The 124,337-nt window shown below is 43.8% G+C and overlaps 2 protein-coding genes across 6 annotated transcripts; one reads left to right on the forward strand and one right to left on the reverse strand.

Moving 5' to 3' along the window:
* Positions 1-9,485: 9,485 nt before the first annotated feature.
* CARS2 (cysteinyl-tRNA synthetase 2, mitochondrial) lies at positions 9,486-48,881 on the forward strand. Of its 2 annotated transcripts, none has more exons than XM_069878482.1 (15): positions 9,486-9,635; positions 10,817-10,867; positions 15,188-15,305; positions 17,924-17,995; positions 18,597-18,702; positions 19,425-19,508; positions 22,260-22,389; positions 24,264-24,397; positions 29,392-29,459; positions 32,186-32,252; positions 36,632-36,770; positions 38,578-38,701; positions 40,816-40,914; positions 44,405-44,662; positions 48,691-48,881. In XM_069878482.1, the coding sequence occupies exons 1-15, from the start codon at positions 9,490-9,492 to the stop codon at positions 48,763-48,765; spliced, it is 1,671 nt and encodes a 556-aa protein (XP_069734583.1). In that variant the 5' UTR covers positions 9,486-9,489; the 3' UTR covers positions 48,766-48,881. The 2 variants fall into 2 exon arrangements, with proteins under 2 accessions (XP_069734583.1, XP_069734592.1); XM_069878491.1 differs by having other exon boundaries at positions 36,635-36,770.
* Positions 48,882-50,502: 1,621 nt separating this feature from the next.
* NAXD (NAD(P)HX dehydratase) lies at positions 50,503-103,326 on the reverse strand. 4 transcript variants are annotated; one of them, XM_069878448.1, is made up of 12 exons: positions 103,203-103,326; positions 101,042-101,583; positions 99,675-100,046; positions 96,172-96,322; positions 94,882-94,927; positions 93,094-93,182; positions 79,423-79,531; positions 64,340-64,390; positions 64,154-64,258; positions 63,664-63,784; positions 54,832-54,952; positions 50,503-52,817 (listed from the first exon to the last, which is right to left on the reverse strand). In XM_069878448.1, the coding sequence occupies exons 2-12, from the start codon at positions 101,562-101,564 to the stop codon at positions 52,667-52,669; spliced, it is 1,839 nt and encodes a 612-aa protein (XP_069734549.1). In that variant the 5' UTR covers positions 101,565-101,583; positions 103,203-103,326; the 3' UTR covers positions 50,503-52,666. The 4 variants fall into 4 exon arrangements, with proteins under 4 accessions (XP_069734549.1, XP_069734557.1, XP_069734573.1 ...); XM_069878456.1 differs by lacking the exon at positions 103,203-103,326 and adding an exon at positions 103,076-103,153; XM_069878472.1 differs by lacking the exons at positions 99,675-100,046; positions 101,042-101,583 and having other exon boundaries at positions 103,203-103,288.
* Positions 103,327-124,337: the final 21,011 nt, after the last annotated feature.

Raw genomic sequence — 124,337 nt, forward strand, 5'->3', positions numbered from 1 at the left:
TTCCCGGGGCTGACGGGACCCCTTGTAGGCAGCAGCTGCCCCCCTGGGGGGCGTTCGGGTGGGCGAGCGGAGGTCAGAACCTTCTTCCCCCCCACCCCGAGCTCTGCCGAGCCCCCGGGGCTCCCAAAGCCATAGTGGCTCCTCCGGGGCTGCCCAATCCACTTTAGTCCTTCCAGGATAGCCGGGGCTTCCCAATCTGTCCTGGCCCCTCCGGTTTCCACCCCCACCCCCTAGCTCTGCGAAACCTCTCCGACTCCCTCCGGGGCTGCCAAATGCATCCTGGTTCCTCCGAACCCTCTGAGGCTGCCAAATCCATCCTGTCCCCTTTGAGCCCTCCAGCTCTGCCGAATCCGCCTTGGTCCCTCCGGGGCTGCCAAATCCATCCTGGTCCTTCTGAGATATCTGGGGCTTCCCAATCTATCCTGGCCCCTCCAATTCCCCCGAGGGGCTGCTGGTCCCCGGCAGGAGGAGGCGGTGGCGATGCCCGGCGCTGCTTCCAGTCTGGCAGTGGGAATCGGTGCCGGCAGAGCTGGGGGTTCCATCCTGCCCTTCGTTAGGCACAGACGCTCCCGTGTCCCTGACGTTTCCTCACGGGAACGTCCCGGGGCCCACAGACACCCGGTCCCGCTCGGAAAAACCTATCCCAGCTCCGGCGGTGCAAAACAACGCGTTCTAATTACTTTTACAAACGTCACTGTCAATCCCTTAATTTAGGGGAGACTGAGTCATCGCTTCTGAGCGCTGGTGCAGCGAGTGTTTATTGAGACACATCAGGTCTGCTTCTCCCAAGTAACAAGCCGTAGGACAAGAGGAAATGGCCTCAAGTTGTGTCGGGGAGGTTTAGATTGAATATTAGGAAAAAATTCTTAACTGAAAGAGTGGTGCAGCATTGGAACAGGCTGCTCAGCGAAGTGGTGGAGTATCCATCCCTGGAAGTGTTCAAAAAGTGTTTAGATGTGGCTCTTTGGGACATGGTTTAGTAGGCGTGGTGGTGTTATGTTGATGGTTTGACCTGATGATCTTAAGAGGTATTTTCCATCCTTAATGATTCTATCCATCCCTGGGGAGGAACTGTTCGCAAAGTCTTGCTGTGATAGGACTAGGGGCAATGGGTATGAACTGGAGAGGGGCAGATTTAGACTAGATATAAGGATGAATTTTTTCATGATGAGGGTGGTGAGGACCTGGCACAGGTTACTCACGGAAGCTGTGGCTGCCCCATCCCTGGAGGTGTTCACGGCCAGGTTGGATGGGGCCTTGGGCAGCCTGGTCTGGTGGGTGGTGTCCCTGCCCATGGCAGGGGGGTTGGAACTGGATGATCTTTAAGGTCCCTTCCAACCCAAACTATTATATGATTCTATGGCTCTATGATTCTATTCTATGATTCTTTTAGGGAGCAGAGGGAGCAACAGCCTGAGCAAGGACCTCAGCATCTTAACCTCCTTTAAGTATTTCTGCTGCCATCATCAACTTGCCTTCCAAACACCCAGAGTGGGGCTTTCAGGGGAGCACAGGCAGATGTTTACAGATCCCTCCAGTGGGAGCCAAGCACTGAAATGATTCTGAGGAGTGGAGCCCATCTTCCATAGCATAGACTAAGCCCATTTGAACTGGCTCTGCCCCACTCCATTGGGTAGATTTCAAAGGGCAGTGGCTTATTTTCTGAAGATACCTGTAAGTTCTCTGTTCTTTTCTTGCCTTTGTTTTCTGTTTCTATGAATTGCTCTACTTGTTGATATAAACTTCAAAAGCCTGAGATCTTAAGTCAGTAGATAGTGATGAGTACTACAGCACACAGACAGCACTCCAAGCCGATGTTTCTGGACCTGTGTGCTCTGATTTACAGGGGCATCATGAGGAAGTTGTGCAATGGCAGCGCTAGCCTGGGAACACCTATTCTAAATTGTTGGCACTTCCTTGGTAGTTATAGCCTGTTTCACTCTTGCCTTGTAGAAGCTGAGCCACTGTCAGCAATTAAAATTAGTTAACAGTCCCCTGGCTAGTGTAAGTACCCAAGCCAATAATTATGACTCAGTAAAGGCGAGACATCTGAAAAGAATTCAAATAAGTCCCAAGAAAAGGCATTCTTGAAAAAAGTTCACCACCATTCCAGACACCGAGTAATTACAAATAAAAATAAGAAGTCAGTTTGTAAAAGTACCTGCTAATTTACTAAATAAGAACTTCTGACCCTCCTCCTTATAGAGAAAAAAAAAATCAGGAAGGTACAGCTTTCAAGTGCAGTTGTGGGCCGCTGGGCTTCAGTAATTTGCTCAAAGGGATTCATATGCTCAGATGCACTGAGGATAGAGAACTTGGTATCATCTGCCTCTTAAAAGTGCTGCCTACTAGATCTTCCTCTCTTAGCCTCTCATATCTTGCCAGAAAAGTGACAGAAAGAAAAGATCATCAGGCTTTGCATGAGTCCTGCAGAAAGGATGGGACTGAGCTGACCCGAGAATGCGTTTGGGATAGGCATTGAAGGTCCTTTTTCACAGTTGCCAGAGGTGATTTACTGTGCTTTGTGTAGTTCTGTAACCAAACATACCTGTACTCAGAAAGACCTATTCTCTGCACCCCCCTCTAGTCTCTTCAGCACGTGAGCCTTTTTTTAGGAAGCTAGGGAGGAAAATCAGGTATTTGTGTACATTGCCAGACTGGACAGTTCTGCAAGATGTGAAGCTGACACCCTTTGTCTGTACCTGCTTTGTTTCCTTCTTCTCCTCTGCTTTCTTTTTGCTTTGGCCTCCTGCCTCTGAACTGCAGCAGGCGAGAGATGGGAGACTTTTGAATGAAGTTTCAATTTTTCTTTGTATTAGGGGCCTGTTTCTTACTCTGGTGGAGCACTCACAAGTAGAAGTGTAGCAAATGATTGTCATGTGTCAGAGATGGAAGAGACTCATGGGCTTCATATTCTTCCTATTTTCTATACTACATGGGAGGATAAAGTATCTAAACTCTTCTCCTTCTGCCTCCAAGCTCCTTTGCTCTGATTACAAGAAATGTTTCCTGTTTAGAAACCTAGATCTCTGGGTTTTTTCCGAAGTTTCTTGAGGTTGTTGCCTTGCTAATGATCTAAACTTACAGCAACTACCATATAATGTATATATAGTGTTATATAACATATACTTCATATAGCATATAGATATTGCAGTCATTATGGTTATTCTATCTCATCAGCATAAAATCCAGAATTCTTAATATGAGGAACATAAAATCCCAGATCTCCAGACACGTTCCACAAATGCAGATACTGAATACAGGAGATACATACATACATACATATATATGTATATAGGCAGCCAGAATTCCTTAAACTATATATATATAAACTTACATATACAGTTTAAGGAATTCTGGCTGCCTCTTTTCTCTTCTCTGTCTTAGTTGGCTATTGCTATATGAAATATTATGTAATTACTACAGTCGTGTCTCCATTTATTAGAAAATGTATGTGTAATTACTACTGTGTGTCTAGAATTGTGATTTTAAACATTTATGAGAAAATATGTATGTCTTCTGAGCATTAGACATTATACTTCATAGGCACAGATGAATCAGATGAGTTATTCCTCCTAATGAATTTCTAGTTTTCACCATTTTATAGCTTGATCCCTCTCTTCTATAGTTACATATGTTGGGGTTTTTCTTTCTTTGTTTGTCTGTTTATTCTTTTTGAGCCTAAATTCATACTTACCTGGGTGATGACAGTGGAATTTTACAAATCTGTTCATTTTGCTTATGGTTGAGGGTTTTGAAACAAAACTGCAAAAAGCTAACATGCAAGGTAAGCAAAACTGAGGTCTGCAAGTATGAAGCCCATCAGACAAGTCATAGTTCACGCTTACACGCAATATGCATTGTCTATGCAGTGGACAGTGGATGCCATTTACAGATATTTGAGCCAGAAATACTTGTTCACGTCAGCAAATGATGTGGGATTAATGCATTCTAAAATCTGGAAAACAGTTGAGTTGGTCCTTTTGCTGCTTCCAGTGAACTCATGAACTTCCTAAACACTTACCTAACGTAGGCCTGCCATTATAAACTTTTTGTATTTTTTTAAGTCAAGTCCTACTTCAGAAAATCAGTATTTCCATGGCTGCAGCTCTCCTCATCTCTTCCTCTACTTGACCTGAGGCTGTTGTGTCTACTGCCTCCTTTCACATCTGTTTACCGGCTGCTGCCATCTCTTTCTTGCACTTGCTGCACCTTCTGAGCTTAAACAGCACTGGCATTAAAGGTGAGCGAAAAAAAATCTGACTGGAACAAGTAATTGTGCAGTGCAGTACCAGTCAAGGCAGAAGTACGTCCGACTTGTCCCAGTATGCAGTTGGCATAGATTAAGGGCAGCTTATTTCCCAGGCTCCTCATTCCCACAACAAGCTCAAGAGAGATGCACCTCAACAGCTGGGAACCACAAAGACACCGATCTGACCCCTGGCTGAAAACATATCAACCTTCAAGCTTGTTTCTGTAAACTGTGGCACAGGACCCAAATATTTCTGATGAAGAACAGACAGCATTTGTTAGAGCAGTTGGCGGGTAGGTTTTCTGAACATCAGTAGATTGTGCTAAAAACTCAGGGCCCAGCATACTAGCCTTTTGATAAGAGCAGGAAAGCTTATATTGTTCTTTATGTCCACCAATGAATTTATTTTGCAGTCTTATATCTTGAGAATCACTCTTTTAGAATAGGTATCTCAAGATGATTTATCTTTTATAAAACATATTCTTCACTTTGTGAATATTTGGGCATTTACAACATTTACAACATTTCTGAGTTAGGCATTTGTAAAAAGGTGGAGACAATATTCATTCTCCTTTTAAAAATTAAATAAGATTCTTATACAAACTGATAAGCATCTAGGTTTTGTAAAAATAAAAGGACTGCAAAAGGTAATTAAAAAAAGGGTCTGTTATTACAAACTACTACAGAGTGCTAAGAGAAATTCAGCCTCCTGCAGTGGATTTAGCAAAATTTCATTTTGGGTTTGTAGTTTGTCTTTATAGCATTCCCCCCTTATTTTCTCAGGGTCAGCTTCCTTGCCAGGTTCCTGAACTAGAACCTGACAAGAAAGGCCACAGATACTGGAAATGTGCTCTTGATAAGACAACAAATGTAGCCTTTCTCCTCTGTCAACAATTCTAAGGCCACAGGGTTTAACTTAGCATCCATAGAATCACAGAATCACCAGGTGGGAAGAGACCCACCGGATCATTGAGTCCAACCATTCTTATCAACTTCTTGGAAGAAAAATGTGGCACCTTTAGCAATAGGGAGCAAACTGTCAAACCTTACAAAGTATGTTTCTTCTAATAAGAAACAGAAAGAAAAAATAATATTTAGCTTCATTTTTATTTAGTTAGTTATGATACAAACCATACTCTGGGATTTGCCCACTGATCTTACCTCTGGGGACAAATCTTGTAGCTAGTCCTGGGATTGGAAGATGGAAAATACATGAGGAGCCAGGTGAGCCAGAACCCTCAAAGATCCTCTCTGCCTACCCTGTAAGTTCTGCTGCTGGTGGAGCAATCAAGCCTGTAGGGGAAACGTTGCCTTCTCACACATGCAGGTAAAGAGACAAAAAATAATATAACCCATTCTAAGATGTTCAGGAGTCATCTCTTTACTGTAGAACTTCAGTTTTTGTTTTAAAAAATGGAATTTTTAGGCTTAATGGCTCTTAAAAGAATGTGAGAAAATGATCTGGCAAAATTAAATACATGGGAGTATTCCCTTTAAACAACAGTTTACCTGAAGCTCAGATTAACACACCTCAGTGAGATTTTTGACTAAGAGATGCAGTGCTCTGCAGATCACACCTCCTACTAGCTATTCATCAGAAAATACAGAAGTAACAGGAGTGCAGCAGGCCCGGTCCTGGTTATTGATTGGGTGTGCCCTGCCTCCAGCTGTTGGCAGCTTCTAAAGGAATCTTCTATTCTAGATGGAAGCAAAGACGAGTCCCTTGATGGAGGCAGAAAATCCTTTACTGCTATTCTGCCTCTCTGGTATATGAGTATGAATATAGATCAGTATGGTTTCATTCCACACATCCCAAACCAGGAATAAGGCTATTGGGAGAGGAGGTAGTTAGAGGTGGCATAAGCAGAGGTGTACTTACAGCCGTAGACCAATTATTTCCGAGGATGTTAGTATTTTTAAAATATATGATTTATGGTTCTAATCCATCAGGATTAATATTGCTTTTCATTTGAAACGATATTCTTTTGGTACTTCAGTTCTTGTAGAATACTTTCCACTGTTCTACTGAATTTATTCTACCGCATTAAAACAAATCTGAAGCATGAAGGATGTTAACTGTTTGTTTCAGGCATTTAATAATTGTCGCCTTTCCTATCCAATGAAAATAATGTTTTATAGCAGGACACAGAGGTTCCTGGACTAAATACTAAAAGCTAGTCTGGACAGCACAGACATTAAGCCTGCTGAAACCACCAGGGAAAGAAAAAGCTTTTGCTTTCTTCTGATCTGCTGGAAGATTCATCCGTGATAGCTAAACCTGGAATTAAGGCAAAACCCCAACCATTGTTACTTAGTATTGATTTAGACCCTGTCAAAGTGCTTGACACTGTACAGAACAAAGAAGACAACAGAGTTAATGACAACTCTTAACAGGATATGTGTTGAACGGCAAGGACATCAAAACCAGCTCACTATGGAAACTGAAATAATTGGCTTGTGAAGCTTCCTGGGAAACACATACAGCAAACATTTACAAAGGTTATTGAATGGTATCTTCAGTTTCATACTAGCTAGGCTCAAATTAGCAAGCCCATAAAATAGGTTTCTTCTTTGATCAAAAAATTAAGACTGTTGAATGAAAAAATATTGTGGAAAGTGCACATTAGGAAAGAAAGGAAACAATTGTCACAGGTAAGGCTTTTTATCTGATACTCTCTAAAATGAAGCAAGACATAGACCAACATCTAGTATTATGTAAAAGCAATGATTTAAAATTATCATATTAAATATAAGAAAAATCAACCAAGCCTGTCCCTGGCAGAGGAAACAATACAAGGACTTCTGTGAGGCAGTTCGCAACAGCCAGACCTCTTCCCTGCAGTGTCCAGTAAAGACAGGCTGCAGTATTACCTGCCTCCCAGAGGCCACCAAGATGCTTCAGCAAGCAAGAAATGCGATGGTTGGAGAGATCTGAAAGGGTTCTGCTCCAAACAGCCTGCTTCGAGCCTCATACAGAGGAAGAGAGTTGGGAACAGGACATACAGCACATGCTGCACCTGGCATTTCACACTTCTCACACAAAAGCAAGGGTGGCCATAACTGAAGCTAAACAGACTTCAACATACGCCATGAGGACGGTTCCTTAAAATGGCAGTAGACCTGTGGTACTCCTTGCCAAAAGCTGGAGTTGATGTAGGTTCATAAAGGCCAGGGAAATTAATGGTAGAGCAATCAATGGAGGGAGGGTAAAAAAACCGCAGGGGGAACCCCAAAGCATTCAGCTCGGGTTGTCATCTGGTCAGAAGCTGGGAGAGTAGCAGGGAAAATATTAAATATACTTCTAGAGCTCCCACCTGTTTCCTTGGTACCTGCTTGTAGTTACTTTTAGAAATAAGACACTAGTTAAAAAAAACCTTTTGGCAACCTTTATGTTTGTTCCATTATACAGTTAATTCACTTGAGTTACGTAGCTCATAATTTCCAAACTGGGTCAAGGCGCTGCAGCCAGTTAAGCTCGGTTTCCTTGGTGTGCTCTGTAAGGAAGAAAAAAAACCCACAATGAGATGAGAGAAGCATCACTAGACAACACACTCCGTTTGCTTCTTCTTACACTGTCGAGGAAGTGGATCTTGAGCACCACAGAATCATAGAAAAGTTTGGGTCAGAAGGGACTTTAAAGATCACAAAGTTCCAACTCCTCTGCGATGGGCAGGGATGCCTTCCACTAGATCAGATTGCTCAAAGCCCCATCCAGCCTGGCCTTGAATGCTTCCAGGGATGGGGCATCCACAGCTTCTGTGGACAACCTGGGCCAGGGCCTCACCACCTTCACAGTACAATATTTCTTCCTAATATCTAATCTAAATATCTTCTTTTTCACCTTAAAACTGTTACCCCTCCTCTTATCCCTGCACTCCCTGATAAAAGAGCCCCTCCCCAGCTTTCCTGTAGGCCCCCTTTAAGTACTGGAAAGCTACTAAAAGGTCTCCCTGGAGCCTTCCCTTCTCCAGGCTGAACAAGCTCAACTCTCTTAGCCTGTCCTTGTAGGAGAGGCCCTCCTCTGATCTTGCTCTGACAGATCCATGTTCTTCCTGTACTGAGGATTCCAGAACTGAATGAAGGACTCCAGCTGAGGTCTCACAAGAGCAGAATAGAGGGGAGAATCATCTCCCTTGACCTGCTGCTCACGCTTCTGATGCAGCCCAGGATGTGCTTGGCTTTCCCGGCAGCGACCATATGCTGCCGGCTCATGTTGAGTTTCTCATCCACCAGCATCCCCAAGTCCTTCTCTTTAGGGCTGCTCCGAATCCATCCTCCCCCCATCTTGTCATTGTGGTTGGGATTGCCCCAACTCAGATGCACCTTGCACTTGACCCCGCTGAATTTCATGAGGTTCGCACAGAACCACCTCTCAAGCCTGTCCAGGTCCCTCTGGATGGCATCCCTTCCCTCTAGCCATCGGAAAACTTGCTGAGGGTGCCCTCAGCCCCTCTGTCCCTGACTGCCACCGCCCTGCGTCAAAGACTCCAGGGTGGAAGGCAGAATTCCAGGTGGGGTCTCACTGGAGCTGGGAACAGAGGGGGCAGAATCCCATGCTGGTCACGCTGCTGGGACACGGCTGCCTTCTGGGCTGCAAACCACAGCATGTTCCCTCTGAACACTCCTGCTAAAAACCTCGTTAAGACGAACCTCCTCTATGAGCCCCGTTAAGACGAACCTCCTCTATGAGCCCTGTTAAGACAAACCTCCTCCATGAGCCCCGTTAAGACGAACCTCCTCTAAAAACCCCGTTAAGATGGAACCTTGTTAAAAAAACCCTTAAGACAAACCTCCTCTGAAAGCCCCGTTAAGACGAACGTCCTCTACGAGCCCTGCTAAGACGAACCTCCTCCAAAAAGCCCGTTAAGACGAACCTCCTCTACGAGCCCCGTTAAGATGAACCTCCTCTATAAACCCTGTTAAGACGAACCTCCTCTAAAAACCCCGTTAAAACGAACCTCCTCTACAAGCCCGCTAAGATGGAACCCCGTTAAAATAACCCTTAAGACGAACCTCCTCTAAAAACCCCGTTAAGAGGAACCCCCGCTAAAAGCCCTCTTAAGACGAACCCCCGCTAATAACCCCCGTTAAGACGAGCCCCCGCTAACGTCCCCCCCCGCCTTAAGCCGTTCCCCCCCCCAGCCCGGCCGAGGCGCCGCCCCGCGGTTCCGCTGCCGCTGGCCGGGGGCCCCGGGGCGGCGGCGGCTCCTCCTCTTCCTGCGGGCCGCGCCGCCGTCATGCTGCGCGGGGCCGTGCGGGGCTGCGGCGCGGGGCGGCGGCGATGGGAGCCGCCCGCGGGCTGGGACAGCGGCATCGCGGCTCACAACAGCCGGAGCCGCAGCAAGGAGCCCCTGGTGCTCGGCACGGAGCGGGTGGCGACGTGGTACGGGCGGGGAGGGGCGAGGATGGAGAGGGGGACTCGGGGATGGAGAGAGAGGGGGAGGTTCAGGGGTAGAGAGGGGGACGCGGGGATGGAGAGAGGCAGAGGGGGACGCGGGGATGGAGAGAGGGAGAGGGGAACGCGGGGATGGAGAGAGGGAGAGGGGGGCACAGGGATGGAGAGGGAGAGAGGGGGACGCGGGGATGGAGAGGGAGAGGGGGACGCGGGGATGGAGAGGGAGAGGGGGACGCGGGGATGGAGAGAGGGAGAGGGGGACGCGGGGATGGAGAGAGGGAGAGGGGGACGCGGGGATGGAGAGAGGGAGAGGGGGACGCGGGGATGGAGAGAGGGAGAGGGGGACGCGGGGATGGAGAGAGAGGGAGAGAGGGGGACGCGGGGATGGAGGGAGGGAGAGGGGGACGCGGGGATGGAGAGAGGGAGAGGGGGACGCGGGGATGGAGAGAGGGAGAGGGTTGTGGGGATGGAGAGAGAGGGAGAGAGGGGGACGGGGGGATGGAGAGGGAGAGAGGGGGACGCGGGGATGGAGAGGGAGAGAGGGGGGACGCGGGGATGGAGAGGGAGAGAGGGGGACGCGGGGATGGAGAGAGGGAGGGGGGACGCGGGGATGGAGAGGGAGAGAGGGGGACGCGGGGATGGAGAGAGGGAGGGGGGACGCGGGGATGGAGAGAGGGAGAGGGGGGCACAGGGATGGAGAGGGAGAGAGGGGGACGCGGGGATGGAGAGGGGGACGCGGGGATGGAGAGAGGGAGAGGGGGACGCGGGGATGGAGAGAGGGAGAGGGGGACGCGGGGATGGAGAGAGGGAGAGGGGGACGCGGGGATGGAGAGAGGGAGAGGGGGACGCGAGGATGGAGAGAGGGAGAGGGGGGCACAGGGATGGAGAGGGAGAGAGGGGGACGCGGGGATGGAGAGGGGGACACGGGGATGGAGAGGGAGAGGGGGACGCGGGGTTGGAGAGAGGGGAAGATTCCGTGATGGGGGGGGGTGCGGGGATGGAGAGGGGGGGGACGTAGGGATGGAGAGAAGGGGGTGCGGGGGTGGAGGGGGATGCAGGGATGGAAGGGGTGGAGGGTCGTGTATGTGTAGGGTGTATAGGGGGCATGGGAGTTGGGGTGCGGGGGACTCAGTGCTGGGGGTGACTGGGTTTGCCCCCTCTCCCGCCAGGTACAGCTGTGGGCCGACCGTGTATGACCAGGCGCACCTCGGGCACGCCTGGTGAGTCCCAGGGTGGTGGTGGGGGGAAAGGGACAGGGACGATCCGTCCTGCGTGGGTGCGACGCGAGGGGAGCAGTGGGAGCAGGCAGCCCCGCTGTGCGTCCCCATGGCAGGACCCCCATTCATTCCCTGGGTGGCGAGTCCTCTCTCCTGTTCCCTGCAAAGGGCAAAATCCTATTTGGGGTCCCTCCCTGCACCAGCGTCAGGGAGCGCAGAGGGGGCTGTTGGCACAGATTGTCCATCAAGAGGCAGTTTTGGGGTGAAAACTATTAACACGCGCTTTTTTGCTAGGCAAGGTGAGTAATTTTAAATCGCATCAGCGTGTTTCAGGTCATATCAGGGTCTACAGGAAAGCTGAGGAGGGGCTCTTTATCAGGGAGTGCAGGGATAGGATGAGGGATAGTGGTTTTAAGTTTGAAGAGGAGAGATTTAGGTTAGATATTAGTAAGAAGTTCTTCACCATGAGGGTGGTGAGGCGCTGGCACAGGTTGCCCAGGGAAGCTGTGGCTGCCCCATCCTGGAGGTGTTCAAGGCCAGGTTGGATGAGGCTTTGAGTAACCTGTTCTGGTGGGATGTCCCCCCCTATGGCAGGGGGGTTGGAACTGACTGATCTTCAAGTTCCCTTCTGACCCAAACCTTTCTATGATTCTGTAACGTGAGCTCTTGTGCACAGGAGTTGGGGTCCTGGAGCAGAGCCTCTGGTCCACGTGAAATGACAGTTTGGCCACAAGCTGAGCTCGGATGCTGTGTCAGCACCAAGGAAAAGCCATTCATTGTTGACTGTTAAAAACATGCTTTTAAGGTCAGCAGATAAAAGTATCTGTTCTTAAATGTCAGAAAGCCCAGGTAGCGTAAAGGTCATTATGCTTAGTAACAGTTCAGCGTCTTAATGTGTTTAACAACAAAAAAACCCAAACAGCACAGCGTTTTCTCCATAGGTCATTAGTATAATTACAATAATAAACCATCTTCATTATAAGCAATTTGGAAAAAAATACTTTATATACACTAGAGAAGGTTGCTGCCAGTTGTTTTAAAATGCACCTGATGAGAAGGCATGCGGGGTGCATTTAGGCTAAGGGGAGACCTTATTGCTCTCTACAACTACCTGAAAGAAGGTTGTGGAGAGGAGGGAGCTGGCCTCTTCTCCCAAGTGACAAGGGACAGGACAAGAGGGAATGGTCTCAAGCTCCAACAGGGGAGGTTCAGGCTGGACATCAGAAAAAAAAATACTTCACAGAAAGGGTCATTGGGCACTGGAACAGGCTGCCCAGGGAGGTGGTTGAGTCACCTTCCCTGGAGGTGTTTAAGGGACGGGTGGATGAGGTGCTGAGGGGCATGGTTTAGTGACTGATAAATCCTGTAAAAGAGAAGTTTAAAAGTACAGTCATGTAAAAATGCTGTTGGCAGCCTCTCCTTAAATGCTGCTGTACTGTTGGGTATGGTGGTGTCCTTTTCCTCTTTGCTTTTGTCCAGTCTTAGCAGAAAACTAACCTAGCTTTTTATTGGTGATTTAAAAATCAAGGAAATGGTATCTCGAATTATTTTGTTTGTACTTAGTGCTTTCAGGGAACTTAGTATTTAAAAGGAAAGTCATAACAATTTCTCTATTTAAATCTACAGTTATTGTAATACCGGCTATATTACAGTTTACCTTGAAATAATTACAATTTAAAATCACCACTTGAGAGCAACTGTATAAAAAGATGGTAATAAACTTTTGGTTTTCATCACTTATTTGAGGTTCTGTGTTACGTAGGGCCTGTCTTCCCTGATGTAATAGGAAGGGGAATTTCAGGAGTGCTCCTGTCCTAAGGAGATGCAATAGATCTAGAGCACAGTGTTTATAGAGGTTGAGAATTTCACCTTTTGGTCTTATAGTTCTCTGTGGCTTTTGAGTACCTGTCAGTGGTTCTCCTGCCTTCAGGCTCTTTTGAGTAAAAGAGAGAGTAGGAAGGCCTTTCTCTCTCTGCCTGTTCTCTTACCCATCTCTTCTTATCCTATGTCTAAATTAACAATTTCAGGCTTTCACAATGTAGTGTTTTGCCGTACAGCTGTGCGACCGGGGTTTGACCTCTTCACTTGCTGATTTAAGAAAGAATAATTAGGGACGAATATTGCCTTCAGAGTAGTGTATCATGCAGATAAGTAGCTGTTTTATAGTTTTTCTGCTGCCTCTTTAGCTCTTTCTCATGTTGTTCTTGGGGTGTTTTGCAGCAAGATGTCTGCACTAAAGACCCTCCTCTCTTTTCTGATCAGTGAAACCCTCCAGCGTGTGAGGAGTTGGCTGTTCCTTCCCAGTGTCTGTGGTTTTGGACATATCAGTGTTGATGTCCTGGTGCTCAGCTGATTTCTTTCAGGATGATGGAGCACTCTTTATTTTATATTTTTTTAGAATGTGTGTTTTTTTTCTCAGTAGCTGAGTCTCACTGTAGAGCTTTGGTAGGCACAGCTGGAAGGTGTGCTGCTGAAGGGGGTCCGCAGAAACGAAAAGCAGAGATGAATTTGAATTCCTTGAGAAGATTTTGAAAATAATGACGTTATTATTTTTCTCCCCTCCTCCTTCCTTTTCACAAGGGTTTGTTATTTCTTTAAATAATCCCACTTGAGGTGCTGAGGGGCATGGTTTAGTGATTGATGGGAATGGTTGGACTCGATGATCCAGTGGGTCCTTTCCAACCTAGTGATTCTATGATTCTTTCTGTACTGTGTTGTGCTTTCGGTCTTCAAAACAGGTGCTCTGTATGCCTCGATACAACATCCACAACTCATTCTATATAAAGAAAAATATCAGATGGGCAGATAATGCCATCTTTTCCCTTAGTGTTGGCTTTGATCGTGCTGGTGTGAGCTGCCTGCTGGTTGGCATCCAGGTTCCTGGTTGAATGCTTGGAAAGAAGAGTAAAACCAAGCATGAGAGGAGATTTCATTCAGTCCCTTGTGTCTACTCTGCCACCCCCCTGATTTTGACTATATCTTTTGTTTCTTTTCAGTCCTGAAGTGGTAAAGGACCCTGCTTTCTGATGTGTCAGGAGATCTGCTCTGGCTCTGGCAGTGTTTCTTCCATCATTCAGCTATGAGTGCAGGGCTGTTAAATCTAATAGTCAAGCTTTTGATGAGGGCAGTGTTCCTCTGAACAGGCTCCAAAGACCAGCTTAATATTCTTATGGAATCGTGTCGCTGCATTAAATGAACCTTGCTCGCAGTAAGCTGGTATTCATTAAAAAATATCTCCCTGGCAGCAAGGCTTTCAAAAAGCCTTTTTCAACATGGGCATAGTGCAAACAACAACACCAACTGAGTATTTTTCTTCAGCAAGATGTTATACACCCATAAATCTGAACCTCAATGCCACCTGGTCCCTGCAGCTAAGGGGAAGGATCCAAATCCGTATTTGCTTATGTTTCTTTGCTCTGACAGCCACAGGAGCCAGAGTTCATGTGGTGCTGTGGGTGAATTGGGAACATCTAGGTCTGTGAGTCTCCTTTTGTGCTCCGTTTTCTCCAAAGCCAGCGCAGGCTGAGGAGTCTCATCACTTTGCAAGGCAGACCCAGAGCCTCTAATATATCACCTAATAATTGTGTTTTACTTGGTCAAAGGGTGTTTCAAGAATTACAAGTGGAGGGTCTTTGAGCAGCAGAAGGGGCTGCCACAGCCCTGTACAGTTTTGTAGGTGCATGGATCTATCAGCATTAAATACCTGGTTTTGTGACAAAAGAGCCTGAATAATTTTGAGAATTTATTCTTCAGTGTAAATAAAACCAGGTAACCCTCAGATCAGCTCTTCTTGGTTATCATAAAAGATCTGTGGTGGTGTGCGAATATAATAGCTTATCGGTGACTGATAGCTGTAGGTGTTACTCGGCCCTAAGCAAAGTTCATTTGTTTTATTTCTCTCTGTTTTTCTGCCCTGTGGCTCTTGAGAAACATGCTATAACATACAAAGCCCGAGGGATGTTTTTCAAGAATATCTGTTCTTCATGTGTCTGTTCATACTGTTCACTTTGAGATATCCTGGCTCACACATAGTTTCCAATGTGTTTTGGTGCTTGAAGAAAGAGATGCAACAAAAGAAAACACTCAGGGAATTTGATGTAATGTGTCACTAATGCCAGAAGAGGGTAGGCCAGTTCGAGGGAAATTTGCTTTTGTGCACTTAGAAACTGGCTTTGGGAAAGTACTTTATGCACTTGGACCTTTTTAATTGCAAGTGTAGAGGTACTTAGATTGCCCTTGTGGCTGTTCGTGCTGTTGGTTATTTTTGTTTAAGCTTATTCTTACTACCGCATGTTTAAAAGCACATGTTTTTTTCTCTTCCAGCTCCTATGTTAGATTTGATATAATTCGAAGGATAATGACTAGGTTTTTTGGAATTGATGTTATCATGGTGATGGGAATCACAGACATAGATGACAAGATAATAAAAAGAGCCAATGAGGTAGGTGTTTGCTGCAGTCTTCCATACAAACTTTTGCTATTTTCTACAGCTACTTATGTAGGGTAATTAACCTGGGTTTGTTGGTTTTTTTTTTCTTTTTTAGTTTTGTTTGTTTTAATTAGATAATAAATGCTGAGATTTCTGGTTCCTCAGCGTGTCTGTAATGGGGCTGGGAGCCTGGAGGGCTGGGCATAGAGAGCTACATGGGTGTAAATGTGTGCAGAGTTGTGTGAGGGGGAGAGGCAGGGAGAGCTGCGTTCCAGCACCCGTGGCCGGGTTCCTCCTGCCCTTGTCCCTGGTCTGGAGGGGGCCAGCGGGGTGAATCCTCAGCACAGTTGGAGGGTATCTTATCCCCAAAGCAGCCTGAAACTTAGCAGCCAGAAGGCTTCTGGCTGTGTTCTGGAGAAGCATTACGTGCCCTCAGCGGTTAAATGCAGTGTATCTAGCATTGCCACACAGGAGGCTAAGGGTGGTTCCTGAAAGATGCCGAGCACCATCTAGCTGCCATGTCAGTGACCTGGAAAGCTTCATCGGTCTTGTCTGAGTTCATCACTACTTGAAAGTTGACATTGAGTGTAGGGATAAGTCTTAGTAAGACTGGGGCTGTAAGTAGTTCTCAGTTGGATTTGAATCAGACCTTTTTTGCCAGCTGAGCTTGGTGAATCATTATTCCAATTCTTTTCTTTTTCCTGTGTTTTATTCTGAGTTTTGAATTTTTTGTTTTGTTTTGAGAACGTGTAACTCCTATCTTCTGGATCATAAATGAATGTGTTGGATCAAATTGCAGTTGTGATAGTTTCTTGGAGCCAGAGAATTTGACAGCTGTCACTTTTATTTAATCTTTAAGTAAACAGTATTGCAGTTAAACATAGGGTGTTGCATTCAAATGAATACTAGCATGTCGCTCCTGTAGAAATACATGCATGTTCCCTTACCATTTACTTGTAGTTTTCTAAGGCATTAGGTGATCTTAAAACAAACAAAACCCAAAAGTCCCAGGCATTTTAAATCTATATGTGTGCATTTTAAAGTTTTTCCTTATTGTCAGAATGTTACGGAGATTTTATGTTTAAGGAGGGGGAAATGACATGATGTTTTAAAACAATTTGTGTTACTGCGTTCTTTGGTTCTTTGAAGTAATTTTTTTTCATGGCTTTTTTTTTGACTTTTTGAAACGTTTGCTGTGTACATTTTTTTTGGATGGCCAAGGCCTTTACCTCAGCAGCCTGCTTTTGTTTTTGGGACCTCTGTACCTGAAGCATTACAGGGCTGGGATTAATATGCCCAAGCTTGTTCTCCATCCTTTAGAGAACCTGAAAGCTGGGCATCTAGTCTATGGTGAATATGCTGTGTGCCCTTAGTGGTCCTTTGAGAGGGAGAGGTGATCCTCTTTTGTGTTTTGTACATCCGCCTGGATGGGAAGAATTTCCCCTATTTTGCTTCTATAGGGAGCTTTGCCTCTCTGTTGATGGAAGAAGCAGCTGAGCTGTCTAGCAAGATGAGTCCCGTTGCTGGGATCTGGAAGAGTAGTCTTTCTGGTCTGTAGGGAGATGCATGCCTTCATTTCTCAGGGCTGAGCATCGTCCTCATTTCATTGATGGATGAACAATTGGTCTGCACTCCTGCCTTGCCCAGGAGCTCGTCCAAATAGTGGTACCCTGTCCTGAGTCTCTCACATACCCACCTGTGCTCTGAAAATCAGACTCCCTAAAGATGCTCCACTAGTGAATTGGAAGTGAAGAAACTGCATTTATTTAGTTAGTGATTGGGTTATCTGCAAGCTGGAGAGGCTGACAGTGTGCTGTCCTCTCCCCAGTAGGTTGTCAGGGAAGATGTGAGAACTGGCATTTGAAAAACTTCAATATCATGCTTTTGCTCGCTAGGGCAGGTTTTACTGTCACGCATCTTTCAAACCCTGGCCTCTTTTGAATATTTGAGAACAAGTATCTTGTCTTTACAAGTTGTTGCTTTGCTTTCGGGTTGCACTTTCTTGTTACCTCTGCAAGGATCCCTGTTCCTCTCCATCACCCTGTGAACGAGAAATGCAGCGAAGGCGCTTGAGAAGTGCCGTACTTGGCAAGGCTGGGGACTGACTTTCAGTTCATTTCCCTTGATTGTACTGAGATCTATGAGCAACCGTGTTCAGATCTAATAGCTTATTTTTCTTAATCACTGAAAATTAATATCCTGTCTCATCCTGCAGGTATCTGATCTGTCTTTCTGACGTGTAGGTGGTATTGGTGTCCCCTGCCAATAGATTGAATTGATGTCATGTCCCATGTACTGTAGTACATCTTTTTGCTGGAAATGGAAGACCTCCTCAAGAGGAAAATAGTGGAAGAGGGAAGGAGTTTGTTATTTTAGTCTTTGGTTGCTTTATCTTAAAATATATGTATTAATGTTTTGGCAGCTCAGAAACATAAATTAAATACTACTTTTAAGTTATTTATAACTTAGATCTCTTCCCCACGACTACTGGATTAATGAGCCTTTCTGACTCTCTACCTTGGGGGCTCTGTAAGTCTTCCAATTAGCTATTAATTGCCTGATAAAAGATTGCAGTATCTCATAGTATTACTTTGATTTATGATTTACTAATCTGCCTCTCTCTTTTTCAGATGAATATATCGCCAGTAGCTCTTGCTCGTGTTTATGAAGAAGACTTTAAACAAGATATGGCTGCCTTAAAGGTACAGATATACTCGAGCTTCTAAATTTCAGAGCATTTTAAAGCAATTATTTTGATAAGGAATCTTATTTTGACAGTTTTATCTGAAAAAATAAAGCGATTGCTTGTGTGACAGTTCCTTAGAAACTGAGTACTGATTTACTTTTTTCTTTCTTCTGGGAAAACATTGCAATCCTTTTGAGGAAGGAGACAGGGGAAGCTCTAGATTTGGAATGAACAAGTTAACTTTCTTCAAGGGCATAGAGTTTTTTTCACAGATAATACATACTTACTATAATGCAGGAATGGCCTGATCCAAAGCATGTGAAACATCAAATAGTCTTTTCATTGGCTTCAGGTGCATTTGCTTCTCAGCCAGAATGCTTGTCAGGAGGGGGCAGTAAGCCACTGGGGAGAAAGCAGAGGAATTTATTTGCCACCCTGCAAGTTTTTATGTGCCTTTTATCCTAAGTGACGCCTGTGACCCTTTTATGATACTTGCAACTTTTTTTTGAAAGTTAAAATTGAGGGATATGTTCTTTAAAATTTGTTTCATAGCGTGAAGGGGCTTGTCAGCAGTGTTTCATGCAGGCTAACGAGATGTTACTCTTTCTTTGTTTAAGGTCCTTCCTCCTACAGCATATATGAGAGTGACTGAAAATATTCCTCAGATAATTTCCTTTATAAAAACAATAATTGCTAATGGACAAGCTTACGCAACCTCGCAAGGTAAGTCCTAGGGCAAGGCAACTGCTTATTCAGCACATGCATGGGAAATCAGCGCTCTTTGTAGTCCTGTTTTGGGAACAGATTAAGTACCCCATGCCAGGCTTTCCCTCTCCTGATTAACAGACGGAGTGTGAGCAACTCGTTTGTGATGGCATGAGTGGGCAGAACAACTGCTACTCAATTTCTGAGTTAAATGTAGCTCATTACTTAACATAATTGTTTACTGTAATGACCTGCTTATCTCAGCTCCTGTGGGGTAGCTCTAGCCTGTCTCTACAAGAGAGCTGGGGAAACCTCTTGGCCCTAAACAGGAGGTGCAGTAAAAGATGTGCCTGCAAAGCACAATGTGTGGATCTTTTTTTAAGCAGAGCTAGTGGTTGTAGAAGTATTTGAGTGCATTATAACTAGAGTAGCAGTTGGCTAAGTTTCAGTCAGAGAGGGGATTGCTGATGGAGAATGGGCAGGGAAGAACTCGGGGAGATCTCCAGAATACTAGGTTATCCGGTGTGCAGAACGAGCCTATGCAAGTGAGGTTACTGAAAAGCTGGTAATGTGGAAACATGTACTACCACTTTTGCTGTATTTCTGAATTTATAAATCAGAATTTCGAAGAGGAGTTGAAGGGCATTTTGTTTTGGTTTTTTTATTTTTCGGAAATGTTCCCTCTCCATTATGAATGTGTCCTATCTTTGCTATAAAATTAAACATTTCTTTTCTATTAGGCAATGTTTATTTTGATGTGAAGTCTTGGGGACAAAGATACGGAGTTCTAACTACTATTTATCCTGATACCCAAGATGAAGCAGGTATGTTCATGGCACCAACTTGTTTGTATTAATGTGTTGTCTGAATTTGTGATGTATCTATGCATAAATCTTCATTCACAGTCTGAAACGGTTGTCTAATCTCTTGTGTATAACCAGCTTTTTGGCTAATTAATTAAACCTAGTGGTGTTTTTTCATACTTGGGTCCCTTTATACCTTCATTTTTGTACCCTAGAACAATTAAGAATCATATTTTTAAATAAATACTTAGAAATGGTCCATACAAACCTCATTGTGAGGTGGTGGTCTCAGCTGTTGCACGAGCCAGCAGTGAGATAGTCAAGGGTAAATGCAGGGAAACATCATATGCTGTGTTATAGTTTGGGCACTTGCACCCTTTTGATGTGTGCTAACCAGATGAATCTGGTTCTTTCATTACTTACCACTGAAGTCCTGCTAAGGAGCCTTTTTCTATGAGGGCGAGCAATCCCTTGATAGGCTGTGGTAGAGCACACCTATAGCCTTGACTGGGTGTTTTTTGCTGCAGTTGTTTGTCTGCTGAGCTGCTCTGTAGCTCCCCTAAGCTGGGTCCAATCAGGTATTCACACTGGAGAACTTGACGCAGGTCTCCTGCATCCTTTGCACGCGGAAGTTCAATATTTCTTCATTGAAAAAAATCTGTTTGCAGTTACTGAAAATGCTTGGCAGGCTGATGCTCAGGTGAATTGCAGCCAGAAGCTTCTCCCAGCCCTACTCTGGAGTTGTTTCAGCATTACAGCTCGCAGAGGGAGTGCGTTTTGTCAACAGCTATTCAGAGGTAGTTACTGACTGCGAAGGCAGCCAGGAGCCTCCTGGGCTGCATTAGAAAGAGCATTGCCAGGGGGTCAAGGGAGGTGATTTTTCCTCTCTGCTCAGCGCTGGTGGCACGTGCCTGGAGTGCTGGGTTCGGTGCCGTGTTCCCCAGTATGAGAAAGACGTGGAGATACTGAGGAGACACCAGCAAAGGCCCATGGAAGTACTGGAGTATCTTTCATGTGAGGAAAGGCTGAGAGAGCAGGAACTGCGCGGCCTGGAGAAGAGAAGGCTCAGGGGCATCTTATCTATGTGTACAAATACCTGATGGGCTGAGTAAAGAAGATGGAGCCAGGTTCTTCTCTGTGGTGTTTGGTGACAGGACAAAAGGCAATGGGCACAAATTCCATTTAAAGCTAAGAAAACTTTTTTTTTTTTCTTCTCATTCTGATGATGGTTAACACGAGAACATGTAGCCCAGAGAGGCTGTGAAGTCTCCTTCCTTGGAGACGCTCAAAACCCAACTGGACACTCTCCTGGGCAGCCTGCTGTAGCTGAGCCTGTGTTGAGCAGGGGGTTGGACTAGATGGCCTCTAGGCATGCCTTCCAGCCTCAACCATGACTGATTATGTGTTTTACTCTGTTTCCCCTCAAGTCACTTACAACTAAATTTACTGTTATTTCTGAAGATTTTTACTGTTGTTTTTCTTATTACTGAAAAGGTGAAGAGTGCTTTTTTTTTTTTTCCTGCAAAAAAAAATGGGCAAAAGAGGGATGGAATCAACAGAAACTGGTCAGCCAGAGCTTGGCAAACTAGTGAAAGAGCCAAGATGAAGATTCAGTGGATAAAACTAGGGTTATATTTCTGTCCCTTTATTTCTTATAAGTTTTGAATGATGAAGCAGGTGTAATGGATTTTTGTAATGGGCTTCCCTTAATATTGCATGATGTTCCAAATAGAAAATGACTGTATGTAATATCAATAAACCACAAGTAGAATGGCTCAAGAAAAATGACCACTGACTAGATCTCCAAAAGTAGCTGTGAATCATCGTTAAAATGCGTTGATACCGGAATGCTCCAGGGATTGGTTCAAACCCAGCAATACACCATGGTTTTGTTAGTGATCTGAAACAAACTGAGGTAAAGAAGTAAATCTGGTGTCAACTGCTGATAAATCAGATGAGTAGTGTTAAATAAGGGAACTTAAAACAGTGTGAGTTGCTTGTCAAGCTGGATTCTTTCAAGCCAAATAGGAACATCATTCTGTACCAGGCAAATGCAAGGTCATGTATTTGTTCAGCGAAAAAATACACAGTCCAGAACCTCATTCTCTAGCTGCTGCTGGGGAGTGGTGTGTATCTGACTGGGGGTTAGTAGCCAGCAGAGACAAACCATCCTCTGCGGTACTGTGGCAAATAAGAGCTACATCTTTGGCTGTGCAGTGAAGGAAGCAACAAACAGAGCCGGAGAGGAGACCTTTGTAGAGAAGCCGTTAGTGGAAATGGTACTGGAAGGTTGCTGCTGCCCAAGAATCATTTTGATTCTCATTTCTGTACTCTTCTTGGTTTTATAGAATCTAAACCAGGTACTGCTTGTGATCCAGAGAAAAAAAATGTGAGATTTTTCTTTTGTTTGTGAGTTTTGGTTTGGGTGGTTGTTGTTACCTTTTCTGCTGCGGTGCGATCTGTTTGTCCTGGGAAACTGGCTGATAAGTAACTAAATGAATGATGTAAAACCAGAGAAGGCCAAAAGGACTAAAAGATAGGATTGAATCAATTTTTTTAGCCTGCAGGAATCTCATTCAATGTATTATTTTTTTTCAAAGGCTTGATTGGGAAGCTGGAAGCCCTGTGTAGGGAGGAAAGGAGTAAAGTTGAGCAGAAAAGGTTAAAATCTGAGTAGTTCACTAAACACACATTTCCACTTGCTTTCATTTGCTCTTTTTTTTTTTCTTCTTTTGAGACCTATCCCATTAACAAATCACTTATTCTTGGCAGTTGATACTGATAAACGACACAGTAAAGATTTTGCTCTGTGGAAGGCTGCCAAACCTCAAGAGGTATCCTGGGCTTCTCCATGGGGAAAAGGAAGACCTGGATGGCACATTGAGTGCTCCACAATGTCAAGGTCAAAAATCTTGGATTTTAAATCTAGCGCTGGTTGTTTTCAGTCACAGTACAATGGTAGCAGCAGTGTTGAAATTGTTCCTTCTGATCACGAGAAAGCACCAGTTTCAATGTGAATCCTTTATGCAATTTTGGATGTCGCATGTGGCACAGACAATCTCTGCTCTACCTTAATGGCATAGTTGTCTTGCTGTGTTTTGGTATCTTCTCTTGAGACAGATGTGAGGTTTTTAAATATGCTGTGCAGGATCACACAGTTGATTGGCAAGTCTTTTAATCCAAACTGAGTAACTAAGGTTTTGGTGAAAGGTACGGTACCTCTTTCATTTGTCTCCCTTGCACTTCTTGTAACCTCCATCAGACCTAGTCCCACACTGTGTCGGGAAGACAGGCTATGGGATTCCATCCCAACTCCAGTGAGCCTGTGAGTTCTTGCTGGCCATATCTTAACAAGAGTTGTGGATATGCATGTTAATCATCTGAGCATTATTAAGCTTTCTATAAAAGCCAGCAACTGTATTAAATACTCTGATATCTCTGTGGCGGTGTATTCTGTGGGAATGGTGTGAATTGTGCATAGTAGCATTTTGCTTATAGTTGGTTTAAATTAATTTGCTCTTAATTTGGAGTTTTATTTTCTCCACAGGGTGGTAGTATTTTATCCTGCACTGTATTATGACCTGGTAATTTTTTCTTTATGGAATCAGAATCCTTTGAGTTGGAAGGGGCCTTTACAGGTCGTCTAGTCCAACCCCTCTGCAGGAGCAGGGAAATAGAATCATAGAATGTCTCTTCAAAAAAAGAGACTTTGACTCTCCTCTCCTGGAAGATTTATAGAGGTAATTAGTTTTACATGAGTCTCAGATTTTTTTTTTTGACGGTAATAACAAATTATTTGGGAAAGGAGATGTCCTGCTTGCCATTCTTTAATCTAAGTTAGAAAAATAATTGCTCCTACTAAGGAGAATTAATTGCGGGTAGATATCAATCCTGCCCATATAGGTTCTGCTGCAGTTTTGGTATTGAACATCTATAGAATCATAGAATCGTAGAATAGTTTGGGTTGGAAGGGACCTTAAAGATCATCTAGTTCCAACCCCCCTGCCATGGACAGGGACATCTCATTAGGTCAGGCTGCCCAAGGCCCCATCCAACCTGGCTTTGAACACCTCCAGGGATGGGGCAGCCACAGCTTCCCTGGGCAACCTATTCCAGTGCCTCACCATTCTCATAGTGAAGAAATTCTTCCTTATATCAAGCCTAAATCTGCCCCTCAATGTATGAGTCTTGTTTTATGTAGAATCTTGTTTTAAAAGAAGAGCTCCAGAGAAAAGCAACAAAGCTGGTGAAGGGGCTGGAGAACAGGCCTTATGAGGAGCGGCTGAGAGAGCTGGGGTTGTTTAGCCTGGAGAAGAGGAGGCTGAGGGGTGACCTCATTGCTCTCTACAACTACCTGAAAGGAGGTTGTAGAGAGGAGGGTGCTGGCCTCTTCTCCCAAGTGACAGGGGACAGGACAAGAGGGAATGGCCTCAAGCTCCGCCAGGGGAGGTTTAGGCTAGAAGTTAGGAAAAAATTCTTTACAGAAAGGGTCATTGGGCACTGGAACAGGCTGCCCAGGGAGGTGGTTGAGTCACCTTCCCTGGAGGTGTTTAAGGCACGGGTGGATGAGGTGCTGAGGGATATGGTTTAGTGTTTGATGGGAACGGTTGGACTCGATGATCCGGTGGGTCTCTTCCAACCTGGTGATTCTGTGAAAACTGTGATATTTAAATTGTACACTTAAATTTATGTTGTTTCATTTTATTCTTTTCTGCATTTCTTTCACAAAAAGCTTTTGTAATGTTCTACTCACCGATCAGGAAAATATTGTTACAGTGCAGTGTTTGGAAAGCAGCTGGACATCCATACTGGTGGAATAGATCTTGCATTTCCTCATCATGAAAATGAAATTGCACAGTGCGAGGTGTATCATCAGTGTGAACAATGGGGGAATTATTTTTTGCATTCTGGTAAGTAAACTATTGATGCCCTAAGAGGCCTGTAGGATTTATTTATTAAGATTTGATATTCGTATGGTATGAAGCGTGAGGGGAAACCTTCCAAGTAGATAGTCCACTACAGTGACTGAACTCCCATCCTCACTAAATGAAGAAACATAGACAAGAGTGAATCTTGAAACTGTAGAATGAATGTCATTATTGATAAAGCAGTGACAGTTAAGCACTGCTAAACTTCATCTGGGTAAATCTCCAAATAATAACAGTATATGAATTCCCAGGTACAGTGTTTACTCCTAATTAAAAATGTGGAAAGTAGAGTATTTCCTGTAGAATATCATACCCATTAATTTCAGTTTCCTTAGATTTGAGGATACTCTTTGTGATGAGCTTTCTTTTTTTATTTTGGTTGTAACAGTTCTGCAGGAAGAGGGTGAAAATAATTGATCTTTTCTATAAATGTTTATGTAGTCCTCCTAAACCCAGAAATTTCTGCTGTTTTTAGAACCGGAACCCCCAGTCTCTGAAGGCAGGGAGTGGAGGAGGCAGGTGGGCAGATAGCCGATTGTAACGTTTCAAAAGCACTGAGAACAGAATAAACCAGTCTTGTTCTCTTAGCACCAGTTGCTTGTCAACTTAAAAAAGATTTTTTTGTAGCGTGCAGAATAAAATAGACTATGTTTGTGAATGTGGTGAAAGGCTTTTAATATTGATAAGAAGAGATACCTATACTACTGGAAAAATTAGAATGGAGAGAGCGCCAAGATAAATGAAGCGATGAACCAACAAAGCTCACAAAGTTGTGATCCTGCAGAGAAATGTCTGAGCTAGGATGTCTGGTATTGTTTGAAATGTGTGGGAAGCTTTGCAGGTAGAGGCTTTGCTGCAGCAGCAGATCAGTGGGCATTCCAGCTGTGTAATTAGCATATCTGTAACTATTTAAATTCTGCTGGAAAGCTTTTTTTTTATCCACCAGTAGCATGACACCTAGTGACGAGTATGGGAAACAAGATTCATGCTGAAGATTAAGTGAGTCAGATGCTTCCATCTACTCTGATTAGGCGCAGTCAGTGAATCAGTGCTAGTGTGTAGAGTCAAGGAGGTCTGTGACGTCTATGGGCTACAGAAAGACCAAGTCATTCACCCTTCAACTCTGTAGAAAAGGTGGAGACATTGAGTCTAGTCGCTGTAGTCCCTTAGCTCTCTCTGGTGCTCTGACCAGCTTCAGTGTATCTCTGCTTGTCCATAGAGTGAGTGACTTGGTATTGGTGTAGCCCATAGATGTCAGAGACCTTGTCTCTTCCTTCAGAAGTGACCTTGCTGGCCATGCCTGACTGAACTGTACCAAGGTGTCTTTTACTTGCTTGGTCTTCAGCGCACCATACTGCCACGTGTTATGTAGAACTGCTTCTTGCTGCATTTGCGCTATAGTGCTTCAGTGAAGTTTGTGCTGTACAGTGACTTGAACTACATCATTGTCTGATGGTACTAACACTGTTCCCATTGATGGAGATCTTGAAATTTGTTGTTCTTACTGCAGTCATGGTGGTCCTGGGTGGTTTCCAAAGAACTGAAGTCAATAGCAGGTCAGGTTCACATCTGCAGTCTTTTATTTGCTGAACAGTACTTTGTGCAAGATGCCTTGGTGGACTCTTTGAGCGGCTTCCCTGTGTAAGAGGTGCCGAGCTAAGCCTGTGCTACACTCTGGGAATTACCTGGGCTTCCTTTTTTCACAGAATCACACAATAACCAGGTTGGAAGAGACCCAACGGATCATCGAGTCCAACCATTCCTGTCAAACACTAAACCATGCCCCTCAGCACCTCATCCACCCGTGCCTTAAACACCTCCAGGGAAGGTGACTCAACCACCTCCCTGGGCAGCCTGTTCCAGTGACCAATGACCCTTTCTGTGAAAAATTTTTTCCTAATGTCCAGCCTAAACCTCCCCTGGTGGAGCTTGAGGCCATTCCCTCTTGTCCTGTCCCCTGTCACTTGGGAGAAGAGGCCACCACCCTCCTCTCTACAACCTCCTTTCAGGTAGTTGTAGAGAGCAATGAGGCCTCCCCTCAGCCTCCTCTTCCCCAGGCTAAACAACCCCAGCTCTCTCAGCCATTCCTCATAAGGCCTGTTCTCCAGCCCCTTCACCAGCTTCGTTGCTCTTCTCTGGACTCGCTCCAGAGCCTCAACATCCTTCTCGTGGTGAGGGGCCCAGAACTGAACACAGGATTCGAGGAGCGGTCTCACCAGTGCCGAGTACAGAGGGAGGATAACCTCCCTGGACCTGCTGGTCACGCCGTTTCTGATACAAGCCAAGATGCCATTGGCCTTCTTGGCCACCTGGGCACACTGCTGGCTCATGTTCAGTCACTGTCAACCAACACCCCTGGGTCTTTCTCCTCCAGGCAGCTTTCTAGCCAGACTTCTCCTAGTCTGTAGCACTGCACAGGGTTGTTATGCCCCAAGTATATATTTTTGTATATATTTGTACTTGGATGAATATTGAATTTGAATTTCAGTTCTCAGTGTAGAGCCTGGTATAAATCAATAGCAATTATCTAGAGGCTGGTGTATCCTCCAGGGTGTGCTTTGCTCCTGAAGTGCTGGGGAATTCTCTGCGCTTCCACTGAGATGCGCTGGGTGCTGCCAGCTGGAGCCTTCTGTTGAAAACCACTGAGTCTGACTTCTCAAGCTTGGAATTGAGACTATAGGGGAAATGCTCTTTGAAACTAGAGAGGGGTTAACTTAAAAAACAACCAGGTCTTCATTCCAAGGGCAGTGTTTGTACACTGAGGCTCTCTAGGAGCTGACAGATTCCATTGATTAAGTAAAAAAATTTTGCTGGAGAATGATAGTGTGAATTATTTAGGGCAAATGAGTCAGCTTCAGAAGCGATTTATTCTGGTAATAGACTTCAGAATTTCAGCAGGCTCAGAACTGGAGGAGCAATCCCCATTAGAGGAAGAAAATCCCTGCACTGGGGATAAATCTTCTTATAAGGGCTTTATTTTTAGACTACTTGTATTCTGGGAAGAGCGCCAAGCCAAAGTTATGAAAATCCTTGTATTTTGTGATTCCTTAATGAAATTCTTCTAAGTGCTGAAACTCTTGAAGAGGAATATTATTTCAAACTCAGATGTTACCTGCCCCTTATTAGGAAAACACAATCAAACTACTTTAACCTTGGCAGCCTAAAGTTAGGTAAGTCAGTATTTGGACACCTTTGCAAGAGAAAAACAGTAATAATCGTACCCAGTCTCTTCTCCCAGGAGAAGCTTATCTGTGGTTTTCACTTGAGTTGCAAGTGTCCAGTGGTGCCTGAATGTTCTTATCAAGGGGCACCAGGTTTAACCACGCAGCAGTGAAAATGGCCTCACCTGCTGGCAGGCAGGATTAATGTGATGAAAATGAGCCTTAGGTTTGATTGCAGATTTCTGCTGCAGCTGTTTCTGGATATCCTTACATCTCTCGATTCTTTCCTATTTGTCATGCAAACTTAAATTTCTTTCGAAGGCCAAGGTGGCCTCCTCATGGAGAATCCCCTCTGCACTGAATTACTGTCAGAAATAGCTAAGAAGTGAAACCAGATGCTTTTCACCCCCATTTACCAGGCCTGAGCTTGTTGCTTTTGTATCCAGATGAGCATCATGGGGATTTTATTTGCTGCTCATGGAAGAGAGGGTGTTCCAGGCAAGGTTACGAAAGCAGTGCTGCGCGGAGAGCAGCTGCTTGGGCTTCTCAGCAAGAAATGCTGCCTCTGCCACCACCTGTAAAACTAGAAGCATGATCATATGTTGTCCTTGTGGAGCGCTCTGAGGCATTGGCAATGCTGGACTGCCAAATCTGAAAGAAAGCGAAGAGCTGATGTGGTATTGAAGAGTAAGAAATGGTTCATGCTTAAAAATCTGCCTCCAAGTACAACTGAGTGCTGGATTCTGCAGGTCACGAAGTGCCTGAAAATTGCTTGTTAGTTGTGGGTGCTCAGTAACTTATGGGATTACTTCTTTATTAGGAGAAGCCAATTAAGGCTTTTAACAACACTTCTGAAATGATGCTGAGTAGTCTTTTATTAGCTGTGTGCTTGGCCTCTCTCCAGTGCTGTGAATAATTGATGTTTTCCATCAGTGATGGTGCTGCTGGCACGGACGAAGCGCAGGAGCGTACAGCCTGAGGTTGCCCGTCTCCTGTTTTGCTTCAACAGATTTTTCAGTCCTGAAGCTGAGCTCTATGTACTCTCCTAAATGCAGCAGAGGTGGTTGCTGCCTTTTTCCTGTACCACAGACCTGCTAACTGACTGTCTGTGTGGCTATTGAAAGCTCTAGCAATGCTCAGAGATGGCATTTTACAACTAGCTAATTCAAATTAGGTGTTATAGCTACATTCCTCCCTCCCCCTTCTTTTTCTCAGTCTCCCAATGTCTGGAGACACAGGGAATGTGAAGAAAATTCATTTTACATGTAAGGTATTTTGAACCAGCGTAATAAGCTTTTGGATTAAAAAAACAGCGTAACAGCCGCCAGCAGGTACTAAGTACAGAAAATTGTGCATATTTTAGTATGAGATCACTGGAAGATGTTTAGAGGTCGTAAGATATTTCTGCAAAGTGAAGAATAACAGGTAAGGTATTTTCCTGTGAAGACTAAAAAGAATTTGCTTCCTTGCTTGTTTTTATCAGTTTCTTATCAATTCTGAGCAGGAATACTTTTTAGTTTTTTCCTTATTAACACATCTGCTTCTGATGGTGGTGTGGTGTTTATGTTTTTTTTGTAAAAATGCTTTCTTTCCCCGTGTTTTAAAATTCACCCAGTGAATGTTGAGGATGTAGAGATGTACAGGACTGTAGGCAAAGCTATTAAAAATATGTTGCTTGTTGCACTGAAATAGTTGGCAAATATCCATCGCAGCATATGCTGCCTCCAGCGTTCCCAGTGATTCAGTGCAGTCTCTCTCATTCACTCCCATTCAGAAGCAGGCTCATTTATTCTGATTTTTTTTTTTTTGTTCTAGGGCATTTGCACGTTAAAGGAAGTCAAGAAAAAATGTCCAAGTCATTAAAAAACTACATCACAATTAAGGTAATCTGTTTCTGTGAGTTGAAGCAATGTATGCTTGTAATATGTAAATATTAATCACGAGTCTTTTGAAAAGATGCTGGAGTGTGTTAGTGCAGATTTGGATGTAGGACACCTGCTCGAATTCAGGGTTTGTATGTAATATGGACCTTCATACAATCATACAATGTCCTGAGCAGGAAAAGGACCTACAAGGATCATTGAGTCCAGTCCCTGCCCCTGTATAGGACAACCCCAACATTCACACCACGAATTTACACATGACCTTGCTGAGCTGAGAGCATTTGTAAGAGCAGTATTTGTGCCCAATACCAGACTTCTGCTTTATAAGTTTATGGTTTGTCTCAATAATCTCAAGAGTCTTTTCCAAAAGAAATGATTCTGTTCTATATCGATGGGTTCTCATCTCTCTGCTCTTAATAGTGCATATGCTTTTGAGGCTTGGAAAAAGAGCTGATGTTTTCCCTTGTCCTGCTTTAGGTGAAATGGGACATAGTGCCATAGTCTCTTTTGTCAGGAAACTACTGGGTGTCCTTCAGCTGTGCTGTGCCAACGATCCCTCATATTCCCCTTCATTTTTATATAGTCATCTTGCTGATGCACAGAGTGCCTTGTCTTTTGGTACCCACAAACTACATGAATATATCCTGTTTACTGTGTTCCAAAGGTTTTGTTGTAGCCCAGAGCAGGGTCTCTCTGTGAATCCCGTGTGCGACAGCAGCGCGTGGGGCTGGGGTGGCTCCCATGATGCCCGACGCCTATTGCTCTAAGTGGGCAATATTCCTTCCTTTAGGCAAAGCTTGAGGGGCTGTTCCAGCACATAATTTACCCTCTTGGAAGACTTAATTAAAATCCCCTTAAAGTGTTCAATATGAGCTGCTTTGTCCTTAATTCTCCCGATGCTGTCTGGGTACAGTTAAGCCCTGTCTCCCTCGGGGAAATGGCCCGTCACTCAGTTTTCACAGAATTTTACTGAGTCTCAGCAGACGTTCTGGACAAGGTGGAGAAATGACCACGATTGCAATGCAGAAAGTTTAAAATAGTGTACAGAAACATTCCCTTCCATGACTGCGGTGGGACTTATTTGTGTTGACCAAACAAAAACTTCAGTTCTGTCTCTTTTCCCTTGTATGTCTCCATTTTTAATTTCTGTCTTTAGACTCTGCTAACAAGTATTAATCCTTCCGTGTCAGTGATTTTCAGTCCAGTGAAACAAATTTTCTTCCTGTACAGCCTCCCTGCTCCTTGAAAGTTAAGCCTTACATGGAAGTAAGAAGAGAGGCCAGTCCAGGACCATTCTCCTGGTCCCGTTGGCAGCTGCTGCATGCCAGGCCATCACCTGGGCACAGCTGCCCTGCATCTTCCCCATCTGGCTTCCCTGTGTTCTCTTACCCTTGTCCCCTTCTCCAATTTTTTTCTTTTTTTTTTTTTTCCCCTTATTTCTGACCCCCAAAATCAAGGTTGTTGTGATAATGTGCATCCGAGCAACCTGCTTTGGCAGAGCAGTGATACTTTCTCTGTGCTTTGTTTTCAATGAAATACAGAACTGTGTGTTTTTTTCCAATTCAGGTGGTACTTTCCCCAAAATCTAATCTATTTCTGTACTTCATTCATATTATTCTACCTCTTTATATTAGCATGAAGCTTCTGGGCACATTAGGTATGCTCAGTTATGTAGAGTTTATTTAAAAAAAAAAACAAACCCACCTACCAAAACAAACAGTATCACTGTCTGGTTTTCAATTTACCTTGCCTTGATTGCCTCAGTTATTTCTATTTGCTCACAAGAGACAGCACAGAACTGGCACTTTGCTGCATTCTGTGTTCAGGCTGGTTTAGTCTGCTGAATTTAGAAATGTGCATCTTTAAGCAAATGACACTTTCCATATTTTCTCACTTGTATTGACTTTTCCGTATGATTTTCTATTTTAGTGTTACAAACTTACTGTCACCAATTTGCAAATGAAAAAATAACAAAGCAGGAATGCAGTGTTCACAGTTGATCTGCCACGGTGCTGAGAGCAGAGTTAGATGTGATTGAATGTTCTATCAGTGTACCTTCCAAGCATTTAAATAGTTCTTTGTACTATTAGTATAAATTAGACTATTAGTAATAATTTACTATTTACTGTAGTAAGTTAGTTTTAAAGCTAGTTAAATATTAGGGTGAAATCAATGTGGCTTCATAATTAACACAGATGAATTCTAGCAATATATATAAAAAAACCATTATTTTCGTTCACTCTCACTTCCCTTCATAATCTGGTCTGGCAGAAAAAGTACACTTATTTTCTTTTTAAAGAAATCTTTCTTTTATTATGAAGTTTACAAGACCAGGGTGCTGTCCTCTCCTGTGAGACTGTATCCCAGTCTTAGACTGATAATATCAGTTTGTTTTTTCACAAAGGTCTTTGTACAGTTCGTGTTGGACCATAATTACGCTGTCTTATATTTGACATTGTGTGTATATTTAGTCTTGTATGTACATCTATTTTATGTAGAATTCATTTTATTTAGTTTAGGCTTTAAACCAGTGTTACGGTGTAAGGCATTTTGCCCATCTGGAAGTACAAAGATGGGTTATTTGTCCCTTAGTGTTTCATAGTGTTTCACTGTTGCTAAAGTAGACTGCGAAACTTGTGTGAGGGAGTCGAACAACTCCTGAAGAAACTGTTTGATATAATGCTAAAGCTGTCTTTTTTTTTTTTTTGTGTGTGTGTGGAGTTTAGGATTTCCTGAAGAAATTTTCATCGGATCAATTCAGGATGTTTTGTTTGCGCAGTAGATACAGCTCAGGTGAGGGGAAAAAAAACGTGTATTTGTTGAGATGTGCATGGAAAGCCATCCCAAACTGGTGATACAGAGGTGTGGTGGAGCAGGCTTTCCCTACCCTGTGGTGCCTTGCAGTTCCCCTCTGGTAGGTGTGAGGGTTGATGGTGCTTTCTGGGGCTGCTCTTTGGCTCTTGTTTAGAAAAGCATCTTACCAAGGGCATTACTTAACCATTCATCTAAATGCCTTTCTGAGCTGCAGTTTATTGCAACCTTCTGTTAACTGCACGCTCAGTTAATGAATTACCTCCATCTCTGATTTGCATCTGTTTTAGTCACTCGTATTTCAGTCATGATCAGCTGGTTTTGGAGACATACCTAGGTAGAGCTTTGCCTTATATTCCCTCAGGGTATGACAACCGCTTGCTAATAACTTTTTATCTCCCTGCTGTTTTACCATTTTTGTCCTGTGGAGCTCCTGAGTGTTCAAACAGGTCTGTGGTGCAGTGCAGCTCGCTTACACCAGCTCCTGATAACCTAATGATCATCTTAGTCTGGCAAACGCTGCTGTGAGAGGTGGGGGAGGTTTTGTCAGCTTCCCTGACTACACTGTAATGTTTCCAGCAGGCAGATGCTACTTTGGACTGGAAGAGGTTTTCATATGGATAGCGTTTTTACCAGTTTATTGGGGCCTGCCAAAAGCAGATCATAATATCATAGAATCATTAAGGTTGGAAAAGACCTCTAAGATTATCAAGTCCAGCCATAGTTCCCTAATGTATCCCTACAGATGGTACTTGCCTAACCACTGCTGGGTCACCTGGCTTGTTGGCCTACCTGGCATGGGAAGAGAATGGTGGAGCACAGGGGAACACTGCAGTGCTACAGACTAGGAGAAGTCTGGCTAGAAAGCAGCCTGGAGGAGAGGGACCTGGGGGTGTTGGTTGACAACCTACTGAACATGAGCCAGCAGTGTGCCCAGGTGGCCAAGAAGGCCAATGGCATCTTGGCTTCTATCAGAAATGGCGTGACCAGCAGGTCCAGGGAGGTTATTCTCCCTCTGTACTCGGCACTGGTGAGACCGCTCCTCGAATCCTGTGTTCAGTTCTGGGCTCCTCACCACAAGAAGGATGTTGAGGCTCTGGAACGAGTCCAGATTTGATAGGAACGGTTGGACTCGATGATCCGGTGGGTCTCGTCCAACCTGGTTATTCTGTGATTCTGTGATTCAGAGAAGAGCAATGAAGCTGGTGAGGGGGCTGGAGAACAGGCCTTACGAGGAACGGCTGACAGAGCTGGGGTTGTTTAGCCTGGAGAAGAGGAGGCTGAGGGGAGACCTCATTGCTCTCTATAACTACCTGAAGGGAGGTTGTAGAGAGGAGGGTGCTGGCCTCTTCTCCCAAGTGACGGGGGACAGGACAAGAGGGAATGGCCTCAAGCTCTGCCAGGGGAGGTCTAGGCTGGACATTAGGAAATATTTTTCACAGAAAGGGTCATTGAGCACTGGAACAGGCTGCCCAGGGAGGTGGTTGATTCACCTTCCCTGGAGGTGTTTAAGGCACGGGTGGACGAGGTGCTGAGGGGCATGGTTTAGTGTTTGATAGGAATGGTTGGACTCGATGATCCGGTGGGTCTCTTCCAACCTGGTTATTCTATGATTCTACGATTCTGTCGCTTGGGAGAAGAGGCCATCATCCTTCTCTCCACAACCTCCTTTCAGGTAGTTACAGAGAGCAATGAGGTCTCCCCTCAGCCTCCTCTTCTCCAGGCTAAACAACCCCAGCTCTCTCAGCCGTTCCTCATAAGGCCTGTTCTCCACCCCCCTCACCAGCTTGCTGCAGGCAGCAGGTTTCTTTCCCCCAGAATGCTTTTCTGGTCACCAGAACCGCTCCAGTGATTTTGTGAACCTGAGTGAGCTGCAACACGTCAGTCCCTCTGGTCTCAAATTACTTGTTGGTGATAATAAACATATGTTTCATAATCTGTTGATGCAGCAGTGATGCCCTTGGTAGCAAAGGAGGGGAGGAGGTAGTGAGTACGGTTAAGATTGATAGAGTTGGGATTGCCTGTGCTGCGCTGGGGGTTTCCAGTGCCGGCAGGCAGTGGTTTAGGAGGATGTCGTGAATGGGGAAGAAGAATGGCTTTAATCAAAGCAGGCTTCATCAGGGTAAACTTTCATCAAGAATTCCTCACAGAGTTCTTGTAACCAGGGTAATCCGTTTAGTAATCTTAGTGGGTATAAATGATCTCTTCCAATATCTCACTGTTTTCTAAAAGTCTGTACAACGGTCTTTTTAAAAGCTGAGTAAAGCTTAATTTTAAAACCGGTGTTAACGAGGGAGTAATGCAGATTTTTAATTACACACGAGTGGGAAATCTGACAAATACAGGTCCAGGCTTGGTTTTGCTGGGGTAAATCTTACAGAAAGTCTGTTTAAACAGTTAGGCTTCTTTGGGATACAAGTTAATGGAACTGAGATCAGGGGTCACATCTGGCTGCTTCTGTCCTCTTGTGTCTGTCCCCTGCTTAGACTGTTCTAAAAAGTGTGTGTCTGGGCAGCGTAGAGTAATTGCAGAAAGCAGTTGGCTGTAACTTATGCAAGAGCAGGGGTGAGATTGCTGTGGAAACTATAGGTGATGCTCGGCGCTGATGAGGTTAGGAATATGCTGCAAGCTGTAGTTTGGCTGTGCCTTAGTGCAGAGGTCAGGCATAAAATGTTGAAGCAATACTGCGCTGGCTAGAAATGGCCCTTTGATTCAAGGAACCAGCTCTTGTGTGACGTTGTGGGAAGGAATGCGTTGAAACTTAAACCTGTCCTTGGTGGACACAACTACCAAAGCCGGGTGAGCTGTCCTGTGTGGGGTCCGAATGCTCTTCTACAGAAAATTGTGTGTTACTGTATAAATGAAAAAATAATTGCCTTTCGTTGATGGCAACTCGCAGTAGAAGTGACAGGGCAGCCAGTCCAGCACCTGCGCTTTTGAAGGTGCGGGCAAGGCTTTAAGTGCCTGCTTAACCATAATCCAGCAGAAGGGAACGCTGATAGCTGAACGCTGAAGTGCAATTGCCAGCTGAAGCTAGAGTCCTGCTGAATGCGCTGAGGGTGTCCATGTGCATGGATGCCGTGTTAGCAGGGTGGGAGAATGTTGTCTCTTCAGGTGGTGGAAGAGAAGTGATGTAGGGTTAGAATCATAGAATGCTTTGGGTTGGAAGGGACCTTTACAGGTCATCTAGTCTGACCCCCGTGCAGAAATAGGGACGTATTTCTCTAGGTCAGTTTGAGAGCCCCATCCAACCTGACCTTTTCCAGGGATGGGGCCTCCAGTACCTCTCTGGGCAACCTGTTCCAGTGTTTCACCACCCTCATTGTAAAATAATTTCTTCCTTATATCCATTCTAAATCTACCTTCCCTTAGTTTAAAACCATTAGTCCATGTCCTGTCACAACAGGCCTTGTTAAAAAGTCCATCCCCAGCTTCCCCGTAGCCCCCTTTAAGTACTGGAAGGCTGCTATAAGGTCTTCCTGCAGCCTTCCCTTCTCCAGGCTGAACAACCCCAGCTCTCTCAGCCTGCCTGTACCCTGTGTTAGGGGATACCAGATCTCATCAGAAAACAGGACTCTGCTTAGGATGCAATAAGGCATTTACCTTTAAGGTTTTCTCTATCTTTTCAATGACTATAAGAGGCTTAGATGTAAACGTGTAAGTTGGGTGTAACGAATCCCATCCCAGAAATGTCCTTACGAGTTTAAGCAATTTGTATTCTCTCTAGCAGTCATCTTTGAAAATTGAGATGGCCACTTTAGCTTTGATATTGTGAGAGAATTGTGTATGTAGTGCAGAATAAGACTATGGAATTTTAGGTCCATCTAGATTTTAGATGCTGCCTTTTAAATATAAGAGCCTGTGTTCTTCACAGACTCAGTGGTGAGGATTAGGTCTCCAAATACAGATCATGTCTACTTAAATTAGAATAAGAACAAAACTTGAGATGAGGTCAAAGTTACATCTCGCCAACTTAAATCTGGGGGGACACTTAGAAATATATCCAGTCCAAATGCTTTGGAGTAATAAATTCAGAGAGATTCAGTAATGAAAAAAAAAAAAATGAAGTCAAGTAGCTATTGTTATTGTTTCAGTCAGTTTCCAGACACACTCTGATATCTTTCCAGTAGGTTATAGTTTATTGTATGTAATTATTGTCTTTCATATTGATTTAATACACCTAGTGCACATGAAAAATGGAATTTTTAATTAAAAGAGCAATTAATCGTAAGAAAAGTTTGCTATGACAAATATTAACAACCTCTTCCTGGAATGACTTTGTTTCAGTAGACTTTGTTTTCCTGTGTGTGACAGACAGCATCCTCTTAATCACAACACCCAAATAATTTTTTTATTTTTAGCAGTGGAATTTGGTGACGAGACCATGGATGATGCAAAGCACCTTCTTCAGGCAGTCTCCTCATTTACTAGAGATGCAAATGCTTATATAAAAGGACAGCTGATATGTGACCCTGTTAGAGAAGACGTACTGTGGGAAAGGTGAGTGCATCTCCTGTGTCTGAAAGGTTGTGATTATGTGAGCAATAGTTTGCTGACAGGCTCAGATGGCTGAACAGCAGAGTGTTCCGTGTTCTGGTTAGGAAGCAGGACAAGAAGGACCAAGAAGCAGTTTTCTCTGCTAGTCCTCACCAAGGGCAGTTTTTATTCTTGATTGTTTATCTAGCCAGCTGCTTTTCCTCATAGTCTACTACACTTAGTTTGTTGCATTTTTAAAATCATAGAATCATAGAATAACCAGGTTGGAAGAGACCCACCGGATCATCGAGTCCAACCATTCATGCAGTTTATTTGGTGTGCCTGTCCTAATGCAGGTGTCTGTGCCCCTCTTGAGTGATGTAGAAGGCAAAGTTATGACTGAAGTTGTGAGGCTGCCCAGTTCCTATGTAGAACTGTGTATTAGTGACTGAAGAAGAAAGAGGATGACTGGAACGTAACACGCCTTGGGCACGTGAGCTTGCGATCAAGCTGGCTGGCACAGTGGTGTGCAGTAGGAGAGAAGAAGGTACTAAGAAACTGGCTAGGGGCAGAGATGTCACAGGGGAAGAAGAAATTATGGTTATTGTGACCCTTCCAGTGATGAGAATCTTTATGAGTCCCTCAGGATAATTAGCCTAGTTGTGGTATTTGGTAAAAGCAATTCCTTCCGTGGGAGGCTGCAGGAGACGTGTTGGTGAGAGAGAAGGCTGACACACGTGAGGTGCATGGGGGAATTGAAATGGGTTCTTAGTGGGGAACATGTGGGAGGGCACAACTTGGGTACTAGTAGCGGTAAAAACAGCAAAACCGAAACAGCTGTTAATTGGGAAAGTGATAGTCAACAGAGAGACAGAAGCTTGCTGAGAAGAGTGTTGGGAGGAATGACTTAGAGCAGCTGCTGTCTGGTATCTGCGAGAAGGCAGGCATTCCAGGCAGAGACACTCTGAAACGGACAAAACACGGTTCAGGAGAGCCTCAGAGGTACTAGGATAGCTTGAGATTCCCCAGTTAATCCTACTCCCTAAGCCTTATAGGCAAACGGCATCCCTGGGGCAGTGCTGTTGAGATCTGGTTCACCTGACTGTGTCTAAGAGTGTGCCACTAGCAGCTATTTGCCACTTGCCATTTATTCCTGCTGTCCTTCCTCATCCTTCCACTCGAAGTGGCTTCACTGGGTGGTTCTGTGGCAACGAGTGCTGGTTGCCCGCTGGCTTTTGAGGCTGTTACGTGGATTGGTCCCACCAGACCTTTCCGTCTGGGCCAAGCCAAGTGGAGTCATGGGGCTTGGACTGAGCTCGCCTGGGAAATGAGGAAGGAGCAGCTCCTTCCAAGCCAGGTCCTGCCAACAGGACTCCTGATCAACTTCAAGTCAGCAATTTTGCCAGATGCTGGAGTGATGTGTCTGATGCGGCTTTGGAAGAGGAGCGTGCTGTTCATGTGAAAAAATGTGCTGCTGGGAAAAAAAAAAAAAAGTTCTTAGAAAAATCATTAATGTGCTTAATATCAACCAATTTCCATCTGTTTTTAAATACGAAGGCAAGCCTTGCTCTTCTGTTGTTGGCTTCTGTGATTAACCGTGTATTTCTTGAATGGACCAGCCACTTGGGATCTTGACGTGTGTCAAGCTTTTCCCTTTGCAGCTGAAAGATGTGTTCTCCCTGATCAGCGTGGCATTGCCCATGGTAGGACAGCTAGGAAGGAAAAGACAGTGTCCTTTCGATGACTCCCTCTGGCTGAATAGCTGATGAATTCAGCGTACTGCTGGCATCTTGTTTGTCTTATCCTAAAAGTTACCTTTTTTTTCTTGCAGGCTAGCCAACACAAAAGTAACCGTGAAGGCTGCATTTAGAGATGACTTTGACACCTCCAGGGCTGTTGCAGCAATTATGGACCTCATTCACCATGGCAACAGACAGCTTAAGGCTGTTACTAAGGTAACCCATTAGGATACAGAGATCAGAAAATGACAGCTGTCCACTGTCCTGCTGCTTAATGCAGACAGATTAGTTTATTGTTCACATGAGAAACCAGCAGAAACAAAGCTCCATAAATTGTTGACCTCAATGGTCCTCGTTTGTCCTGACTGTATGGCAAGATTCGTGTGCGGCTATTGTTTTGTGCTTCGTTGTGTCTAAAGGATGTTTCTTTCCTGCTGCCCTGTATTATTTGTACCTAAGGTTTTTGAAAGGCCTGAAGCCATTGTGGCGCTGCTAATTTTAGGGCTGGCTTTATGTTCTCACCCTGCTTCTTTTGCTTAATACTCATGCACAGAAATCAACCTAAATTGGGAAGGGGGGCGGGGGTTGCTGCGGGGGCTTTGGCAGGCAGTCCCAGGTGCATGGGGCAGTCGTGGTGGTGAGTTCAGCTTTGGGGCCCCAGTGGCTTCTGCTGTCAGCAAATTAAAGCTGTGGCCTCAGCATGTTAGCATGAGTCCATCTTCAGATGGCTTTTGGCAAATTTATAAAAAAAGACGGGTGGATGAGGTGCTGAGGGGCACGGTTTAGTGATTGATGGGAATGGTTGGACTCGATGATCCGGTGGGTCCTTTCCAACCTAGTGATTCTGTGATTCTATGAAATTGAGACCCTGTTAAAATCTTGATGCTGACCCAAAGGAGGCATCTGGTAAGGACAAGACCTGGGCAGTAAACACTGCTCAGTCTGAAGCACTTCTGGGTCTCCTTTTACCAACAGCTCCCTTTCTTGCTCAGGGCAAGCAGCCTGGCCTTGTTGCTGTGCTGCTTGTTTGCTGATGTCATCACATCCACTGTGATTGTGCTGCAAAAGAAATGATGACTAGATAGTAATAACTGATTTTAAGAGATAATTTGCCTGTTGGTTTTGAAATCCTGCCTCTTCTTGGTCCTATTTTGAAGCTGACTTTAAATTTGTCCTTTGCCTTATCTTTACGAAATGATTCTCTGGGCGAATCCCTGACCCGAACCAGTTTACAGCAGGGGTCTGCAACAGCTTTTCTGCTCCTAAATACAAGTAGCCTCGTTTTTCCAGTTGTTGCTCTTTTCCCGTGAATTCCTTCTGTCAATGGCTTTGTTGAGAATCGGGTGGGGTATTTGTGGGACAGCTGACCCAGATTTCTGGTTGTGACGATGAGCATTTCTGGGTGCAGCCCAGCTGCCTGAGCAGTACCTCTTGCTGAGGTAGTTTTCTCTATTTAAAAACTGTGAGTAAATTCACATAAGCATAACTACTTGTTCCTCTCTCTAACTCTCTCACTGTTCTTACCTTAGTAGGCATGTTCTGTGTCTTTCCCTCAGCAGTCTGCTTCCCCTCCTTCCAGTTCAGATCTCTTGCAAATTTTAGGTTATGGCTTATTTTGGACCCTAATGGAGATGTCAAATAAAATCCAGTCCCGGCTCTAATTTAGTTGAGTATGTCATCAAGTCATTTCTTCTTGTTATTTTTTTTTATGTTAGTCCCTTAAATTGCTTCTTAGTTTATAATTTAATCCTGACTTTATTTTTATTTATGAAATAAATACGGAGGAAAGAAAGAAATACACATGTTCTTAAGAATGCTGTCCTGTTGCTGCTTGTGATGATTGCTAGTGCTACCAGGGCATGAGAAAATGCCATAAGCTATATCAAAGCAGTCTTCACGTTGTGTAAATCAATAAAACACTCAAACGATTTGTTGGGTTTTTTAATCATTTATTTTATAGGTGCCCTTGAAGCTGGGATTTTGTTCTTTTATTTTGTTTTCACACACCCAGCCTTTTCATGCCCAGAAGCGCTATTTTTGGGTCTCATTTTCTGTGTGTATGTGAGGCACTGCAGCTTCACGCACGCCTTCTCCTTGCTGCATGTGCTGGTAATAAGCTCTTCGCCTCGCCTGTTTACTTAAACCTTTTCCCTTTGTGTTACGAGGTGCTTTCATATCTCTGTAAAAGTTGCCATCTGGGCAGGTGTTACTGATGGAGGTAGATCTATATAATTAGCAATAGTTTTCCCTTGTGGACTAGGCTACAGAGAGACGCAGAGCTTTGTAATATGCATTGACTGGACAATCTCTTTTGAGTGTTTTTTAAACAGGATACTGGATCTCCTAGAAGCTCTGTTGTATATGGAAGCATTATCTCCTATATAGAAGGCTTTTTTAATGACCTTGGGATGTCCTTTGGAGAAAGACAGGTATGAAACATCTCTTCTATATATGCTAGTGTGTGGTAGCAGCACCAGCATTGTGTTTTATAGAACACTTTCCAGAAGCATCATATGTAGCAAAGTTAATTTATGGTTTTAGTAAACCTTTCTGCGTTGCTTGCAGTGATGTCTTAGGAGAGCATGTCAGCAGGTAGAACAGGAGAAGGCAAAGTGTGGGCTTTTTTCTTCTCCGAGATACTCGTGTGTGAATTCTGCAGCAGTTGTGCTGTGGAATTGAAAGTTGGAGGAATTAAATGAGAAAAAGTTAGCACTGGGGCCCTTAAAATTGGTATTGGTATGCGTATGGCTTCTTCCTGGCCCGTCTTCTTCTTTCCGATGGTTGCACCCAGGCTGCCTGGAATATTTGAGAAGCTGGAGCCAGGGTCCAGCTCCTCTGCAGAAAACCAGGGTGCAGGGAAAGGGGCTGCTCAGTCTTGAGGTAGGGTTGCAAGGAGGGAGGGGGCAGTGGCAGGGGACGTCATTGGAAATGCCTTACATATCCTCTAGAGGGGGGAAAAAAAAAGGAGAGAAAAGCTCTAAGCAAAGTACTACATAGGGAAGAGAATGATAAATATGGAGGTGATATCCTGATGTATGGAAGGGCGGCAGGGTAAATGAGACAAGGTGTTTGTGCCTAGCAAGCTGTTCTGTGCTCCTCTCCTGCTCGAACCTGGAGCTGAATACCAAGAAGCTGAAAACTTTCTTTAGCGAAACTGTTCTGCAAAAGTTTCTTCTGTGGAAGGGAAATATGGGATAAAAATTGAATAACCTTGCTCATCTTTTGGAAGCCAGGCAGTGCAGCAATAAATGCATTTATTAACTTTGCTTCATTGTGGATTTTTCCACAAAATTCCTTTCAAAACAGGAGTTGGATGTGATTTAGCTGCGTGTTGCTCCTCATAACCCACGGTTTGCCATGTTATATTTTTACCAACGTACTAAACACTTAGATTTGTCTGTAAGTTGGGTGGTAAAGTCATTCCTCCAGATTCTGAGCTGTCTGTATGCAGGTGCCTGCTGTGCCTGTGCTTTTGCTGAAACAAGTGTCTAAATGCTTTTCTTTTTTGTATGCTGTGCGAGTTTCTCAGGGGCAACAGGGTCAGCAGAAGATGTTGGCGTGAGGCAGGCAGGAAGGAAAGAGGTGCATGCCAGGCTCTCCTCTGTCCCTCTGCTCTTTCAGATTCCAGTAAATGAATCAATCAAAATCTTCATCAGAGGTCTGTGGGTTGCCACAAGCTGGTAAATATAATGGTGAAAGGTTTATTCTCTGACCTTGAGACCAGCCACAGCAGTTCAGCATCCATCCTTTCTTCCCTCTTAGCCAAGTGGCCCTGGGCATGCAGCTTGCCGGGAGCGGTCACTGGCCACGACGGGTCCCAGCATGTGAGCTGCCTGGGAGAGGGTGAGCTCGCCTGGCCTCTGCTGTGCTAACAATTTGACATAGAAGCCGTGGGGAGCAATGCTTGCATCTACTTCTTTTGGATGTTTGCACACAGCCCGTTGGTCTGTCCCTCTCTTAGGATGGGATTCATCTCGGCTAATTAGCCTTACGGTGTAAGGAAGCTGCCTGTGCTTCACCAGTAGTCAGCAGAGAGAGGCGCTGGTAAGGGACGGTTCGTCTTCATCTTGGTGGTTGTATAAAATAAGACTGCCTGTCTCTCTCTCTGCCTTGGCAAGAGAAGGAGCCTCAACAGCCACAGGCAGGTAAGATGAATCTATTTGAGAAGACGATGGGTGGAAACCTTTGTGCCTGTTTTAGATCTGGGGAGCAAAAGTGAAGGCTTTTGCTCTGCCAAGGAACACTGTATTGTAGATGCAGCCAGGGGCAAACAGGTAATCATCTATAGGCTAAACAAGGGCCAGATTTCCATATAACACTTCTTATGAGCTCTTTGGTTTTGTTGGTACTGCAGGAGAAGAAATTAGAAATCAGCCCTGAGAGGATACCATGTTTTACATGGAAATTGAATGGGTTCAGCTCCTAAAGGTTGCCCCTCCTTTTAGAGGATCTTGCCTTAGGTCATGAGTAGGTGCCTGGTTTGAACTTTGGCAGTGGTATTTGTAGAAGCGTGTTTCATGCTCTCCCATTTGTCTTTCCCTTCTGTATCCTTTATCCTTTTTAAAGAGCCTTTATCCTGCTCTTTTACCTGCCCTAGGTTATGATGGAACATTTCTGGCACTGAGATTTATTACCTTCTTCAATCTCATAAATTTCTTTAGTATGTTTACATGTTTTGAAGGTTTGGGGAATTTGCTGCCTTCTGTGATTGTGGAGAGCGCTGAGCATCTCAGTCTTCAGTAGCTTCCTTGACACCTCCTTCTCCTCCTCTTTGTTTGCTTGATTCAGTCAATGTGCTCTGAAACTACTCCCTTTCATTTCCCTCCTGCTGTTCGGTGACTAAATACAGTCCCCTCTGGCTTTAATTACTCAGCTGCTCTTCTGCTCCCAGTTGAGCGCTGCTGCCAGCGACTTCACCCCCTGGCCTTGGTGTGTGTTACGTTTCACTGCTCTGTTGTTTGCTCCCTCCTTGTGTCTTAGTGATAAAATACTGCAGTGGAGTTGGAGCTTTGTCCTTTTCCTCCCCCTTAGGAGTTTCCATCTAATGAGAAACAGGGATGGTTTCTCTGCTGGGAGCGAGGCTGGGAGCGTGTCTGTGCCAGCACCAAGGAGTGGCCTCTCTCCTGTGCACCTGAGCACTCGGACTGGCAGCTGTCAGAGCGGGACCCTCTAGGAGGAGCGAGGCCGTTCCTGTAGGGTTTGTTGACCAGCAAGACTTCTGCCAGGCCAGAGGAGGCTGAGGAAGCTCAGAGCTGGCTGAGGGAAGGAGGGGAGCAAGCAGCAGCCAGCAAACACCCACTGTGCACAGTGGCTGCTGCTCAATCGGGTTGTCTTGGGCAGCTGAAACTTTGGATAAGGCGGATCAGATGATAGTTCTGTGGATTTGGAGAGGTTTTCTGTAGATGCAAGGAGAAAGGGTGGTCTAGGGACTTAAAGCCAAAATATTTACTTTTCCTGGTTTGTGTTTCTTGAAGAGGGTCTGAAGCTCAAAGGTGGTGCAAGGGGCTGATGCTCTCTGTAGCTTTGCAGGCATTTACAGCCGAGGGACTGTCTGAGCTGGCAGCTGGGCTTCCCTTGCTGTGTTGGATGGCTCTTGCCAAGCCTTTCTTCCATTAATTTGTCTAATCCCTTTTTAATTTATGCACACTTCTGGCATCTCAGAGGTTTCCTGTGGCAATGAATGCCACAGTTGGGTTTTGCAGCACATTATGCACAAGCGAGAACCCTCTGCTCCAAGACAGACACATTCTGGACAGGAATAGGCTGAACTACTGAGTTATGACTCCACTGTAACTTTTTGTCCAGCTTTCGTGAGATGGTGAGGTTTTAATCATACCAATATATGGAAGGTGCTACTCAGTTGGGGTTGATTTTTAAGTTGTTCTCGGATGTTTGTAAAACAACCTGTTTGCTTTCTAGGTGGCTCTGGGAGGAGACAACTCTGCTAAGCTCTCTAATGTCGTTGATGAGCTTGTAAGGTTCCGCACGAAGGTCCGTCATTATGCGCTTGCTATGCCAGAGGCAGCGGAAACTCTGCCAGTGGAGGGTGACGTGGGAGCCGAAGGACAAAAAGAACAGAAGGAGAAGAGGCGGCAGTTAATGCAGGAGAGAAAACCCCTCCTGGAGGCTTGTGACAGTCTGCGTAAAGACCTTGCTGCCTTTGGAGTCCACATACAGGTAGAAGACCGTGACCCTCTTTGTGAGACCACTAGTCATTTTTTTTAAGACAGTGTTTTAGTTTCAGTCTTGTGGCCAGATCTGTACCACAGTAGCAGAGGTTGAGTGAAGGCTTTGTCTGGTTGTACCACTGGCCTTCTCTTCTGCTTCCCCTCAACCCATGCGAGCTCTGTGCGAGCTGTAGCTACTTCTGCAGTTGCCTGGGTTCATTTATGTAGCCACTGACAATCCCATAATACTCAGAAATCCCTAAGTGGCCCGAGTTCAGTCCAGAAGGAAAGATATGCGTGCGATCTTTAAAAAAGATTGGGAAGGAACTGGAAAGTAAACTAAAATGACTTATGAAAGTAAAGCCTTCCCTTTACCCTCCCCACATTCCCCCCACCAAAAATGCTAAGTCCTCATAGCAAAGCCCCTTCCCTCTTCAGCAGCCCCATTCCCAACTGTTCCTGAGCCGTAAGTAGTTTGCCTGATTGCTGCACCACTCCGCGCTCTACTCTGCTTTCTACGTTTAGCCTAAACCCAATGCCAGTTTGCTTTTCCATGATCCCGTTCCACCAATGAACAGAGAAATCCCTTCACTGGCTTACTCTGTCCTCTTGGTTTCAAGGTGCTGTATTACTACTTTAACATTTGCTGCTGCTTCCAGTTCCTCTTGCTTCACTGCCCTTCTCTCCTCTGCTGTAGCCCTTGTTGGGTCGCTGTTGCTCCTTTTGTGCAGAGTAATCCTCCACTTTCTCCCCAGCATCTTCCTCCCTCCCTCCAGTTAATGCTGCTCAATTTTCCTTCGCTTGCATAGTCTCCTTGCATCCGTTGTGAAGATGTAAAGCACAATGACATTAGGGAGTGAGAACATAAGTCCTCTTCAGTTTCTGAGCGTGAGAGCTCTCATTTGTCAACGCACCAATTAAAATCAAGTACGAAGCGTGGTCAGCTCACAACCTGAGATGAAAGTGTGTGTGCCGATACAACTGGGGCGAGGGCCAAAGCACAGTGCTGGTGAGCTACAGCTGTGAAAGCAAAGGAAGGCTGTGGGAAGCTGGAACATCTGGTTCCTTGTTTGTATGTAGCTAAATCCTCCCTCCACTTATCTGTCAAGAATGTTTGCAAATTCAAACAACTGTGCTGAGACAAAATCTTGGAGAAGACGACTCCCTTTTGATCCCTCTGGCAAAACGGCTGCAGCCCCACCTCTGCACTTTTGAAGATTTGTTTTTGCTTGTTTTTAAAAGGATTTATGGACATTTAATAACTGCCTAGAAATTGGCCTTAGTCAGGATTCAGCCCATTCCATCTATTTATTTATTAATCTTTTAATTATCTGAAGCTTGGCGTAATCTTGTTTCCTGCTTGTCCCACAATATTTTGCTCCTGAAGACAAAGCAGGTACAGGCACGCGCAGCACGCATCCGAAGCTGAACTCCTGGCTTTTTTTGATGGTAACTCTGGAAGTACCTGACGGGCTGCTGTGAAGCTTGCCCAGATCTTGCCTTTGCAAATCCCAGAAGAGTCCTGCAAACCAAGCATTGCGGTTCCTGAAAGGGGCTCACCAGGGCAAACGTTCAACAAGACACAGCTTCACCCAGAGCAGGGCTCTCTCCACCCTTCTGCTCAGCACAAGCAGCTGGGTCCTGCTTTCCTCATAAGCATGTGAGGAAGTAATTTGAATTTCTCTTTTCTACCCAGCCTCTGTTTGCCATGGAAATTTTATGAACCCCATGGTAAACATGTAGTAATGCATCTGTTAACGTCCTCTCCCTCTTGTTATGAGCAGCTGAAGTTTTAACAGCAACTTCTGAAGTCCGTATGCACGAGGAGAAGCAGCAGGATGGATGAAGCAGACAAGCCCTATCTCCACCCCATGCAGACTAGGAGCCCCCGGCCTGGGGCAGGGCAGGGGTTGGACCACTCTAGGATGCAAAGAGCAGCTTAAGAGAGTGCTTGTAACTTAACTCCCTTAAAAAAATCAGCTTTGTAGAAGCTAATGGAGAAATTACCCTTTCTAAGTCTGTGATTCCCATGCACTGCTTCCTTCTCGTGCTGCTCCATGCAGAGGATGTTCCCTTTGTCTGAAGTTATAGAACTTGCAAAAAAATGATTAAAATACCCACCAGTCTTTAAATGTCATTACAGTGTTTAAAATGCAAGCTGATCTGCCCCACTAAATGAAATGTAGTAATTAATACTTATGCATCAAACCCAGTTTTCACTTTAATGCAAATAAAATCCTACGTTGCATTCCAGTCTTTCTCAGGAGTCGGAGCTTATGTAACGTTGTCATGTTCCGATATTCACATTAATTTTTATCTTCAACAATTGTGGTTCTAACAGCTTAACAGTCAGAAATGCTCGGTTTGACTGTAATACTCGCTTTCAAAAATATGACAGTATTGGATTACGGATCTTTACAGCAACAGGCTACTATCCTAAAATTAAGTTGGGGGTCAGATGTGTTAGGTGATATATACTCGTGCATTGGCCGTAAGAGGAGCAGTTTTCCATGTACACGAGCCATCTAAACATGAAAATGTGATTGCCTGAGTTTAACAGAAGTTACTCATACGAGAGTGTGGTTAAGTGATTGATAGGAATAGTTGGACTCGATGATCCGGTGGGTCTTTTCCAACCTGGTGATTCTATGAGAGAGACTACACGGCGCTGCAGCATCTCACTCTCGAGAGGAGACGTTGCTGTTGTGGTGGGGCTTTTTCCTTAACTGGGAAGAATTGTCTGGGTTTGTTTTATAGTTCCTGAGCATTAGTAGCAGCGGCGTTCCTGCAAGGTGGTAACTTAAATAGCTTTGCTATTAATATGTACGAATATGTATATATTGTATGTGTGTTATATTATGCATTGTATGTATTAATTGTATAGTATCACATATATTGATATATATATATAATATATCACAGAATCACAGAATAACCAGGTTGGAAGAGACCCACTGGATCACCGAGTCCAACCGTTCCTACCAAACACTAAACCATATCCCTCAGCACCTCGTCCACCCGTGCCTTAAACACCTCCAGGGAAGGTGACTCAACCACCTCCCTGGGCAGCCTGTTCCAGTGCCCAATGACCCTTTCTGTAAAGAATTTTTTCCTAACGTCTAGCCTAAACCTCCCCTGGCGGAGCTTGAGGCCATTCCCTCTTGTCCTGTCCCCTGTCACTTGGGAGAAGAGGCCAGCACCCTCCTCTCTACAACGTCCTTTCAGGTAGTTGTAGAGAGCAATGAGGTCTCCCCTCAGCCTCCTCTTCTCCAGGCTAAACAACCCCAGCTCTCTCAGCCGCTCCTCAGAAGGCCTGTTCTCCAGCCCTTTCACCAGCTTTGTTGCTCTTCTCTGGACTCTCTCCAGAGCCTCAACATCCTTCTTGTGGTGAGGAGCCCAGAACTGAACACAGGATTCGAGGAGCGGTCTCACCAGTGCCGAGTCCAGAGGGAGAATAACCTCCCTGGACCTGCTGGTCACGCCGTTTCTGATACAAGCCAAGATGCCATTGGCCTTCTTGGCCACCTGGGCACACTGCTGGCTCATGTTCAGTCTGCTGTCAACCAACACCCCCAGGTCCCTCTCCTCCAGGCAGCTTTCTAGACAGACTTCTCCCAGTCTGTAGCACTGCACAGGGTTGTTGTGCCCCAAGTGCAGGACCCGGCATTTGGCCTTGTTAAACCTCATGCCATTGGTCTCAGCCCAGCGGTCCAGCCTGTTCAGATCCCTTTGCAGAGCCTCCCGACCCTCCAGCAGATCGACACTTCCACCCAGCTTAGTGTCGTCCGCAAACTTGCTCAGGGTGCACTCGATGCCTTCATCCAGATCATTGATGAAGACATTGAACAGGGCTGGACCCAGCACTGAGCCCTGGGGAACCCCACTTGTCACTGGCCTCCAGCTGGCCTCCAGCTGTTAATATGTATATATTAACAGTATGGAGCCTTGTTAGAAACTTGTGCCTCCACCTATCTAGACGTGTGTGAGGTCTGTGTGACCCAGACTGCTGAGACTTGACCCGTTTGCTGCTTCTTACAGGACAGAGCTGCTGTTTCGACCTGGGAAATTGCGGAAGGAGGGCAAACGGAGCAGCAGATGGAGAAAAAAAGCTGATTTCTTCCTCCTTGGACTTGGTTCTTTTATTTCAGCTGCTTTGGCAACCGTTGTAAATACTGATACATCTCAGATAAAATCTCTGGAAGAGAGTGACTAATAAAGATTTAATACAACCTGAGAAAAACTGTTGATGCTGTGAGCAGGTAAATAAATCCAGGGCTTGCAGCGGGTGCACACGTGGTGTGTGTGGTGGAAACATCCAACATAAACAGCAACGTGGAAGCAGCCGTGTTGTCTCACCAAAGCCTCAGTCTGTTCTAATGCAGGAACTGCCCCAAACGTGCCCGTGCACCCTCGTTTGCTGAGCTGGCACTGAGAATTAAAACACAGTGAATGCAGAGGCAAGAACTTGAAGCTGTCGCTGAGGGTGAAAACGCTTTGTGTTCATGCCCACGGGTTTTAACGACTCTGTTCTTCTCAGGCACGGAAGGAGGTGGCACTTCTATCCTTGAAGTATTGGTCCCGTGAAATCTTTAAGCAAAACAGGGTGGTACCCAGTTACCTGCTGGGCTTGGTATCTTTTCAGTTTGCTTTTGCACAGAATACGCTGAGATTTCCCTGGCAGCTGGAGTGCAGCACGCTCAGGATCTCTTGGTGAGAAGGGGGGAGATACAATTAGTATGTTTACTAGTTACCTGGTCAGTTATTTATTCCCTGCAAAGTAAGTAACCTGCGTAAATGTTGGGCTCTGGATGCTATTCAGTGTCAGTATTGAAAATAAACTGGCTGTTGTACAGTGTAGGATAATATCCCCAGAGGCAGGTGTGCCTTAAAAACCACCAAAGACCAGATCAGAATACATTTTCTTTCTTTTGCTAAAAAGTCCCTGGGATGGTGTGGACGGAGTGAGGTTGCCTTACGCTGGAGATGACCTTCGTTCTAGTGGCTGAATTTATCTGGGGTGTGCACTTACCTGCTGGCACATGATTTTTACATCAATTTATGAAAAGATAGTAAAAGTAAGAAGAGGGGCTCATACATGAGGAATTTCACTTGAGATGCAATTCATAGTGCCTTTAGCTTAATTCCTTTCTTCACGTTAAGTAAAGAATAAAATATGTAGTTGTTTTTTCTGCTCCCTTTCTGGTTAGCAGGAAGGAGATGGAGCTGTTCAAACAGCTCCAGGGGAGGTTACGATGTTGATCAGAGGGCTGGAGCACCTTCCCTGTGAGGACAAGCCAAGAGAGCTGGGATTGTTCAGCCTGGAGAAGGAGACCTTATAGCGACCTTCCAGTACCTGAAAGGGTCTGCAGGAAAGCTGGGGAGGACTTTTTCCAATGACATGGAGTGATAGGACGAGGCGGAAGGGCTTTAAATGGGAAGGGGGATGGCTTCAATTAGACATTAGGAAGAAATTCTTGACAATGAGGTTGTTGTGGCACTGGCACAGGTTGCCCAGGGAAGCTGTGGCTGCCACATCCCTGGATGTGCTCAAGGCCAGGTTGAATGGGGCCTTGGGCAGCCCATTCCAGTGGGCGGTGTCCCTGCCCTTGGCAGCAGGGTTGGAACTGGGTGATCTTTGAGGTCCCTTCTGACCCAGCCCCTTCCATAACGATGAGCAGCTCCGCTAGGGAAGGCGACCGGGTGGCTGTTGTCCCTGGTGCTTATCTGACACAGGTGGCATTTCAGGTTTTTATGGGCTGCATTGCTTATACCAACAGCAAATTAAATAGCAACCAGTCAGCTCTGCTTCTGTGGGAAACGTGATCCAAACACCAAACAAAGGACACACAATTAGTTCGCTATTGTTTTTATTTCCTACCCAAAAGAAACCGCTACATTTCCAGAATGTTTAAAAATTGTAACAATTTGTTTACATTAGTGAATAACAGAGTTACAACTTCTATGGAGATTTAAAACCAAGGGCAGGTTGAAATCGGTACTGAGCTCTGTTAATTGATTGAATTTACCTACAAATGCCATTTAGATTCTAATACCACTGATGTTCTGAATACAAAAAAAAAAAAGCTCATTTTAAAGGAAATCCAGTAGCTGTTTTAAAATCAGTTTTAACTTTCTGATTTTATTTAAAAGAAGTCAGGCTTCTCAAATAGTTTTAAGGGGAAAAACAATAGTAGCTTCATTTCCCCTAAGATGTACACAGTTTACAAAACTGCTTAAACACCAAAACCCCATCTCTTATGAGTCAACGTTGCTCTAATCTAAAAAGTCTGTGAACCCTCATAAGACCAAAATGCGCAAACATTTAGAAACCTATTTTAAAAATAGGTAACTGCTTTAAAAAGAAAAAAAAAAAAAATGCATTGGGGTGAGGTAGTAGTCACAGTGCATCCAGAAATACCAACTCTAAGGGCAGAAGGGAAATAATGTGGAGCAGCCTTTCTGATTCCAGGTACTTTCTGGGAGCAGCTATTGCAAGGTATGAGAATGAGATCTGACCAGTATGTAGGGCAGCGTATTCCAGTCTAGACCTAGGTCACTAGGGAAGAGCGGCTGCAAGGAATATAAAACATCTATTGCAAGAACTAGATACGTTAATATGCTTGATTCTGCACTTTTTTTTAAGTATATACACTTGGAGCTGGCTTGTAGGTTGAAGGGCAGTACCTGCTTCCAGACCTTAAGGAAAGTTTTCTAACTATGCTGGGCCTGAACTTGCCCCTCTCCAGACTGGTTCCATTCCTACAAGCTTTGAGTGAATTTCCAAAAAATTCAGAAATGATACTGTGCAAAATCCCACGCAACTTCTCCTTTATATCCAACATCTGCTCTGCCAACAAGCCTGACAGATATGGCCCCAACAGCAGGAGTCCTGTCTGTCCCGATAAGGGCAGAGCGAAAAGCCCCTAAAGGCTGGTACTGTGCTCAGAGCTCAGACACCAACCATCTTTTATCTATTCCTGCTTTTGGCTCGTGGTGCACGGCTGCCTGCACGACACCAGGAGCATACAGAGAGGTGCTGCTGTCTGCCTTTTGTTCCTTCCTTTCATACTCCTGCTAGTTAAACAGCCACCTATGTATCTGTACACAGATCTTCTCAGAGCTCTAACTCGGCAGGCAATTTGTGTTTGAAAAGCACTTCACTCTTCCATGAACACAGTTTGACCAGTTCAGTCAGGTATCACTTAAGGTTCTTGCCCCACCTAGTACCTCTCCAACTGATAATTTCACAAAGTTCATCATATTGAGCGTGAGATGAGTCAAGGTCAGCTAAAGAAATAAGAAATACTTTTTTTTCAGGTAGTACTAAACAGTAATTATGCCTAAGATACCTTATCCTTATTCTGCAACTGGGGGGGAACCTTTCCAGAAAACCCAAGAGGCTGTGCAGGAAGGGGTGTCTTGTCGAAAGAAATGCTGCCTCTGGGGCCAGGAATGGGAAAAGGCAACTAATTACATTCAAAATCTACAGCAACTCTCATGCATTCCCTTTCCAAAGAGGCTTAAGCTTTTTGCTTCTTAATATACTAGCATGGCAAAAAATGAAGTGCAATTGCTAATTCTAGACAGAGGGTCTAAGAATGAAAACATGACAACCTTGGTGCAATCCAAGAAACTCATTTGAGCTGGTGGAAGAATTTTATCTAAGTATCAAGTGCATTTTATTATTCCTTTTTGCTGTTCACACTTTAGTTATTGCTCAATAACTATCAAAAAAACCCCAGGAATACTTTCAGTTTAGTTTTATTATATTATAACAGATCTGCAACTACAGCTTATTTCAGCCAAAACGTTTTTTTTTTGTATTCCAAACTCTTAAAAAATATCTACATTAATCATATTTTTCTATTCTTAAAAATAAAAAAAAAATATCTACCTAGCGTACCAATGCTGCTACAGCACTTGAAAGGGTGCGTTACTTATGTCAATTCTACAGTAAATGTAATTACTCTTGCAGACATTGTTCTTCCTTTTCTCCTTCTTTGCTGCTTTGGCTTCAGGTTTCAAAAAGTTTGTTAAAAGCTGTTCCAACTTCTGAAACCATGTCAGAGGCAGTCATTGAACGTCCGAATTTTTGAAAGGCTTGGTGGTTCGACTGCCTCGTGAGAGAGCAAGCTCCAAATGCAGCCACTAGAAAGGGATTTTGTCTAAATAAGAAAGGAAAAAGAAACTCAAAGTTATAAACAAAATAATTCAGCAGCCAGAGCTGGGATCCAGTTGCTGGCTGGGTAAAAACCTCACAGATCTCGGCCGTGGCTGGGACAGAGCTGCCCCTAAGTCACTAAGGACCTACTGACTCCTGCGCCAAGTAAGAGTTTTGTGAGGGATCACAATATAAAACACAGGCAAAGCAGATGTGGATTTACAATGAGGTGTTACCAGGGCAACTTTCAGTATCTTCTCCTTGAAAATAGCAGCTTCATGCACTCATCAGGGTGCAGGAATGAGTGTTAAAGCTTATCTCGAGAGTCAGTCCTGGATGCCCAAATATTGCTCTGAAACGGTAACCGCACAAGCTTCTGGGCTGAAAAAGAGCTAAAGCTCCTATTTCTAAGGTAACCGCGTAACCAGTTAGATACACACCATGCTCCAAAGACATCACCTGAACCTACTTAATCTGTCTTATCACTTCTGTTTAACAGGAGGATCCCACTTACTATAGCATGAGCATCCCTGAAAGCCAGTGCGGTCTTAATGTTCCAAAAAAAACTATGCTGGGGGGGTTGGAAGTTGATGGCCTTTAGGGCCTCTTCCAACCCAAACCATTCTATGATTCTATGAAAACCCTTCTCTGCACAGACGTGTTTTGAAACAAAAGTGCCAGACACAAGCGCAGAAGGACTGGCTGGACTGCCTACCGTGCAGTCTACAAGCTCACACCCTGACTCACTGAACCTTAAAAGCTCCTCCTTTCCTGAAACACACGATAAACAGGATGGGTGCAGCAGGTGTTTGAGAAGGGTCACCCTGACACCACTGCAGGAGACAGTGTATGGCTGATGCCAATTATACTCTCCCACATTTCCTTCATCTGTGTAATAAAGGAGTTTCTGAGCAAGCTGTTTGAAAAGCCACAGGAACCCAGGTCAGGAGCCCTTGGAGAACACGTGTTGCATTTGCTAATCTCTCCAACAATTTAATACTGATCTGCTGTAAACCATGCAAAAATTAAGTCACTTTTTTAGTGAAGTAAAATAAAATTCCTCTTCTAGTGGCAGCTGCAACGTCAGAGACACCATCAGTCTTGGTTTCATTTTTCATTCTGGTTATGTCAGATTTCAGAATTTTGAAGTCTGGTTCAACCGGTTCCTCACTCCCCTGGGGGACCTTGTGCAGGGCTCTCACAGTAATGCAAGCACAGAGTAGTTAACTCCCATGGGCATCTAACCGTGTGCATTTCCATGCAGCATCCAAAAGACTACAGAAGATCTCCACTCCTCAAGCTTCAAAAGCTCATTACCTATTGGGAAGCGGGACTGTTATTCCCAACCTACTTGTGCTGGGGTTTCTTTCAACTTTATTCTAAGCTTTCACAGAAAGACTCTGCCTGACTACAGGGACCAACTAGTCGGACAGGAATTGACACACTTCAGCAGAAGAGCCCACAGCAGCTGCAGCCGCGCGGCTGCTTTAGGAATGACCAAACTGGACGGCCATGAGGCCCTAGAATGGTTATCCTCTTTGAAATTGTATTTTATCTGCAAGCTTCAACTTACCTGTTCCCCCCTGAATTACTTAGGCACAATGGAAGATGATTCACCAAATTACAAAAACAAAGCTACACGACACGTTTTTTTAATTACAGAGATGTTACTGCCAGTGACTACCACTTATTTCTTCTTCATACTTTGTGCCTACACTCAGTTGTTTTGAAAACACACACCGCATATGTTTATGTCCTTGGGAATTGATCCAGGTTCACCCTCCTTTTCTGCCTTAAACTTGGGAGATGTAAGATTAATGAAGAAGTTGTCTTACTAAAACTGTAGCTATTAGACAGATGGCTCTAGAACAGAGTTTTAAAATTACATGGCTACCTTAGTCTCAATGACTGATTTCATTTGGAAATTTCTCTAGCAGGTCTACAACAGTTACCGCAGGAGAATACAGCCTCACAAAAATGAATTAATATTCATATCCAAAATTAATTAATATCCATACCCATTTGTTTTTTCTGCTCCAGCAAGGAATGCCCAGTGCGCTAAGACTCCGAGAGAACCAGAAAGGAGGTCCCCCTGTCCACCACATCTCCGGCTGCTTCCTTCATGACTGCATACAAGTACTACAAACAGACAAACCAAAAACAAAGTCACATGCATTTCTTCTTCTATTTACAGTCCTATCGTTGTAGCCGTGAGGGTTAACCTCTGTGGCACACAGCAATTAACAGGTGAGAGATTAATCACAGGCAGCAGCATGTGCTGAAATACACTGTTCTTAAAAAAAGAAATTATTGAATTAACATCTAATACTTTTCAATTGTCTATAAGTAATATCACACAATGTATATACTTTCTTCACTTCATTTAACTGGCACAGAAGATTCAGTTGCTAATGAGCTCAGTGATTCACATGAACTGATGCTGCCATGATGGGCAATCACCCCAAACCGGACCATGTCCCTCCGCAAAGCCTCTGCACCAACGCACCTTTCCAGTTTCTGACCTCCAGAGTTTTCAAATACAAACGATGGTGTTTTACAAAAAGTAAACGCAAAATAAAATTAAAAACTCAAATAATCTGCTATGCCCATCAGGAAGGTATTTTACTGAAAATGGCCTTTCCTTTAGGCTTTGTAAAAACCATATGGAAGGAGAGATCTCTTTTTCTGCCAATCAACAGTGTCCTCAGCATCCATGTATGTTTCTGTCAACTGTAGCACTGTGGATAGGCTCTGTCAGAACACCAGATGAAACATTTCTATTTCAAATATGCAAAGGACCTTCGTCAAACTGATCTCTTTGCGGAGCTTTAATGATGAAGAACATGCAAATGGTTTCACTAAATTTAACTCCTTTAAGTTCGCTGCTCTCAACAAGACCAAACAGGATGCCTGAAGGATACATAAGGCACACAGAAAGAAAACAGCATCAATTCTGCCACCCTTCTCTAAATTCTCTTGAGGGTTTTTGTCTACCCTCAGCCTTCGTTCTTGCTTGGCTCTGAAAAAAAACCAAGAGGAATTTATTTTCCTCTCCTAGAAGAACAGAAGAGCTGGATGAATCATTGGTGGTCAAGTAGCGATCCTTCACATCTCCAGTCAGCTACTGCAGAGCTACTCAGGTTCAGGCTGTGCACACAACCATTTCTGTTCTCCTGAGCATGACAAGTACACAAGCAAAGTATAAAGCAGGACATCGCCTGGACAACAGCTCTTACCTCCATTTTCTCAAGTCACCTGGGCTGGGTTTCTCCAAGGTGCATGGACAGAGCAGCCCAGCAGTTTTAGATGAAATACCACCCATATTTTTTTCTTTACAAAATAATGGGAAAAATCTGTGCAAAATCAAGGACTTGCAGGCAAACTGTCTTAAATAGCAAAATGTTAAAAAAAAAACCAACCTACTTAGCACAAGCAAACCCTTTCCAGTTCATTAGCATAGCTGATTTCTGCTTTGTGTTACTCAGTGCAGCAAAGAATTGTACTTCACTTCCATTTCCCACCAATTCTTCCAGCAGTAATTGCCGGGCTCGTGAGACCAGGCAGGTGTGCATTTTCGCTGCCACAGAGAGGGCAAAGATTCATTAGTCACCATGAACACAGCAGACACCGTTGCAGCGTTGCCAGCAGTTAATTTTCCCAATCACTCTTCTCCCCTCCCCCCTCGCCCCAAATTAAGATTCTGGATGTGTTTCTCGGTGAGCAGTAGTTAATGTCAAATTTCACAAGTGCAGTGTTCTTCTGAGTTAGCTATTTGAAAAAGCTGTGCCCTTTTACACAGGGTGGTGTATTTTTATTTTTTGTTTAAACACAGTGCTTTGCAGAAATTACCTCTAATTCTGCTACTTTGAAGACGGTATCTCATAGGATTTTCACTTTGAGGGCTTGAACTCCTGGCAGGAGGCAGGATGGAAATCCTCTGTTCAAAAGCTTTGGGGCCTTCTGACTGACAGCTGAGCACAAGCCACTGCTTATTAGTTGTGTGTCACCATCTGCCACTATTCTGTAGCCCCACAACCTTCCAGTCAGTTTCAAGCTTACAGGAAAGCAAGATCTCCTCAAACTAGGCCAATTATAATACCTTGCTGAAAAGAAAAAAAAAGTGGTCTTTTGTTTGCCGTTCTTTAAAAAGTAAGTCTCAAAAATGTGCATACTACCTCACAGGCAACAACAAAAGCAGACCTTTGTACGCTGCGCAGAGATGCTGGAAAATAAATCCATGCAATAGCTTCAAAGAAGCAGAACTACAGGAAATTCACTTGAATGAGGAGGGAAAGGTATAACGCTCAGGTAATTCTTGCACAGAGGCTCAGAGGCTAAGTTCCTCAAAGAACATCTCAAAATAAAAGGATGATGAACATCACAAGAGGCAGCAGGAAAAAGAATGAAAAACTCCTCTTAAGTACAGTCACAGTTAGGAGCTTTTAAAATAAAAGAAGGAATCCCACTTTACCACCAAGACCAACTGGCATACTGCCAAATCCACATAGGAAAAAGTCTTCCTGATGCTTTTCCCACCTTCTCCTAGAACAACAAAAATAAAACTGCTGCCTTCCCACTCCCCCAATCCCCCGCTAAATGTCTGTGATCCACTGACTCAAGCAGTTCTTTAAGGACCATGGGGGATGACATCTTCCTATGCTGCAGTGAGCAGTGATAATCAGTGGCAACATTACAAGACCTCAATTAGATGGACATGACTGAACAGTCAGCAACGATGCTGAGAAGGCAGGGAGTTCTATACCTTGGAGATGCAGAACAGTATTAACATGAGGATGAAGTATTTTTCAGTCCACTGCTCGATGAGGCTGTATCATGTTCAACTAGGGATGAATGTGGACATCAGAAGGCCAAGAAAACATGGTTCTTGGAACAGCTGAAGGCCACCAAGATGACTGGGTGCTGGACAACTGGCAAACTGCAAAGACTGAAGTCACCACAATGTGTCAATGTTGAAAGGCAGAAGAAACCAGGGCCACTTAAGGTCAATTAGTCTGACAGCAAACCCAATCAAAACAATGGAGAGGTTCATCTATAGTTCAACTGACAGACCTTAAGAGATAGAAACACACAGTCAATGCAGATCAAACTGGCTGCTAGGGAAAGGTGTCTTGTTTTGGTTTTTAATGGATCTGGGCTACCAAATCCAATGTCATTATTTCAGAGGGTGATGAATCGAAGAAATAACTCAGTATAATTAACAGTCTTTTAATGAAAAGTGATTCTTTTGCCAAGTAGCTTTCTAAAAAAAAAACAACAATCAACCAACCAAACAAAAAACCCCCCTAGTCCCTAACACTTAGGCATGGAGTATAGACGCGCTGTTATAAGAGAAGGCTAGTTGAAATAAAAATGTTATCATTCAAGAAGTCACTGGATGAAGTATGGCAAGGAGATCTGCTAGAGTCAGACCCATCACAGCCCTGTTCAACAGTTACAACATAATATTGGTGATTAAACAGTGCATAAATATTACACAGCAAATACAACACATCCCTTGCACGCAGTCACCTAGATTTCTTGCTTACCTACGTCCACTGAAACAGATTGTACTGAAATATGAGTGCAACAGAAACAAAAGAAAAAGAAATCTGTCTTACTGACAGAATATTGGAAAGCAGAAATTCAAGAACTTTAGCTTCTGCACAACTCAGGCTTCCTGGGTAACTATGGCCAAGTCATTTTGTGGCTCTATGCTTAACATATTTCAGGCCAGAAAAGTTACCATCACTGCCTTTTCAGCACTCCTTGAAGATAAGATAAACATAAGCATTTGGGGAAGCATTCAAACCACAGTGCTTAACTCTACAATTGCCAGCAAGTTTTAAGTTGAAGGGACTCCCAGCCCAAATGGTGCTGGCACATCAAAGCCCAGGGGAACGACTCCCACTTATGAGTATTGTATGCTTAATTAAAAAAAACTCAGCCTGTTATGCAACTGAAAATAGCTGCCCTCTCTTTGATGGAAAAAGATCAGAATTTATTAGCTTTGCTAAGATCACGCACTATAAGTTAACTGAGAAGCACCAATTTTGAGATGGCTGCACACAGGCAGCCCTACTCACAGCATGAGCTCCTAGACACATCACAGTCAGAAAACCAAAGGCCCGTGCAGTGCAAAAAGAAATGTATGTTTATCTGTTCTGATTCATAACATTCAGAGTAGTGAGGAAAAAGACCTCAAACAGAGATTTCATATTTTTGTTTAGAACACAGAATGTGAAATATGGGATAGCTAAAGGTTGAAGAGGTAAAGCTGATGATGACAAAGAAGGCTGAAGAGCCTACATGAAACAACCCACTCACAAAGTCCAAATGACAGCCTTGAAATTAAAACTTATTTCATGGATCCCTGATGTCCTGAACATGTTCTCTGTGCTTGTTTTCCTCTTACAAAGCAGAAGCGTTACACTTATCCTAATGTGCTCAAGGATACATGCATAAAAAGCACAACCATCCTGACTTCAGATACGATTCAACTGGACGAGATCAGCTAACATCAGCTACCCCACAGAACAACAAACGCCCTCATTTAATTAAAATGTTTAAGATTTCCATTTTTTATGCAGTATAATGTAGCTGTCAAGGACCAGTTTGGTCATCAAATACAAGACTCAGCTTTAGGCCATTATCAGATGTGAGTAAAATCTTTTACCAGAATATACCTGTGGCAGATATTCATACCAGTAAGAAATTTATCTGTTTCCTTTTGCAAGTTAGTTCACAAAAGTGAACATACAGCTGGAGACTGTGGACTCCTAGAAACACAGCCCAGAGTGCACACAGACAGGGAAACCAATATCAATGGCTTGGGCTGGAGAAAACACTCAACTGATGTGGAAAACGTAAGTTGGCTTTTACATAAAGGGTGCTTATACTTTCCTATTCCCTAATCATACTTTTAAAACTTAGATAGGTCCTTGAGTATGAGACACTAGATAATTTAAGTTAAAAGAAAATAAGCCGAATTTTACATTGCTCTTGGATGGCTGCAGGATCCAGGGGACGGATGTGATGACAGATGAGCAGGGCCAGGGAGTAGCTGGGCTGTGTGTGCTAAAGAGAGCGCAGTGGCATAGAGGACAGGGACCATGACATCCCTGTTTTGCTCACTCTGCAGAAGCAGAACTGGAGACACAGGTACTGCGTCTCAGTCAAAATCCTGGCAAAATCTGCTGAGCAGCTGGACACCATAAGAGCTTTTAGCGAAGTGAGCTAGGGACTAACAAGCACTGAATTGCTTCCTTTCCAGCTGCACAGGGAATGAATGGCAGAAATCAGAAATACTGCTTGGGGATTTCTGGCAAGAGCTGGCTTTTTACCCCACGTTCAGCACTCAACAATCCCTCTTGCCTGCTCCTTAGCTTCTCGACCAGAGCTGCAGCTGGGGAACTGAAGAGAACTGTGTTTGGCCACTGGCTCCAGCTAAAAGTCACAGGCAGCAGCAGGCTGGTTACCCATAAAGTCTGCCTTTCGGAAGGGAAGACAAACACAGGAACTGGGGAAAATACAGAAAAATTCCTCGTAGCATTTAAAAACAAATATTTAAATCCTCTACTTCAAGGACCCAACTAAATTTTAACCATGTTAGGAACTAAGACAGGTATAACCACACTTTATTACTGACCAGTTCTCCAACGAATAATAAAATGAGAACCTTAGAGAGCTGTGCCATAGTGAATAAAAGCTGACTTACCTTTTACCCACAGGCTGAGTACTCATTCCTACCCTGGTCTGTGATGGCACTGATAGCACCTACCAAGAGCATGGTGAAGCTCATCTTTGTAGAGCAGGGAATCAACAACTGTAGACCAAGCTATAATGTGAAATTGCAAAAGGAAAGAGAAAAAGAGTATAAAACTTAATTTAAAATCTCGGTGATTATGTTTACAGGGCAGTTGGCAGCTCACAACTGAAATGGAGACACAGTTTAGAAAAACCTCCTTTAACGCGCAGGACTGCTACTGATTTCAGAGCGGCACTATACAGGCTTCGGTACTGGTTTTAAGGCCATTAAAAACCACCTGCATCATCTAATCTGATCTGTAAAACACAAACATCAGAAGTGTCCAGATACTTCACAATCTGGGAATCCATCAAAGTTCAAGGTATGTTACTGCCATAGGTAATTTATTTGTCTGTTAACAAAATCTGCTGTAGTTTCAATCTGAATGTATTCAGCTTCAGCTTCCAATCAGAATTTATTGTGTCTGTCTGCTTAGATTACACAGAGCTATCTGCTGACAGTAATCCTTCACCAACACCTGTACTTCCAGCTCACTATCAGGTCACCTGATAATCTTTTTTGTCTTCAACTAACAGAAGTAAATTGGGTGCCGAATTTCCAACAGACTCATGAATAAAAGTATTGTTGAAATAAATGCCATGATCCCCCTAAGCTATGAAGTATTCATCAAGCCAGTCTTCCCTGTTGCAAAACTCTGCACCCTCAGAAAAGCCTTCCTTCCACAACAGCCGAGCACAGAAGGCTAAAGCTACATTAAGTTTGCAATTTCTGGTTTTCCTGGAGAACACTGAGACTTAATTTTTTTTTTTTCCTTTTCCAGCAAGCACGCATGCAGTATCTTCCCAAAGCAGAAATTTAGAAGTGACATATGGATACTACAGTATAAGGGTGCTAAGAACGTGAACTCAAGCAGGAAATGCCTGAAAATAGGTACGGCTTAAAACAGATGATGACATAAAAAATAAAAGGCAAGAGGAATACACAGGTTTTTCATAATATTTGATAGTGCTCAGAGGATGTTGGCCTGAATCAGGGATCTGGATTTCCCTCACACTGCAATCATCATGTTGTTCCAACTGAAAAAAAGTGACATCAGATCAAAAGGACAGAGGAAAAAGCAGAAGAGCAAAAAATCTTGGAAAGAATTCAAGGTCAGTGACATAACAACGTGTTCCGTGTTGAAGCACAGAGCAGACAGTAAAATTTCCTTTCTCAGTGTTATTTTGCATTTGAGAAGCTTTTAAAAAAGTTGACCGACAGCAACTCCCAGACCCAAAGAACATTCTTGTTAAAAGGAAGCTGGAGTCTATTTTTTCTACAAAATTCTCAGAAACCTTCTTGCAAGCATTGCAAGCAATACAAACCCTAAAACCAGTGTTTGTAACAGACGTTATAACCTGTATTAAACCTGACAACTGCTTTCTGATGGCTCAGCAATGCTGCCTGCAATGCCTGTAATCCAGGAGAAAGAAAAGCATCAGTGATAGAACCAAGGCAAGAGTAAGAAAGCACCCCATAGCTGGGCATCAAACAACTGCTATTAAGGCACAGAACTGTTTATTTCATACCAAAAAGCCATTTAAAGCAATAAAAATATCAAACCACAACAGAGACAAAGAACATGGTGGGAAAAAAAAAAAGTACAAACCCAGTGAAAAGCACCAAAAGCCCACCACACATTCAAACATGTGCCACACCTAAACATTCAAAATTGGGAGTGGGAAGAGTTTCAGTTGTTTCCTGGTTTTCTGAGTCTTGTATAACAGGAGACAACGGGAACTGAGTGTCCCCTCTCTGCAGCAATGCTGGGGGGACACTTATATTAACAGTAACACCTCAAAAGGAGAACAGAGATACAGTAAAGAATGTGCTCAATCTAAAGCGCTCAGTCAATTTTCCCCGACATCCATTAGGAAAGCAACAACTGTGCATAAAAAGAACACGGTTGACATAAAAAAACAGAGAAAGAAAATACGCTACAGTGCTCTAAAGCTGTCTAGCTGGCATAAACTGGAGCCGGGATACTTCATCCTCTGGCAGAGTTCGTTGTCCCTTAAGCGTGGCCTGACTGTCCAAGGTTACAAATCAAGTCTGCTCTGGGTGCAAATATGACAGCAGACTGCATGCAGGGCAGCTTGGGTACTACATGACCGACCAAAGTCCTCCACATTGGCATAACTATAATGCTTCCAGATCCCAGCTTGCTTCACAGTCTGCTGTAGCATCTGTACTAATAGGGGTATGTGGAAGGTGGCTCTCCATGAACCAGTTGTCATGTTACATCTGTTTTTCTGTTATAAAAGACTCCCATGGCTCCATATAATGAAAAATTAACTGTATATACAAACCGTTCTGAAGCAGCATAAACATTTATCAGAGATTAGCATTTCAAGCAATTAGAGGCAGAGCTGCTGCTCGTTATGTATGTGAAATAAGACCACATAATCAAACTGTGATGAAGGCACTCACAACTGTATTTTATACTGATCACATTAAGTGATCAGTATAAACAGTGTCAGACAGGCAGCTAATTTTATTAAATATACTTTAGACATTTTAGTAAGTGACTGTTTCTATTAAAAAGTTATAATGACAATCTAGAGTTAATTGGGTTTGGATCTGGTTTTCTTCTTTTAACTGTCAGGGCTAATGTACATACTGAACCTGAGCAGCCCATGAACCTCAAAATGTCTTCATTTTTCAGACACACAAATATATGGTGAAACAACATTATTCTGCATTAGCTTAGCAATGAGATCTGCACTTCTACAGACCATCTCAGCTAAGGATTTTAATACAGTTCACAAAGATTAAAGAATTAATTTCACAGTACCTGTGTAATGCAAAACATAAGTTATAGCATTTTAAATGAGAAAAAATTGGCGAGTTTTTTCAGCAAATAAATCAAGTTGCACTCTTAAAATATCAATTTACACAACTCATCTAAAGGTGATCTGCAAAGACAGTCATCCCACCCCTTCGACCTCCAGGGGAATACAGTCAACCAGTCCTGGGCTACCACTGAAAGCAGACAAACAAACAAACAAACAAAATCACATTGCTGAAAGCAAAAGGCTGCACTTACCTTTCTCTCCATCTGAAATAAGATCTCTTTCTCCCTTTTGAACAATTGTCAAATTCCCCATGGCTTGGCTGAGTCTTAATACACATCCATGATGATCACTACTGTCTACAGGGTCTCTAAGCTACAACACAAGAATTCCATACACAGTACATATTTTACTACTAGAACAACATACCCTAACACATGCTGCTTACTTCAGCATATGTATGTGGGGGGGTAAAGCATCATCATCAGTCTTTCCAGGTATTTCTTTCTATACCCACCGTAGTGCCAAAAAATGCACAAGAAAGGGTCTTCTTTTAAAAGAGATCCCTGTTTAAGAATATGCATTGTTGTGGCAACTATCCCACTGAATAAAAACCTCATAAAAAGCTTGTCTTGCATATAAGAAGCAGCACATAATGTTTAACCAAATAATAAGTTATTTATTTTTAAACACTAGAAGTCTAAACTTGCACGTACTTAAATATCAAAAGGGGAAACAGCTCACCATGGCTTCATACAGTCTACTAAACTCCATATAGTTTGGAGTAAGAATAGCTCGCTGGTAGCCTTGAATAAGGGATGGCTGCTGGGAAATAAGCCACAGTCCATCCTGCAAAAAAACAGTAAGAGGAACATTTACTGAACACATTCTTAAATGTCAAACCACTGACTGAATCAAGAAAATACTTACAGCATCAATAATGATAGGAATTCCTTTCACTTTTGATTTTTCTATAATGCCCTGCAAAAGACGTGAATAAGTTTAAGATGCTTGCTAATTTAAGTCTCATAAGATCCAAAACATTCATACAATTAAGTCTGAAAAAAACCCCAACTTATGTGATCAAAGTAAGATAGACACTGCCCTCCCTGTTGTTTTCTGTAAACTAATAAAAGATGTTTTTGTATCAACTAGCAATTTTACAGTTCCATTGTCCTCTCTCTGGTTCAGGTATAAGTAGTGTCAACCGGGTTTCCACAACTGATGCCTTGGTGTCGATATTTAAACAAGCAAGCAACCTCACTCACTCTCTCCTGTAGGAGGTGTGCAATGCCAACAGAAATTACGCAGAGCAAAAACACATCTCCAATTAAGAAAAGTCCAAATGAGCATTGCCAGGGCAGAAATCTACCAGTAACTATAACACTAATACTAGTTGCTTTGCTAATGAAAGCCCCACTGCAGTATTTGAATTGATGCACAAACATCCCCAGACAAGCAGGTAATTTTGCTCATGGTCCTGGAGGTTTCATACTTTCAAATCAAAACCAAGAGCCCAGAAAACAGACTGTTTGAGAAAGCGTTCTTCAGCAAGTGCTGTCAACCAACAGACCATCTGCCCTTGCTCTCTCTCCTCACTGAGCGGTGGCAGTGACTGACACTCAAGCTTTTTTAGCAAGCAATGGTTGACAGTCAAGTTTGTTGGATGTTGGTCATTACCAACTTGTCTTTGAAGCTGGAGAGTTTATCTTCCTCCAGTGTAAGATAACAGGATGGTATCCATCTAGAAGTCTCATTATTTTTGAATGTTATTAAATTCTTCATATTAGCCATCCTACAGCACCGAGCTACACAGGTCAGCAAGACGTGATGTAAGGGATAAGAAAGAAGTTTTTAATTAATGTCCAGAATACTGAACACAGCTTTGCTTTTGTATTGTGGTCAAGATAAACACAACCTACCTTGCTTCCTGTGAGTTATTAGTTATGGCATATACATATCCTCATTAACTCATTGCTACCCAATTTTGATTTTTCTAACAGCAGCAGAAATCTTTCCCTTCTATTTTGAAATGGACGACCAGAATTTAGCAGCACGCTTTTATCCAGCACTACTTTTGTTTGTCTGGGCACTGTTTGCATGTTGTAAGCATGTGACTGAAACACTACCGACTGCTCCAAGCCCGAGGACTTCTCTCAGTGCACAGCTGCAGCTACATCAGAAGCCACTACAGAATAAAAACCTTTCCATGACATACACATGCTTGTACAGTTTCTGGCTTGGGCTGTGTGTTTCAGACTGCCAGGTGCCCCCCTGTGTTGCCATCCCACAGGAACACCCCAAGTTTTCCTTTATATTCAGCTACTTAAGTAATTTTGAACCAATTGCAAGTTTCACACAACTCATACCATCCACAAGGAAGAATTCCTTCATGGTGAGAGTAGTGAGACACTGCAACACGTTGCCCAGGGAAGCTGTGGTTGCCCCATCCGTGGAGGTGCTCAAGGTCAGGTTGAATGGGGCCTTGGGCAGCTTGATTTAGTGGGATGGGTCCCTGCCTATGGCAGGGGGGTTGGAACTGGATGATCTTTAAGGTCCCTTCCAACCCAAACTATTCTACGATTCTATGATTCAGTTCCTACTAAATTATTTGAATTCATGAATAAGTATATTTAACAGCTGTGCAAGGATGGCATCTTAAAACATACCTAGAATTCGTTGCACCACACTGAAAACCAGAGAGCTTTACTTTCAACACTTTTAAGAAATTTATGAGACAGAGTTGTTTTTTCACTCATTAATGTTAATCTGTACAGATGCACACAGCTCAGTTTCCCTTCACAGAAGCTATACTGCTTTGCCCCTGCTGTGTTAAGTTCATTAACAATTATGATTAATTTGACCCACTTGGTTATAATAAAACAAAGCTGTGGATCTAGCAACCAAGTTCATGGGTTTTTTTTTTCCTTTGTAAAGGAATGTTGTACACATCCAACAGTCCAGTCATTTTTGAACCATACTACTGATTAGATATCTGATATCTATATATCTGATATATTAGCCCTTCTGATTAGATATCATACAGCATTGAGCCCCAGAGGTTAGCAAGATCTAATGCAAGAAAGCATTCAGATCATCTTCCCCCAGTTTTTGAAGATACAAATACCATTTACTGCAACCTTGTTTTCTGACTGGTTTTAATTAGAATATTTTTATACATTGGCAGCTTCACCAAACCCCTCAGTACACTTAAAATAATTACTGCTCCACTTCCCACTAATATGAATCACCAGTTTATTCTAGCATGTCAACTTCAGTAAGCCAGTCTTTCATGACACTTCATTTTTTAAAACCAAAAAAAAGATTTCCCCCACAGATTCCATCTGGAAGTCTGAAGTCCACCAGATCTCAGAAGTCTTTATCCTTCCAAACTATTCATTATGACAAACCCACAGAACTAATTTTGACTAAGTTCTGTTCCCAAAACAGATAAGGTTTGGCTGCTAATTTTATTGTTTGGCCTCTTTTCATGTTTCCTCACAATTGTCATCTTGGCTACTGGTTAGAAATTCTACTTTTGTCAATATCTACTAACAGGCTAAATCAATAATCTTGGAAGATCCATTGTGCACCAAAAAAGCCCTAAGTGTAAGGGGGAAAAAAAAGGTGGAAGTTACAAAGCACAAAAGAACACATACAGGTAAATAGCTCCTGGAAGACTGGGTCACTGCTACACTCCAGAGAAATAAGATATTTCTTCTTAATAACATGTTGAGTCCCTATCTCTCCAGTACATCCTCCACAATCCTGAGACATCAGACCTCTGAAGAGAAATTTCATCCTGCTAAATAAAGCCGACGGGCCAAGCAACTTTTATTTTGTACCAAGTCTCTGAGGTATCAGTTTCTGTTCTAACATACTGAGTGATCTTTGCTTCTTCTTTCTCTCCTTATAAAACAAATAATCAGGGGATACAAAGTCCTTTCTCTTATTTAGAAAGCTCTTTTATTTAAAACAAACAAATAAACAAAACCTACTCTAATTATTTTCCTTTCCACTTCCTTCCTTAAACTCAGACCAAAACTGCTTGGAGACAGACAAGGAACCACAGAGAGGCAATTCTGGGGAGGGAAGGGGTCATCTGGCAACCGTAATAAGGTAGTAACAGGGATAAGAGAACACCCATAAGACAACCACCTGTATGAAGGACAAACATTCACTGGAGAATCTCTGTTTCCTACTGATTGTGGAAAGGACCCATCTCACCTGCTGCCATTTAAAGGCCAAATGGCTCGCTACTGGAGAGCAATTCATCCTGTCTGGCTTAGACACTGCATTTAGAGTGGGATGAATCACCGACAGACATACCTGTCTCTCCTCAGCTGTCAAAGAGGCAGCAGAGCCACCTGACTGCTTTATTTTCAGACACCAAAAGTTAGGTGAGATGAAGCCCACTTTTAAACACTCTATTACTGCAGATATTGTATTAAAAAACAAACCCTGCATAAAAGCATTTACAGCAATAATGTAAGCATCCTCTCTACAGAGTATTTTGTTTCTGGAAGCAAAAATGAATTTTTAGCAGAATCCGTATCTCCATATCAGTCATGGACTTACCTAGTTTAATGCTTGTAGCACACAGAAGATCTTTCACTGTCAATTGCAAAATTAATACAACTCAAACTAACTCTACTTTCATAGCAAACCCTAGTTAACTGTCTGTGATACGACTCTCTGTATGAACAAGTATTATCAGTTCAGTTTTATCCCATATAACAATTATTTCTACGGGAAAGGACTTAGAAGAGAACATTTCCAATTAAAAATACTACGAAATGTTACTAAGACAACACCTGAAATCCAAACACCAACCACACAAGTGAACAGTAACACACACAGGTATCTATGACAAACCCAAGAGATCGTCCCTTCCCTTCAAAGTGTATTTTGAATATTAAGCTTCTGGAGATTGTGGCTCCAAGATATCCCAGTGGACTATCTTTCTTTGCACAGAATATATTATGCTACAACACGAGTGGTTCACACGGCACGGTGCACACCAAGGCAGAAGCACTTGTTCACTCAATTCCTAAGCAGTCAAGGACATCCAGAAATGAAGGACTTAACTCACAGGGTAACCCTGGCACTAGTCATGAGGCAGACAGGACAGTGAGGAGGAGAGACTGACACTGCTGTCATTCAACCTCATGACCTACAGACATACTGGTTAGCAAAGGTACCAAAGACCAAAATTCGGATCCTTCCTCTGCAATATCCACAGCCAGGCCCAAATTTCAGTCTTCTTACCTTTCACATTGAAACTCCTAATAACAGGGATTTGGGCAGTCTCTTCCTAGAGATATCCTGCTTTAAGTTAGGCTAAACACTTGGTGACTCTTGGAAACAGTTAATTCCACAGCCCACAACATTTGAATGAGAAAAGGGAAACAGATTCCAGTCTGCTGAGATTAAAATCAGCAATAATGAACTGTACAAGACTACAGGACTCATGCTAGAACAAATCCGTAACTAGTTTCCTCTCCAAATAATTGAAGACCAAAGTTTTTTACCCTAACTAAACCAAAGAGGAAATTACCTGGAATTCACACATCCCATGAAGGCGCTGTATGGGACAACTTCCCACCGAGTTATCATTTGTTAGTGGCACCAAACACTCAACATTTAGGAATGTTCCAAATAATATTTCAGTGATTGCAATTTTTGGTGGAGGTGGCTGAGGGGAGGAGAGCCAGAAGGGGCAAAATTAACCTGAATCTACTCCCACTCCAACTCTTGAAATACACAATTTCCTGAAAAATCTTTCTCCGACAGGGTATCCAGGACTTGTATGCAAGCAACCTACTCAATCAGAACTGAAAAAGATGTTGTGTCACAGCAGAAACCAGTATCTGGGTAAAAGTTAAACCTTTACTGTAATGAGGAAAATTTACAAAGGAAGGGTGAAGAATTTATGTGTTCTAATTAATTCTTTCATTATCATGGAAGCCATTCCACGAAATGTGATGCATTCACTTTAATAGAAATCTGTATTCTCTGTCCCAGCTTTCACCGGGTAATTTTAAAATAGAGTCCCAAAACCAAATTCCAATTTATTTTTGGGAAATAACCAACCAACCAAAACATAAAACCCCCAACACACTGAAACCAGAACAGAACACACACACACAAACTCAGAACCCTTCAGGCTGCAAAGGAATGCAGGAGGAAGAAGCTTGAAGGAACAGATTGACAGGCTACTGCTGAGAAGAGGGCACAGTAATGAAGAAAATGCTTTATCCATAGCCTGTGGCTGCGCTATGAAACACAAGATTCACCTGCACTGCGCTAACACTGGACATTCAGGGCTCTTGCACACTTCCAGAATTGTTATGGAAAAAGGGAACTGTCTGAGATGAGCCAGTGTGAGACATCGGCTACAAAAAACAGCTAGTAGGGGAATGGGGGGAACATGTGAAGAAGGAAGAAATTGCCACGTAGCTCCTAAGTACAGTCAAAGGATACCTCATCAGCCATGGAATTCTTCATTAGAGCAGCCATCCTGAGGCACCAGGAGCGGATAGCAGGCAGTACACTCATAACAACACTCATATCCTCTTGCTGAACTCTGCAGTCAGTCTGGACTTCTCCACCCAAGTCCACGAGCCAGCAATAACACAGAGATCCTATTTACCCTGCCTGCACACAACAGCATATGAGCTGGTTCTCCATGGCTCCTTGGAAAAGACGATTATGTACAGTTCTGCCCACATCTGACTTAGATATACTTTTCAGCTTTTTTAATTAGCTGTGGATTGGCAGCAGAATGCCTACAATGACTTTTAATATATTATTAGTTGTATTACTACTTGTGCTTTTCCTGACAGACTGGTTTAGCTACACAATAACTTTGGCATTCGGTATTTGCAAAGTGAAGAATCAGGAAATTAGAGTCAGTGGTTTTAATAAAAGATTGAATTTCAATGAAACAAACGGAAAACCACAATAGCAGCATCTACCCCACAACATAATTGATTTTCACTAAGGATGCATCACGCTGTCATCCTTCTACCTCTTTGAGGAAAGATTCTGCAGGCAAAGTTCCCTTTTTCTGACATTATCAATAGACACTGTAGTTCCTACATCCCTTCAAGAGTCATGTCTTGGCCTACTCTTGGAAAAATACATACATATTCCATGTGCTCAAAAAGAAGTTCAAGCTTCAGCACATCATTATAATGGACTGCACTGACCATGGTGACACCCAAACATTTAAGGAAGCAGTGTAACTTTGCCTTTAGCCCACCAAAGGTGCACTCTATTGCAACCTGCAAATGCCAAGTATGTCATTAAATCTTCTGCTAGATGTTCCAAAGTAAAGTTGAAATATCTTAGGAGAGCTGCTAAGCAGGTGAGGTCCTTTAAACAAGAGTTTGCACCCCAATTTGTTAATAACTGCATTTCTAAAAGAAAGCCATATCTCCTGCTTATCCAAACAGGTAAGTGCCAGACATCTGTGGCACTGTGGCGGTGTGTGCCTTGCCAGGGAGACACCACGCCTGCATCCACACATCCAAAACTCGTGTCAGCTGAGCCCTGCAGAGCAAGTCAATGCTGTACCTCTCCAGCAGGACAATCTGCCTGTAGCCCAGGAGAGGCTGAAAGGCCCACTCCCTAAAAGCTCAAATACTACCTTCTGGAATGCTGCGTACATTAAAGTGACTGATAGCGCAGTTTAGCTCCACTGCTCTAGCCTGGGCTACTGATTTGATAACACTGATACTGATATGATAACACTGGACTGACCCGGGATCCTGGCTGACTAAGCTGGAGTCATCAGACTCAAGGCAAATGGTTTGGTAGAGACATGCAAATGTGCATAACCTGGCACTGGTCAGGTCTCATACAACCTTAAATAATCAAAACGCAGTGGCAGCCCTTTTATAATACAAAGAACCGTCTACTGAAAGCTGGGATTGGAAACTGCTGTTGAAATGCCACCTATAATTGCTTGTATTTTCCACACGGATGCTGCTCTCATCCAATAATCCTGAACCCTTGGTTTTGTCTGGAACAGAGAGATAAAAGGGGAAGAAATAGCCAGAGATTTCCCTGTAAATGCTGCAGTGGGAAGCATTTCTGCACACCCTCCTCCCCAAGGTGACTGAGCGGAACAAACAAGTTCGACCCCAACATGCTGCAAATCAATTTCTACAAATAGGCACTGAAAACCCTAGGAAGCATTTCTGTGTTCCTTGCTTCAAGCCTAGATAAATGCAGAGTTAGCAGGGACTCAGCTGCATAGAGGTCAGGATGCAGCTCTGTGGCAGAGATGCTTGGAAAATGGGCTTGGCAAGCAGAAGTCTGTAATCTTGCACAGCTAGAGCTGGGCACATATCCCAGACTATGCTCAAGGCTACAGTCAGGTTTGGGGGTGGTGGGAGAAGCTTCCCTAAATACATTATCTTTGACATAGGAGACTTTGAAAAATGTTAAAAACAGAGTTCTGCTGTTTGCATTTCTTCACATTAGAGCCATATTTTCAGCAAATGGCTTTGTTTTTTTTACTTATCCAGTGCTGGAAACACGCAGTTAACTGTGCAACATGCTTTCATTAGTTCCCACAAACTGATCCAAGAACTCATCATCTTTCAAGACTCAGCAACGTCCATTAAAATCTCACTTTCAGAACAAGATTTATACAAATCACCTATAACTAGCCTAATTGTCTCAGTTTTACTTTATATATTCCTGTCTGCGTAACTATCACTAGCCCATTAATCACTCCACTAAGCTCTCAAACCTCACATAAGAAATGATTAACTACTGGCTACCACTCATATCACTCGAATGAAGAGCCACATAACAGAGAAGAATATCCTTTATTTGAAACAAGTTAGATTCATTATCTCCTGGATTATGCTCCATTCAGTTTAACTGGGTCTTTTGTCTTTTAACCTTAGTACCACATGCTAGGCTCTGTTTTCCAAAACAGGCTTTCAGGTGCACAGAAAAATACTTTGTGTAGACAAGGTGGAGAGTGATAAGGACTCTAAAGAGCACCTCCCTGCATCATCCAAGCTCATTAAGTGCTTTGGGAAATGTTAAAAGCTGTGCTACAATTAACAAAGCTGAAGATGCCATAGATGGCAGCTAACCAAACCCGCTCTGTTCCACATAAAATAAATAAAAGATGAGAATGGTCCACTTGTAGATTCTCTCTTTGAATCCAAAGTAGATCGATCACTTGCTGTCAAACTGCAAGCAAAACTGCAACCAACAGCTTAATATCTGCCTCATTCATATCCTAAATTCTGATAAATCCTGAACACAACGAACGCAAGAAAACAAAGCAAAAGCCTTTGAAATACTGTCCCAGTTATGCAGAAAACCAGCACTCGTTTTTAGCTATCCCCCCTTCCAAATTAATGATTAACCAGATATATTTACATACTTCCATCCCTAAACACATCCAAATCAATTTTAAGCAATAATCCCGTTTACTTCAATCCGAAGTTAAAAAAAACCCCAAACCAAATAAATAAAGGCACTAAATTTTCTCAGGCTGTCTTATCCACTGAACATTTGCAGTCACAAAGCAAACTCTACAAGGTTTCAAATTTATGGTTGATTATGTTAATGTTAGATTTGGCTTAAGATATTCATGGTCAGCTGCTGGCATTTTGTCTTAAAATGAAACAAATAAACATAACCTTAAAATGAACACTGGAATTTTTCACTGCTCATTTATTTTTAGCGTTTCTGTCTGAATGATGCTCACAAAGACTTGAAAAGGTATATAATTCAAACATTCTGCTTACAAACGGTTTTAAGTATCACAATCAAGTTAAGTAATAATATAAGCCTGCACGCAGAAAGCAAATAAACATCCCACTCCACTATGAATGACTTCCATCAAGATCCATTACCTACATTAGAAAATCAATTCTGCTTGCAAGCTGCATAAACCTGTATTTAAGGTCCTGTTAGCATATTTTCAAACACTGTTTTTCTAATCAAGACATTTATGAGAAAGCTACAGAATACTAATAGTTCTTAGCACAAGCAGCAACAGTTCTTAGTGCAACCAAGATCTCTCAGCCTCAAGCTGGGATTCCCAAGCTGTATGTGCACCAGCACCACCGTGACAGAGAAACAACTCCATCCTTACCCAAGCAACTGCCCCATCTTAGGTGAAGAGTGAATTCTGCCTCTCACAGGGCTATTTGAAACCAATCAGGCTTGGCTAGTAAGAGTTTGCCACTGGGTAATACCTAATCATAGAATCATAGAATGGTGTGGGTTGGAAGGGACCTTAAAGATCATCCAGTTCCAGCCCCCTGCCATGAGCAGGGACACTTCCCACCAGACCAGGCTGCTCCCATCCAACCTGGCCTTGCACCACCCTCATTGTGAACCACCCTCGTTCTTCCTAAGGTCTAATCTAAATTCCAATTTAAAGCCACTACCCCTATCACTACATGAACTTGTAAAAGGCTCCTCCTCACCTTTCCTGTAGCCCCTTCAGGGACTGGAAGGCTGCTATAAGGTCTCCCCTGAGCCTTCTCTTCTCCAGGCTGAACAACCCCAACTCTCTCAGCCTGTCCTAATACCAGAGGCGCTCCATTCCTCTGCTCATCTTCATGGCCTCCTCTGGACGAGAGGAAATGGCCTCAAGTTGCACCAGGGGAGGTGCAACCATTGGACATTAGGAAAAACTCCTTTGCCAAAAGAGTGGTCAAACATTGGAACAGGCTGCCCAGGGAAGTGGTGGAGCTGCCATTCCTGGAGGTGTTCAAAAAAGGTGTAGAGTGTGGAATTCTGGGACATGGTTTAGTAGGCATGGTGGTGTTGGGCTGACAGTTGGACTCAATCGTTTTACATGTCTTTTCCAACCTTAATGATTCTATTCTATTCTATTCTTCTGTTCTACCCTGTTGTTCATATTCGTACATGTTGGTAGGTACCACAGACAATGCTAATGATACTGCAGCACTGGCATGGAAGGCTTCTCGGGTGTCTTTTCCTTGGTACAAACAGAACCGAGGGGGCTGGTTGCTCAGATATCAAAAGGAAAGTGTTTCTCAAAGCCCATAGTGGCAGATTTAGCTTTAACTGACTGCTGTGACAACAAAAGGTGACTCTGTATGATGTTCTCCTCTTAATCTTGCAAAAACCAGTGCAGATAGTGTACTGAAGCACCTGATCCTGTTCTCACCATTCATTAAGGCTGTGAAGCGTGGCCTAAATCCTGAAAGCATGTGGCTTGAAAAGGGGGAAGTTAATGCAACTAACTCAAAACAAACACAGAAAGGCTGATACTTCAGTTGAGGCAGAACTGAGAATCCATCTGAAAGAGAAAATTTCAAACGGGCTCTCCCCGGACAGACTCTGGGGAGGTGATCCATGACAATGGTCCAGCCTCTCCCACCCTTTGCTAGACATTAACTACAGCCGAGGCATTTCCACATAACCTAAAGACAATATCACTAGGAGTGGAAAATGAGATTTCTGAAATTTATATCCCAACAGACAGCAAAGACCCTTAAGGGCAAATGACTGGCTGAGGGCAGCGTTGCAGAGCGAGGGGGCTGTGGGAAGAGAAACAGCAACAGCAATGGGCAGAAATGGCAGCTAGGCAGGGCCTCAGCCAAAAGAAGAACCCAGGCTTGTACTCAGGACATTTGTTTGGAGCTCAAATAAAGATTTAGAATTGAGCAAGAGGAACAAGTATGTGGTTTCAGAATTCAGTCGATTTTACCATGTAATCCGAGTTACACAGAGTCATTCTTGCTATTAATCATTACTTCTCTTACAGGAGTGAAGCAAGCATGCTCTGCTGAAAATCGCAATCTAACTTTGGTGCTGCAAAATAAAACACAGAAAGACTGGAGTAGCACAGTCCAGGATTCAGTGCTACCACTTCAGGGAAACAGGTAAGGAACCCAGTGACAAGCCAAGACTATTCCAACATCAAGGTCTTAACTTCAGTTAAGTGTAGGGGATCTTCATAAGGATGAATGCTTTACTTTCCCCGATCCTGACAGTAATGGCTAATCCACCAATTCTGCATCAGTCCATTTGACCACATAGCCAGTAAAGTATCCATTGAATTCACCAAACTCAGAAGCAGAAAATTTGACAGGAACATCACATTCATGCCCGAAGGAACAGGGCAAAGGAGGTGACAACAGGCTGAAAACTGACAGAGGACATAACTAAGCCCATAACTGCTATGTATGAGCAGAATGCAGAACATCCTGGAGCATTAGGCAGCATCTCCTCTCCCAGAGGGTTATGCAAGAAATGTAACATTCTTTCCAAAGTCCTCTCAGAACCTGCACTCATGACTCTCCAGGAGAGGAACTTGATTGTCTCACAAACCTGAGGAACATCTCTTGATGTTACAGGCAGGAACACCCCTATTTCCAAGCCTCAGGCTAAAGGAAAATCACATCAGAGTAAGATCACAAGTGCAAACATCCCTGGAACAGCTGAATGAGGAAGGCTGTGGTGGGTATATATGATAGGGACAGAATATTGCTGTGTTTGAGAACAGGAGAACATTCATTAGCTTTGGAAATACGCTGCTTTTAAGCATTGATAGAGGGCAGTTGTAGAGACCTTGGCCTTGCTTCCAGGTGGCAGCTAAGCTCTTTCTCAAAAGTCTAAACCATCCCTAGCAGCAAACCAACTGAGGTGAATCTTGGGGAGGTAACAGTACTGTTGTCTCTGGCCAGAATCAATCACAGACACTGAAAGTGGGGAACAGGTGCCCTGATGTTGCCTATAAAGAAGCCAGCTGTGGTATCAAAGGTCTACACCAGATGTGGTAACATCATTTCAGAAGTTTGAAGCAGAATGCGGAAGAGAGCGCCTTCAGTCTGCACACTCCAGAGCTGAGAAGTGGAACAGAAATGTGTTTGTGTTTCTTTCTCTTGAAGTGAAATAGTTTGGACTCCTTATTTGCTCTGGAGTTAGAGGGTCTAACCAGGCCAAAACTAGGATTGACACATCTGCATGGGATCCAGCTGCACAGCTATTAGGATACAACAAATGCTTTCTTTTGATTCTTCTGAGGTTGCACCTCCTGGTCCTGCAAACTTACGATTAGACAGCTCTGACAGGGCATCAGCCCTCACCCAGACAACTGAGGAACAGCATGTGAGGGCTCTGGCACAGACCCACACAGGCAGCATAAGAGGGATGTAACTTGCAGAGTAGCTTCTTATAACAGGACTTGTAATTGTGGCCAAAATTAGACATCACAGGAAGCCAGTAAGTTTGTATTCAAAGAGTATCACTATGCTCTCAAGAACAAACAAAAAAAAAAAAGTCAAAGAAAAAGAATCATAAAGTGCTTCTTTTCCATCAGACTGTTGAAAGCAGCTGAAATGCTACAATGCACACACTGCAGGCATCAAACACGAGGGAGGCAAGTGACATAGTAAAGATGCTGGGGAAGCAAAGCATTCTGTGTCCTGAAGAGAGAAGACGCATCACTTGGTTAACAAGTACTGGGATCATTCCACAACTGAACGCCATCCACAGGCCACAGATCAGAAATTTCAGGTTACTGCATTAGTATCATAATTTTTTAATGCTCAGAAGAGAGAAGCAGCTCAAACACATGACTGTTTGGACAAACACAAGGGCTTGAGAGAAGGGCCCGCACAAACTTCATCAAGTTCAACAAGGCCAAGTGCAAGGTCCTGCACCTGGTTGGGGCAATCCCAAGCACAAACACAGGCTGGGCAGTGAATGAATTGCGATCAGTCCTGAAGAAAAGGACTTGGCGGTACTGGTGGATGAGAAACTCAACATGAGCTGGCAATGGGTGCTCGCTGCCTGGAAACCAACCATATCCTAGGCTGCATCAAAAGAAGCGTGAGCAGCAGGTTGACAGAGATGATTCTTCCCCTCCATTCTGTTTTTCTGAGACCTGACCAGGAGTCCTGTGTTCAGTCCTGGAGTCCTCAGCACAGGAAGGACATGGATCTGTTAGAGTGAAGATGATCAGAGAGCTGGGGCATCTCCCATATGAGGACAGGCTGAGAGAATTGGGCTTGTTCAGCCTGGAGAAGAGAGGGCTCCAGGAAGACCTTCTAGTAGCCTTCCAGTACTTACAGAGGGCCTACAGGAAAGCTGGGGTGGGGCTCTTTATCAGGGAGTGCAGTGACAGGATGAGGGGTAATAGTTTTAAGCTGAAAGAGGGGAGATTTACATTAGACATTAGAAAGAAATCTACTGTGACGAGTGGTGAGGCACTGGTACAGGTTGCCCAGGGAAGTCACAGATGCCCCCTCCCTAGAGGTGGTCAAGGCAAGGTTGGATGGGGCTTTGAGCATCCCGATCCAGTGGGAGGTGTCCCTGCCCACAGTAGGGGGGTTGAAACTGGATGATGTTTAATGTCGCTTCCAACCTAAACCTCCCTATGACTGGTAATGGGCTGGTGCGATACTGACAGGAACTGACATAAGAACAGCATCAGAGAGGTGACAGACCACTGCACCTCAGCACTTTAACAGGACAGGAGAAGGAAGAGGAGAAGCTCTATGCCATTGTTACTGCCACTCTGATACAAAATCCTGACCAGACAGCAGACGCTAATCTCCATCTCAGCCCTGTATTTACATGACAGGGTGCTGAGGTTAGCTTAAAAAGAAAAGAAAAAATTATATACCAGGCCAGCCACTTTTAAAAGTTTAAAATAGCACTATCATCACTTGCTTTTTTTTCTGGAAGGTGAAAAGTGATACAGAGGTTAAAATTTGCTGTTGAAGCAAGCAGGAAATCAGTCTTTCCTCTGCACAAGGAAGCACCAGTCTTCTTCAAGGAGGCAAACAGGGCTCGCTTGTCCCCAGTTACATGTTAAAAAACCAACACTGGGTAACTAATGAACACTTACATAATTACAGTGAAGACAAAAGAACTTGAGCTTTAATGTGACTTGAAATTAATAAGGTCAGATCCAAAGCTCATATGAACATGGCCGGAGATTTTGGCATGAAGTAACTTTCAAATACCTTGTCTTCATCGGCTACATTTGTTTCTTTAACTTTACCCTAGCGCACACAGGACAGATGGGCTGAAGTGAAACTATGCCTGTATTTCACTAAAAAGCACTATTATTTTTAGCAATGATGAAAAAAACCCCAAACTCAAACCTATCAGAGAATCTTCCTGATATACATATCTGTAATATATATAAGCACTTTGACAGATATTTATAAAACTCAGATGGAATCCTGATACAAAAGAAGCTTACGTTAGATATCTTAGATATTATAAATGAATTTTTATTTCCTTGTTTGAAGTTATTTAGCTTTAGGAGAAAAATTGTAATTTTTTTACCACTGATTAATTCAGTAATATTGCTCAGGGAAAAAAAAAAAGTAAAATTGCACAAAATCAGATTGACGTTAGACTGAAAGAGATAATTTGAACATAGAAAGATGTGTTGACAGTAATTCAAGAGATCATCTGGAAGACAGTGTAAGTACATATTATTTAGAGTACAGAACTATCTAAGCTGTTTTCAGCTCTCCACTAAGGCTTGACTGAAAACAGGATTTCCTCTTTATCACGAGTAGAAATCTGCAACGTTTTTTTAATTAAGAGTATTATTTCTTACTGCAAGGGGACACAGACCCTGTTCTGTGGTCCCTCTCATGATACGAGTTGTCAAATACGGTTCTGAAAATTAGGAAATCAAATACATATTTATGTTCTTACAACACAGGTGCTTTGCACCTAAGAAAACACAAAGTCCTTTATCTAGAGATGTAAACATCTATTTCTTAATTAGCAACTTTCACAATCAAAAAAATACGCAAATGAAACCAACCATATGGGTGCTTAAAATTCAGAGTGACGCTTACAGTTTAATAAAGAAGACCATAACTAAAAGCTTTAATTTTCTATAAACATTATTTTATTAAATTTGTTATTTAGTAACCTCATCAAAAACATTTGTGTCAGAACCTAGAAGACAGGAAATTGGGTAATAAAATTCAACACAGAGACACAGAATAAAATATCAGTATTCACATTACCTTAGCGTTCTCAAGTAGGACTTCATCTCTACCTAAACCAGGTCCTATGACAACTGAGTGCAGCCGTGGTAACCACTTTTCCACTTCATGGACAGCATTGGGACTATCGCTAAACAGAATTGGGAAAAAAATAAAAAAAAGACAAGTTTAAAAAGGCTTCGTTTTAATAGTCTCAGAATCTGAGATACAGATAGAAAGAGTTATTACCTATCTTGACTGTCAGGCAATTCTAACCTCCAAAACACCAAAAATCTGTGATCCAGGAAATATGGAATGGTTGTCTAAATATTCTAAAATGAAACATTTCTCTCTATTCATTCTTTAAGGGCTACCACATAAAATGAGGGTAACTGCAAGTATCCACTATGGTTGTTACAAAATAACAAAAAGTAAAACCCAAGCAGGAAACCAAGAATTCTTAGAGTCTGTCACAATCCCCTATTTAATGCTTCTCTGCAGAGATTACACCTTGGAGAGAGATCCACCATCTCACAGGTATAAAACATGGCTTGCTGGAAATGATGCAATTATTTATTACCCTGCATGGCAAAATGATAAATGTACTCATACGCTTTTTTGTCAGTTGCTTCACAAGCATTTGTTCCAACTGAATTACAACCAAACTGTCCCCTTTCCCCCAAAGGCACCAGAAGAATCATACTATTCAGTAAGGGTTTTATCTGCTTGTAATGCTTAAGATTTCTGCAGCATTCAGGTTTTGTCTACACTGGAAAAATGATGAGAAAACCCACTGCCAAATATAGCTGCCACAATACAGCATTCGGCCACTGACCAGAATTGTTTATTTTATTCTGATCAGGTTTGTTGTGTAAACAGGTCAGAATATTTTGAAAGCACTGCCCAACAACATCAGTTAATCCTTACTGACAGTACCTAGGGAAAAATTTAGCCTCCTTCTCTGTCTTCCCACCTCTGACATGAGTGATGACAATAAACGAACATTTCAACTGAAGCTTGAGGGAATTAATCTCCCTACAAGCTAAGCAACGAGGTACTATTTGATAGCATTACTCAGAATGTTTTAAGCTTGCAACACTTCAACAAAGCTCTATTTTACGGATGAAAGCCCTTGCATGTTTTTCATAACCAACAGCTGTACTGATGGGACACACCACTTGGGAACAAGTGTTTAGCTTGCGTCTGGCAGAATCAGCAAATTCCGCAATGATTTCTGCAAGTGCCAGGCAGGAGCCCAGAGCTTTTGCAGCTGCGCTGAGCGAGGCAGCGCGCTCAAGGCCGCAGGGATGCAGAGCCTCACTTCTGGCCGCGGCCCAGCGGCCCCTCCACCGACAATAGCTGCTTCAGAAATCCCCGGCTGCGGGAGCGCTGGCTCCCCGAAGGTGCCCTGTGCTGACACCACAAAACAGCTCTGTCAAAACACGGCTGGTGGGTGGGAGCGATGACCCGCTGCAAGGGCAAGGGAGACAACAAACCACGTGAGGACGTTGGTGCCCCTGAAGCAGTCCCTCGCTCAGCAAGCTGAAGTTGAATTTCCATCTGAACGATGCAGCTCCCTCCCTTCTCTGACTCAAAAGGAAGCACAGTAGTAGCTTGAAACTTGCCAAACAGCTCACTTCTCTTTTTTTTTATTCTGTCCATGTATCAGTTCTGTCCACCTATCAGTTTATGATGCAGACACAGGCTGGAGTTAAAAACGATTCAAGAAATATTTAAAGCACTACTGAAAAGAAAAAAGTCAGCTCTTTTACATGTGGCAGGTTGAACACGAAAAACTGCAAACCAAACTCTAATAAATGTCACCATTTCTGAATGCAGACCACGTTTTTATTTACATGCTGGAGCTGATATTATCTCTCGAAGAGCGAAATATAACTCATATATATATATTCCTCAAATAAATATCTCATATATCTATATATCACATATCTGTATTTCATATAAATATAAGAATATTTATATCATGTAGATATAAGAATATTTATATATATAAAAGGATGTTTGAATAGATTGGATTCAAAATACCTTTGGATAGTACTAGTCAAATACATTATATAAATGTTCCATTAAAGGAAACTTAAGAACTGAGTCATAAATAGTACTGTAACCGCTCTGCCCTTTTACAAATACCTCATGCAAATAATTTCTAGGTAGAAAGTTTGCCAATTTATTTAAACTCAGGATTGAAATAAGATAATTTTGTCTCCAACGCAACTGATAATGTGCGCTCTTCCAAACAAAGCCATCTCTGGGGAAATGAACAGTCCAACATTAAGCCACTCCTGCTCACTTTGCCTCTGGTAATAATAAAAACCTACTGTAGAGCTTTTCATCTTCAAAGCATTTTACAAACATTACGTTCACAGAACTCCTTTGCAACTTCACATCAAGAAGCAACCCAAGGCATATGAAGGGCCAAGAGATTTAAAATAGTGATAATGACTATCAGATTGCAAAATCAGCTAAAAAAAAACCTGCTGAAAAAATAACTGATGGATTTTGATTCTTCATAAAGGAAGAAGCAGAACAAATACTGCCTCAGAGAAGCATCATGCCAACTTCACTTTAAAACACTGGGTATTCACGACAGCTGTAGTTAATGCAGCTAAGGACCTTACAAATATCCTGTATCTACAGCTTCTCTGAAAGCAGAAGGGCTATCATGTCACCGTACACTTTATTCCCACACACGGACATAAAAGTAGCAGCATTTTAAAGCTGACTGATAGGGTACAAATGATCTTCTAGCTACAGCAAGGGGACTCTGCACAATGGACATACGCAACAAGAATAATTTGGGAAGCTGAATCCAAGCAGTAGTACATAGAATAGTTTCGGTTGGATAAGACCTTTACATCAAGTCCAACCAAGGATTCAGCCCTGCTAAGTCTGACACCAGACCACGTCCCCAAGTATGACATTTACTTGTCTTTTAAACACCTCCGGGGATGGTGACTCAATCATATTCCTGGGCAAACTCTTCCAATGCTTGACAACCCTTTCAGTAAAGAAACTCCTCCTAACACCCAACCTAAACCTGCACTGCAGTGAGGGGCCCAAATCTGAACACAGGATCCAAGGTGCAGCCTCACCAATGCCGAGTACAGGGACACAACTGCTTCCCTGGTCCTGCTGGCCACACTGCTCCTGATGCAGGCCAAGAAGCTGTTGGCCTTCTTGGCCACCTGGGCACGCTGCTGGCTCAGATTCAGTTGACTATTAATCGACACCCCTAGGTCCTTCTCTTCCAGGTAGCTTTCCAGCCAATCGTCTCCAAGCCCATAGTGTTGCCTGGGGTTGTTGTGTCCCAAATGCAGGACCCGGCACTTGGCCTTTTTGAACCCAATGTAATTGGCCTCAGCCCATTGATCCAGCCTGTCCAGGTATCTCTGTAGAGCCTGTCTATGCAGCCACTCAACTTTGTATCATCTGCAAACTTACAGAGGGTGCACTCAATTCCCTCATCCATGTCATTGATGAAGATATTAAACAGACTGGCCCCAGCACTGAGCCCTGGCGACACCACTTGTGAATGGCTGCCAGCTGGATTTAACTCCATTCACCACAACCCTTTGTGCCCAGCCATCCAACCAACACCTGTAAACACGGAGAGTGAACTACAGAACATTGTGCTGATGTCTGCAATTAAAGATTCTGGTGACAGAGCACAGCTGCAGATTTGCAAGGAATGAACAGATCTTCAAACAGCTACTTAACTTCCAGCTAACCACTCTCTGTTATGTGACGTATTTTCAGAAGCCATTCTGATGACGATCTAGATTATGACAACTCACTGTTGTTCAATCAAGCCTCTCCAAATCCAAAAACTTCCTGAAAGTCTTAGCTTGTCTGGAAAGCAATCGATAAAGCTCTAACTGCACACAGAATAGAAAACTATCACAGGACAGATGCATAAGGAACAAATGCATGACAAGATAATCATTAATAAAGAAAACCAAAGGAACTTGAGCCATCAACGTGCGCTCACAGCCTGGAAAGGCCAACTGTATCCTGGGCTGCATCAAAAGAAGTGTAGCCAGCTGGTTGAGGGAAGTGATTCTGCCCCTCTGCTCTTGACAGGCCCCACCGGGAGTCCTGTGCCCAGTTCTGGAATCCCCAACATAAGAAGGATACAGAACTGTTGGAACAGGTCCAGAGGAGGGTCACAAAGATGATCTACAGGCTGGAGCACCTCTGCTATGAGGATGGGCTGAGAGGGTTGGGGTTGTTCAGCCTGGAGAAGAGAAGGCTCTGGGGAGAACTTATAGAAGCTTTCAAGTACCTGAAGGGGCTACAGGAAAGCTGGGGAGGGGCTATTTACAAGGGCATGGAGTGACAGCATGAGGGGAATGGCTTTAAATTGGGAGGGGGAAGATTTAGGTTAGATTTTAGGAAGAAATTCCTCCCAGTGAAGGCGGGGAGACACTGGAACAGGCTGCCCAGAGAAGTTGCAGATGCCTCATCCCTGGAGGTGTTCAAGGACAGGGTAGATGGGGCCTTGTGCAGCCTGGTCTGGTGGGAGGTGTCCCTGCCCATAGCAGTGGGATTGGAACTGGATGATCTTTAAAGTCCCTTCCAAACCAAACCTTCCTATGATTCTGTGATGCTGTAACTCGTCCCATACCTGTGAAGTTCACTAAGTAAGAAAGAGTCTAAAGCACTGTGTCAACACTCAATTAACTCACACATCATCCACTATTCAAAGCAGATCTAAACAAATAAGCAAGCATTCAGAAAGTCTCACAGCAAGGCATGCTATGAAGAAGGACCCCACAGATGGTTACCTGATCAGCGGTCCTCAGGTACGGGAGAGAGAAAGCTTTGCTCAGCAGAGGCTGAGAAGACTGTGATCTCTTGGGAAGACAGACATAACAGCTTTAACATTTGCCATCCTTGAAGCCCGTGTGTGGACAGGGACAAGCTATGCCGTTCAGCACTTTGCAAGTTCTTCGAAGATTCTTCAAATTAAACAGCACCGAGTCTCCAAAATGGTGAAGACAACTATTCTTTGTGAATTATCGGTAGTTTTATAGCTTCTGCCAAATTAAAATCAATACAAATTGCTCTTGTCCTGCCACCTCCATTATTTTTGCATACAAGAACAGCACTGGTGTGGTTACAGTGCTTTCAGCAGTAATTAGAATCATAGAATCATAGAATAACCAGGTTGGAAGAGACCTACCGGATCATCGAGTCCAACCATTCCTATCAAACACTAAACCATGCCCCTTAGCACCTCATCCACCCGTGCCTTAAACACCTCCAGGGAAGGTGACTCAACCACCTCCCTGGGCAGCCTGCTAAATTTGCTGCATATAATTTGCTGCATATAATTGCTGCATTCAGTACTGCACAGTCTCATTGCTGCCTCTTAACACACAACCTCACAGTTTCTTACAGTACCTCTCAGTTTTGAAAACCTAATGTAGACAATAAAAATTTTAGGTCAAGCTTTTTGCTCTGAAGTTTTCTTCTGCATTTCACTATCACAAAATAAAAATTGGTGTAAAGCACAGTTCTGCAATGTAATAACCTTTCCAAAAACAACAAGGAGCCTGAAAAAAAGGTGGTGGCTACTGTCCTAATATCACCCACAGTTTCTAATCATATTCCAGAGCAGTTTGTAACAGATATTTGAAGGGTGCCATCTGCTTGAAAGCCTGCTCTAGGCTGGTCACTGCCCAGAATGGGAGGACACTTGACAGCTTGGGCCTCAAACACAACTCCCATACCCAGCCCTCAAAAAAAAAAAAAAAAGAAACATTTTGCTGTGTATTGCCTTTTATTCAAAAACTGGCTTTCACCAAATGATCAAAAGCCACCTAGGCAATAGCTTTAAATTATTACAGAAAGCTCTAAACACGGCAGCTTTTCTCATTCAGGATGAATGACAGTTACTGTTGTTGCTTTCTAGAGGAGGGAAAGGAAACAGTGATAAGGTGCAGCCTTGTCAAATTTTACATGGAAACACGAAAATGTGAAGTGAAGTCAGCATGGGTGTAACCGGGAGCTACGTAAAGAGCAGATAAGTATGAATGACAGCACAGACAGGAGGTAGCAAGACTGCAGCTCTTCACATGTGTTTTAAGCAGAGCTGGAACCACCTTAGTGATCAGAAATGTGGTTTGGATGTCACAAAACACCAATCAGTGGGATCTCCTGCTAGACTAGGACACAGGACACAAGCAAGACTGCTGTCACCTGATCAACTCTACAGTTCCTCGCCATAGAGGGCATTTTTCAAATTCTGCTCATTATCTGTGTACACTTGGTGTGACTGAGGCAACTCCAAATGCACTAAGATGAACCACTGCAAAAGTCTGTTATGTAAACACAAAGCCACTTTAAGTGGGCAGTTTCAAACGCCAACCTAGAGTCTTATCTTCAAAAGATGGGAAAAAGCCTCTGATCTGAGGATGAAAGAGTTTTGGTTTTGTTTGTCCAAGCACTGCAGGTAATTATATTAATGTGAATCAAATGTTAGACCTGCTGACATTTGGATCCTGCCACGTTATACAGCACATCAAAAGAGCAAAAGATGGTACATAATGCTTAGCTCTAGAATTTAAGTAGTTATCTCAGAAAGCTAATTATTAACTATTGTGGTAAACCTTGGGTGAAGTCATTACTGGGAACTGGGTAAATAAGATAGGGAGAAAGATTATTCTGGAAATAGAGGCAAACACAAGTAGTGCAAAAAAATGTTTGAGCATAAAATTAAATTAATTCTATAAACCTAGAGTACCTATATTTATCAATGTTTAAATCATCATTCTTGTAAATTAACTCCAAATTTCCAGAAGCCCGAAGGCATAAGGCAGCCCCTTTAAGCCCCATGAACAGAACTAGAAAGAACAACTTATTCCAGAAAAGCTCATTGCTCCCATAATCAACTCACAGGTCTCTCATCAAGCACTTCAATCAAGCAAAGCAACTGTCAACGACAACACAGTGGTGTGAAGTTGGCTGGCTTCAATTAGGGACAAAACCGAGAGATATTTAATAAATGAAGATGAAATATTAATATGTTAATAGCTAATTAATAATAAAATAAAAATAAAATTCACTTGGAAGACAAAACAATTATTTTCGCCTACCAGGCTGCTGAAAGATCTTTCAGTAGTGTTTACTCTGCAAATGCTGGGTGGACAATACCTATTTTCCTGCTACAATCTGATTAAATGATAGGGAAGAAAATGAAAGAAAAGCAAAGACCTGAACGAGAGTGGGACTGAATACTATTCAAACCAGGAGTTCTTCTTCAGCCATCGAGTACGTTCATGGAGACACCAGAAGTGACCCTACTTAGGCTTCATCTGAATATTAACAACGCAGCAGCATGAACAGCAACCCATTAGGTAGGAGAAGCACTGGTGTCACCAGCTTATAGCAAGAGGCTGTTCTTAATATGCAGATGGCACAGTCTTTACTTGCACCATATTCTACCTTCAAGGCAACAAGACTGTGAATGACTGTAGAGGTACGCATTTAGAAAAAAATTCTCTAACTACCGCATTGTATCTTTTATACCATAATAATGATGATAAAACCCAAAATGTTTCCCACTGCTACTTGGACACCAGACTCTCATTTAGGTATCAGATCTTCTGCTTCACTAGGAATTGAGTTGTCGACACACTACAGGCATCAAAAGCCAGAAACACTCTCGTTAATAATGAACCCGAACACATTATACAAGTGGAGTGGCCTCTCTTAGGCAGAGCAGAGCCTTTCACATGCTGTGAGAAAGAGCCCCAAAGGGGAAGAAGCTGTTGCTTGACTGTTTTTTGAGATTTCCCACAGACATGACAAAAGCATTCAAAGTCAACCTTAACCCAGTGACATAAAGATACCACAGGTATCACGACAATGATTTTATGACCTCCATTTAGATAAATCCAAATATTTAAAGCAGTTGTAATATGTTTTGATCTCAGTTACATTAACAATACGTGTTATGACAAACCCCCAAATGTATAATGACAACCAAATGTCTTGACCTTCAGAGTTCATGGAAATAGTCTTGACCCACTAATACTTCCTGTGAACTGAGCTGGTAAATAGAATCTGCCCGTTCTTCCAAATGGACTGCTATCAACTGAAACGTGTGACTTCAGAAGTCATAGAATTAAGTTAGGATGACAATGTAATTTCCCTCAGAATCAATGGCTTAAAACATCCCTAGAAAAACTAATGCACTAGGGTTTTTTTTTAATGTTAAAACCAATAAAGCAGCAAGCTTTTATCAGATCAGTATTGCTCTCTAGTTTTACATTCAACTCATGAGGCACAGATCATAGTTCAATCAATACCCAGAAGGCTAGAGTACTTCAAATTGGTTGTGGACACATGAGAAGACAGAAAAAGTCCTAGTCTAAATATATGCTTTGCTGATTGTAAGCTGGAACAAAAAGAATGAGGCCCTAAACCCCTCAAATAATAATAATAATAATAATAATAATAATAATAATAATAATAATAATAATAATAATAATAATAATAATAATGCAAAAGCAAGTCCCAGGCATGCCTGCCTTCATGCAAACTCAAGAAAGATGAAACACCAAAGGAATTTAATCCTGATGTCAAATCACAGCAATATGGCAAGTGTTAAGAAGGATGAATTTGGCCAGGATCTAACTGGAGAAAAATGCTTCTACACTTCTCTTTCCGATGTATCAGAAAGCAGCAAGAACAGCAGCGCTCCCTGCAATGACACTAAAAATCTTTGGCTACTTCTCGCATTTGAGGAGGTAGCAAAACCTCTGTGAGTATCACCTGGGGTAAGGACCTCAGGCAGCAACAGGGAGGAAAGGGACCACAGTACGGGGTGAGTACACCTCCTTTCTTTTATTCACTCTGCAGCACACAGCAAAGAAGCTGCAGCTTTTTGCCAAGAAAGGGGGATATAGAAAACAGGCCCATGAACAGGTTTTGTCCATGGCGCTGGACGACAGGATTAGAAACAGTTCTCTGAGTCTACACATACAAACTGACCTTCATCGCTCCCCAAATACTTAAGGAAAAAAAACCCCAAAGCTTTCTCATGTGATTCGCAGCGAGGTTGCTGTCTAAATCAGGCTCGACAGAAAGATCACAAAGTTTATGCCTGAACCTTCTCTGCAGGTATAATAGAGATCCAGCAGTCAAGTCACTTGGGAGGCATCTTTTTGGTAATCGGAGCAATCTGTGCTTCTCCTTGACTTTCCCTGCTGACAAGAATTCTTGCACTTCTGCCAGCAGCTGATTGAAAAGAGAGCTTAGTCCCATGTTACACAGAAGTGGTTAATAGCTATCCTTAGCTAACACAATTAAAATATCCAAGCTTTCTCCTACAAAGGACCAATGTTTTTCAATCTCCTCTGTACATAATGAATTAGAAAGGGCCAAAAATCTAAAGATCTTTCTTTAAGAAATCTAAATCTCTTTCTTTAAGAGACTTGGCATTGCTTAAAAGTGCTCAAATAACTTATCAGGAGCTCCCTAGCTATGATTCACTTTCTTGATTTTTTCAAATCATCAAAACATATAAAAAATCCAATAAAACAAGATAAATATGTGCTAGCAACCCTGATCAAAGCTAAGCTTCTTCAGTAATGGTAACTGGCCTCAACACACAGGCCAGCCTCAAGAGAGTTTTCTCCCCAATTGTTTTTATTTCAAACTGAAAAGAATAATCTTTTTCAAAATCCAACCCAAAATTTGAACTCCACAATTAACCATAAGACTTCCAGTAATTCTGGTAACCTTCCCTAGGCCACACACACCCACAGATACAGCCACCTGGGAGGAAGCTAATAGTTCTACATCCATAGCAACTTCAAGGGTGACTTTTTTTGGAGACAGCAGAAAAATTGAGTGACTTCTTCAAGACCACAAGAAATGACATGACCTGATGTCTCATTCTACTTCTCTGATAAAACTCTGGAGATCAAGAATTATATTGACTATTGACTTTACAAATTGTCTGACAACCAAGTTACAAGGGGGCTTCTCAGAAGTATGTTGATCTTTCCTGGCCCACAGAGAAAGAAAAAACTCTGTACAGTTATGAAAAAGCCTTTGCTACAGGGGAATCTAATACAATAGTATTTATTCCATCGTCTTTAAACTAAAACCAGCCAGGTTTGTGTAGCTCATTTAACTCTGTGATCACTTGCCTATCAAGGTGGGATAAGCTAACCTAACACAGATATCCAAGAAGCCTATTCAACCTGACCTGAGCCAGGGGATTAACAAATGGAATACAGGAAAGCCCCAGAAAACCATCCCCAGGGAACATCCCAACACTAACACAAGAAAGTCCACATCTACAGCAGAAATCCACACAGAAAACATCTGCAATAAACCTTAATAAAATGCATCAGCTAAGTTTTCTCTTGTCTGTACTCACGTAGAGTTTACAGGAGCAGCATGTTAGCTGAGAAAACAAAAGAGTGTAACACAAACCAGCAGTAGTGGGATAAGAAGCAAGGAAGCTGAGACGAAGACTCAGCATACTCCAATAGTCAAAAGCTCCTGACTACAAACACCTTTCACTTCTCCACAGGAAAGGAAAAAGCCAGTCAGCAAAAATATTGAACCGGTTAGGCAGTCAGTTTTTAATTAACACTTCCACTAATACCAAGTTGTCATTGAAGGGAGCATAATGCATTTGACAGAATCCCTGGATAAGAAGGAAAAGCTACTATAGATAATATTGACTGTTCATGGCCCCTAGACACCCAGCCATCATTATTCAGCTCAGGTGGTGAGGACACACAGAGCCAGGTGCTGAAGCTTTGTCTTTGCAGACCCCAGGGTGCCACATGCAGTCCCAGCTCTCTTACCTTCACTCACAGGAACAGGGAATGAAGTCACAAAACAAAAACCACAGAGAAAGTTGCGTTATGGGTGTCCTCAGCACGGGGCGCTACACCAAAAGGGGCCCCAGGAAGGTCTGCAGCTGGGGCCACATGAAATCACCCTGGTGATGCTGCAAGACAGATGCTGTTTTCATAAACCTCCTTCTGCAATCCTACTCAATCTTTCTCACATCCTTGAAGTGCTGGACATTTACCAAGGACCTGAAATGCAACAGCGCAACTTCTAGCTCTTGCATAGCATTGCTAGTCACGCCAGCAAAGGTCTGTGACGGCAACTCTAACGAGCCAGAAGGGCCCTCGTATTCAGGGGAGATCAGCAAAAAATAGAGCGTGTTCTTCCTTTGAGGTGATCCCCTGCGAGGTGACGGCAGTGGGGAAAGGTAGCAGCAGCCAAGTCACAGAGGGGATGATAAAATGTCAGACTCCTGGCAGTACAAAATGGCAGCTGAACCCTGGCGAAACGCCAAGCTGTTCAAACAGTGAATCGAGGAGTACACAGAGCCATAGTTATCATTAGCATAATAAGAGAGTGGTACAACAGCCACCTAGTTACTCGGAAGGGTCATGGAGAAATCATAACAAAGCAAAGTTTTAAGGAGAGACACAAAAGAAAACAATGACGTAGCTGCTTGGTGGGTTTTACCCGGAGGTTCTTCCATGCGTGAAGTACGGCCCGGGAGAAAGTACAAAGACTGTTTAAAAGATCAAGCTCTGAATCAAGAGCGGCCAGCCGTGCCTGCGGAACTCAAACAGCTCCACAACATATAAAAGATCATATGAAAAGTGTGACACTGAAGACAAAAGATCTTTGAAGAAAAATGGGCTGTTTGTGTAAATTTGAATAAAACCTGGGCTCAATAGTCAGTCAAGATTTTTTCCTTTCTAGCCAGAAAAGACTGTTTTCTCTTTTCCTCAAATGAAGCAGAAAAGAAGAGATAACAGGGAGAGAAAATTCTACAAACAAAATCTGAACATTTTGATATTTGCATTTTTTCATTTTGAATGTCATATGAATAATATTTACAGATCCATTGCTTCATGCAATTAGCCAGCTGTCTGGGTGAAATTAATCAGAGTTGTAATAAAAGTATTAAACATCGAGTTTCAGATATAAAGCTACACAGATATGAAAATTTCTAGATTTATTGTACTTTCTACATCTGGAGCAATCTGTAGACAGAGCTGAAGTTTAAAATCAGAAGTTTTCTTTGCGAATAGAAAGATCAGAGTTTTTATTGAGCTCTGAATTCCTCTGGAATCTGTGTACAAAAAAACCCCTCTTATTTAGTAGGTACAATCTGGTCCTCCGTGAACAGAAATATTACTGTTTACACATTGCCACCTCCGTTTTAATCTGTGCTGCTCCTGCTTCTCCCATTAACCTATTCCATTATTACAGACATCAAGAACCCTGCGTATACAAAAAACGCTTCTCCCAAGGCAAGGTCAACTCTTTCCCATACAAGACAACCACATATGCTGCATCCTAAGTATCACATATCCAGACAGCCTAAGTTACAAGCTAATACTGCCACTAAGACTCTCCATCTCATTTGTTATCATATGATATCAGACAGAACATCAACTGAAGACGTGCCTTTTGGATTTTAGAGGCTAATGCAGTTGGACCGGTAAAACCTCTACCCTGGTATCTTCCTTTTGCTTTTACACATCTTTTTTTTTCCTTGTCTAAAATCCATGAAGTCATGGGTTTCTTCTATCCTTGGAAAAATAAACCAACCCAAAACCAACCCACCCAACAAAAAAACCCAATGAAACACAACCCTTTAAGTACCCCTGTGTTTAACTGGCTTCTTTCCAAGCACCTCTCTCTCCACTGACAGGAGTGAAACCCACCTTTAGAATGTAATAAACTTATGGCTTCCAACCCCAGGCATCCCCAAAAGGGAGATCATGTTCTTTTCAGACACCAAAGTATTTCTACTGTCATAAATCGTTCCTGACAGCAGTATTTGACACACTATTTCAAATTACGCTTTTTCTAGCTTAATCACAGTTTTGCTATGTACACCAACAGACTTTGACATGCACTGGTGCAAGCTAAGCTCAGGGCCATATACCTAAGGCACACATCTTAATTCTCATTTGCAATGCTCATTGTAAACCATAATAACTTCTAATTGAAACTGTTTATCCTGTAAAAGTTCACCTATCAGTAACATATTTCACAACACAAATTCAGGGAAGCACACATTGGCTTTTCCAATTAGGATAGCTGCTTATTAAACCTCTCATCTTCTTGTTTTTGAAAGCTGCATTTTAGATCATTTCAGAACATCCTCTTCCCCGGAAGAGGTATTCAATGCAACATGCTTATGAAGAAAAATGAGAATTGACATCTCTCTTGTCCGGTAATTTTGCGTCAATGACTATATACACAGCAGTGACAGGAAAGAAGATACACTCCTGTTACGAACTATTACGACTGAAAAAGCTAGAGAACATACTCTATTTGCCTTTCAAACACAGCTTTTAAAATGCTGACTTGTAGTCATTCTTAGTTCTGGATTTTTCTGCTGTTCACAATTAAACACATTACAACCACAGATCACATCAGCAAGTAGTGGAAAGCAAGAACTTTGCTTTTTTACTGTACTTTGGCAGTAATGAAAAAGCCCGCAACCGACTGTTCTATATTAAATATTTAACTGTACTGAAAGGACAAACCCAGAGAGTTTTTATAAACTCCAGCTCACCCATCCTGTAACTCAGAAAAAGAAATAATGTGAACTAATCAACTGTGACCCTGAAATGTTCAAGCTAGGAATCCTGACTTGCTCATTTAAACAAAAGGTAAATCACTTACAGAACTGGATGAACAATCAGCTCTGGACTATATGATTTGATTACTGTTGCCGCATCTTTGGTACAAAACACATGGGATAAATCTGCACCCTAAAAAAGAAAATTTGCAAATAGGATTATCAAGTTCATACTTAATGACAACTTTATCATTCTAAAGCATACTCAGTGAATAATACACCTGAATTCTTGCTTCTCAGGAGTTAGAGCACACTTTATTGTTTTTCCTATTTTGGTTCAGACCACCATACACTGTTTTGGAAAAAAATATAATATAATTTTTTATATAATATATATTTTTCTGCTTCTTACCAATAGGATGATTGAAAATACAGATCTTGGACCTCTATTCACTTGAGAAATGTTCCTCATTTGCAAATGAGCAAAGACTAAAATGTCACATGTACATTAAGAAGAAAGGCAAAAGAACACAGAAAAACAAGAGACACGCCACATTGGAGAGAAAAAACAATACTGTAATATACTTGCAAAATATAGCTATGGCAATCTATGAGTACATTTCCAGTCCTACCGTTTTTCTGAATGTGCCAGATCTGTACCAGATAAAGGCTGGCATAATTTCAACAATACCCCTTAAGTTAAATAAGCATTAAAGCTGAAGAGTTTAGCCTCAAGTTTCTGTTATAAACTCAAAAAAATCATATAAACACATAAAAATCACATAAGAAGTGACCAGAAAGCCTGATCCTGTATCTGTCTTGTATACTGAAATTTCTCAAGGTTAAGAAAGCATCTCTTCTGCTTTACTACTACACATTCAACATTTCAAGCTACTAAGCAATGCAGAGATTCACTTCTATGACTATTCACGTGCAGATGCAATGATCTGAGACCAACTGACTTCAATATGGGAGATCCTAATATACTAGCGTATCCACACGTAGTGAACAGAAAGCTGAGTGGCTTTAATATTTTACATGAAGGATGATAAAATAATTATCATTTCAGTTCTAAATTCTGAAGAGATTATATCCAGTGGGGCTGGAAATACCTGGATCGGTTACCTATTTATTGAAACAAGTCTTCAAAAAAAAAAACCACCATACTCCGAAACCATTGACCCACTATATACAGAAGTATAAATATATATACAAGTATAAGTTTTATGTAAGTGCTATTTGTTTACATTTGCATAATCACCACTGTATTTATATACTCTGCAATAGCAATTTTTTAGCCAGTTAATGAAGTTGACACTTCTAGGGGAAAAAAAAAAAGCTTAGAAAATACTTCTGCTAAAGATTATAATGTAAATAAAATGTGCTAATAAAAATTACATTAAATTCAACCAACAATCTTTAGACTTAAGGCACGTAAGAATTTTACTAGCCTAAAGCTGTAAGTTTTGAAAGAAAGTTCCTTCACTCAACTGCTTATCAGGTGCAGAAAAAAAATCTGAATAACTGACTCCAGCACTGAAACCACAACTTTAAACCTTAATCTAAAGTTATTTTATTGTTCACTTCCGGAGAAAATATTTCATCAGGTTTTGACAAAAACCTGATAAAACAGTTCTCTCTCTGCAATTTTCAGGTTTTTGACATATCTCTAAATTTACCTCATACAGCAAAAATATTTACAGAAAACATAGTAAATGACACATATTTACAAATTACTTCTACAAATCCAGGACTAAGGATTTTCTTTGTTAAATAGAAGACCTTTCAGAACTCAAATTTCATGTGCACAGAATGAGTATCTTTAAAGAATGGCGCTTAGCCAATATAAATGAAGAGAAGTTCATTTTGGATTGGTATAGAAAAACACGTACCACTTTGAGAGCCGTAATTGCAGCAAAATATGGTGCTCCAGTGTACCTGGAATGAAATACAATTTAGATTAGGAAACTCCCTGCTATAACAAAGTCCCAAATTCAAGAGCAAATTTTGAAGGAAGCTTTCTCTTTTTATTTGCTGACAGATAAAATCTTGCTATACTGAAGTCAATCTCAAACCTGGCTTTGATTTCAAAGATGTAGCATTTCACATTATACACCTGATCCTTTCTACTTACAAAGATCATGCAATCAAAAAGCAAACTCTTCTCAGACAACCAACTTAAGTTTAGAGACAAACAAAGCAAAACAAGGGTCCAGCACTGTTTGCAAGCTAAATCTGGGATCTGTAACGTGGATCAATCCCATCTGGTTTTAGATGCTTAACTCAAGTGCCTAAACTGTGATCCAAGTTACCCCAAGTTCTCTTTGTGAAGACTGAAGAGAGATATATGGACAGAATCACCCTTCAGAGTTGCCTGCCTTTGCCAGGAAGCAAGAATCTAAGCCCCTTAGATCAACAGGAAAACTAACTCCTGGGTAATCCACCCAGCTATTAAGACAGCACCTTTTTACTCTTTATCGAATGTTTGTTAATGGCAGATGTCCAAGAGCAGATCTCTCTTAGAGGAGAAAGATGCCATCTCCGTTTCAAAAGGGAAATTGAAAAACAGGAAGGTGTAGTAGCTCATTAAAAGTTGCGCAGATTACTGAATGCGGCCGAGAAAAGAATAGTGCCCATTTTATTTCTAGGTCAGTACAGCATTTAACTAACATATGCTGTGTCTCTTTTTTTCCCCTGAAACATGCTATTTCTATTACTCTAGGACATAAAATGAGGTATTGACAGAATCTAGTAAACGCAACAATTTATCAAAATGGAAAGCATGCAGTAAGAAAATAACCTATTCCTGATTGAAGAAACTCAGTTTCCAAGATACCAAAATATCAAAATAATCAGATGTACCATTATCTTACTGTGTACTACTTATTCTTTAACTTCATCATGCGATGGACTAACATTGAAAGCAGAGAGATTCTGATGGTCAAAAGACAGAGAAGGCAGACACAAACAGTGCTCCAATTTACAATCACATCCACTACCAAAATTTTGCAACAGAACTGCAGGAAAACATCTTTCGTAAGTGTGCATGGTCATGATGATGGACTAGTAAAGCTCTCTGGAAAATACTCATGTTTTAAATGTGAGTTTGAATGGCTTCTGCAAGTACTTATGACATCCTCACACTCTCTCAGAAATAAAAATAAAATTCTTGTTTAACTTACTCTCGACATCCTCCAACAATGCCTATACGTCCATCTTGACCTTTATGCCTTTTCCCTGTTAGAGGAGGGATAACGTTGCGCACCAGCTGAAAAATATTCTCCATATCCTTTAGAGAGTGTGTTCTGTGCAGTGAGAAAGACCTCTCTATAACTGAAAAGAGGAAGAAAACAAGTGTTACTTTTAAGTATGTTCTTTCTTAAACTACTGCCAGCATTTCTTTTAAGCACTCGTAATCACTAATAAAAACACCCAAAGATATAAAAAAGTGACATACTTCTAAAAACGAAACGCTTGGTCACATAAAGGCCTTTAAAACAGTGAGTAACTAGAGAGGCTGATCGTTTCACAAATGAATTTGGGGGTCTGATGCAGAGAATATTCCCACTGACTGCTCACAGCCCTAATTTAGGGCTCAGGTGCAGAAAGAAACAACAGCCCAGAATAGTTATACGAGCATTTTGTAACTAGAAATATCTTCTTGGTTCAGCCTGAAATCACTTCCATAATAAAGCTCAAATAAAATAGGTGCACTTAGTAAGGACTAAACGCATCCAGAACCAGAGCAAGCACAGAGCAACTAAACCACATCTTAAACGTACATCCATTCTTATTTTTTGCTTTTCCTTAAAGACTTCCACCTCTTAGCAGAATAAAGGCCCATCTCACTGGGGTATTTTTATCTTCACAGGTTGTTGCAAAGCATAATGAGAGTTTGCAAAACTATAACCCAACTAGATGCAAACATTACAAACATCCCAAAAAGTTTCCAGCTAGAATAAAACTACAGATCTCTGGTGCAAAGCTGCACATCAAGCTACTTATTAAGACAACTACACACTCAGAATATGTCACGTTTTCAAATTACTGTTTCAAAAGACTACACAATTTACAAGAATAAATTATTTCAACAATTACAGGAGACTTAAACTGCCTAACACAGCATGAATTTGAAGAGCAGTACTTCTATCAATGACATGTTAACTATAAACTGCAGTGAGTACACTAAAAGAATAAGTTCTTGTATTTCAACCATGTTCTTACATTTCAACAGAGCTCCCCGTTAACTATAAAACTCCGTTCAGAAAAGAATTTATTTGAATGTTAATATTAAGTCTCCTAAACCACAGCTATGCTTACTTTCTTACAGATCTAAAAAGCTTTCAAGGAACTGCTATGTAGTAATACATAATTATGTAAAAAATTACTCCCACCATACTCCTTATTTTCAGCTGTATAAAACTTAGTAATCCCCCCACCACCACCACCATCTACAGGAGAGAAAAAATAAAAACAAAAAAAGAGGAAAAACTGTTTCAGAGATTTTGGACATAAAATGCAATAATCAAGAAAACTGCATCTGCGCTTTATCAGCAGAAAGCATCTTTTTCTCCATCTTCCACAGAAATCTAAGCCTAAATCAGACACGCTAATCTTCAGTAATAAAATGTGTTAGTGTTCAATAAAGATAAAAACTCCCGCTTGATCTTTTGCTTTTAAAAACCTCCTATAATACAGGGATACCATTCCTATTGAGATTAAAGTAAACAAACAAACAAACAAATATTTAAAAAAAACACTGTGTTTTGGATTATGGCCAAAATAGCATTGCAGTGACCCAGAGAACAAAATGCTTCTCTCCTCTGGAAACAGGGCGGGTTATTTTCTTTAAATCACACTTCTTGCACTCGCTGGTTTTCAACCACACATGGAATACGTCTATCATACAGCCTGCAGCTCTTTAAGTGAAATGTTGTTTAGAAGGTCCTCTGTTGCTGTTTTTTGTTTATGTGTAATATAAAGCGGCTGCATAATAAATTCTTAACAGAGCTCCACTTACCTACAGAAACATAGTTAGCTATAAACAACTGAAACCTTAATTCCTTAAAAGATGTGCTGCCTGATGCATTATTTTTGCACTTTATTATAAGCGCTTTGTTACACCTTCACCAATTTAAAGATTAGAATCCCAAGTTGCTCTTCCTACGGTTAAATGGATATAACGCATTTTTGCACAGTGTAATACGACTGTACACCTGTATGATGAAATCCAGCAAGAAAAATGGAACTTTAGTTTCACGTCTTTACAGGTAACAAAACTCTTTCCATGAAAAACCTTTCAGAGGTAATGGTAAGGCCTTCTAGATACCATCACCCCAGTCTAGAACCTCAAACAATTTCCTAAGGAATTCTCTAAAGTACTCCCCATTTCCTTTTAATTTAGAAGCGAAACCACCATTTCAAACACAGAATCCACATGTATGCCATTGTTTATCAAGGAAAGTCTGCTGCCATCAAGGGAATGGGATCAACCATCCCATCAAGAAGACACACAACCACATCAGCCAGCCTAAGCTCTCAACAGGCCTAACCATCCAGTCCCCACGCAGTTCACAGGGAAACATGGTACGGAACGTAGAACTGAAAAGGCTCCAAGATCCTCTCAGGAATCAGCGAATGCCCTTTAAGATCTAGCACGCCAAATTATTATTCAACACTGAGACTGGGTGGACTTTTTTTTTTTCTTTTCAAAGCACACTTTTTTCTTCTGAGCAGTGTGAAATCTGGAATTAAAACAGAATGAAACTTGTTTCCTTTGCACGCGGCAGGCTGCAACCACTGAGCCCCAAAGCAACTCTGGTTTCACCACTGAGAGTATCCCCATTTTCCTCCTGCCATATACAAAGACTACGAGAAAGACACATGACACGGAGCCACAGACCCCAATAAGTCTGTTAATGAATGCTAATTTCCAATTATTAGCTTCCGGCCCACAAATAAGGATAACGGAAGGAAAAGTTTGCGCACAAATACCAATTCTAGAGTTAGTGCTTTGCCTTTTTCTTTAAAATAAATTCAGACACCCAAAGAATCTATAAATTAACTGGTGTAGAAGAAAAGCATATGCCATATTTTCAACTTCTTTTACACCTACTACAATAATGCGATGTTTCATTAAAACATAAGATTCAGGATTTTGATTTAAAATAAATTTATTTTAAAGAAGATGGGTTTTAACATTCGACTTACTTCAGTGTAGGCAAAACTGCGCTTTTCACGAGCCTGGAAAAAACGTTTTGAAGAGCCTTAGCTTCATATACTGGGTCAGGCCTCTTAAATTTAACATCAGCAGAATTTCTGCTGCAAGGTATTTAATGTTTCCAGACAGCTTTCATCAAATGGTGCTACTTGCCTTTTATATATAAAATTTCTCCTAACTTCACTTTACGGAGATGTGAATATGGAAAAGAGTCCCCACTGCTTATAGGGTTCGAAATGTGTGGTTTTGCTGAGTAAAATTTGTTATAACTAACATTATCTATATCAAATGATCAGTACAATGGTACAAATGACGTTTTCATTCCACTTTATATCAGACAGACACCTTCACCGCGATATTAAATATTTCCAATTAGCTTTTATTTTCAAAAGCTACGTACTACCAGTGCTTTCACACAGAAGTTTAAAAAAACCTAGCTTTTATTTATGCTATGGAAGGAAGTACCTATCGGTGGAGAAAGTGCTGCTGTCATAGCATTATAATTAAAGTTATCCCCATACGAACGATGGTTCGCTCTTTGAGGTGGACTTGCTGGTATAGATTGTGACCTTTGTGATACCGTAGAAGAAATTCCTGCCAACATCTGTCCCAACATCTGTAACATCTGGAGCTCTCGAGCATGCTCAGCTTCCCGACGCTTGTCCTCAATTTTGAGCCTCTGCTCTTCATATCTGTAAAATTTCTCTTCTGTATCCACGCTCTGCTGCAGGAATTTTTCCATCATTTTATCCCACGTTAAATTTGCATGGCGCTTTTTTGATCTTTTGGGCTGATTGAGAGGTGGGTTAATAGTTGGAGCACTGATTTCTTTAAAGCCTAAAACAAGAAGAGACACAATTATTTGTAATTCCAAGAGGAAAGCAGCAAAAAACCTCCCTATGAAACGTGGACCTAACGCATCACGAAACTGTTATACTTTTTCCAATGTGAATTGCAATTACATAGGATATTTTTATTTCAGGGTACCGAAGCAGAAGTGAAAGCATCTGCAAAGTTATAAAGGTAACCCGAAAAACACAGAGGCATCTTTTCATTGTTGTAGTACTAAACTTCAACAATGGGAGTCTTTTTGATCTTCTAAAAAGGTTTAAGTGAAGGCTATTAAATAGCACAGCCTCATTTGTGTACTGCAGGTAATTACATTAATCTAAATTGAGTTCGAGTCTGTTGGTATTCCGGATTTGCATTTCAAAAGAACATTAGTGTAAACAACTCTTTGATGGGGTTTATGTGTAAAAAGAAGGTTGGTTAAACGTCAACCAATTGGCTGATTCCTCAGTGATGTCAACTTGGGAAGACAGGTTCACGTTTGTATGAAAACCACCGCGTTAATCTAGATTTAAAACAAACAAGAAACACTGTCCTGCAAGCGCAGAAATACGGAGCCGAGGGTCAAGAAGGACCAAGGGACCAGAGCTACCTGGTCCCAGAGCTAACAGACCGGGCTGCTTCGAGCCCGCTGGAGTTAGGAGCAGCGTTTTCTGAACCAACTCGAGCGACTGATTATGCAAAGGGTCTCCCACAGCCCGCTGGCCCGTCTGCAACAAAAAGCGGATTTTCCAGGTATTCTCGCCATCGATCAGCAGAACAGCACACGGCCCGCAGGGAGCCGGGAAACCCTCCAGCGAGAAGGATGTCACGGGCGCTACCTGACACTGTGTCCCGGTCATCCCTGCGCTAGTTTTCCGCCGGTTCCCACGGACAAACCCCGCTAAGAAGCCGCTCGGCGCGGCTCCGCGGGGAGAAGGGGAAGCTCTCGGGGACGAGGGTTTCGGGAGGCTCGGTAGCGCGGCCCCGGGGGGGCTACTCACCGTCGCCCGGCGGCACGGGGATGGCGAAGGGGGGGCACTCCACCTTGACGGGGCGCTCGGCGTACGAGGAGCACTCCCCGGAGTCCTCGGCGAAGTCGTGCCGGGGGGACTCGAGCTCGGCGTCCTCGTCCAGGTCAGGGTCGGCGCCGTGCGGGGCGCCCGGGGGGGGCGGCTGCGGGGGGAGCGGCTCGGGGGGAGGGGGGGCGCCGTCGGGCCCCCCCCTGCAGCTGAGGATGCGGTCCATCTCGTCGTAGTACTTGCAGATCTTGCGGGCGTGCCCGTTCTTCTTCAGCCCGTCCCGGGCCTGGTAGTACTGGCGCTTGAGGCCCTTGATGCGAATGCGGCACTGCTCGGGGGTGCGCTCGAAGCCCAGCTCGGCCAGCCGGCACGCCACGTCCCGGTACACATGGCTGTTGCGAAAGTTCCCGTCCAGCGCCGACTGCACGTCGGCCTCGCCCCAGATCTCCAGCAGCGCCCGCGTCTCCAGGTCCGACCAGAGGAAGCCCCGCGTGTTCGTGATCATCCTCGGCCGGCCGGGGTCACTGCAATGGCCGCGCGCCGGGAGAGGGAGGGAGGCGGGCGGGGAGGGAGGGACGGAGGGGGCGGAGGAGGAGGAGGGAGGGACGGGGGTTTAACGCCCGCTCTCGGCTCTCGCGGGGGCCGCCCACGCCGGGCCCCGGGCGCCGCATCGCCGCCCCGCGCACCAACGACCGTCCCGCTCGGCGGGCGCCTGCGGGAAAAAATACCCCGAACGAATCCGGCCTCTCGCTCCCGACCCATTTCTGAGCCCGGTACCGAAAACGGCGCCGATACATACAGCGGCGGCCTCCCCCGGGCAGGGCAGGCGGCTCCGCAGCCGCCCCCCGCGGCACCGACACCCCCAACCCGGCACCCGCTGGCAGCCGCGGCGCCCCCCGGGGGCTCCCGCTGGGCCGGGCGGCCCCTGCCCGCAGCGCATCCCGGGGGGCTAGCGGCCCCGGGTTTTGCGGTGGAGCCTCCCGGAGGCTCCCGCTGCACCAGGCAGGCTCTGCCCGCAGCGCATCCCGGGGGGCTAGCGGCCCCGGGTTTTGCGGTGGAGCTCTCCCGCGGGATCGCACAGGGCACCCCCGCGAGGGAGCTGGAGGTGGGGGGTTTGCGATGGAGCCTCCCGCTGCACCGGGCAGCCCCGGCCCGCAGCGCATCCCTAGGGGCTGTCGGTCCCGGGTTTTGCGGAGGAGCCTCCCGCAGCGCCCACCCCCGCGAGGGAGCTGCAGGCCGCGGGTTTGCGATGGAAGGTCCCGCCGGACCGGGCAGCCCTGCGGCGACGAAGGGTTTTTGGGCGCTTTTCGTGCCCTCTCGCACCCGACCGGCCCCCGGCGAGGGCTCGTGGTGCCGCTCCGGCCCCCGCGCTTGGCTTTGGCTCCGAAGCCGGGAGCTGCGGCGCCGAACCCACCTCCTCCTCCCCCCGCCCCCGGCGGCCCTGCCTCCCGTCAGGAATTCCGTGAATTGGTGCAGTGGGAAGCCTTCCAAGCACCAGAAGGGAGTCGACAGGGAAGCTGGGGAGAGGCTTTCGCAAGGGCGTGAAGCGATAGGACGAGGGGGAATGGCTTTCAGTTGGAAGGGGGGAGGTTTAGGTTAGACATTAGGAAGAAATCCCTCAGGACGAGGGCGGTGACCCTGGAGCGGGTGGCCCAAGAGAAGCCGCGATGCCCCGTCCTGGAAGCGTTCGAGGCCAGGCCGGATGGGGTTTTAATACTGGAAAGCTGGGGAGGGGCTTCTTCCCAGGGCGTCCTATCACTGGTCGAGGGGGGGTGGCTTTCAATTGGAAAGGGACCGATTTAGACCAGGCATCAGGAAGAAATTCCTCACGCTGGCACTGGCACTGGCCGCCCAGCTGTGGAAGCTGTGGCTGCCCCTTCCTGGAGGCGTTCAAGGCCGGTTTGGAGGGGAGCGGCCCGTGCCCGCTGGAACCGGGTGCTCTTTGCGGTCCCTTCCGACCCAACGCGCCTCCCCGGCTGCGCGCGCCCCCCGCCCCCCTCCCCGCGGCGCCGGTACCTCCGTCCCCCCGCAGCCAGAGGGCGAGGCACAGCGCGGCCAGCGCGCCGGCAGCGACAGCGCCGCGTCCCCACATCCCCCGGCTCGGGGCGGGGGGCGGGGACCCGGGGGGCGGGGCGGCTCTTACCTCGCCGCGGCGCGGGGCTCCCGGCGCCCCCCGCCAGGAGCGCGGGCAGGCGGCGCGCGCAGCGCATCGGCGCGGCTTCCGGCCTGGGAGGGGGCGGGGGGGGGTGGAAACTGCGCGGGGGCGCGCGCCCGCGCCGCGCCGCTCTCCCCCCTCCCACCCCCCCCACCCCCCGCCTCGGGGCGCGGCGGCCAATGGCGGCGCGCGGGGGGGGCGGGGCCTGAGGGAGCCGGGAAACGGCTGCGGGGAGGTGGGGGGGCAACGGTCGCCTCTGAGGGAACCCGGGGGAACGGCGTGGCGTGAGCCAACCCCGGGGCACCGGTCGCCCTCGCGGAACGGTGTTGGATGAGCCAACCCGAGGGCACCTGTCGCCCTGAGGGAAGAGCGTTAGTTGAGAGAATCTGAAGGCGCTGGTCACCCCCCGGGGAACGGCGCTGGCTGGGACAGTGCGAGGGCACCGGTCGCCTCTGAAGGAAGCGTGTTGGCTGAGGGAACCCGAAGGCACCGGTTGCCCCAGAGAACAGCGTTGGATGAGAGAACCTGAAGGCACGTGTTGCCTCTGAGGGAATGGTGTTGGCTGAGACAACTTAGAATCATAGAATCATAGAATAACCAGGTTGGAAGAGACCCACCGGATCATCGAGTCCAACCATTCCTATCAAACACTAAACCATGTCCCTTAGCACCTCGTCCACCCGTGCCTTAAACACCTCCAGGGAAGGTGAATCAACCACCTCCCTGGGCAGCCTGTTCCAGTGCCCAATGACCCTTTCTGTGAAGAATTTTTTCCTAATGTCCAGCCTAAATCTCCCCTGGCGGAGCTTGAGGCCATTCCCTCTTGTCCTGTCCCCTGTCACTTGGGAGAAGAAGCCAGCACCCTCCTCTCTACAACCTCCTTTCAGGTAGTTGTAGAGGGCATCGGTTGTCCCAGAGGACAGCGTTGGATGAGAGAACCTGAAGGCACGAGTTGCCTCTGAGGGGATGGTGTTGGCTGAGACAAATTGAGGGCACCAGTCACCCCTGAGGAACAGTGTTGGATGAGAGAACCCAAGGGCAACAGTTGTCCCTGAGGGAATGGTGTTGGATGAGAGAACCCAAAGGCATCGGTTGCCTTCAAGGGAACGGCGTTGGCTGAGACGGCACAAGGACACTGGTTGCCTTTGAGGGAACAGTGTTGGCTGAGACAACATGAGGGCACCAGTTGCCTCTGAAGGAACAGTGTTGGCTGAGAGAACCCGAGGCCACCAGTTGCCCCAGAGAATGGCGTTGGATGAGAGAATCCAAAGGCACAAGTTGCCTCTGAGGGAATGGCGTTGGCTGAGACAACTTGAGGGCACTGGTCTCCCCTGAGGAATGGTGTTGGATGGGAGAACCCGAGGCAGTGGTTTTCCCTGAGGGAACAATGTTGCATGAGAGAACCCAAGTTGCCCCTGAGGGAAGTGTTGGATGAGAGAACTCAACGGCATCAGTTGCCCTCAAGGGGACAGCGCTGGCTGAGACACTACAAGGGTACTGGTTGCCTTTGAGGGAAGGGCATTGGTTGACACAACACAAGTGCACCAGTTGCCTCTTAAAGAACAGTCTTGGCTGAGACAACCCAAGGGCACCAGTCACCCTTGAGGGAATGGCATTGGATGGGAGAACCTGAGGCACTAGTTGCCCCTGAGGGAATGGTGTTGGATGAGAGAACCCAAGGGCACCAGTCACCCCTGAGGAAACGGCGTTGGCTGAGGAACCGGCTATACTAGGGCAGCCATTGCACTTGGGCACAACAGCTGCACGGAGGCACTGGTTGCACCCAAGGGAATGGCATTGCTTGGGCCGCTGGCCACCCACAGAGCCAAGGAGCGTGGCTGTGGGTCTGTGTTGGTTGCCTGGAGTCAGGCAGCCTCGGGCCTCCTGCTGCAGGGCAAGCATGCAAGGCGTGCCCCTGGTGCGGGAGCTGGATGAGTGTGCGGCAAGGCCTGGCCCCAGAGGCGATAGAGACCGGGAGCACCTTCCCAGCCCTTTTCATAGAATTCATAGTTTTGGGTTGGAAGGGATCTTAGAGATCACTCAGTTCCAACCCCCCTGCTGTGGGCAGGGACACCTCCCACTCAATCCTATTGCTCAAGGCCCCATCCAACCTGCCCTTGAACAGCTCCAGGGATGGGTCTTCCACGACTTCTCTGGGCAACCTGTTCCAGTGCCTCCCCACCCTCACAGGAACAAAATTCTTCTTAATTCCTGGTATAAATCTCTCTTTCAGATTAAAAGCATTACACTCCTTCCTGTCATTGCACTCCCTGATAAAGAGCTCCTCCCCTTTTAATTGCCAGTAATTAAAACTCCTAGGAATTACCTTTTATTTCTCCCATAATTTAAAAGCTCTTCACATCCCTCACCTCACCAGGCATTTCTGCGCAAACCCTTGATTTACAGTGTGATTCATGTCCCAGCTGCTATTTCTAGTTCAGATACATCATTCAGATGCTGTTTCTGAAGGAGCATGTCTTATGCCAAATATTAAGTTTCTCTTAGTGCGAGACAAATTGTGGTTTTATACGGTGTAAATTTTAGTTTGCTGGGTTTAATGTCTTTCTGGACTGCACAGAAACTAAAACCAGAAAATGAAGACCTGGAGCTATAGTAACGATTCCTGTCACTACACTCTGGTGCATTTTTATATTCAAAAGAAAAGGTAGCAGCAAGCAAATAGCAACAAGCCCTGGCTTGCCCACAAAGTTTACGAAACGGGACTATCGCATGGGCTGAAGATGAGAAGGGAAACTGTAAATGAGAAGAAATACACCCAACAGCTGATTAAATGCTGTGTAATAAGGTAGTCCCTACAGTCCTTCTTTAATTATTCTTATTTTCACCAGGGCAGTACAGATGCTATTATTTCTGGATATATTTAGTGTAACAATGTTGTCTAGCCCACTGCTTCACTAGATAAGCTCATTTCACCTGGGTTAGGGCAATCTGTGGTTTCAATACAGGCTGGGGGACAGCGTGATTGAGAGCAGCTCTGCGAAGGACTTGGGGGTGCTGGATCATGAGAAGCTTGACATAAGCTGGCAACGTGCACTTGCAGACCAGACCGTATCCTGGGCTGCATCAAAAAAAAGCACAGTCAGCAGGTCAAGGGACGCCATTCTTCTCGTCTACTCCACTCTTGTGGAGTACTGTGTCCAGTTCTGGAATCTCCAACGTAAGAAGGATATGGAACTGTTGGAATGGGTCCAGAGGAGGGCCACGAAGATGATCAGAGGAATGGAGCACTGAGGACAGTTGGGGTTATTCAATCTGGAGAAGAGAAGGCTCTTGGAAGACCTTATAGCGACCTTCTAGTACCTGAAGGGGGCTGCAGGAAAGCTGTGGAGGGACTTTTTCCAACGGCATGGAGTGATAGGACAAGGGGAATGGCTTTAAATTGGAAGGGGGAAGTTTTAGATTAGGCATTAAGAAGGAATTCTTCATGATGAGAGTGGTGAGGCACTGGCACAGATTGCCCAGGGAAGTTGTGGATGCTTATCCCTTGAGGCCTTCAGTGCTGGGTTGTGAAATATACAATTCACTTATATTATTTTTTTAGTGCCAGATAGCCACATAATGTTTTATTTTAGTTGTGTTGTAGCCAAGCCTGGAGACTTTGCCTGGATATTGTCTTATTGTATATACACAAAAGTCGTCCCCTTGCTCAAAACTCAGCTTTATGTGCATTTAAGAGAGACACAGGTACTCAGAATGATGGACAGATTTGTAAAGGATAAACTGGTTTTAACTTAAGTGATGCAATTCATTTCAGTATTAGAAACATATCATGTGTTGCACAGCAACAAAGCTGGTGAAGAGGCTGGAACGCAAGCCTTACAAGAGGTGGCTGAGGGAACCGGGGTTGTTTAGCCTGGAGAAGAGGCTGAGGGGAGACCTTGTCACTGTCTACAACTGCATGAAAGGAGGTTGTAGAGAGGTGGGTTTTGGTCTCTTTGCCCAAGTGACAGGGACAGGATGAGAGGAAATGGCCTCAAGTTGATCCAGGGGAGGTTCAGATTAGACAGGAAAAATGTCTTCACCAGAAGGGTTATCAAGCACTGGCAGAGGCTGCCCAGGGAAGTGATTGAGTCCCCATCTCTGGGGGGATTTAAAAGACGGGTAGATGAGGTGCTCAGGGATGTGGTTTAGTAGAGGACAGGTGCAGTTGGACTCGATGATCTCCAACATCTTTTCCAACCCAATGATTCTATGACTCTGTGACTGCTGGAAGATAACTACCTACGATATCCACAAAGGTGTTTGAACACTGAAAGGTTCCTCTTTCAAGTACCTTGCTTCCTTTATTCCTGTAACACGTTGCTAGTCACCTCACAGAACCAGCACATCAGCTTCAGTAATTGTGTCCCCAGGTTCTTCTGGAGACTTCGTAGTTGCTTTCCCCACAGCCCTCTAAACCTTGTGTTTGTAGTCAGTCTCAGGTGGTTGTAATGCCACAGGAGATGTCACTGCCTCCAGTGGCTCCTGGAGCTGCAAGTAATCTCGTTGCCTAAAGGAAAAAGCCGTAGTTCCCTTTCCCCTCTCTGAGAGCTGTTCAAATTGCATATTCCTGAGACCTCATATATGGAAAAATATACTCCAGTCCTTAAAATGCCTGCTCTTCAATATACAGGTGTTAAAATTTAACACACGTACCTGAGTTTGATTACAATTTTCTCTATTTGAACATCGGCCTATGTGCATGCGTAGTATTTCTCCTGTTGTTGCCACAGCTGTAACCACATGGGCAGCAACAATTCATTTTCTTCATGCCAAGGCCAGGTCTGCAAGTTTTACTGGGATAATTAATCCCACTGGGAAAGGAGAAGGTAATTTAAAAATAAAAGCCAAACTAAGGTAAGAGGGTGGATATAAGTATGTCTTTATAAAGATGACACACCAGAATGATGATTTTCCTTGCCGTATGGGAATAGCTCTCCCTGTATAAAGCACTTGCTAAGAAGGACATGTTAAGAAGTTGAGATAGCAGGAAAATTGTATTGCTATAGTTCTATCATGATAATTAATATGGTACCTACTTTTGATAGACAAGCACCAAATAACCTATGGCAATTTAAAATTGCTTCATTTGGCCAATGGTTTACTACAAAGAAGCTTGTTCTTTCATGTGAAATAAAATAAACTTTTCAAATTATTTCATAGTTTGAAGGTGTCCCTGCCCAAGGCAGGGGGGCTGGAACTGGATGATCTTTAAGGTCCCTTCCAGCCCAAACCATTCTATGATTCCATGATTCTATGATTCTATGATTCTATGATTCTATGATTCTATGATTCTACGACACTGGTCTGGTATTGCACATACGCCTGCTTTACACAGTTTAAACAGTTGGGTGGAAGTAGGGTGGCCAGGAAGGAATCTGTGTGTTCTGTTTCATATCCGTGCTTGACAGCCTGAACTTTCACAAACCCATAACCTCTCTCAGTACTCAGATTATGACACCCCTAACCTTTGTATTCCTGCTGTCCCCCTTTTTTTATCTTGAGTTCCTCCCTGTCCCACTGCAGAGCATGCGTTTTGCCTGGCTCTGTGTTTTCTTTTGCAAAGACTCCTCCCAGCACTATGCTGAATGTGAGGGAACACCTTGTAGTGCAGCAGGCACCGCAGCTGGGCACTAAGCCTCACACATTTCATAGAATCACCAGGTTGGAAAAGACCCACAGGATCATCGAGTCCAACCATTCCTATCAAACACTAAAACATGCCCCTCAGCGCCTTGTCCACCCGTGCCTTAAACACCTCCAGGGAAGGTGAATCAACCACCTCCCTGGGCAGCCTGTTCCAGTGCCCAAGAACCCTTTCTGTGAAATTTTTTTTCCTAATGTCCAGCCTGAACCTCCCCTGGCAGAACTTGAGGCCATTCCCTCTTGTCCTGTCCCCTGTCACTTGGGAGAAGAGGCCAGCTCCCTCCTCTCCACAACTTCCTTTCAGGTAGTTGTAGAGAGCAATGAGGTCTCCCCTCAGCCTCCTCTTCTCCAGGCTAAACAACCCCAGCTCCCTCAGCCACTCCTCATAAGGCCTGTTCTCCGGACCCCTCACCAGCTTCGTTGCTTTCCTCTGGACTCGCTCCAGAGCCTCAACATCCTTCTTGTGGTGAGGGGCCCAGAACTGAACACAGTATTCGAGGTGTGGTTTCACCAGTGCCGAGTACAGAGGGAGAATAAGCTCCCTTGGACCTGCTGGCCATGCTGTTTCTGATACAAGCCAAGATGCCTTGTACCAAATTGCTGTGCATTTTCATATTGTATGTCACAGGCAGGCAGTTTCTGCTCATGACAGCAGAGGAGCAAAGAAGTAGCCTCTAAACTGCCTTCAGCCCAGCTGTCATCTGGTGAGTTACCTGCTGTAAAAAATCTTTCAAGGCACTGCCTTCCAAGTGGCTGTGAAGGTTTCCTCCTGTTATACAGAAAACAGATTATTGCTGAACTTATTTGATCTACTCCTAGGGAGTAATAAAATACACATTTCACTCAGTAAAAACTCCATCTGGTCTCTGAGATATATTGGCATGGCAAATGTCCACCTTCCTTTGCTGTCGCCTGCAGTCCCCATCCACCCACTTATCAGATCATCTGTCACAAGAAGCAGAAAGATTTCCCTTGCATACACAAAAAGTCACCTCCCTGAGGCCTTTAGTAACCAGTCCTGCCTCTATGCTGGCAATCGAAGCAACACATTTTAAGGCTGTAGCAGCCTAAAAAGGGTTTAACAGGCTGTTCCTTCTGCTCGGGCGTTCCAAACTGCCTCTCTGTAAAGAAACTGTGTAATGAGGAGGGAAAGCATTGGGAAGAAAAAATTCGTCACAGATTTTTTTTTTCTGGAAGAGCTCTATTATAATGTTTCAGAACAGACAGGAGTTTGCTGGTCAGAAAAAAGAGACAAACTGAATACTGTTCTTTTGAGATAAAATGTGATGCCTTTCACTTGCAGGTGTGCGCACAAAGTTGCAATCCACCCTGTGTTTATCAGGTTCAAAAGCAGTTTTATCGAACTCAGTAAGGAAAAAGAAGTGCCACAGCTTTGGGCTTAACTATCGTTCTGATATCCATGGATCAAGGCTGAAACCTGAAAGGTCTTCCTGTTCTCAGAGGGAGAAAATACTTCCCTCCCTCTTAGACTGAGTTTATTAAAGCTGCAGAGCTGTTGCAGCTATTGCAGGATGAGGGGTAATGGTTTTAAGCTGAAAGAGAGGAGATTTAGATTAGATATTAGGAAGTAATTTTTTCCTGGGAGGGTGGTGAGACACTGACACAGGTTGCCTGGGGAAGTTGTGGAAGCCCCATCCCTAAGGTGTTCAAGGTGAAGTTGGATGGGGCTTTGAGCATCCCGATCCGGTGGGAGGTGTCCCTGCCCATGGCAGGAGGGTTGGAACCAGATGATCTTTAAGGTCCCTTCCAACCCAAACCATTCTATGATTCTGTGATTGTAACTATACAAGTGACTTGGTCACCTTACAAAAGTATTGTGTTATTTTGAGACAAACCTGTTACTGAGTAATATCACAACAGTAAGTATTTGATGCAAAAAATACTGTTTATCAGGTTTAAGAGATTTTTGAGGTTATCAATTCTTCTGTCAAGCGTGTGTTTCCACATGCATTCCCTTGATGCTGTTCAGAGTTGCCCTGTGTCTGTGCCCTTCCCCCTCCCTGGTGTTAGTCCTGTTAAGCCAGAATCCACTAGTTTAGTGATATTTTTCAGGAGCACAAGGCTTCTCAGACTTGTTCACCATCCACTAAGACTCATCTTAAGTACTCTCCAGTGATTTTAGGATCTCAAAGATGCAAAGGATGCCCATTGATACATTAACATATGAATGACTACTGTGCGCAGGACCTGGAGTTGCAACCATTTTTGCTTTCTTTCTCTGGACTTCCAAAGTCTCATGTTTGTAACAAAAAGGCACTTTGGTTATTCAACATGAGTCAAAAGACTCAAAATTGGAGGTCAAAGTGACAAAGGACAAAGATGACCTAATTGTGGAGGTGTATTTCAGAGTAGTAGAAATAAAGGAGGTCAAAGAGTTTCAGAAGATGCTTCTGGCTGAGTAATTTTGCCAGGTCAGGAGCTGTAGCTGGAAATATGGAGTGTAATTCAGTTCCAGATTGTAGACATCTAAATTTAGCTGTTAAATGTAGGTAACTGTCTGTGAGCCACATACCTAAACTTCCATTTCAAGCAATGGAGATCAAGACTTTAGAGTTACTGGGGCCTGGAGAGCTACCAAGCTCATCCTAAATTAGACACCTACCAGGCCAGTCAAAGACATGCTGCTGCTAAGGTACTACTTAAACTTTTGCAAGTCTGTCTGGCACGTACCCAGATGCCTAGGGTGCCTGTGCATGTGCTGGGTTCCCTGAAGCCAGAGGAATTGCACACATCCCTCTGGTAACTGTGTTGGCAAGGGAGTGCTATGCACCTGTATGCCCACATGAAACCATGCTGGGACAGCTGAGGGTAATGCATCCTTCAGTGGAAGCCTCCTTGAATGTCCCAAAAGCTGCTCACATGCTAGTTCCGTATGGTAGGCACATGAAGGACATAAATGTGGCATCAACTGCTTCTAGGAAGCCCAAAAACTTCATCTGTTCAGTCTCTCTTCCAGGCTCGCTAACACGGGCACGGTCTTGACTGTGGAGCTGTGGAGAGGAGCTAAAGGACTCGAGGCTCTTTGATAAGAGTGGCTAGATGTGTCTGCAGTAAACACTATTAATTGATGTGGCATGGCAGCCCTGGCAGTTTATACATATGGAGCATATCTGGAACAGATAGGGAATGCTAAAACCAAATTTTATAGCTCCAGCACTAACATCTATAGCTCACTTAGTTTACAAGAGAAAGGGCACTTTCCTCATGTATTTCTCTTTTATCTTACCCTCTATTCAACCTAAAAGGTAAAAAAAGAAACCAAACCCCAAGCTCTAACAGACCCAGAAAGACATTATCAGAGCTTGGTTTTATCTTTTTCTTTACAGAGTTCACTAACAAGGTTACAAATCCTGTTGGTATATTGCACAAGGGTGACAAGAGTTTAACTAATAACGGATTTTCACAGTAGAACATCAGATGTGTACAGAGCATTTCTGGAAATACAGTATATTTATGCAGTTCAACCTAAGATATGTGAACATATGAATACTTAACATTGTATATTAAGAAGAGATACCATTTGCTAATGAAGAAGGATATATAGATGCATAGATGGTTGACTTGCACTTCATGAGAAAGTTCTTGGTCCCCCACTGCTCATTGCACAGTCCCTTCACAAGTTATTCCTGGTACACATCTACTTTAAAAGCACCATCAGCTTTGCCTGTACCACTGTTCCTACACAGTCGTGTCCTTTCTTGCTGTTGTTAGGCTTTTGTTTGCAACTAAAGGCTGTCACTTCCATCTGCTGTGGGCAAAAAAATCTGCCTCAAAAGACTCTCGCTGTCCTTTGGCAGTGTGACATGGAAATGTCTTTCCACAAAAGCGGTAGCTGTCAATGCTGAATTTTAGGGGTGGCAGGATTGCCTTCAGTACGTGGCAGTGCACCCTTAAATTAGTTGTTATTATTAGGTCCCTCCAGGAGATGAATTTTCTGGGTTTGGACATCTGAGACTTTTACATTCCCCAGACAGGCAAAGTGACTGATATACAGGGTGGAGTCAGAGTAGGTATCTGAACCTTGATGCTCTTTTATCTATGACATTTTATACCAAATAATCTCTCTTTATATTTGTTATGGAAGAGTGATATGATTTATTCGAGCTGCAAGACACAGTATGCAAATTTGTGCCTACTTCACAAACCAGGTCACAAAACCCAGCAAGGTGAAGAGGTTGATCGACTGTATTCAAAGGCCTTTGGCAGCCACTTTCACCTCTTTCCTGTATTTCTCTATACTAACCTCTTGTAATCTTATAATGTTGTTCACATATGTTTTCCACATGAATTTCTTGACATTATTAATGTGCTATTATTAAGGGGTTTGTGTCCCTACCTGCTCTTCTCATGTTTCTTTTTCTTTTTAGAATGTTCGTTAATACTTTTGTTTGAGGAAAAAAAGAAGCATGTGCAACAATTCACAGACAGAGCAAACTTAAAAAAGCCTGCTCAGTTTTCTGAGCTCTCAGTTTTAATTCTGTCTGTTCCTTTGATTTCAGCTGAACACTTAATACCAATGAGAAGACAGCTGGTTGCTTAGACATGTAGGTACCACATCTGCTGGCTGTTCTATAAGCATGAGACTTGGAGCAGTTTCCACTCACCCTGCACCTGACTTTTTTGAAAATGGTCCAGTTTTCGTGTTTGTGAACTGATTTGGTGCCTTTACTCATCATAAAGCATCTCCTCATTCCTTCTTTATCCGTCTCCTTGAATGTGTGCCACACCATCTGAAAATGAAAGATTTAAGTGGAGGAACAGCAGTTGGTTTGTAGCTTTTACAGAGTTCTTCCAGTATTTCCGTTAGTTAAAACAAAAAAAAAAAAAGGAATTATCTTTAAAGTACCTACAAGTCTGTGTGACTGTCTCCCTTGCCACAGGTGACAGAAATGAGAAAATGAAACACCCAGATGCTCATAAGCTCAGAGTTATGGGCAAGGGGCTAGTGGAGGATCCGTGTCAGAGTGAAGACTCTCTGGTCCAGCAGCTGCTGAACTATAAAGTCTCGCTTCTTTAAAGAGGAAACAGGAAAAGCTTGTGAGTAGTAAGTGTGCCTGAAAAATGAATTAAAACAGCAGTGTTTAAATTCACTCATAGAAATGTAAAGTGCTTCTGAGCCCCTGATTGTAGCTGGGTGAGCATCCAGTGAGGAAAAAGCCATTCCAGGGCTGTAACCCACACGGAGAATGCTTCCTGTGCTGCTGGAACCTTTCAGCAAGTTCTGAACATGCACGTGTTCGCATGATTGCTTTCTAATTCTGTGAAACACTTAATTTCCAACACAACACAGGCACAGCATTCCCTGCTGGTGTGAGTGTGCTCATACAGTTTGCTAAAAACATTCTTTATGTTAAAGGGACAAATGGGGAGATGGGAACTTTTATTTACCATCAGCACAAAAGAGGGGATGCATTTCATTGCCTCTTTCCACTTCACCTGCACAGACATATGCACCTGTTTAACCTCTAGTGTGCAAACTGAGTAGCGTGAGAAGGTGTTGATGTGCTTAAAGTTAAGCACAAGGCTAAGAACTTGCAGCCCCAAGGCTGGGAATGGAAATTCTCCAGGGATGGGAGCATGCCTTCTTGGGCAGCTGGATATGGATGTCATCAGTGGCGTGCCCTCATCCAAAATTCCAGTAACCATGTTTGCTGGCACATTGCTTTAATCCCTCAGTCATGCTTCCTAGCTACAGATAGTGTTTCAGGAATGCATCTACAAATGTTCTGGATTGAAGCTGGCTCCCTGCAGTGAGGGCGAGGGTAACTTACTGGGTTCCATACCAGGTGCTATCCAGTGTCTGGCACATCAGGGTTGTTGGATCTTGCCCAGGACCAGTAGGTACTATTCCTATGGAAACAATACTTTTTGCCTACTTTGACAAGATATGAGAAGATTTGCTGCTTTTTAGAAAAAAGAGAAATAATTTAGGATTTCAAGGATTTCTACAAGGTATATTTCTGCTTTTCTTTGTTGGGATTCTACAGTTTTACCCCTTGCTGACCTACGCTCACTTGATCACTTCTTACTGTTTTTCCAAGCAGAATTTATGTATTGTGCCAAGAAGTGTTGGTCTTTTTAGATTTCTGAGTCACCTGCCCTGGACCAAATAGCTCATAGGTCAGGGTAGCAAGCTGACTTCATCCACTTTTTATCTACAATTAACTCAGAACTGGAACACTTAAAGTATGTGCTTGATTGCACCGGTACTCTTCTGGGGGTGTGTGGATGCACTGGATAAAATATTTTGCTGACTGTAGTGCTGTTGTCAGGTCTCTTCTACACAAATGCCTCGTGAAGAAATACAGACACTGATCACCGCTTTGAATTGCAGACAGAAACAGAGTTTAACTTACACCAGGCTAGAGTATATTTGCTTGTGTGCATGTCCAAAGCCTCTTGGTGGGTGCATTCTGTATCAAAGTAAGCGTAGAACTCATTTGCTTTAATCTAGGTGTCTGAAGGTAAAGTATTTAGCCTCTGATTGTCATCAGAGGCCTCTTTTATAATCAACGACCAGGGGAATGTGCCATCAAAGATGGTGTGTGTCATCCTAAAATGAATGCATGTGAAAAAGAGACAGATCCTCTGTTTCCTTCCATTGTTCTTGAAGAGAACAGAGGATGCTAGCTCCAACTGCTATGGATGACTATGTGAGGCTCCCACAGATAGGAGGTGATAATTCAGTGTTCACTGGACTTGGACATCCCTCTTCACAGGTGATAGAAGTAGAACACAACTATGAAGGCGTATGATGAAGTGATAGAAGGACTTCACATGACAGACATTTACAGTGGCCATCAGGACAGGATGGCTCTCCTCCAGGAGGGATAAAGAATGGAACAGTTGACTTGTTAATAAATACCTACAACTGATCATTTCCCAGTTATTATGCCATGCTGAGGTGAAAACCTAACCCCGACTCTAATTCCAGCCCTGGGAATAACAGCTAAGTTATAGATATATATATTTTTTTATTATTATCCTGAATAACAGAAATATTGCTAACGCTGAACTCATGCTAAAGAAATTCCAAAGAAATAGCAACCAGTGATCTTGCTCTAATTACAATGAATAGTAATTAGAAAACACACTGAGAATGACAACACACTGAGATCCTTACAATTTAAGAGCAAATTATCAGCTTTCGTGAGGATAAATTCTGACAAGTTTTGTGTCCTTTTTGTAGCAAATTGATAAAGGGAGAAAGAAAACCAGGCAAATAATTTACTGTCTCAACTTCCACACATCTAGCAGTAAAAGAAACTTGAAAAATCACAGGGCTGTAGGAGCTGTTCTATATTGAATCAAAACCTGCAAGAGAAAGGCAGCAAAGGCTAAGAATGCCAAGATTGGATGAGGTTAAACCTGAATTGTTTGAGCAACCAGTGCATGGAAAAGTACTATCATCAGCCAGAGTTTAAAAGAGAAATGGTCAATTATTATAAAATGTGTGTATTATTAGAAAAATTGGATGGATCTGAAAAAAAAATATTTCAAGGTGGAGATGAACTTTCCTCAAACTTCATTTCACTCAACTATGCAGCAAAACCTTCGTATGGAAAATTTTGTTCAAGTACCTCAGAGTGAAGAAGGATTCAGTTTCTGCATCCAAATCCACGGAAAACATACATTTGCTAAGTTTCAGTTGCATTTTTTTTGTGTCTGTGAGTAGGATGAGAGGGCAGCTGGTCACAGCTGCTCGGTGCTTCATGCCTGTTGACATGTAAAAGCCTGGAGAAAAGTTGTGAGCGTGTCACCACAAGTATGTTGGCTTGAACATTTGGCCAGTGGCACATGAAATAGAAACCCTAATGCCCGACCCCGGCACACAAAACAGAGCCTCCAAGTGTAGCAACACTGCCACAGAGAACAAAGAAAGCAACCCACAAGGTAACACTCTGTAAGAACTTGGTCAAAAACTGACTCCAATCTTAAAACTTTCTCTGGACATTTGTACAGATTTGCCAGCTGGTTGTTTTGTAGGGGCTGGTGGTAACGGGAGCTCAGCAGAACCACGCAGGCGATCTTATCCACTGAACAGTTGCACTGACCAGGTGGTCCTGTGGGGTTGGCTGGGGACACAGATGCTTCTTTTTACACTTTCTAGGAAGAGTCCAGATGCAATTAAGTGAGCCAAGGAAAAAAATCTGTTCTTCATTCCCTGGAAAGCTGAGGTAGTACGGAAGAAATGTTTGGAGTTTTCCAGAACATGCTCCTAAAATAGTTTAGCAAAGAAGCACGTTTGACCAGAGAAACATGGACAACATAGTGTCACATTTTTGGAGAGGTGGGATAAGGAGAAGAACTGCAGGGTAGAAGCAACCCAGGGCTTTTGCTGCCTTCTGTGCCTTCTGACATGAAGGGGCCTCAAGATGGGAGCCACAGGGTCTGTCACTGACAATCCTTCCACACTGTGGAAGTGAATCATAGAATCATAGAATAACCAGGTTGGAAGAGACCCACCAGATCATCGAGTCCAACCATTCCTATCAAACACTAAACCATGCCCCTCAGCACCTCGTCGACCCGTGCCTTAAACACCTCCAGGGACGGTGACTCAACCACCTCCCTGGGCAGCCTGTTCCAGTGGTTTCACTTACCTGCCCTCTGCCTCCAAACTGGCTACTGGTGCTGAGCGGAGAATATCTCAGTAGGGGCCAGCTCGTGGTAGAAATATTTCCTTGGTTACATTGATAGGAGCTATGGATCTAATGCTGTTTGATATTTTCTTAACCTCATTTGCGGCCTGTTAAAGACAGGGTCTTCATCTTACCCATTGGTTTTGCATGCTCCTGTTCTTCAAGCCTGGCAAACACAGCAGCTTTCTAGACGCCAATTGTTTTTGTAGGTGAGGGAGAGGTGGGTGACAAAGTAATCTGCTCCAGGACCACATTCAGCATCCCTAACATATCAATTACAGCCTGTGAAGCGCATTCAAACTTATGGAACACCATTGCCATTTTCCTGTTTCCAGTGCCTTTTAGACTGACAAATAAATTGAAGATTTTGGCTTCATTATCCTCTTTATTTGAGATGTGAGCTGAGGGGTGGAATGGTGAATAACAAAGAAGAAAGTCACTCCTAACGGTTTGGCCAGGATGGCACAGTCCCAATGAGCTAATGAAGACTTTACAACAACCCCTTTTTTTTTGTAATGGCTTCAGCTTAAAATGCCAACCGAATGAATCAAAATTAGGAGTGTTCAGCAGAGCAAGAAAGACTGCAGAGGACTGCTCCTATGAAAATTAATAGAGGCATTTCTGGAACCCTGGCTCAGATGTGTGAATAAGCCAGTAATCTCAACTATCAAAACTGTGTTATATATGTAGCTTTGGAGGACTGGACAAGGCCTTTGAAAGATCCCAGAGTATAGGAGAAACGAAAAACAAATTAAATATATTCATTACAGTATCATTATTTCATTTTGCCTTCAGAAACTGGCACATATGATTTGGCTGAACAGACACAGAATGGTTCCTTTTGATCAGTATGAATTACAACGAGTTTTGCCCTGTTGCCGCTCTCTGTTACTCCTTTTGTGGCTCAGATTGCACAAGGTTTGATTAATCATAGAATCTTAGAATGGTTTGGGTTGGAAGGGACCTTAAAGATCATTCAGTTCCAACCGCCCTGCCATGGGGGTGTTGGAACATGCTTTACATAAGGTCACTTCACATAGGTGCTATATAATGTACATAAAGTACATGTAATGGGGACTTTTTTTCTCTTACAGCCCCACTTGTAATCACATAAAAAGACAGTATTTGCCCTGGATCAGAACTCCCTTGTTAGGGAAAGCTCACACTTACTCTCCTCCACCTGAATTTTTGCTCTTCAGTTTTAAAGGAAAATAACTTGGATGCTAATCATTTTGGCTCTTTAATGGACACAACCTTGACTTAGGAAGAGAGCAAACCTAGAAAAGAAATTATGAGCCAGAGTCTCTTACCGAATATTGCCCTGATAGCTACAGGGTCGGCCTGGTGGGACACAAAGCAATCTCAGCAACTGATAACTGAAGGCACCAACATTTGATGTAGAGATCCAGTTTTAGGTATCCAAGTAAAACCAGTTACTCCTAATGGTCTATATGTTTATCTGTTTCATTGGTAAACAAAATTTAAACCAGTGGAATATGTTTGTGTTAATAGCCCACTATAGGCAGTGATGGAAGCAACTACTGGATGGCTGGAAACATACCCTGTGAGCCTTGCCACTGCCCAGAACGCTGCCTTGGGCCTTGAAAACCAAGTTTGCAATCAGCAGTGGGTTTTTGCCAAGAATTTGGACAGGCTGCCCAAGGAATTGGTTGAGTCACCATCCATGGAGGGATTTAAAAGATGTGGAGCTTAGGGACATAGCTGAGTGGTGCACTTGGCAGTGTTAGGTGTACGGTTTGATGATCTTGAAGGTCTTTTCCATTCTAAATGATTCTGTGGGTGCCGGGACATTCCAGCATTGGAATACACATAAAACAGAAGCCACTTGGCTCGTTAACACTAGAGGACCTCCCAGCTGACCTGGCCCTGCCCAATCCAAACCCCTGTGCACTGTGGAAGGAGATAAGGTCCCTGTGGCCCTTCTAAGGAACTGGCTGGGAAAAACAGTCTGGGCTATTCTTTCCTCAGGAAAGACCAAACCTATTAGTGGGATTGTTTCTGCTCAAGGACCTGAGCCACAGCTCTCCTTTTGTTGTTAACATATTTAAGGAAACATTTCTTTTTGTCATTTACGGCAGTAGCCAAATTAAATTCTACTTTTCTCCTTGCCTAGTCTTGTGTGCTTGACAAGTAGAACCTTTGGCTAAGACAGGCCTGTGATCAGAAAACACCCTTGAAATGTCTGCCCTGCTGTGAAAAAGAGCAAAACACAGTGGAAAACTACTTTGCCTTTCTTTGATAAAATACAAAGCTTTCATTGCTTTCATTTCTTGCCAGTCTGCCCATGGCTGTCAGCCTGGGGATCATTTACCAGTGCACGGTATATATCCATAGGGTGCATACATGGGCATAAACTGGGGAGGAGCAGATTTAAATTAGACATTAGGAGGAATTTCTTCACCATGAGGGTCATGAGGTGGTGGCACCGGTTTCCCAGGGAAGCTGTGGCTGCCCCATCCCTGGAGGTGTTCAAGGCTAGGTTGGAGGGGACCTTGGGCAGCTTGATCTAGTGGGAGGTGTCCCTGCCCATGGCAGGGGAGTTGGAACTGCATGATCTTTAAGGTCCCTTCCAACCCAAACCATTCTATGACTCCATGATTCTATGTTAGAGAAATATTAGATCCTCGAAAACTGCCTCCTGTGGTTGGCTGGAAGAAATACCCAATGGTTTTTGAGACTACAGTATTTGCATTAGAAGGAATTGCTGTGGTACTCCCATTGGAAAACAAGGACACCACACATTTTCCACTTGTACTCCTTCAGGATTTCTGTGACCTACTTGATTCAGTATGATGTCCCTGCAGAGATTCTTATTCCAGCTGTTGCCTCCAAAGTGGAGCAGAAATGAAAGTCAGTGAGCTTGTGGCGGGAGCACTATTAGTCTGCCCGGCCTATGGAGGTTTTCCAAAATGGGCAGCATTTTTCCTCTAGTAGAACACAAACCAGAGTTCTAGAAAAATCTCAGTCTTTATTTGGTTAGCCACTTTTGCAATTCCCTACCCTTCCTCTCCTTGCTGTAGCAGTTTTCATTCCTCACCTAGACCTGGCAAAGAATTTTTTTACTGTGAGGATGGTGAGGCACTGGCACAGGTTGCCCAGGGGAGCTGTGGCTGCCCCATCCCTGCAGGTGTTCAAGGCCAGGTTGGATGGGGCCTTGAGCAGCCGGGTCTGGTGGGAGGTGTCCCTGCCCATGGCAGGGAGGCTGGAACTGGGTGGTCCCCGAGGTCCCTTCAACCCAGACCATTCTATGATTCTACAATTCTGTGAAAGCAGCAGATTTGGGATTCACACTTTCTAGCAAAGGCCAAACTCCACAGTGCCTGTGCTCCTGCTTGCGATTCCTCTGCCTGGGGGCTGTTTTGGAGGTGCCCCAGTTTGTGAGGTAGAATCATGGAATGGTTTGGGGTAGAAGGGACCTAAAAAATCATCCAGTTCCAACCCCCCTGCCACGGGCAGGGATACCTCCCATCAGACCAGGCTGCTCCCATCCAACCTGGCCTTGAACACCTCCAGGGATGGGGCAGCCACAGCTTCCCGGGGCAGCCTGTGCCCGTGCCACACCACCCTCATCATAAAGAATTTCTTCCTAATGTCTAATCTAAAACTTCCTCCTTCCACTTTAAAGCCATTCCCTCCCATCCTATCACTCCATGTCCTTGCAAGAAGTCCCTCCCCAGCTTCCCTGTGCACCCACTCCCAGTCCAGGAAGGCTGCCTTATGGTCTCCTCGGAGCCTTCTCTTCTGATCAACCCCAGCTCTCATCCTGCATCCGTGTCCCCATGGGAGCTCGGGCACCCAGCAGATGGAGGCTGCTGTATGCACCCTGGCAGTAGCCTCAGCCCTGCTGCTCTGAGCGGGAGCCACCAGCAGAGCTGATACCAAAGATGCCGGCAAATAAGCTCTCAAAGACCTGCTTTGGAGTTTTAGGAAGTGAGCATCCTTTATCAGGCCTGGGCAACAACAAGAGAGTGATCTCCATCAATCCTGTGCAATGAGGCAAGAGCCGTGACAGAATGTGTTTCCTACTTACATGCATATGGATAAATCTCCCTGGAAATCTTACACACATTCTATTACTTTCCAAGGACTAATTTTAATGTTATTGTGAACTTCACAGAAGTCAAATCTCTTGCTAATTTGGAGCCTTGGCTCCAGCTCTGCCTGACCCTGCAGCTGGGATGGGGAAAAGCTGCAGGCAGAGGTGGTTACAGAAGCAGAGCCCTCTGCTCAGCACAGCTCACACTGCACACACGACATTACCAGAGAATGAACGGTGTCTGGGAAAACACTGCCTGAAAGAAAACACGCTCTCAGAGGGACAATCTGTCTAACTTTCAAAAAAACCCAAACAATCAATTACTTAGATGAAACTTTACCTTCAGCTTAAATCAAAAACATTCTGCAATCACCTCTGTCTGCAGTCCCAGCAGATGGGGCTGGTTGCACAAAGAATTTCTTCATGTCCAGAGCTTGCTCCAGGCTCTACTTTTGCAAGTTCATGTTTTCTAGTTCTGCCCCTCATTAATACCCAGAACCAGATTTCAGCTCCATGCAGGTTTCTCTCAAGGCAAACCTGCTGGAACGTTTCTCTGTATTTTTAGACCAGGCTTCAGTGTGTTCCTAAGTTATTGGAAAAGTAAAAGCTGATCCTAATTGCGTCAGGCCTCTCTCTAGTCAAACAGTACCTTTCCTTTCCTTCCTCTTGGGAACAGAGTGGCTCATTTGTTGGAACGTACAACCTCCTACCCAAAAAACAACGGCTGAAAAATCCCTACTGCTTTTGCATCCCATTTCTCTCTCAGCCCTGGACATGAGGAAACACAGAAGCGCTAGTCTGACATCGTGCTACTGTAAAGCATTTGCAAATGCTAAATGGTCCCAGCCTCCAACCTTAGTTCAGCTTATCTGATCAAAGCAGTTTCCTTGAAGGCTGTGGGAACCCTGAGCACTCCCACTGCCTTTCTGGGATGCTTTCCTAACCACATCTCTACGCCTACAATTTTTCAGACCCTGCAAACCCCACATATTTTCCACAGAATGATCTTTGAGGCATATGGGCCATTGCTGTTGCATAAACTCTAGTTCATCTGTGCCAACAGTTCTGTAGATCCAGTAGAACTAGAGGTTAAAAACTGCCTGCCAGCTCCAATCTCACCTGTTGTCTCCTCCAGCTACTAAGTGCTCATCTTTCACAGAATCACAGAATAACCAGGTTGGAAGAGACCCACCGGATCACCGAGTCCAACCGTTCCCATCAAACACTAAACCATATCCCTCAGCACCTCATCCACCCGTGCCTTAAACACCTCCAGGGAAGGTGACTCAACCACCTCCCTGGGCAGCCTGTTCCAGTGCCTAATGACCCTTTCTGTAAAGAATTTTTTCCTAACGTCTAGCCTAAACCTCCCCTGGCGGAGCTTGAGGCCATTCCCTCTTGTCCTGTCCCCTGTCACTTGGGAGAAGAGGCCAGCACCCTCCTCTCTACAACCTCCTTTCAGGTAGTTGTAGAGAGCAATGAGGTCACCCCTCAGGCTCCTCTTCTCCAGGCTAAACAACCCCAGCTCTCTCAGCCGTTCCTCCTTTGTATGTGCTGGTCTCCTTCCTCAAACACTGGGGCTTGTACCTGGCTGTACGGATTTACAGGTGGCTTCCCAACCACGTCCCCACGAGCAGCAAGCCAAGGGCACCCCTTCCAAGAACGAGTACGTTGGCTATTTGGCTTGTGCAAGAAAGATGAGATCGAGTGAAATCCAGCTCAACTGAACACAAGTTTTGGACAGACTTGTGCTACCAAGGTACTACCACACCTCCCCAGCAGTAAGGACAAGGTTTAAAAGAGAAAAGAAAAAGGAGGGGGAAAAGTCATATGTTATAAAGTAAAACTTAGTTTAAACTACCTTCCAGCTTGGGATTTCATTTTTTTGCAGGCTCCCAAGGATGCAAACCAAAACTGGCTTGGTCCTGATACTTCAAATTGAACAGGTGGTTTATCTACACAGAACATCTACAAGCTTCTCAAACTGTAACAAATAGGAAAAAGCAATATCCTGAAAGAGAAAAGTCAGACAGGCTCTTAAGAACTCAGTAGCAGACAGGATGACCTAACTTAGTGTAGTGATTAAGAAAGCACAAACCTGCTGCCAACGACAGTGTAGTTGTATTTGTAGAACATCCTGATACCTTCGTTTCAAGTAACGTGTGATGGTGGAGGGTAAGAAGAGCACAGGAGGGAAAAAGAGTAAGTAAATTATTCAGCTTCAGTAATTGTTATTGACCTCCCTCAGGTACACACAGCTCTCGCGCAATGTCCCGGACCACGTGGAGAACACAGCCAGGTTTCAGCTGGCAGGATTCACACAAGCGTTTTGAACACAGGTTGTCCCTGTTAATGGTGTCTTCACCTGATCCACTTTTCCCCTTCCATTTTTATTAACTGGACACATTTTAAACCTATAGGACATAGCACTGATTTTAGAATTCATTATTCCTAGGGCAGGCCAAACCTTGATGAGCGTATTTGGGTGGTGAGGCTATCACTGACAAGAGAGGCGATTAAAATTCCAATAATTCCCTCTACTTTAAGGTAATTGCTGTAACTACACAGCCCGAATCCAAACAGTAGAGCAATATGATCCCCAAAAACCCCCCACCAGTAAAGTTTTACCCCCTAATTAAGAACAGAAATGATAAAAAGCACATCCCAGTTGGAGAGTGTTAAAACTTAAGTTCATTGCACATTGAAAGTGATTAAGGAATGAGTTCAAAGTACCTTCAGCAGCGATTTAACATTTAT

This window comes from Phaenicophaeus curvirostris, chromosome 1 (genome assembly GCF_032191515.1).
Source record: "Phaenicophaeus curvirostris isolate KB17595 chromosome 1, BPBGC_Pcur_1.0, whole genome shotgun sequence".
Taxonomy (NCBI): Eukaryota; Metazoa; Chordata; class Aves; order Cuculiformes; family Cuculidae; genus Phaenicophaeus; species Phaenicophaeus curvirostris.

Excerpts from the sequence above, each read along its gene's own strand:
- CARS2 (XM_069878482.1), top strand. The coding sequence starts at position 9,490 with ATGCTGCGCGGGGCCGTGCGGGGCTGCGGCGCGGGGCGGCGGCGATGG. Across the intron at positions 19,509-22,259 it reads TGATACCCAAGATGAAGCAG|TTGATACTGATAAACGACAC; the intron begins GTATGTTCATGG and ends TATTCTTGGCAG. Across the intron at positions 22,390-24,263 it reads GAGTGCTCCACAATGTCAAG|TGCAGTGTTTGGAAAGCAGC; the intron begins GTCAAAAATCTT and ends ATATTGTTACAG.
- NAXD (XM_069878448.1), bottom strand. The coding sequence starts at position 101,564 with ATGATCACGAACACGCGGGGCTTCCTCTGGTCGGACCTGGAGACGCGG. Across the intron at positions 100,047-101,041 it reads CCCCGTGCCGCCGGGCGACG|GCTTTAAAGAAATCAGTGCT; the intron begins GTGAGTAGCCCC and ends TTCTTGTTTTAG. Across the intron at positions 94,928-96,171 it reads ATTGTTGGAGGATGTCGAGA|GTACACTGGAGCACCATATT; the intron begins GTAAGTTAAACA and ends ATTTCATTCCAG.